The sequence below is a fragment of the Fringilla coelebs genome (assembly GCF_963513975.1).
Source record: "Fringilla coelebs genome assembly, chromosome: Z".
In the NCBI taxonomy this organism is placed as follows: Eukaryota; Metazoa; Chordata; class Aves; order Passeriformes; family Fringillidae; genus Fringilla; species Fringilla coelebs.
The window spans coordinates 69,647,746-69,791,924 of NC_140031.1; the positions used below are offsets into that span (position 1 = coordinate 69,647,746).

The 144,179-nt window shown below is 36.7% G+C and overlaps 1 protein-coding gene across 1 annotated transcript; it reads left to right on the forward strand.

The window, feature by feature from the left end:
- The first annotated feature begins 8,015 nt into the window (after positions 1 to 8,015).
- Positions 8,016 to 116,316, forward strand: MAN2A1 (mannosidase alpha class 2A member 1). Its single transcript, XM_084225816.1, has 22 exons — positions 8,016 to 8,519; positions 20,490 to 20,750; positions 31,377 to 31,521; positions 38,011 to 38,182; positions 39,928 to 40,055; positions 41,493 to 41,666; positions 42,588 to 42,774; positions 48,391 to 48,568; positions 52,455 to 52,657; positions 56,762 to 56,947; positions 58,282 to 58,396; positions 61,214 to 61,281; positions 78,161 to 78,326; positions 80,180 to 80,410; positions 80,495 to 80,617; positions 87,271 to 87,385; positions 90,744 to 90,877; positions 91,953 to 92,094; positions 94,972 to 95,105; positions 108,241 to 108,435; positions 112,922 to 113,032; positions 113,369 to 116,316. Exons 1-22 carry the CDS (start codon positions 8,385 to 8,387, stop codon positions 113,519 to 113,521), a joined length of 3,456 nt encoding a protein of 1,151 aa, XP_084081942.1. The 5' UTR covers positions 8,016 to 8,384; the 3' UTR covers positions 113,522 to 116,316.
- The last annotated feature ends 27,863 nt before the right edge of the window (positions 116,317 to 144,179 follow it).

A 144,179-nucleotide genomic window follows, 5' to 3' on the forward strand; every position in this document is an offset into this window, starting at 1 on the left:
CCATGTGACAAAATTCCTCCTTCATGCAACTCCCACAGGAATTGTGGGGCCATCTTCGGCAGAACTCCATAAATAATGCTGGAATATTTTTGTTTCTCTTTCTAAATTGTAACATGAAATAGTGGTGTAATGCAACCAAGTGCTGTGCCTCCCTAAAATGTAGATCATGTACTGCGCGGGTCATATGAGCTTGTTGCAACATGTTCCAGATTGTAAAGTTGTTGGTTTGGTGGTTTTGTTCCTTTGCAAGGTAACACATCAGCATCCTTCAGAGACCTTGCACAGGGGCACTGCTGCCCAGTAGCCTTTAGCAGGCCATCTATCTCCCTGCTGCCAGAGTTGGATATATGACAAGTCAGGTTAAACTCAAAAAAAGGCTGGTGGGAAGAAGTTGCAAGGCACTTGACACAGTAATGGGCGTTCTTTCTGTTTTATACTTTATTACACTATCCTCATCTTGAGAAGGTTTATTATTTTTCTGTATTACTGTTCAAGTGCTCACTACTTTATAGTGCTCACACAAATGAACACATTTACTCAAAAGTTTCCATTGGAATCTGAGCCAGCTAAGCAGCATTAAGGCTGCCAATGCCTCCCTTCAACCCCAAACAGCCCAGAGCAGCAGCACAGGGTGTGAAAGCACTTCCCTTCTATAGGGGGGCTTGGGGAAGGTGGGGATATGCTGTTTATCACTTTGCTTAGTGTAATATTGTTAGTTGTTTAGTCAGAATTAATCTTTATCATGTTTGTGACATACATGTCATCATAAAAGCTAGACATTTTAAGATTTACTAGCTGACTTAGGAAGACAAGAAGGATTAGATTGGTCAGAAGAAATACAGCCAGTGGAATATGCCATTTTTGTTTGTCTTTTCCTTCTAATAATTTCATTTCTTTAAAGTTGGGCTGCCTACAGAAATTTTTTGGTTGGACCTCAAACACTAATGACAATTTTTCATAAGCTTTTTTCCTATAGTCAACTCTATTGAAAAAGAGAAAAAAGTATTTTTCAAAAGGTAAAGTTGATTTGCAATATTCTTTTCACAATATAACTTTCAGTTGATTTGAAAAGAGATAAAGGAAAAAACAAGAACCAGAATATCATCTGGAAATACACCATACTTTTTTTTCTGCAATTTGAAGCTTTGTTTTCAATAGGTAGGAAGCAACAATAAGCATATGCAAATTTTGTTCTTTATTGTCAACATTATTCCGGGAAAAGCATATTTGTATATATGTTGTGATTCAATGAGTTTCTATCCTAAATGTTTGAAATATCTACCATATTCTTAGGGTTGTTTGCATTTGAAGTTACAGTGAATTATCTCTTCCAATAAAGATCTAAGACTACTGTAGAAATGAACAGGTATTTTCTATTAAGGTGGGCCATGAAATTGCACATTCCCATATACTCTACAGCATCACTTCCAAACATGGTAAAATATTCACTGTCAAATGTAGTTCTGGACATCCTGGCTGCTTTGGCCATTGCTGCATAATGTGAGAGAGAGTTGTGGATATGTCTGGCTTCTTCCTTCGAGCACACGGTTTCAAACTTGAGGATTGAAAGCATGCATAAGAGCAGTAATGACGTTCCATAATAATTAGATTTTTTTACTCCCAAGGTAAATCCTGAAAAAGAACAAAACATGTCTCCAATATATTTAATCTTTGCATTAATATAGGTGAGTGATATTTGGTAAATTTTTTATGCTTTAGAGGCTAAGACAGATGTTCAAGCCTGTATTTTAAACAAATATGTCACAATGAAACATAAGCTAAGTTTGGTTGACACTTATTTCTCTTACTAGGCTTACAAAGACAAAATAGATTTTCTGAAGTAGATACTACTAATTTTATACTTGCAACTGGATTTTTTTAAAAGTATAATGCTTGCTGCTATGATGAGGATTTTTGTTACTTTTTTCTTTTTAATATTCATTAATATTAGTTAATTAGAAAACTAAACTGATATGTCTATCTAACTTTATATGACATATCTGAGACAATTCTCTTTGCTTTGATGTTGTTAAACAGAGCTCTACGCCCACCCATTTGTTGTTGCTTTATTCTCCCTAGACTATATCTGCATTTAAATATTTGCAGTTCCCAGAATGGTTTCCCAGTTGTGGATAATTTGGAGAATAATCAGGATACTGCTATATTATCTATCTTTAATTAAATACTTCCCTTCTGCTATGCTTTCTAGAAGTGGAATTTAATACTTTTGGGATACTTAGAGGTGCACAAAACTGTTTGGGGGGGTGCAGATCTAGTATTACATAACAGCAGTGATGACTGTATTTCTTAAGAACTGGATGACTCTGAAAGAACCCCCACCCCAAAATATTCGGAATTTTTTCCTTGGTTCAGCCTATGCTTTACTCTTAGAGCCAGTGCTGCACTGTTTACAGGAGCTTCTCTTCTTCATCTCTGCTTTGTGCTGAACCAACTTTCATTTTGAGAAAAAAATACATGTATAGCAGATACATTGTTCATTTTTTTTCTTGTGTATTTATTCTCATTTTCTTAGGGAATGACCAAATAGTTAAAGACATGACTGAATGTACAAATAGAAACCACACATCCAGTAGTATTCAGCAAAGAAAAAAAGCATTCTTTCACTTTGTAAAAATACATTGATAGAATAGCATAATGATGAGATTCATCATGAATGAACAGGCTTGTCCAATATTTTTTTTTTGCTGTTTGGTATTTAACATTTTGATTTAAGCATTCCTTGTTATAGAATGGCATATATTTAGTCTGTAATAACTTCAGGAAGCTTTCATAACACACATTTATTCATAACAACATGTGGCTCGTCACATCTTACTTCTAAGAACTTTTAAGGTAGCTTTTTGATTTTTGTCAAGCCACACTCAGTAAATTAACACACTTTTGGAGCTCTCTGCCCCTTGGAATCCAGGTGTTTCAACCCACCCAAGACTGAGGCAGGACTGCTCAATTCAAAGTTCTCCAACAGCAAAGGGCTTTTCTACAGTTGGTGGGAAAGAGGGCCATCCATTAGGAAAAATTAATTCAGCACTCAAGGAAAACATCCTTTACACAGGTTACGGCATATGGTTCATGAAAAAACCTGAAAAAGGTGTCATCCCTTGGTGAGGGGGACCATACAGTTCTGAATGGACTGGTATGTATGGCTAGCACTGTTTATAGAAAAACAAAAGGTCTTCCATAGCTTTGAAAGAGAGATTTGTGAATCTTCACAGACATGAATTCTGCACTGTTTTATTCTATGTTTTTGCAGTTTAGTGTGACCTAAAATAGATTAATATAATGATTGAGTTACTTAGACTATCAGGATAACAGAAGTAATTTATTGTCAGCTTCTGTGTTAACTTTCTGCAGACATATAATTTCAGCATTCTGATTTTAAAAGAGAAGCACCACACCGCTTTTCCCTTTCTAAATGATGTATTGTTAAACAAAGACATAAACTAAACACATATTTAAAACAATGTGCTCTAAATGCACCTGAAGGCAAGTTCTGTATGCAAAAGAATATACATATGTATGTATGTGTGTATGTATGTATGTATGTATGTATGTATGTATGTATGTATGTATGTAGGTACCAAGCACCTTCTAGAAATCAAATTTTGCAGCACTTCTGTTCTGAAAATGCAAGAGGCTTTGCTAATTGCCTGATACTCCACTCTGTTATATAGTGTTTCAAGATCAATATACATCAGAATGTTTCAAAATCTACACTAGGTCAATGCAGTTTAATTCTTAAGCCATAAGCATTTAACATTAAGTTATATACAAAAAACAAGCAAACAAATTCAATGTAGGTGAAAGCAATGTCTTATTTCCTTCACTAGTTCCTAATACTTTAGAGAAGAATGACCTGACTGCTTGGAAAGTGGATTGATTTTTGAAGTCTGGAGCCTTACACCTTCAATAAGTGCAAAGGCTGGCAAGTATTGCAGCATGATACTAATAGTAGGCAATGAGGCACTGCTAAACCATTTCCTGGTTGATTTTTCATTTGTATTTAAATAAAAATGATTGATCTGACATTGAGGAAGCATCAAAATTAAGTGCTTTTAATATTACATCTTTGTCAAATGTAGGTTATTGAATCCAGAGCTTGAAAAGCTACTGAAGCAGAAAGCAAAAAAGGCGTGTATGCTCAGACAAGCTAAATTCCTTAAGAAAATGAAACCAAGAATTTTTTCTACCTACGTCCATTTGGATCAAATCAGATTCCTAAGAATACATATACTTAGCTTTGGTGAAAAAAGCAAACTAGGGCAGGAAGGATCCAGCACAAGGGCAATGGAACTGATGAAGGGTTTGGAGCACAAGTCTGATAAGGAGCAGCTGAGGCATCTGGGGCTGTTCAGCCTGGAGAAAAGGAGGCTCAGGGGGACCTTGTCACCCTTTCCAACCCCCTGTAAGGAGGCTGTGGCCAGATGGTGGTCAGTGTCTTCTGCCTGGCAAGTGACAGGACAACAAAAAGCAGCCTCAATTGTGCCAGAGTGTTTAGATTGTATATAAAGGTTAATTTCTTCCCTGAAAGGGCATTGTAACAGGCTGCCCAGGGAAGAGGTGGAATTGCCTCTCTGGCAGTGTTCAAAATGCCTGTGGATATGACATTTGTGCTCTTAGCCACCTGACAACTATGTGGTACACTCTGTCAGCCTAAAGATATGCCCCCTTGTCCTATCTTTACATGACCTTGTGAAAAGTCCCTCTCTAGCTCTCTTGTAGCCCCACTGTGGAAGATGCTATAAGGTCTCCCTGAAGCCTTCTGCTCTCCAGGCAAAATAGCCCCAGCTGTCTCAGAGGAGAGGTGCTCCAGCCCCCTGACCACCTTGGTGGCTGTCCCTTGGCAGCTGCAGAGGGTCCATGCCCTTATGCTGAATGCTGAATGGGTCCCAGCACTGAATGCTCCAGGTGAGGTCTCATGATAGCTGAGCACAGGGGAAGAATCACCTCCCTAGACCTGCTGGCTACTCTTTCAATGTAGCCCAGGACATGTTTGGCTTTCTGGGCAGCAAGCTCACCTTGCTGGGTTACGACAAGCTTCTCATCCACCAACACCCCAAGTCCTTCTTCCCAGAGCTGCTCCAAGTGAAGATATGTTGGCTGTACCTACGTGCCTTACCACAGTTTTGAGAAGGGTCTGCTCTGTGATGTTCCTGGGTGCTGAGGTGGCTCACTGGCCAGTAGTTCCCTGAGTCTTCCTTATTTCTGCTTTTAAAAATGAGAGTGATATTTGCCCTTTTCCAGTCATGGGAAGTCCTCCTGACCATCACGACTTCTCAAATACAGTGGCTTAGCCTCTTTCTCCACCAACTCCCTAGCTCCCTCAGGACGTGTGGATGCAATTCATCAGAACCCATGGAATTGTGCACCTTCAGTTTCTTTATGTGTTCTTGAATCTCATCTTCTACAGTGTGTGGTTCTTCATTTTACATATCCCTGCCTTTGCCTTCTCTGACTTGGGCGGGGAGGTTGGAGTCACTTGCCAATAAAGACTGAGACAAAAAAGTCATGAAGTACTTCAGCTTTCTCCACGTCCCAGGTAATCTCCTATATTCTTCTGGAGAGGCCTCCACATTTTTCCTATTCTTTCTTTCACCACTGACGTACATATAGAAGCTTATATTTTTGCCCTTTTGTCCCTGGCTAAATTTAATACTACCAGTGCTTTATCTTCCCTAGCTGACCTCTGGGTGCTCAGACTAGTTCTCCTTATTTCTCCCAGAATACCTGTCTTTACTTCTACATTCTATAGGCTTCCTTTTAGTATTTGAGTTTCCAGAAACCCCTTGTTCATCCATGCAGGTCTCCGGTGGGTTTGCCTGATTTCCTTTTTGTTGGGATGCATTGCTTGGAAGAGGTAGTCCCTGACTATTAATCAGCTTCCCTGTGCCCCTCTCCAGGGCTTTGTCCCATGATAAAGCAGACCCCTGAACAGAACAAGTCAGCTATTCTGAAGTCCATGGTGGTGAACTTGCTGTGCTCCCTCCTCATTGCCCAAAGCATCTTGGACTCCACCATTTCATGGTCACTGCAGCCCTTGAGCTTCACATTTCCCACCAGCCCTCTCCTTGTTGGTGAGAATAAGGTCCACCACAGCACCTCTCCTCGCTGGCTGCTCTATGACTTGGAGAAGGAAGTATTCACCAAGGCATTCCAGGAACCTCCTGGATTGCCTGTGCTCTGCTGTGTTGCTCCTCCAACAGATGTTGGGCTGGTTGAAGTCCCCTGTGAGGACTAGGGCTTGTGAACATGAGGAGCACCTCCTCTCTGTCTGTGGAGGGACTCATCTCCTTGATCCTCCTGGTCAGGCAGCCTGTTGCAGAACCCTTTTGTAATGTCACCTGCCCCTGCCCTCCCTTTAATCCTGACCTGTAAGCCTTTGGTTGGCTCCTCATCTATCCCCAGCATGCATTCCAATTGCACAAGACACTTGTGTGCATTTCAGTTGCAAGCTGACTGACAGGGCAGAGTGGCTGGAATTCCTTTGTGCTGCCCTTCAGGAGCTTTCTTACTGACCTGCCATCCCTCTCTAGGGATGAAAATCTCTTGTTGGCCCTGGCATCAAAATAGTAAAAGATGGATACACTGAGGTTCCCAGGTCCTCAGCAACTACAGTAGCACTTAACCCAGTGACTGCAGCAGTGCTTAATGCTCTTCAAAGATGGAATCCAACACTTTGATTTTTTGTCTAGTGGGAGAAATCAAACATCATGAATAATCAAACTTTGAAGTATGTTCTCTAGGACATTAGAAAAAGCTCCAAACATGGGGAAACTTACAAGCAATGGTACAAAGCTTCTTGACTCCAGCAAAGATCCACAATTTATTGGCCAAATTTTTGTGTGCTATTACAGTTTTAACTATTGGGAACGGGCAGAGTAGGAAAGGGGATGATATTCTTGGCTAAAGAAAATAGTGGTGCTAACATATACATCCTGACTTTAAGGTATAGGTGTATGTCTCAATGAGAGTCATTTATAAAGATGCACACTCAATGGTAGAACACGTTCCTAGGATGTGGCTTATTCTCAATGCCAGCCAATGCATCTTAAGTAGTTCCTTGAAATATTGGGTAGAAGCAGATACCAGGAATGCATGTTTTTAGATCGAGCAGAATATATCTATCAAAATTAGGAGCAAGAAGCTACCAAACAGAGGGCACAACCTGAATGGCCTTCCATGAACCGGCCATTTCAGCTGCGACCCATTCCTGTAGGAACAGGCGCTACTTTGCATGAAAGTAACGCGGAATATTCTACTTCTTCATACCTAGAAAAGCTTGACCCAAGCTGGAGCTTGGCAGCCGCTCACAAACGTGCCTGATTGTGCTAGCTGGCATCAGGGATCCCACAGAAGAGCGGACGAGGCTCTGCCGAACAAAGCTGATGCCGGAGTCGTTCGGAACCGGAGGTCTCCCCACGCCCCACACTCCCTCTCCTCTAGTCCCCTGCCGCCGCGAGGCGCGGGCAGAACGGCGGAGTCCCCAGGCTGCCCTCCCTCCTTTCCTCTCGCTTCCTCTTCCACCCTGCTCACTTCCACGGCGGAGGCTGCCACACACCGACCGCCGACGGGGCGGCGGCGGCAGCAGCGGGGACGTCGGTGCGCGGCGCCTCCGAGCGGCCACGGGGCAACTCCCGCCGCGCCGAGCCGAGCCGAGCCGGGGGCGGGCAGCAGGGCTGCCCCTGCTCGAGCAGAGCGGAGGGGCGGAGGGGCGGCGGCCGCGCTCGCCCCGGGTCTCGAGCGCCGGGGCGGTGCGGCCGGCGGGGGCGGAGCCGCGCCCGTGACGCGGCGCTCCGGCGGCGGCGGCGGGGCTGGCGGCGGCGGACGGGCGGGGGCTCTCTCGGCGCGGAGCTTGTGCGCTGCGGCCCCAGGAGCTCCGGCGGCGGCGGCAGCAGCGCTCCGGCCGCGGAAGGAGGTGCCAGAGTCCGGCGTCGCGTGCGGGCAACGAGGGGGAGCGGAGCGGCTGCTGAGGCGGCCGGAGGAGGAGGAGAAGGGGAAGGAGAAGGAGGAGGAAGGGAGCGGGGAGCAGCGCCGCTTGGCTGGCTCGGCGGTGCTGCTGCCGCCACTTCCCCGCTGGGCGCTCTCTTGCCCGCGAACTCGATCCGCTCCCGGAAACTCTCGGCTCTCCTCTCAGTCGCTCCGGCGGGGTCTCGACACGGCTCTCGGTCCCGGCGAGGCGGGCGGGGGGCAACTTCTCGCACTTCTCCGGAGAAGGATTTGGGCCGCCCCGCTCCGGGGGAGGCAGCGCCTGCGGTCCCCGCCGCGGCGGGAGAACTTTCGCCTCCGATCGCGGGGCGGCGAGAGGGGCCCGCGTACGCCGGCCGCGGCGGGAGCAGCGCGGCGGCGCCGGCCCGGCAGCCGCGGAGATGAAGCTGAGCCGGCAGTTCACGGTGTTCGGTAGCGCGGTCTTCTGCGTGGTGATCTTCTCCCTGTACCTGATGCTGGACCGCGGCCACTTCGACCACCCCAAGAGTCCCCGGAGGGAGGGCACCTTCCCCAAGGTGAGCGGGGCGGCGGCCGGGGCGCGGCGGGCGGAGGTGGAGGGGAGGGCGGCCGTGCCGCCACCACCGTCCCTTGGACGTGCCGCTGCCGGAGCGCCGAGGCGCGGCGGCTGCGGGGCCGGGGCCGAGCGGAGACGAGCGGGGCCGGGGCCGAGCGGGGCCGCCTGCGGGCGGCGCTGGTGCCGGCGCGGGGCTGCGGCGGGAGCGGGCGCGGGTCTGGCGGGGCTCGCCCGGCGGGACGGGACGGGGCCGCGCCGCTGCTGCGGCGGCTCCGCGGGTGGCGGGCAGGACGGGGAGAGCTGACAACTCTGGACCTCAGCCCCGAGTGTCAACAACAGGTAGATTTAGGGAAATGCTGACTTGGCGGCTGGTTTCCTTTTCGCTGAGCCGTGCTTTGGAGCTGTAGCTGGCTGACCCGACTGCTCCTCATGGTTAAGCGACGCAGTACTTCAGTTCTTCACTTCTCTGTATTCGCTGCCTGGCAGAGAAGTTTAAAAGCTGTGTGTCGTGACTGTGTTCTAATAAGGAATGTCTGCCCGTGAGAAGAAACATGAATTTCAGAGAGGACGTGGTTTGCCGTGCTGAACGGCACAATACTGCTGGCTATACACAGCTGTGTGTTCTTACAGACAAAAAACTCAGCAAAACCCTACAACATAGAATACAAAGTTATAACCATCTATGCTTGCACGGTACTTATTTTCATTTTTATTGGAAACAAAGCGAAGGAAAGTATATTTTAATACTGGAGCTAGACTTCATGTGAATAAAAGAACTCTAAAAACTTTGTTAAAAAGTAACAATTATCTCTCTGTTAGAACCACTCTTGTTTCATTCAATACAAAAATAATAATTTATACATTTTTTTAATAGTAAAGACAAAAACCTCAACGTAAATGTAAAGAAAGTGAGCAGATTTGTTCTGTCTTTATTCCTTCAAGTTACAGTTCAGGGATCAGCCTTCAGTTTTTGCAGGAAGGAAGAGAACAAGAGGAAGAGAAGAGGAGAAAGACAAGGCTGGCTACAGCAGCTGTGTCTGTTCAATGTGTAACTCCAGCAGGAGGGTAGTGCCACATGCCACTCTTGTAACAGCTAAGTACAAATGCTGCTTTGGGGATATGGGCAGTATGTTATGTGAGGAAATCACCTAATGTATCATTATGCAGCCAGCCATAATACAGGTGTGCATTAAAATTTAAAATAGGAAAGCTCATCCATGCATGTTGCTTTTTATTTTTAGTGTTAGATTTTGGGTTGAAATACTTGAGTGAACAAGAAAGATTTATTAGATGTGTTTTGTCTTCTGTTGTCAGTGTCTTGCACTTGTCTGTTCCTGTCCTACAGTGTAATCCTGATCAGAGGTCTTACCTCTTGCGACCATGGGCTTGGTACCTTGATATCTTTTCAGGCCTATTCCTTCTAGGTGGTGTAGTCAGCTAGAGACCAGTGTTTCTCCTTTCGTTCTCCTCCCTCCCCTTGGCTTTCTAGAACAGTCTGTCAGTGTTTACTCTTTTTGTGTTTTCCATGCCTAGATTTCTTTGAAGCTTCTGATTCTCACTGGAAAAACTTCTGCCTTTCACTGGTCCTTCCTTTGGATAAAGCAGTTACCTTTTCCTTTCTTACTGCTTTGTCTTTTGAGGAAGTTACGATGAAGTTCAAATGTTTCACTTTGTTACAACTGTGAAACCCCTGACACCTAGCAAATGCTTTCAGAGTTTTGTAATATCAGTTTGAAATAAATGCAAAAGGTAAAGAGTGGAATAGAAGCCTCTAGAAATATATGAAAGAAACACTTTACTACCTCAGCTGACAAAAAGTTGTTTGTGTCAGTGAAGTGTTGCCAGAGCTCAAAGTACTCTAAGTGAAACCAGTCACAGATGTGAAACCTTCAGGCTGTTTTTGGTTGAAAAAACCATGGCAGCAGACTGTCGATTTAAGAATGCGTTTTCTTTTTCAATTACAAAGATCAGAATTTTTTAGCTTGGAAAAAGGAATTAAGATTTTTTTTTTTTTCCTTTCAGATGTTATTGGTTTGTTTCACTTCATACCGCTCTGATTTGGCAATGTTTTCTGTTTCTGTGCAGCTTTGGTAACAGCACACGTCACCTTTCAAGTCCCGGAAGTTGCACATTGATTAGTTTGTTCTTTCTGACCTACGTGGCTTACAATTAGCTCAGAGAAGTGGGTACTTCTGGAAGCAGTCCCTTGTTTAGCTTATAAGCATTTGGTATCCAGGTATTCTCTTTGAATTCTACCAGAACAAGAGATGGGATTTTTCAGCTGGTAGTGTCTGTTGAGCTGTAGTCACATAAGTCATGGTAACTAGTGCCAGTATTAAAATAAGTTATTAGAAGTGCTGCTCCATTTTCATTACCACGTTTTTTTCCAAAGCAAGGTGCCTTCTCTTTGTGTGGTCTCAAGGTAGCTTGCATCAGACTCAGTTCTCCTTTAGGCTTCTCAGTGCAGGCCAATGGGGTGAAGAAAGTGTCCTCACAGAACTTGCTTACTTCTTTGAGAGTTCAGGATGCAAACAAAAATGTCTTGCAGAAATAGTTTGTGGCCAAGAGCTTCCAAGATGGAGAAATATCCATAGACAGATGGCTGTATGTTCTCTTTGACCAAGTATTTAAATGTTTTTCCCTGTGATACAAAACAGAACCCATGGTCAGGCTTGTGACACAGCAGTAACTTTGTGTCTTTTTTGGTGTTTGTGTTGCAAAAGCTGGCATCGGTAGTCAGTTTCGCTGCGGGTTTTTGTCACGCCTATCCATGCTAGGGTGGTATCAAGGCAACTGTAAGAGAACTTTAGCTAAAGTGATTTATATCCTTGTCATCATTGGTGATGCATTTCAATTATAATAGCAGAAGATCTCTGTGTTGCCATAGAATGGGAGCTACTGTCAATTTGGGGAAAAACAAGTACCTGTAACAAATGTAGGTCAAGGCTTACTGACCTCCCCTCTGTGATTCCTGCAGGGATCTTTGTGGATTCTGCCTGTTTGTCAGGTGTATATTATTCTGGTGATGACCGGATCACAATCTTTATCTGAGCCTGTTCGTAGCCATGGGATGCTCCTGTCTCAGGACACATATCAGAATATGATGAGCCCTAGTGTCCTGTCTCAAGGCTAGGAACCATCTTACAACGTTGTGCAGAGACTAGCTCAAGGTGCAGGGAGGGCCTTAGGTGCATTTTTAGGTTTTTATTGTGCCAGTTGTCTGTACAGATTGTGTAAAATTCTTCTAATTTGATATAGTGGAAAAAGAGCTGAGCGTGTTGTTTTTGTGAGCAATAATACAATATTCTCAGAAGTCTTGTGTGACTGCAGAGTTGAGGATGTCTCAAAGTGGTGTTTAGTCCCATGACATTGCCTGTGCAGCAAGTGTCATGTATGAGTGACATGAGGGCTAAATTGATAATTGCTAAGTGAAAGCTACATTCAAATCAAATCTGAGAAGACATCCATAAGCAGCTTCCCTCATAGAACTTGTGTTATTGTACAGAGATGAACAACAAATACTGATAAAACCATATTATTCTATTCTGGATTTTGGACTCATATAGAAGAATAAAAATAGTGTAATGGCTTGTGGACTGTTTATTTTGATTCTAGATCAAAATAAGGGTCTCACCTATGCATGCAGTTTTGTTTGTAATCATGTCTTACATCAGAAATATATGCTCTTTATGTAGTCTTATGATGAAAGTTAATTTTTAGTGAATTTTATGGCTAAGCAAGGGGAAAACAGCATCACATTGAATCATCCTCTGTCACTACCTGACAGGCAATGCTTTGAAATTGAGCTTTCTCCTCTAACCACTTTTTCACATGGCTTGGTTTAGCTTTTATGGGACAATATCTCTGCACTGTGTTAAATGTTGTTTCTGGAAATACATTTTTGAAAGTCAAGACTGCAATGATTCGGGAAGGTAAATGGACCAGCACCAAGGAATGCTTCATTTTGTCTTTATTATTTTCTTTGAACTTTGTTTCTGCTTTGCCTTTTAATATACAGCAACTACCATGCTTACCATTTTCTTTTTCCTAAACAACTGTTATTTGAATAAGATCTCCTTTCCGCCTCTGTGTGTTTTCCCTGACTCTCTCTTTGACCACCATTATTTGAAGCATACTCTTATCTTGTGTGTTAACTGCTTTTATGAGCTCACCAATTGTGTTGCATCAAAGAGCAGTGATCAAGTACAGTTCCTCTATAAGTAGTTGGCTTGGTTTTTTAGGTTTTTTTTGGTTGTTTGTTTGGTTTGGTTTTTTGTTTTGTGGTTTTTTTGGTTCCTGTACTGCTAAAGGTTCTTGTTGGATTCATGCTTTCAAGGCATCTGCACAATGCATCAGATACTCCAGCCTCCAGCATAAATATCACAAGTGGTGGTTGTTCCTTTGGGGGGTGTTATTTCATCTGAGTTAGCCAATAATTTGACAGTAGTACCACTTGGCCAAAATAGGAATCACAATAGAATGGAGCAGTAGTGGCAGGAAATTAGGACCAAATACCTGGCAGAGACACCAGAGTTCTCTGACCTGTGTGGTGAGGTTTACTCCAGGGTTCTGCTGAAGCAGCCCTTCCTCTGCCTTCAGCCAGCCCTGAGTCCCCACTGGGCTGTGGGCTTGGTAGGTGCCATGCCCCACGGATACTCTGCACACCTTCTCCAGCAACAGCTCTGCTGCATACCTTGCCATAGTGCAGTAGCTGGAGTCAGTCACACGCAGTATGAGTACACATGTTTTGAGGCTGCATGTTCTTAGTAGCTGGTGTGTTTTCATGAGCTCATTTGGGAGCTTTCTGACCCATGTTATACAACAAGGAACAGGACTTGTGTTTTCAGAAGTGTTGGGAGCAGCCTAGTCAGGTTTTTTTTTCCTAGACAAACATTTTAGGAAATGTTTGTCTGTCTAAAATGTGAATAGTGGTAATTAAGGTTGCTCATCATTTTGAAGTACTCATTTTTTGTCCTCTGAGCACTGAAAAACTGTGGGCACAGTGACTTTTACTAGCATTCGTGTGAGTTTTACATCAGAGGAGACTGAGAGCTGAGTGAAGAAATCTGCAGAAGGAATCAATTTTTATGGTTTTGAAACATGTTGACTTATTTAAAAGCAAACAAATTCCTATTAACAACACTTAGTAACTTCACAATCCAAAAGCCTTTGAATGTCATGGAAATGATCTTGAGTGCAAATAATGAAAATCTAGGATTACTTCTGCTGAGTTTCTAGTACTTTGCAAAGGAGGAGCAGCCACCTTTGTGAACATAATTACGGGTCAGTAACAGTTCTTTGTTTTCCTAGTGTTCACAGAGTGTATTTGTTGTTTTGTTGTGGGGTTGTTTTGGATTTTTTTTTGCTTGCACATTTTGAGTAAAGTTGTGGCTAAGCAGCAGTCAAGCAGAAGCTATTAGCTTCTTTCAATTACAGTCTTTAAATCTGGTGCGAAATGTTGAGCAAAATGTATTTTACAGAATACTTAGTCTACAAAACGGTGACTCTTAACTATAATTGAGTGCATTCTTCCACTACCTAGTCATTGCCTAGCTTAATGATATAAACTAAACAGAGAGAGGTTTTCTAGTTTGTTTTTACTTAAGCTTTTCTTTTTCTAACACAGTAAGTTTTGACTCTTTTGAGTGAAAAATAACCATTATTAAATTTCCTACTCTAAATGGCAGATAAGTTGTGCTTCACTTTTGTACTGCTAGACATTCAAATTAAGACTCAGCATAGTAGGGAGGAGAATCAACAGATTCTCATCAACAAATGGACACAAAATATATCAGTAACAGTAGTAGTGAATATTTTTTGGTTTAATTGACTTTAACTGAAAATGTCTGGATTTCTTTTTCCTTGCCTTCAGGTCTCTGATAATGGTGTCAAAACTAGTGCCTAACAGCATGCCTTGTATTTGTCTCTGTAAATGCCATGAAACATAAGTCTAGTGTAATAGTACAGTAACCATTCTTGTTTTTGCTGCCTCTGGTGATAAAGAAAAATGTGAATGTCTATCAGCTTCTCAAAATGTATTTGTCAGGCTGTTGCATCTTTGGATCAGAAGAACAGACTTTTGTAGTTATCTAATTCAGATTTCCAGTGCCTCTGTAAAGTGAGCTTACTTAGGATAGTACTTTAAGGGTAGGAAATTACTAACAAGGTTTCTTATGTTCTTTTCATTGTCACAAATGCACATAAGCTCTCTGCACGGATCAGCAAAGCCTTCAAACCTTGATTTGTCCTTTAACCGATACATTGAATGCTTGTTTTTTGTTCTGTATCCTGCTTTGCAAAGAGAATACATGCAGAAACAGTGTACTCAAATATTAAGCTGTGATGGTACATTGGGTTACATTTTTAACTTTTACCTGCTTGTTTTTTCTGCGCAGGAGGTGAATATTTAATTTCATATTTAGTATGTTCTGTTCACTGTACAGTGCTCTGATAGTGAACAAAGAATGCCTCCTGGTGTTACCATCTTGATAAGCTGGCATCTCATCAGAGTTTATATCAAGATTTTGGCAAAGATAGCTCATGATTTCTAGAGGTGTACCTGGCTATAGTCACTGGTGAGACTGGTGCTGAAAACTGTTATGATGACTGCCATGCAGTGCAGCCAGAAAATGAGGCTTTGCTTCCTCACTGCTTACTGTAGTGAATGTGAATAGGCAATGACCTCAAATTACACATCCTTTGGAGAGCTCTGTCCACTGTGGTGCTCCACTTTCTTCACCACAGTTCTTTGGTACACCAGAGCCTCTAATGCAGGACACTGCCATCTCCTTTGTGGTCTCCTTGTTCTTCATGTGGGTGACAATGGGAATGGGTTCTGGCTTGTTTTGAACCCAGCACTCAGTGGTTGCTGGCTGAGTCTGGATGCAAAGAACAAAATTCCAGCTGACATAACAGCAGAAGTCTCTAATCTGGATTTCTCTTCTGCCTTCCTGTTTCTATGAGATCTCATCTGTGGCCCTGCCATACTCCCTCTTCAATTATTTGAGCTAGATGTCTTTTTCCTGATGAAGTGATCACTGGTGGTGATCTGTTGGTCTGCATTTAGAGAAGCAGTGTGCATTCACTCAGGAAATGAAAATTCCATCTACCGTCTTTTCTGCAATGTACAATGTTTAGATAGGAGAAACTGAACAGTCTCTGCTTCCTCAGAATGAAACATGTTGGACTCTCATTGTGTTACTGGGCTTCCCTCCATGTGCTGGGTGTCACTGTGCTCCTTTCTGCAGAGTCCTTGCTGCAAATCAGACTGGTGTCAGGACCAAACAGAGAAGGACAAGCAGAGGGCAGTGGGAAAGCAGGCTGCTCCGGAGTATTTGGGGCATGAAAACTGCTGAAGGGTTCAGGGTGACTGAAGCATAAGGAGCTGTTCATGTAGCTGATTCACGTGGTGATAGTGGCAGGTTTCTCAGGGCAGCTAACAGGTGTGGACACTTCTTGTTCCAAATGGGAGGAAGTTGTCTGGATCTGTGTTGCCTTCACATGAGAAAATTTTGTTGGTTAAGTCCAACCCTGTGTAATCACAGGGCTGGAGAACAGGTGTGCTGCTCATGTGATGCCATTCTCCTGCCAAAGCAGCTGTAGCTACTTTTGGTAGATTTATTGGCACTTTGCACTTCTCGTAGAAGGGCTTCCTATGCTGTGAAGTAACAGAAGGATTGGCTTTATTGCTTTTTAAAACAAATCTTTATTTACTCATTCATCAATATATAAAGACAGAGAGAAGTGAAAGAAAGAAACTTACACCAAAGTTATTACAAACTTTTTAACTGGTTGTGTAGGCCAAGTGATCCACATTACTTTTAGGATCCTTATGTTAAAACAATGTAAGTTAACAGAGCATCCTTTAGTGTTGTTCATTCGTACTAGGATATAGTTCTTATATCTCCAATTTTTGGTGCAGTTAGGCATTTCTCAGAGTCTTGGACCAAGGTTCCTTCTTTTTTGAGAAGACTTGATGCTGTGAAGTTCTGCTAGCATTTATGACTTGTGTAACTACTAAAGTTTTGCTATTCACTATCTACAAAGCCATGCAGAACCCAACATTTCAGACAGAATTGGTTAATGCAAAATTGGTGCATCTCTGCTCAGATTAAAAAAAGTTTAAAAAATCTCCCTGCTAACCCTCTAATGTGTGGAAAAATTAAAATTTTAATTTAAAAGAATACTGTTGGTTTTAGTAAGAGGGGGATCTCTGTGTTTTGTCTTTTAATTAGACCTGTTTAGTGTCCCCTGTAGCATGCTCCTAATCTGTTTTTCTGGTAAGACAAGGTCTGTTACTAGCAATTAATAAGATAAAACAGATTTAGAGTAACTTCAGTTTGGTGCTGTTTGGCCTTGATATTTGAAGTCAGCTGCCTTCCTTTAAAAATATTGAAACTGAATTTATTTTCGTCTCTAAATTCATTGTTTTGAAGCGTTTGCAGTGTTTTTTACATTCAGCTCATATTTTAAGATTATTTTACTATTGAACAGGCACTATAAAATTAATAAGAAGAAAAAGTGAATGTGCAAAGAAAATAGACATAGCTTTTGCATAATGGGGATCCATGTGAAATTTTCACCTTGAGAATGGATTCCTGACATGAATTATTTTCATACTGAATGAAGGCTAGGCTCCATTTCTAATCTGAGACTCTATTGTTTCTTAAAGTTAATTCTCATGGATCTGGCATTTCACAACAAAAAGCAAAACCATTTTGATGATCTCAAAAATTTAATTTCCTGCAATTTTAACTTGAGTATTGCATGAGGTCTTGGTTACATGTTCTTAACTGTAGCTTTTTACTTCATGTTTGCATTGCAGCTGAGTTGGCACATGGCAAATTTAAAAGCTTTAGAAGAGAGGCATGATGTATCTCACAGTCTCCAGAAAAGAAGGCAGGCTTTTCTGTTTTAATGTTCTCTGTTAGGTTGCTCAATGGGAGGTCTTTGTAAGGATTTCTCCAAATAACAAAAGATCTACCTCCAAAGTTAAAGTAACATGCTTTAACAGACTTCTGAAAATAAGTGTCCTAGGTGGGCTGAAACCTTGCAGCTTACCTTGCAGCTGGGTGTGTGTAGCAACATATGGAGCTGTTGATGTTTGAAGGTCACCTGGTAACAAATTGCTATTTGTAGACAGAGAGCTTGGTTTACAAAGAAAAATATTTTGTCATATAATAAACAGTAAACTGGTAGAATTGTTATAGATTTTTCAAGGTTTAACATACAATAAGTGAAATGAAAACTATGTCTTAAAGATATGAAATATGACATGACCTCCAAATTTGGAGGAAGTTTATATCTGTCTTCTAGAGACTGGCAGTATATGCTGGTGGAAGGATCGATCAAGCACTTATTTAATGACTTTTTATGTATTTTTTTTTTTGTTTGTTTGTTTTCCACTGTTTCTGTTGAATTCCTAGAGAGCATATAGTTGGCTAGATGATATGAACCAGATTGGTGGTGTATTATCTGATCAGGTAGTTCACAGGCTATTGCTAAGCTATGTGAAACTCTTTTTGTGGAAGAAGGTGTAAAATACTTCCACAGCATACATGAATGAGAATAAAAATGTTAAACAGTTGTCTGATTTTACAGTTGTAGAGACAGTGTTGGTAGTGGTGGGATAGGTGTGAGCAGTACTTTAGCTGCTTGCACACTTGGTAACTCTGAACTGTAGTCATATGCAGTGAAGGTGGGAATTATTTGTAGGGATGGCAGCTGTGCTGTAACTTCCTAGGAATCTGAAGATCAGAGCCTCTGTTGGGCAGCCTGTAAAGCCCCTATCAAGTATTGTTTTATACACATTATTTTTAGATTGAGTGGCATAATAAGCGATTAGGTTTCATGGAGAGTAGCCCTTCTTACTTTCAAAATATTACAGATATTTCAAGGGAAAACCTCCAATTTTACATAGAAATGTGTAGACAGAATCTTTAACATAGCATTTGAAAGATTTTAGTCTGGTTGTTTCTTTTGTGCCACCAGGTGGCATGGGACTACAGTCTGTTTATTTTATTTTATTTTTTCTTTCCAGTATTCCATCATCTGCATATTGATTTCTTTTTGTTTTCCATTCATCAGTTCTAAAAGTTTCTAGAATTTATCTTTAAACTGCTTGGTTTCTAGGATGTTGCTCCTACACCTCATTTAGCTTAATCTGGTTTCGTTGTCAAAATATATTTTTATCATTTTTGGAAACAGTAGCTGTCTGCCTGTGTTGCATTTTAAATCCTGTTACTGTTTTCAGGATGTATCAATCTGAGAAACTGAAATAACAAGCAGTGGATCAGCACTTTACACAGCCCATAAAACGCAGAGACAAACCAATAGTGTTAAAGAAATAAATAGTAAAACATATTGTGTGAAAATTATTAAGGACTTCCATAATGGTAGAATCATAGTAATGACAATTTAGAATCCAAAAACATGGTTGGTAACTCTTGGTGAGGCTTTGGTTTTCTTTTTTTATTTTTTTCATTCCTGAGGACTTTGCAAAGCCAAGAGAATTTGAAAGAATGTACACATCAATTTAGAAAGGAGACCTAATCCTTCACAAGCTACAGTTGCTGAAAAGAAAAAGGCAAATATTTCAGGTATATTACTATTGAAAGGGAAAAAAGTGTCATGTAAGGATGTTGTTTCTAATATTATACTACAGTCCTAAGAAAATAAGGCAGTGGTGCTGGGAAAAAGTCATTAAAACCATAAGTCATAGAGTAGCTGTCTACTGAGTCAATGGTATTTGTGTTGAATGTAATGGTAAAATGTAGATGCCTGAAGCTGAAGCAGGTTTTGCTGTTATGACAGCTGCTTGCAAAAATGTCTAATCATGTGTTGTATATTTTCAGATCTGAATTCAACTTTAATAATAGAAAGTGACTGGGTTTTTTTTGTTCTCTTGTCACTTCTTATTACATTAATGTCATTCTGAGGAAATAAAGAAATTGCTGTTAACAATGATAGATATCCCTGAGGTCATATTAAATAATCTGGGCTTTTTGATTCTGTAAAAGCTAGCACATTCATGCCTGATAAAAAGCATCCCTCAAATAATTTGGAAGGAGTGGCTGGTACGTGAGAGAGGGCAGTTTTGGGGTCTCTTGATCAGCTGTGCTCCCTCCTGCATCCCAGCAATACAGTGATTGGATACCATTAAATTGCTCTGTGGGATCTGTCTCTTCCTTCCAAGTTGCCCTGGAAGATGTGTTGACTTCTTTCAATTCACTCTGGGGTTGTTTTGCAGCCTTCCTCTTGTGGAGCTGTCTAGAATATCTACAAAATCCTATTGTTTGGCAATTGGAGATGATCTTCTGACTGAAAATGCCATTAGATTGATCTCTCTTTTACAGGATTTTCTTGAGGATTGTAATGGTCCAATTATATGGGTTATTCCTGTGATCAGGCTGTTAAGGGATTTCTTATGCCCATGAAGTTCTGTTGTTAATTTTTCTCCAACTTTTGCTGAAAACCAGAAAAGTGGTATTTATATTTTACACGTATGGGAAAAAACCTGAAATGTTTACAATATCCTCTTAATCCCATCACAATGTGGTTGACTTGTAAAAAATCGCTTTCTGTTTGATGTTCTGGTAAATGAAAAGATCAGATTTTTGGAAATGAAAGATGTGAAAGAAGTTGAATTAGATATAATTGCTACTTGACACTGTGAGACTTTAAAGAGTATCTTTGTATCTCTGATTAAATCTTGTGCAGTGAATTCAAGTTCACAGGGGAAAAATGTATCTTTTGCTATTTTCTCTTGGGCTGAAAAGAGAAAGTTCTGTGTGTTGCATCAATTCCCTATTAGTTTGCCTTTATGTAAAATATAAAATAAAGATATATTCGAATTTTCTGTGTGATCACACACTATTGTGATTTTTTTCTTCTTTTGTTGGGTTTTTTTTTTGGTCTGTCAAGAATTTTTCTGAGAAATAATTAGACTTTACTTTTTGTTTCTCTCCCCCAGGGCCAGCTTTCAATATTGCAAGAAAAAATAGATCATTTAGAACGCCTGTTGGCAGAAAATAATGAGATTATTTCAAACATACGCGATTCTGTGATCAATCTGAGTGAATCAGTAAAGGATGGACAAAAAAATCCAGAGGCTGTAAACTTCGGTCAAGCATCTGTTTCTGAGCTCTTCCCTTCTGCTTCAGTTTTGCTTCCAGTTGATTCTGAGGATTGTTTGTTTGCTGCAAAAAGTGGAAGTCGCAGTTCAGGTGTACAGGTAAGCAGTATGCCTTTCTGATTCTGCTGGAGTTTTAGTTGTCACTATATGTTTAAATCTTAAAATGTCAAGTTGCTGCTAAAATCTTGGTACTTAGACATAATAGAATTGTTGAAGTGACTGCTGTGTTTAACAGATGTTATGAAACTGTTCCTTTATATAATTTTTTAAAGTTCTTTGGAAATTGAGTAATGGTTTTGAGGAGCCAACATTTGAGAAAGCTTAAAAGTTTTTTGTAAAAAATAAAAAAACCCCACGGTGATTATTGCCCCACCAGTTCTTTGGAAGCAATTTATTTGAGAGTTTCTTTGAGTTTCCCCAAACTCTTCTAAAACTGATGGAAAATAAACTGGAAAGTGGATAGGCATGGTTTAAATTTTGCTTTTAGGGACGTATGTGTAGATGAAACTTGATGGATAGGTAAAGAATGTTCAAGAATTAGTAATTTCAAAAAATCCTGGGTTCCCTTTTGAATGTCATTTCTGTATTTCAGCATTCCTGTGTGTCTTCAGTTTGTGTAGGCACTTTGATCAGAAAGGAGGAACATATACCATGTTGATTGCTTGGCATAAACTGTGGAGGTTGAAGTTTTTAAAGTCAAACACTTCAAGTTGAATTTATTTTGCTTTCTGGTGATGCTTTTGAGTTCATGGACTCTTATATATTCAGTTTTAATGGAGTGATTCAGGAGCACTGAGAATACTCTGTGAAGTTTGTGATCTGTACTGTTTTTGTGAGTCTTGTGGGAGTACTATAAATATTCATAGTACTCTAAAGCAAAGATTAAATTTTGAAGTCCAGCTTTCTCATTTTAGAATTTGAAGTATTTCTATTGCAGGAGAAACAGTGGACTTCAGACAAATAAATGCATATATTAGAACAATTGTAACTTCTGATGTATCATGCTTAATACTTTAAACCTCTTCAGGGATAGGCACTACCCTAATGTCTTTTATGGAGAAAATAGACTTTTTAAAGGCAATATCTGAACACCTCTTTTTGTGTCTGATATGCATTGAGACTTCTGTGCAGGGAAGTGAAACATCTGGAGCTGTGGTTACAGGCTTTCAAGTTAGTGGATTATTGACAGGTTATTCCTTGTACAATCTGTTAATATGTGAGGTGATGTACTTTGTTATGTGCATTAAAAATAAGTTCTAGTAAATGAATTTTGAGATAGAATAAGTTATCTTAAATTCTTGAGCATGTTAACCTGTTACAAATGGAAGGTAAAACATGTTTTCTAAAACTGCTCTTCGTTTTTTTGCTCCGCACATGAAGAGTACAAGAATATATACCTGCTACGACCCAACTACCTACTATCTACCTAATGGGGGTCTGTTGTAGCTGTACTGCTTTTGGATAATTTTCTTTACTTTTATGTATATTCACATGTACATAAGGAGCAAGCATACTGTTCCCCTACTCATCCTTTCCTTTCTTCCTTGTGCAGGGAGAGGAGGGCTTTAATGTTCTCTGTGTCATTGCATTGCACCCTCTGCTCAGCAGGTTATTCACTGGCATCATTAAGTCACTTTAATGGTGCTTCTGTACACAGTTAGTTTTTCATCCTGTGAGTCTGAACTGCAGTTCAGTTATGGAATCTAAGACCTTGACTTTAGCAGAGTTCCACTAGCACCATGTTAACAAACTGATCTAAATCACTGATCTAGACAGTAAAACTGAAAACAGTTTTATTATTTAATACTTTACCAACCCTGATGTATTCTGCATGCTCATTCAATTTATTTGAGACATTTTCAATAATTATTTTGACCACTTTTTGAAAGAAATGTGTGTTAATTGCTGCTGTTTGTAAACATTAACTTAAACCCAGAGATTTTTACATTACTTCTCCCATGTTTGTCTCTCAGGTGGGTGTATGAGAGACTAGAAAGTAGTAAGAGCTAATATAGGTGAGATTAGGTGTTTGGATAAAAAAATAACTTTACAGAATGAAGGCAAAAGAGTTTTCACTGAATAAATCATGGAAGTTGATTATAGTCTCCCAAAATGGAGAAACCATTGTAAGAAGATATTCAAATATGGATGAAAAGACCTTGTGATGATACAGCAAGAAATATTGCTAGATTTGTTACTCAAAGACATATGATTTCATAAAACAGAAAAACCAAGTTGCTAACAACGTGAGACCAAAGGATTCTCATATGGGACACCTGAAGGATGTTTTTTTCATGGAGGAATTATAAATCAAGAAATTGTTTACTTCTACTTGTGCTGTTTGTAAGTTGATAAAAAACTGTAACAGAACTGGAAACTGAAAATAAACGTGACTTGAGAATGCTATAATTTAAGTCAGGTAAAAGACTAATGTGTACTTTTTACCCCAAAAGATAAATAATAGAGACAGGTAATAAACCCACAAAAATGAAGATCACTGGATTAAATATGGATATGACCTGATGCTTTTTCAGTTTAGTAGCTCGAGAAGTATCTGGCATTTGTGCTCAGAGAAGATGGAATTCTCAATAGCCATCATGCTGAGTTGGAAGGTCTTTTAAATAATACAGTGAGGTGTCTCCTCCTCTTGACCATTTCAACTACTGAAGCATCTAACATCAGGCTTAGGAATGTTACTCTTTTTGAAAATGAGGCATGAATCACTCTTTGAAAAGGTGGTTTGAAGAGGCACAATATATGCTTTTATTTCTTCTGAGCAGTAGTTTAGTATTCACTGTTAAGATGTTATGATGTTTTCATGAGATTTATATAATTTCAGCAGTTTGAGCCCTTCAGAGAAAGAATGAGCCCATATAGAAAAAAGACAACTAATGGCCTTCCTTCCCAATTTTTTAATAAAAAGCTTGTAGCAACATGGCTGTCTTCTGAAGCAGCCACAATGAAGACAGGCAGCATCCTTTTTGAATTTCTATCTGTCTACTGTTTATAAAAAGTCCATTATTTCTATATCAGTATTTTATACTTCGATATGAATCTAAAATATCTCCATGAAATACTTTCTTTAACCTCTTTTGCCTTTTGCTGACTGGCTTGGAATTTATTCTTCCCTTGCAACCATGTAACTTGTTTGTGTGATGCTGCAATTTGTAATTAATCCTTTGCACAATTCCAACTGAGGATGGTGTTGTATGAAAGAGAAAAAAGATTTAACTTCTGTCTGTTAGATTTCTTTTCCTAAGTGTAGGGATTTCAGCCTGTTCTGGCTTTTGTTGATTTCAGTGGAAGTTTTTGATTTTTTTTTCTTGTCCTTTTTTAAAACTGCTTTTCATTAACCTCTGAATCTGAATGGTTGAGGTTGCCAGGGGACTCTGGGTGTCATCTGCTCAAGCAGGGCTACCAAAAGTCAGGCGTCCAGGCGACTTTTCCAGGTGACATGTCCAGGCATCTCCAAGGACGGTGATTGCGCAGACTGGGCAACCTGTGCCAGTGCTTGATCACCCTCACAGGGAAAAAGCTTTTCCTGATATTCAGAAGGAACCTTCAGTGTGTGCCCATCACCTCTGATCCCGTCTCGGCACCCCTGGAAAGGGACTGGCTCCACCTTCTCTGTACTCTGCCTTTGGTTTTCTGGGTGCTCCTTCTTGCCATTCCTGAAGACAGGAGTGTCGTTGCTTTCCTCCAGTCTTTGGGCACTTCTCCTAATCACCATGATCCTTCAAAGCCTTTTAAGTGTGTCCTTGCAGCAACAGAAGCCAGCACTCATGGGTGCATCCCACCAGGGCCCATGGACTCAGATCTGTCTCATTGGTTTAGGTGTTCCCTGAGCTGGCCCCGTTTCAAGAAGAGGCAATCACTTCCCTGATTGTGCTGGCCACGTTGTCTCTGATGCAGGCCAGGATGCCTTCAGGGAGGCACTCAAGCATGCTGATTTCCCAGGAAGGATTTTGGGCATTTCTGTGTGATTGTGCCTTGTAGGTATTTCCTTGCTTGTCTACAAATGTTGGAGGGGATCCAGGTTTATTGATTTAATATATTATACTTCCTTGAAAATCCTTCCATGTAACATCATTCCTGACAACTACTCCCTCTCAGGGCTGCAGTTGATTCTCTCAGTCCCCTTTTATTCTTAGGCAGAAGCTCCTTAATGGTTCAGCTGTCTTCCTGGCAAAGGTGCCTCTGCTGCCCTTAGCTGGATCTCATCTCTCCCAAGCAGACACCGATCTGAAAACAGGGTCAGAGAACCCTGGACACCAACTCTGGGGCCAATTATTTATCTATCCTAGCAGCGTCCTCCTCTCACAGTCTTATCTCCCTCACTGGTAGATGGAAGAGGACACCACCTGTGACCCTGATTACCTACAGAATTCTGCAGTCAGTTTTTATGCAGCCTGTGTTGCCCCTGGCAGCATCACTGATACTCACATGGAAGTACAACAAGGGATAGTAGCCATTGAGTTGGACAAGCTTCAGCAGTTCCTCTACAATACCCAGGATTTAGGGCTTTGCAAGGCAGCAAACATCTCCAGATGATGGGTCAGGGATGCCAAGACTTATTTCCTGAATTGCAGTTTCTGTCTCTTGAGCTCATAGTCGCATCAGCTTGGTTTGAAATAGCTGTAAAGTTGCATATGTCAGAGAAAAAAACCTATGAATGTTATGACTGTAAAAATTAGTATCTTGAAGAGTGCAGAAAGCTCATTGTTAAATTCAGACTACATCTCTAAGAAAAACTCATAGGAATGTGTGGAATTCAATAAATTACTACTTTTTAATCAAATCCTATTTTCATGGTTGGAGTGTCCAAAAAGTTTATCAGTATTAAGGCCGTTCATTGTTAACTGGCAAATTTACAAAGTATGCACTTTCATTTTCTTCAGAACATTGTATTGCAGAGAAAAAATGCAGTTCTTCAAATTCAGGTTTTAGAAAATGCGAAGTAATAAAATATTATCTATATTATATATGATATCAAATATTTATTATTTATTTAGCTAATATATAAATTAGCCTAATAGGTATTTAGAATATATGCTATTAGGCTAGCCAACTTCAGCATAAACCTTATTTGGGCCCTTCAAGCTGACAGTACGGAATGAACATATCTTGCACCTGTGTTTTCCACTAATTAATATTGTCTGAAGATTGAATGCTGGGGGACCAGTGATGTGACAAGATCATCTCACACAGGCCATGCCTGCCTGGTGTCCATGGAGTCCCTGACTGGTTTTAGGTACCTAGTGCACATTGCAGGCCCAGCTGAGGCTCTGCTGGATGTAGGATTACTGAGTTGTGTTCCCTTCTTCCATTACTTGGTTTCCTTTATACCTTAAGCTAAAGGCCTCTGGGGGATTGACCTTCTCTGGCTGTCAGATTTCAACCCGTCCAAGGTCAACTCACTGCTCTTCCTTTAAGCACCAGAATCTGTGTCTTGAGGATTAAGAGATAGGGAATGGTATGGCCAAAACTTGGACTGAACATGGCCAGAGTGACATTACTGTGGGGATTCTTTTGTTGTTCTTATGAGGAGAAAGGGCAAGGCGTAGAGATTTACCTTGTGTGTGGGTGTGTGTAAAAAATTCCCTTTCTCAGGATTTTTATGTCACTTTGATTTTAGTATGGGAAATGTTGGGGATGTTTTGTTGATGTATATGAAGTTTGTGAATATATATTTTATTGGCTGTTCTTAAGTGTTTCACAGAGGTGAGGGTGGAATGCTTTGGGTGCAGATGACCAGGTGTTGGCAGTGAGGATCTCCAGTGTCCGTGAGGAGAGGCCAGTCCTGCCCTGTGCCAGACACAGCTCCAGACCCACCACAGGGTACAGCCTCCATCAGCAAAGCATGTCAGCACCTCTGGCAGAATGGGTTTTATGAAAGGTAAAATGCTGCCTGACAGTCTAAAGGCTAAAAACAGGGGAGAAACCATCCTGTGAACACCATGGTCCTTGGTGAAGGAAGCAGAGAAGGCATTCTAGTCACTGGAGCAGGTTGGGAAGACCACAGTGGAGAAAGAATTTTCCTGAAACCTGTGCAGGACCTCTTGCCAGGGTAGGTGGATATTTTCAGGAGGAGTTGGAGCCTGTGGGGGATCCACACTGGAGGAGTTCCTGACGTGCCATGGCTTGTAGCTCTCATGCTGCAGCAGGCAAAACGTGTGAGAAAGAGAGAACGACAGAGAGAAAGCATTATGGGCTTATCTCTCACTATCCAACTCTATTTTAATTGGCAACAGATTAATTTAATGTTCCCAAAGTCAGGTCTGTTTTTCCTGTAATGAAAATTGGTAAGTGACCTCCCTGTTTTTATCTTCACCCATAATATTTTATATTTCTCCTCCTGTTCTGTTGATGAGGAAAAATGAGAGATCAGCTGGGTAGAGGCCAAAGTCAACTATTGCAAGGCCTTAATTTCTTTAGTCAGATATTTGTTTCAGATGTCTGTAGTTTTTTTAAGTTTTCCTAGCAGGAGAGAAAGCACCTTGACCACTGGGAAGGTTTATATCAGTGGTGTTGAAGTAGCAAATGACTGCTATAGAGTCCTTTTTTTGTGTAGATGAATTGGTTTTTATAGAAAGTTTGTCAGGTGTACAGTTGTATTCTAACATGGGTTTGGAACTGATTAAAAGTTTAGTTATTAAACTAGAATGTCAGGAATTGATTGTCTGATGTCAATTAATGTTTGCGTGTTGTTTTCTTTCTCAAAAGTAAACCAGAGCCTTACAAAAAAAATTTCTTGAATCTCATATTAGTGGACTCTCTTTGAAGCTATATGGTGTTCCCTAAGTTTTGTAGGAACTTAGTTACAGTGTCACTGTTAGGGCAGATGTGACATACACACGTGACCAGGGTCCGAGAAGAAAAAAAGGTTTTATTCTGCGTGTTCTCCAGTTTATATACCCTTAACAAAGCATGATCTTAAGTCATTAACTACATCACAATAGCTGATTATATTCATTGGTTCAAAGCAGTTAGCATCATATAACTGGCAAAAGTTTTACAGAAATTTAATAAGTCACATGTACACATCTACTTAGGCACGTAGTCTAGCTTGCAAAAATTCTCATGTATCTTTTCTAATTGGTTTCCATGCTGATGGCCTTGTCTTCTTCCTTGCTATGGATACACTCAAAAATCATCAATTGTTATTTCTACTATTAACTCAGCTTTGCTTGCAGGCCAGCTGTCAAGCCCCTCCATACTTCCCCCTTTTTGTTTTTGAAGCTGACGCTTCAATGTGCTATGAGCACATTCAACAATATCTTGTCCACTGGAAGAATGAGGAATACCTGTACTATGTAAAACACCCCAATCAGCAAAAAAATGCTTGGTTTTCTGAGAAACATAATCAGACCCATTTTCAGTCTTAATTTGTTGAGGCACCCCTAAAACAGCAAAAGCCTTTTGAAAGTGACAAATAACATCCACAGCCCTGTCACCTGCATGTGCAATTGCTTCAATAGCATGAGAAGAGGTATCAATTGACACCTGTACATATTTCAGTCTCCCAAAATCAGCAATTTGAGTAATGTCTGTCTGTGGTGGGTATATCAATCTCTGCTGAGCCAATTGCTGCCCTTGAGTATTGTTCACAAATGGATAACTTTGCAGTATCGGGAGGGCTTGTGGGTGCTGGGGTATTTGTGTCTACACGTGCCCCCACGCGTTGATTTTGTGGTTTCTCGGCAACAATTGTCCATTTGCATGATATTTTGATTTACATTGTTTGGCAAAGTGACCATTTTTACCACATCTATTACAAGTAAAATTCATTTTAGACTTCACTTTCTGTTTAACATTTTTTGGACACTGTGATCATACATGACCTTGTTCCTCACAAGAATGGCATTTTGGTGGAGGCCTTAGAGCTGCTGCTAATGCAGTAATTTTATGTTGAACTGTGCCAACTTTTGAACATGCTGTAACCATCTCAGGGACAGAGGGATCTCCTGGCAGTGCGCCAATAATTTTCTTGCAATTTTCATTCGAGGTTTCTATTGCCAATTGCTTACATAGAATCTCTCTTAATTTTTCATCCTCTACCCGTTTTTCAATTGCTGCAGCAATCTTTTCTACAAATTGCAAAAAAGGTTCTTTAAGACCTTGTTTTATAGTGACATATTTTTGTTTTGGAGCTGCCATTTCTATTCTTTTTAGTTATAGCATTCATACCTAGTTGTTGAGCCTGTGTTAAAACCAGGGGATCTCACCGTGCCTGTAAACCTGGATTAGAACAAGGCTCTTGACCGAGCAAAACATGAGCTCCTACAGCATGACGAGGGTCTTGCTGAGGTAGTTTCATATTATCTAAAGCTCTTTGCTTGGCTAATTGCTTCCAATTTTCTTGAAATACTTTATACTGCACTGGTTGAAACAAAACTGTAGCTAAATGCACGATCTCATGAGGAGACAGCAAATCTGTATTAACAATACGAATTAATTGCATTACTTCAGCAGAATTAATACCAAATTTAGCTACTTTAGACTGAAGATCTTGTACAACCTTCCATGCAAAAAACTTCATGACTGTCATTTCATCCTGAATTAGGAACTGCTTTAAACACAGGAAAAGCCATTTTACCATTAGCAGCATCCATATCAACAACATCTGAGCCCTTTGGTGGGCAAATTCTCTCCACTAAATCCCAGTCTCCTATCTCAACTGCTTTCCTTTTAACATATTCCTAACACCAAAAAGAATCACGAACAGTTACAGAAACATCAGAAGGCCGAGCTTTTGAAACAACAGGCTTATTTCTATTACCAGTTTTACTAAGCTTATTTCTACTACCAGTTCTACTAAACTTATTTCTATTACCAGTTTTACAGCAAACAGAAGTATGCATTAATTCAGACCTTTTAACCCCTGTAATTTCCTCATTGTCACTATCAGAATCAGAAGACAAAGGAGGAGAAAGAGTTAATATTTCCAAGTGTTCGTGCAGTTCAGAGTCAGAGTCAAGCAAAGGAGCGGATGGCTCAATTTGTTTCTTTTCTAAGGTCATCTTAGCTGGCCGCTAAGGACTCAGAGTTAGAGTCAACATTAAGTTCAGCTAGTCGCTCTCCAGGGAGGGGTCCATGGATTTGAAGCCTTTTGCAGACAAACACGAAGAAGCCTTATCAACTTTTCCCATAGTAACAGACTCAGCAACAGTCTCTGCAGAAAAAATCCCAGCAGAACTCTCAGGCTGAACTTTTCCCCTTTGCTGCTCCTCAGCAGCTTTGAGTTCCTCCTCGGAATCCCTTTCTACCTCCTTCAAGTCTTTCTCCTGTTCCACTTTCCACTCCTTAAAGGTGTTAAAAAGCAACCTCCAGGTAGAAGATAAATCTGCAGCTGCTTTATCCCCATCTTGAATTACTTCCCAGAGTTTTTCTCCAGCTTCTTTCCAAGCTCTAACACTAAAAGCAGTAGTTACATCGGTCTTTAAATTTTGAGACTTTGCCCATATTAAAATACTACATAGAGCATAGTCCATTGTTCCAACTCCTTTTCTTTTTAAGAAAGTTTTCCAGGTAGATAAAACAATCTGTTCTTCGCTTTTTAAATGATTTCCCATTTTTCCCAGTGGCTCACCTTTTCTCCAGGTGTCAGAATCAGGTCTGGACTGGCAGCTGCACCCTGCTGCTCTCAGCTTCGCTGGGCTCCAACCTCACTGCCCCTGGCCCGGCAGTTCCATCACGTCAGGGTAGCACCGAATGTCACAGTTTGGGCAGTTGTGATATACCCATGTGACCAGGGTCTAAGAAGATAAAAAGTTTTTATTCTGCATGTTCTCCAGTTTATATACCCTTAACAAAGCGTGATCTTAAGTCATTAACTACATCACAATAATTTATTACATTCATTGGTTCAAAGCAATTAGCGTCAATATAATTGGCAAAAGTTTTACAGAAATTTAATAAGTCACATGTACACATCTACTTGGGCACGTAGTCTAGCTTGCAAAAATTCTCATGTATCTTTTCTAATCGGTTTCCATGCTGATGGCCTTGTCTTCTTCCTTGCTATGGATACACTCAAAAATCATCAATTGTTATTTCTACTATTGACTCAGCTTTGCTTGCAGGCCAGCTGCCAAGCCCCTCCATATTACAGTAGTTCTAGACTTGCTTTATTTATCTGTAACCTTTTTATTTGCATTGACAAGTAAAATATGTCCTTCCTTGTACAATTAGTGCAGTGGGGAACAGGAAATGCATAAGAAGCTTTGTTATAGCAACTGGCTATAGTTATCAACAGTTTTGTTGATAGCTTCTTTCAGTTCCTTTTTGTGATTTTGATGTTTACCTCTGTCTTTCTCATGCTGTCATTACTTCTTGCTCAGTTTATTTCCTTCATTTCCTGCATTCCCCTGTCTAGTGTACTGTGTTATTTTGTATAATCCTCTTCGTACCCTCCTGCCCAATGCCATTGTAAGCTGCCATAATTTTTGTGATTTAAGGCTCTTAATCCTACTGTTTATCTAATCAATGTCAGTTTTCTCAGAACAGAGCCTGGCAAGTGCTCCTCTTCCTGGCAGCTGTGTCTTGGGTGTCCTAGTGTGATTTGAAACTTGCTCTCATTTGTCAGTTTTCTATTCATTTGGCACATCATCCCTCCCTCAGTAATGAACAAGCTGATCCATTTTAGGTGAAAACAGCTTTGTTTTTTAATAGCAGAACTGTTTCTGTGAATTTGTGTTTCATATTCCTTTAATTTTTCTTTTTTAGATGCTGGATGTCTATGATATTCTTCCTTTTGATAATCCAGATGGTGGCGTTTGGAAACAAGGATTTGATATCACATACAATGAAAATGAATGGGACAGTGAACCACTTCAAGTTTTTGTTGTCCCTCACTCACATAATGATCCAGGTAATATGTTAACTGAATTGATTTGAGGATCTAGAGACTTTTGAATTAGAAAATGCATTGCCATTTCTGTTAAGATTTGGGTTTTTTTGAAGCATACCAGTAAATATGTTAGATTTAAATCTAGCAAGGCAGTGAAACAGATGTTTGATTTATTGACTTCCATTGACTTCCAATGACAACTGTTATGATACAAGTTGTATGTCTACTGAATTTATTAACTGGAGCAGAACTTCAGTGTTGGAATTGAAAAGTGATGAATTTCTGGTAACACATTCAGTTTATACATTGCTGCATTAAATACCATCAGTTCTTATTTTGATTTTTTGAACTGTCATAGACATTTAATCCTCAGCCTGTGCTTAAGAAATGTGCTTTTAGAAGATGTGACAATGGCAAATCTGAAGGTTTTGACACTTTCTTCGCTTCATTTTTTTGTGCACACCCCCAACCTATAGTGGGATAATGAAAAGTCAAGATTTAGACAGAAATCTATGTATACCTACATAATTTCATTTCCACCCAAGGGAGTGTAATAAACAAAATGGAGAAGTGTTCCTTTATTTTGGAATGACCAAATTTACCATGAAGTGAATTATATTGCTACCCTGTGATCCTGGTACATGTGCACTGACCATGAGAGGCTGGTAGCACTGGTTGTTGTCATAGAAAGCCACAATTTAAGTGATATTAAATTTTGATACTGTATATCTCTCTAAAATTTAATTTGTTGTATGAAGTACTGTGGATCTGAGTGAAGGTATAAATATAAATGGCTTTTATTTGCACGTATGTCGCATTTTCAAAAAAAAAAAAAGAATGCTGGAATGTGGAATTACTATAATACTGTCAGTTTTGACAGGTAAATTAATGCAGTATGGATATGGTAAAAATATTTGGAGCAAATAATCACAGTACAGACCTAGATCTGCCTATTTAGTGAACTGTCTTTGAACCTGTGTCTGTTTATTTCCTCTCTGGGTGTAGTTCTCCTAAAGACTTCCCTCGAAAGAAGCAGCTCTGGCAGATAATGAATGAAAGCAATCCCAAAATAGCGTACAGAACTTCTCATTCTCTTGGGTCCACTAGAATGCGGTGTGGAGTTTATCTGTCTCCCTTTTTCCTGCTGAAGCTGTTGGGATCTCATCCTGACTGGTACAGGACTGTTGGCACTCCACTGGAGGCCAGTGGCCTGGGGTCACATCTGCCCTCCTGGAATGTCTTTAGCAGAATTGAACCAACACCCTGTGAGCAGTGTAGGCTGAGGTGACTTCTCAGGCAGGTGAGGTTTAGGAGCTGCAGGGAAATGTCCTGGGGCAAGCTGTGGAGAGATTTGCTGATAACTTCACCAGTGTCCATTCAAGTCATGAGGTACTTTTTCTGCAGGTTCTAGTGATTTCATGTACGTGAAAGATATTTACCAAGAAATGGGGTCAGTGAAGGTATATTAGCTGCAGCAGCTTCAAATTCTCATCAGATTTTGTGTTTTCTCATCTGAACCTACTTCCACTTTGACTTTTCACATAACCAGTTATGCTAGTGAGAATGTGTAGCTGGCTCAAAGGCAAAGAAAAGGCCTGGAAACAACTTTGTCTAGGGGGTGGCATCCCTGCCCATGGTGTGGGGCTAGAAACTGCATGGTCCTTTCCAATCCAAGTCACTCTGTGAATCTATGAAACACAGTAGGGAAGGTGCTGGGTTTAGGTTCCACCTTCTTTTTTGGAGGATGAGCGAATGTGCCAGTGCTCCGAAACACTTTGTGATGCTAAATCTGGGTTAACTGCTTCTGTGTGAATTTAACCCTGACCTGCAAACTTGGGATCTTTGCGCTTCTCTCTGCAGTAGCTAAAGTGTTTCCCTTTTGGGAAATGGGATGAGAGTGAGTCTCCTTTGGATGTTTGATCAGTAGTGGCACAATTGCTTTATTTGCTGGCAGTTGATAAAGATTTGAGCACCTCAGTAGCATGTCTTAGACCATGGAGAGAGGTTTGGTTGTCGTGTGAGGTTGTAGCCGTCACAGATAGGTGCCAGTTCTGCCAGGAGCAGATTAAGGAGCGAGCACGTAACCTACTGTGCTGTCAGAGCCCTTATGTTGGCTCTCACCTGCTTCAGCTGCGGTGTTTAGTGGCTGCCTGACGGGGAGGAGGCAGCTGAAATGCCAAGGGGAGAGCTCAGATCAGGGCTGGCAAGATTGTCAGCCAGCACAGATGGACTTGCAAGATGAGTTTTGGATATGACTGGAGGGAGGGAAAGACACCTCTAGCATCTATTGATCTGTAATGATTTTGGTAATGGCTACTCATTGAATTATTTGAAAATTGAGATTTGTGAGCTTTCTAAAGTATGTGAATGTGGTGGTTACAGACCTAGTATAAGCAGCACTTAAGTGGAATTGAAAGTGACTGAAGTAGATTTTTCTCTCGCTTCCTAACCCACAAGCAAGTGTATAGGCACACAGGTCAGAACTAAACACTGCTTTTTAACACTTCATCAATTATCTATGACACTGGTAATTTTGCCTTGCTACCACTCACATTAATCACCTTTTATTATTTAAGACAGTCTCCATTTCTCAGGAGGAAATCTATATAGACCTAAGTCAGAGTTAAGATGTAAGAAAACTTAACCAAACATAACTTAAATTTGATGCTGTTAATACACCATGGAGTTCCATCTGCGTTTTCTGTTGACTGGGTCTGGATATGTTTTTCTGGTGACTTCTTTACCAGAACAGAGATTGCTTAAGCTGTTGTCTGACCCACCAAAATACAAGAAATGTGCAGCTCACAAGTTTTTCTTGACATGCTGAATGAGGGAAATTAGAGCTTTATTCCTGGCTTATTTTTTAGTAGTTCTGTGTTTGCAGAAGAGGTGCAGTTCCTTTGGAAATCAACAGGAATGTTACAGAAAAGACACATTTGACTGCTCATCAGTAGAAATTTCCTTTCCATCTTAGCTACGATGGCAGCGGATTTGATATGTACAAAAACAAAAATAGATCTTGCATAGGACTTAAAATGTAAGAATTGTAATCATAATTTTAGTAGTACCTTGCAGATCATGGCAGATTTTACTTTTTTTGAAATGTGCAATCATTTGAGTTTTTATGATTATGCTTATGAAATTAAGCCTGATAATCAAATAATTTTGCTAGAAATGGATTTGTGATCCTTGCCATGATCAAATTATTAAGTGCTTTTGCTTAATAAAGTTACTTTTTGAATAATGCTTATTTGTCAGCTTCAGTTTTGATTTTGTCCTGAATGTTTCCCTTTTTCTCTACTTCTGTGTCAACTGTGCTAAGACACAAGACTGCCTTTCTCTAGGGCAGGGAGCTGATAGAGCTTCAAGAAGAAATTTGAACTTGGAAATGTAGGCAGGAATAGTGGCAAATCAGTTAATAAAATGTTTCAGGATTTTTTGCAGAGCAATGAGTTTTGTTGATATTCAGACATGATTCTTAGAGTCTGCTGTCAAGCCAAGTAATTTACATTACAGTGAGGGGAAAAAAATCGATTAAACAAACAGCTGCATAATGATGATAAATCTCATGGAGGTGGGGGGAGACAACAAGTTTCCACACTTTCGAGGACAAGCATGAGAGAGAGAATCAAAAGGCAAGCAGCTCAGCAGTGTGTACCCTCTGTTATCACATAGGCTTGCAGAAAATGAAAGTATCTGGCAAAGTCCTCAGTATGCATTAAGTCAAGCCTAGCATAATAATATGAAAGAGAGTACTATTTTTTCTCTTGTTTACAGGGTTGTTAAAAATTGGAATAGTGAAGTCACCATCCCTGGAGGTTTTAAAGGACAAACTGCCTGTGGCACTCAGTGTCATGGTATGATTTATAAGGTGGTGGTTAGTCAGAGGTTGGACTTGATAATTTCAGATGTCTTTTACAACCTCAGTGATTCTGTGATTTTGTGATTTTTATGTTGACAAAGGGCTTTATGTTCATTTAAACCACCAAGCATTATTTTGCTGTTAATAGCATATTTAGTCTTGGTAATTGCAGCTTTAAACTATTGCAATTTTTCCATGTGTATACTATCTTTGTATTGAAAGATTCCTGTTCTAAATGCAGGGGTAAACCTTTTCTTTCAGCTTAGGAACAAATTCTTCATTTCTGGATAAGCACAAAATGATCTTGAGTTGAATATTCTTATGTTGTATTAAGGACTGAGGTGGGAAGTAATGCTCTAGCTGGCAACTGTACATTGATTTATCCATTATTTTGTTAAGCTTTTTCTTTTGAAATATATTTTAATTTTTTTTTTTTTGTACGTCTCCATGGCAAAATTGAAGAGTCTCTGTAAGTCATGTGGTTTAGAGCAGCACACTTCAGGAAGGATGTGAAGGCACTGGGATGCACCCAGAGGAGCCAGTGGAGCTGGTGGAAGGGCTGGAAGGGCTGTGCAGTGAGAGGCAGCTGGGAGGTCTGGGTTTGACCATTTTGGAGAAAAGGAGGCTGAGGAGTGACCTCCCTGCTCTCTGCAGCTTCCTGGGGATGTTGTTTCAGAGGCAGTTGGATAATGCTCTTAACATTTATTTTTTTGTCCACCCAGAAGTGGTCAGGCTGTTGGAATAGATGATTGTTATAGGCCTTTTTGGATGCAGAATGTTCTGTTCAGTTCATAAATAGCGAGATGTATGGTACTTAGGTTTCAGAGGGCTTTCTGTTGGCTTTCAACTATATCTGTGAATGCCTGGAAAAATTTCCTAGGATTCTCCAGAGTGTATTCAGTTCAGTGTGCTAACCATGTTACAATCTTCCTTAGCTTAAACTGAGTCTGTTAAAACAAAACAGTCATTTCATTATAACACTGTTCTTCCTACATCATACTGTATTTTGTCAGCTGCTTTGACACTTAAATCAGTGTTTCAGTTATGCTGGTGTATTAATGTTTTTAAGAATGTTTCAGAAGAGTAATGTAATGTAAATTTGTTTTTATTGGTGCAATATAAAAATATTTTTAAATAGTCTATTATGATGATATTTTTCTGTGCAGGAAAATCATAGGATGGTTTTAATTTATCCTCCTATAGTTGTGTACTAGGATGATACTGTCTCTTGCAGAAGATATTTCTAGTATAAAACTATAAGCGGGTAGTCTAATACATGTGGATATTTTTAATGTAATTATCAGTAAAATATTCCCTCCATTTGGTGAAAAGTAAATGAGAATTGAGAGAGAATAATTTGCTAATTGATCTCAATTCTTTGAGTGGAATCATCTACTGAAAAAAACCAACACAGACCGAAGTGGAAGAGGCCAGAAAGAAATCTGATTACAAATTCAGATTATTCATCACATTTTTTTTTAGTCTTTAAACTATTGCATAGCAGTAATTTACTGTCAACTGTTTGGGTTTTTTTTTGTATTAAGCTATTTCCATTCCTCTCAAGAAAGTATGTTTTAATTTTATGCTTTAAGCCCTCATTAACTACCTTGACAAAATGCATTTTCCCCCTTTAAGACAGATTAGAGCCCACTTGTCTATCTGTACAGAAACTTCTAGTAAATGTGATGAGTCCTCTAAATGCTAAACATCTGTAAAATAAAAAAAGAATTACATAGAACTTTTCCTCTGGAGTGTTACAGTTTTATTTCTTCTGTTGCAAATTAAAAGCAATATTTTTGCATCTACCTAAGAAGAATGTTTGGGTTTTTGTATTCCTAAATGAAGGTGTAATATATCCTTTCAGAGTCAATAGTCAGACTTTATTTCGTTATAAAGTTTTTTTTCAAACTAAATTTGAGAATTAAGTTTTTAGTAGTAAAAGTTTCTGCCCTTATGTAACTTCCTTGAAACAATATAATGTCATTGCATAACAGCCTAATCCTGTATCCTATAAGCTGACTGGCACTATTAGAAAGGCAGTGGCTCTGCAGAACTGAATTGGTTAATCAGAATGGAATCACTGCTGTAATATTTGTCTGGAGTGCTGTCTTCACACACTGTGGAAGCTTTCACAAAATCTTAAAGTGGACATACGTTACAAAAGCTGGTAGGAGTAGGAATGTGACACTTCAGAGTAACTAGTTACAGACTTAATTTTTTCAGCCATAGTTACAGAAGAAAGATGCATACACTCTAATGCAGGGTATTATGAAGAGGTAAAAAAATTTAATGTAAGACTGTAAAGTCTGAAAATGTGATTAAAATTTCTTTTTCCTTTGCATCTCATTGAAGCACAGTTATTTGAGTCCATGTATTCTGTTGATGAAATTTTCTACTATGCAAAGCATAGAAAAATGAGAAAGTGAAAAGTCTAATATTTCCATATGTTTATACATTTAGAAGATAAACATGTAATATTTTTTTAAAATAAACTCCCTTGAAATTTGCCACTTCAAGCTGTAAAGCTTTTTAAGAACAGTCTTTACTTAGCTTTTTCTGGGGAGTGAGAAGGAGCCAGTTGTTTCAGGGACTGCTCTCTAAAGAGACTGAGAAGCCAGTTCTCTTAACAGAATTTTTCTTTTTCCTAGGTTGGCTGAAGACTTTTGATGATTACTTCAGAGATCAGACACAGCATATTTTAAATAACATGGTTATAAAACTGCAAGAAGACAACCGAAGGAAATTTATATGGTCTGAGATTTCCTACTTTTCAAAATGGTGGGACGGAATAGATAGCCAAAAAAGAGATGCTGTTAAAAGGTTTGAGTACTGAACTTTTCTTCTGTGCATCTTGGTTTGAGATTATGTGTGTTTGACTACACTGTAAACTTGAGATTTCATTTGTGATGTGCAATCACCAGAAAAATCAACTAACTGCTTCAGTTCTTACTTTTTGGGCTTGGTTTGGTTTTCTCCCATTTGCAAAATAGGAATCTGCTCAGGGAAGTGGAGACAAATTACTGAGTTGCCTAAAAATTTCACTGAAAGGTCCCAAGTACAACCATGAACATGTCATTCAAATTGTAAAGGAGTAGCAAATATGATCTTTATTTGAAATCACACTAAGGAATTTGGAATAAATTAAAAACATCTTTCATACTAGCTATTTATATATGGTATTTTTTTTCCTTGTTGTGACACGCATGAAGATTTTATGTGATTTTTATTTGAGTAAAAATTTGTGAGTTTCTTTTTTGTTTAAGTACAAAGGGTTTTTATAAACATGCATCTGCTTTAGTGGTAAAGTAATGTGCACTCTACACCCTTGCTCTTCTTAGTGATTTTTGAAATCACAAGTCAAAATGGAATATAAAAGTAAAAGGTTTGCCTAGGCATTGAGACAAGGAAGCAGGCTGCTTGGGTAAACTTGCAGTGTGGATCTAGTTTGGAGTTTTCAAAAATTGGGGATTTTTTTCCTTTTTTTTGCTTGGCTTTTTTTCTTCTTTTTGCTTGACAGTTCTCAGCTCATCCTTGTGATAGCCTCCTTCTCGTGCCCCTCTTTGAGATGCATGTGTTGCAGTATGCATTAGGTCTGTGAGACCTGCACAGACTCAAAGGTTAGGTAAAGGTGGAAATTTTTGGATCTAGGCAAAAAAGCTACTTGTTAAAAAAATTATGCGCAGTGGGTGAGTATTATAGCATAGCTGTGTGGTTTTTGCACAAAAAAAAATCTCTTGGAACACAGTAAACAGTAAGTGACAGTCACTAGGGAACTATGTCCTCTCTTCAGATGAGTCAGGTATTGGTTAAGCTGCACTTGAGACTGGAGAAGACTTGGAGAAGGTGCACTTGAGATTATTTGTTGCATGATTTTCATCACTCTGATGGGTACCATGTGTGATGGGACTAAGTTTTGATGAGTTCACTGTGGTTTTTTCTGGAATTCATTAAACACTTCCACGCTGGTGAACAGTGTAAGTGCTGAAACTGTAGGGACAGCCTGGTGCTGGGAGTGTGATCTCTGTGTTCACTGACAATGGAGAGACTGGGTCTTCTTGTGGCCTGTTTCAAGGAGGCATTTTGATGAGTGAGATGTTCTGAAGAGTCTGTAAATACAATAAACTTCCAAGGTCTATCAGCTCTCTAAAACTCTAAAAAGAATATTAGATCAAAGGTGGGGAGACACTAAGGGAGATATTTCAAGCAGTGCTTGAAATGTGCAGTGCCTAAGTATCTTGCTCAGTTGGCCTTCAGTGCTGTGGTACATTTGTTTTATTTTTGCAGTCTGTGCAGGGAACAGCTTTCTTCCTGATTTTTAAAAAAATCTAATATAGCACATGCAGTAGAACTGGTTTTCTTTGCAGAAGGACATGAAATGCTTCACTGTTCAGCAGTTCATTTTTTCCCTGTTTGATTAAAGAAATATAGCCCAGTGACAGAAGTAGCAAAAACAATTTAGATTTTGGAATCACGTTGCTGGTGATTGCCTGTTGAGTGTAAAGAAATTGATATTAAGAGTGTGTTTTCATATAGAAGATTCTGAATAGGATTTATGTATTTTTCAGGTTAATTAAAGATGGACAATTTGAAATAGTAACAGGAGGATGGGTCATGCCTGATGAAGCTTCTTCTCATTATTTTGCTTTAATTGACCAGCTGATAGAAGGACACCAGTGGCTAGAAAAGAACCTTGGTATGTACATTAATCTAAAATTTAACTATATTAATACAAGAAGTCAGTAAGAAAATACTTTTTTGTTCAATTTCTGAGGTACTTAGAAGGCTCTTTTTGCTCAGCTTTCCTGAGACATTAAATCAGAGCACTTACAGGAAGCTGTTGGATTAAAGTCTGGTATTTGTTATTCATGTTTGCAGATAAAAGTTTCTGGACAAAATGTATTTGAACAATTTAATGCCACAGCATTTTGTCTTGATCAATGTAAGACATGCATATAATATTGTCATAACCAAATACTAACACTAAATTATGCTGAATTTTAGATCCCATGTCTGGTCTAAACAGCCTTTAATTGCCTTTTCTGTGTTTTGAATATCATGCCAAAATTCTTAAAATGACTTAAAAATTGATTCTGCTTTCATGTGTTTGGATCTGTTCTGCTTGCTCTGTATTCATTATGTGTTTATGTGTTCCTTAGATTCTCTTCTGTAAGGCTTAAAAAAAAAATAAAAATATATATATATATCAGCAGGAGTAGTTGTAGTTATAAAGCCTAAACCCATAGTAATGTTAGAATGGAGGAATTACTGACTGCAGTTACATCAGCTGAACTGTTTTGATGCCTTTGGGATGTTCTTTTGTTTAGTTCCATAAGAGGAGAGAAACATTTTTATGTAGAAAATATTTGTACAGTGATTTTAATAATTGACATTATTTCACCCAATTAGCTGAAATTATTTTGGAACACTGTTTCACTGTTCTTAGATTGCAATATCCATAAACACAGCTTGACATAATTGGAGGGGGAAGGGAAGACCTAATAAAAGGGTAATGCATTCCTTACTGTGGTTTTTTTGGAAAGACAGTAAAAAGTGCCAAAGGAATCATGTTGATGAATTAATAAGAGTTAGATTTGGCTTCTTTATTTACTAGCATGAAGTTCAGTGAAAAGAGGGTATTAATAAACAGGATTCTATTGATCAACAAAGTAATAAATTAAAAAAAAGTAGTTCTGAAGCCAAAAAAAGGTTAACATTATTTAAATAACAGAGAAATTTCAACAAGCTATTGCATTTATCTAGCCACATCGACATCCATTCAGTTGCTTTCAACTTTCTTTTTTAATTGTAGCATCTGTAAACTACTTTAAGTAAAAGAGGATGTGTAGCAATTAATGATTCCAAATAAAGATGTTTGCTGCAAATTTGAAACAGTATAGCATCAAATACTATTTTAAAGTTTTTAATTTTTTTAGAATTACTTACTTAAAAGATATTTTGCTTGTTTGTTTGTTTAACTGTTTAATTCTAGTTTTTAATTCCAGGGTTCTGCAGGATGTTTAACACTTAACTGGGTATATAATCTTGGAAATGTTATCTTTAGTACTCTCATTTGAATTATTGGAGTAATTTTCTTTGAGTGAAAATTAAAGCTTTTTACTTTTGTCAACAGGAGTAAAACCAAAGTCTGGATGGGCAATTGATCCATTTGGGCATTCACCAACAATGGCCTACCTTCTGAAACGTGCAGGATTTTCCAAAATGCTTATACAGAGAGTTCATTATTCAGTTAAAAAACATTTTGCAACACAAAAGACACTAGAATTTTTTTGGAGACAGAACTGGGGTATGTGTTCTTCCTTTATGTCAATTTATTTTGTTGATTTACTCAGGTAAAATATGAAGAGAACTTGTTTAAGTACTGTGGACATATTTACAGACAAGATTTAGCAGAGTTTGTGTAGACCTGACAATTTTAAACTTGCAATTCTGTTTTAAAAAAAGCCTGTCTTCTAGCTTAAATTTATGAGATTTTTTTTCTTTTTTCCCCCTCTTTGAATAACAGAAGGGGAATTGAGAATATTTGTGAGTTAGGAAAGGCACTAAATGTAAAACTGATATAATTGCCATTGTTCCTCTGATCTTCCTTTCTTTTCACTCTTATTTTTGCTTTTACCTTCTCTTGTTTTTTCCATTCTCTCATACTCCTTGCAAAAGTAAAAGGGGTGAAAAATTCTTTTACTTGTTTTTACTTTTCTTCTCCCTCCTACTCTTTTATTTCCTACTATGTGGAAATAAAGTGGAGGAGGAGGAACATTTCAACTAATTCAAATATTGTGATAATGAGGCAATGACAGGAGAGTGATTGACTATTGGTTTGGTTTTTTCTTTGTTTTGTTTTGATGTTTGGTTTTTTTTAAGTTGTAGTTTTAATCCACTCAAATTTTAAAAGATGTTTATTATTACTGTGTTTTACTACATCTAAAATTCTGAAAATCACAAGTTTTATCTGGGTAAAACGCACCTAACATTTGTTCCTGTCCTTTCCAATCAACTGTGCTTCACTAGAACATTCCAATCTTGGCTGTATGTCTTTATACTTATGAGGTACACACAAAAATAGACTCAAGCTATGGCTATTCAAAATAAGAAATTGTCTTGGAGTGGTGGCTTTCCAGTACCATCCTTGGACTGAGAACATGGGAGTGATTTACTTTTGGCAAATCTGAAAGGGTTTATTTTAAAGTTTTACTCTATTTAATTCCAGATTTGGGATCCAGTACAGATATTCTTTGTCATATGATGCCTTTCTATAGCTATGATGTTCCTCATACTTGTGGTCCGGATCCAAAAATCTGCTGCCAGTTTGATTTCAAACGACTTCCTGGGGGAAGAATAAGTTGCCCTTGGAGAGTCCCTCCAGAAGCCATTCATGCTGGAAATGTTCAACACAGGTACAGTTTTTACATACTCCTCAAGGGAATAACCTTAAAAAAATGTAATTATGCTGGTCAAAGATGGGATCTGGCATAGCCTGGTGAATTTAGTTCTGCTGTGGCTCAACCCCAGTTAGCAGCTCAGCTCCACTAAAAGCTCACTGCAGCTCTGGTGGGGCAGGGAAGAGAATCAGAAGAGTAAAATGAGAAAACTCATGGCTTGAGATGAAAAAAACCAAGCCAAGCACAAAAGGCTCTTACTCCTAGTAAAATACCTCACAAAGGCAATTTGTTCCTGTGTTGTCTTCTTTTTCTAGTAAATTGCTTAAGTGAAACTTTTTAGCTTCTGTCCAATTAGCTATCCCTAAGTTTGAGGTGAAGTCCCTAAGGGTCTATAAGGTGTCTTTTTGTCTCTCCTAATTGATGAGAGAAATTCTAAGCTTTTTTCCTTTTTAAGGAGACAAAAGATAATTTTGTCACTCTGTCAACAGGAGACACATTCCTACAGTTGACATGCAGGAGAGGCCTTGGTGGTGTGCAAGCCCTGCTCAGAAATAACAAAATCATCTCTCTGTTGCCGACCCTGTCATCAGAGCAAACCCAGATCACAGCACCATACTGGCCACTGTGACTCTACCCCAGCCAAAACCAGTACAGGCTTTTAAAATAAGCTTGTCATGGGTAAACAATACCTTCTACATAACCTAGTGTTTGCTTCTTAGTTGGGAACATAGCTGTCAATGAAATTAGAGGAAAAGTTATACTTAAGGAAGGAGCATTTTAAAAAAATTTCTGTTCATGATAGATGTGTCCATCTCTAAATGGCAGTCAGAACACAGCCATCTGTTTGGACTCGTGTTACTGATTTATGTATTTTTTGTGAATTTTATGAACAGAGATCTGTCCCCTGCAAGTGAAACACTTCAGGGGCAGCACGATGTAGTGTGCTGTAACTTGCTGTAACTACAAACAGTGGGATATTTCCTGTGTTATATCCTTGAAAAACTTGGCATCTGTGGCCTAAGTTTCCTGAAGTATAAACCTTAAGTTAATCTGATTCCTGGTTTTTTGTACCCAGGGTAAAAATTCCTGTTTCTTCGTGTCCAGGGTGGAAATCCCTATTAACCTCAGTTTTACTTTTCAAACAGAAACACTGAGTTGTTTTGCCACAGTTAAGAATCAAATTTACACTTCTACAAAACTGCTTCTCAGTTTTGGGGTGCGGGGTGCAGGTAGGGAGCTGGGGAGGGAGAGTAAAGGAAGAAAAAAAATAAAAAAAGAAAAGAAAGGGAAGTGAGTTAAACTGCCAAAGGTGTTTCCATAAAATAGTTGTATTCTATGGTCCTATTGCTAGCTTCAGGCTTCACACTACATCAGGTTTCCAGAGGTAAAAGTTGAGGCAGCTGTTTATAATTAGTGCAAATTGCTGAGTGTAACAAAGGCATTAAGGAGAGCAGGGTGACTTTTTGGTCCTTGGTGCTGAAGTTTTAAAGTGATGATGTGATTATGTTGCACTGCTTGTCTACATGTCAAGTATGAATCACTTTTTTTCCTGCATATAAATCCTGACAAGCATCATGAAAACTTCACTTAAACAAAATTGAGTTACAAAATATTACTTAAACAAAATTGAGTTACAAAATATTATTGAAGATAAAAACAAAATTAAACAGAATACCTTACAGCTGCTGTATTTAAAGGTAGAAATTGGAATGATGACAGGAAAAAGGAAATTTTAATAGAGAAAAGAAAGATGATGGTGATGGGAGAAAAGTAGAAAAATTAAGACACACCCAGTGCCTATTGCAAGAATTCATATGTCATTACATCAAAGTTTTAAAAAATAAAAATCTTCACTATATATCTCAATTAGCTGAGACAAATATTTCCAGAAGAGCAACAGCTTGTATAACAAATACCTGAAACATAGAAGCTATAAATATAATTTAGAGTGTCTGCTTGAAATAGTCTTTTTAAGGATCTCGGTTTGTAATTATTCTTAATCCCTGCATTTCCTAGATGCAACCTTTGCATAACAATCTAAATTAGATCTTGTAAAAGAAATGAGTTTTCACATGTCAAATGATATTTAAGAATAAGATAAATGGGGTACGGATGTAGTGAACATATGATCAAGTTGAAGTGATTATCATCTCAATGCGGCTCTGAAACTTAATATTTTCCATCAGCTTTTTTTAGATAAAAGCAGTTTTGGTGTCTAACAGGGAGTTGAAACATCAGTATGCTGTATGATACCTGTGGGAAGAGTAAAACTAACACATGGCTTTGAGTTGGAAGCCTGGATTATTGACATTTGAAACACTCAAACCACACTTTTAGTGTCCAGTTTCAAATAAACCAAATAAAGCACAGGAAGTAATGTTTTGATGGAGAATGCTAAAACATGCTATGTGTGTTTTTTGAAAAAGCTGGAATGCTGTAGACAACCAAAAATATTAATGATCTGACCCATGTAGTAACATGTTTCACAGTTGTTATGATGAGGAGATGTATGAGTTACAGAACTGAAAAGTCTGTCTTTACATCATAAGTTTTCCAAGGTTATAGGTTTGCAGCATTCTAATTAATCTGCCTCTTATCTCTGATTGCTTTAAGACTAGAAAAATACAGGACATTCATGGGTTGGAAAAAAGTTGATTAATTTAGAGACCAGGTTGCGATCACTGACCTTCCTTCATGCCAAAACAAAAGTAATAAAACCCACATCTTGAATACTCAGCTGGGACTGTTGCTTTTGATTTCAATACTATTTTGGCCTTACATATATATTAAAGAGATGCTGGGTTGAAAATTCAGGCTAGTAGTTGGATTTTTCATTGCCTTGCCGCTTAAGTTGTGACCTGGTAAGAAGGAATGAAGCAGCAACCTAATTGAAAACCTGTACTTGTTTAATTACAGTTCATAACAGCTTAAGTTATAAAGACTACTACAGCGCTTTGCACTTGCCCTGATTTGCAGCTGCATCCTTATCCAGATGTTTTAACGCTGAAGTGTGAAGTTTTTCACACTAGGAAGAAAAAACAGCTGTTAGTTGTTGTTGCTGTTGTTTTTGTTTGCTTGTCTGGGTTTTTTTTGTTTTGTTTTGGTTTTTTTTTTTTGGGCTATTTGCCTTTTTTTCCCTTGAATGGAAATAAGTTGTTAGCAGAAGCACAGTTTGTTTCAGTGCGTCTCTCTCTCTCCCAATAATGAAATAGAATAATTTATATTCTATTATTATATATGTTATATGAAATGGAATAAAATAATGAAATAGAATCTTTGCACAAATTATGTGCTTCAGAGAAGTAGAGAATGGACTTTCCTCTTCACCAGCTACTGTTCAAAAGCCCAGTTTTGCCCTTCAGCTTTTTTATCTTTATGGTTGCATTGTATGGTCACGTGGTGGTTAATGTTTGTGATTGCCTACCTCAGGTGGCTATTGCTCCTCTTTCTTTGGCATAGGAAAGGTGAAAACCAGCCATGTTTATTGTTTTGGTACTTATTTACTCAAATACTTGGTTTTTTTGCATTAAAAGAAGTTGTGGTACAAAAAGGTGTTCTTTATTTGTGAAAGGTCTCAAGCATTCTGTGATATTCTGAAAGCTTGAAAACAAAGAGTTTATCATGGCTGGTCTCCTGTGTGGTTTTCAGATTTTCATTCAGGAAGGCAGGATAAACACATCAAAATGTACCTAATTCTGTGTAATGGGGGAACAATAAAGGGAAAAAATTTATGAGACTCAGTGGAATCTTTTTTTTTTCTCCAGAGGTATTTTTTGTCTTCGCTATGTTCTGTCTGGACCTTTCTGCAGGCATCTTCACATTCCTGTATGAATTAATGATTTAGGAAGTTTGAGAGAAACGTAGAACGATATACCTAAACTGATGTTCTTTGATGTTTTTGCAATTAAAAGTGGTTTGCAATGGAGGAAAATCTTTCTGTTCCCTTAAAAACACATAATAATCCCACAGTTATCAGTACTTTAAGAAAGGGAGGGCAGCAATACTGATGAATTTTGCTGGATATTTGGAAGGAAACCCGAGGAGGGCTTTGAAGAGAGATGTCGAAGTCAAATATCCTGTTACCTGTAACCTGTATTTTTCAAGAGATTCAACACTAAAGTATGTTTTCAACCATAGCCTATATGTGGAAAATTTGAGTTAGACTGGCTCCTTAGAAGGAAGCATTGCCAAGTCTTGTGTTGTGCCGGTTGTTCTGGTATCTGTGTGGTGAGGAAATTTCCGTGTTTAAATCTTACAACCTTTGATAGCCATGGAAACTATTGATTGGCAATCTGAACTATAACTCCACTAGTAAGGGACAAAGGGAAGCCACTAGGTGGGTAAATTCTAGTCTCGTTAGAACTCTGTAGATCCTTAATTAAAGTTAATATTGTGGTGCCTTTCTCCCTCCACAACACAGTCAGACCTTGTGTTTATGCAGTACTTCTGCAATCAGATAAATAAGTAAGCTCTGACATGCTTCTCAAAGAAAGGGCTTTCACCTATATTGGGCTAGAAATTCTGCATAAATGTTTAAATAGCAATTCTTCAAGAGTGTCAGTTGAAAGGTGATTTTACTAGATCATCTATTAAAAAGACATGAAGAAACAAAAGAACCTCATTAGAATCTGAATTTTCTGGTATTTTGTCATTAAATCCTTGGAATTTGTATTTCTGTTTTCTTAAATAGGTTACTAAGGTTTTTATTTCCTATGAGAATTATTTAAAAAATTTTAATTACAGTGTATCAGCATCTGAAGATGCTGATAATAATTGTGACTTGGAAGGGGAGGGTTGAAAATGGACTTTTTCAGTAACCTAAATACCAGGGTTGTGATTCTTAATATATTGTTGCTGTGGAACTGATAGTTTACCCGAACTAGAATTAGTAGGTGCAAAAGTATAATTTTGCAGTTTTTTCTGTGTGTGCATGTATTTTGTTTCTGGGTTTGGAAGTTAGGGTTTGTTTTTGTTTCTTTTTTTTTTTTTTTTTTTAAGGCCAAATGCATAAAAGCAGTGGGTTTAATTTTTCAGGACTCAAAGATTCAAGAAGGATGTCTCTAAGACATGTAAAAACCTGGCTGAAGGGAGAACAGTGATTTTTAGCAGCAAACTTCCTCCTGCATTGGCTTTTTTTTTTTATTTGCAAGGCTGGAGTTCCTCAGAGATTAATCTATGGGCAGTTTTTCTGCCAAGGACATGAAGATAGAAGCAAAGTATCAAAGGAAGGTGTCAGAGGGGCTGGAAAGAGCTTGCTTATTGTTGTAAATAGGGGCTGGAGAGGATTAGGATTGTTATCTAAATATAAAGCAGGTGAACATAATTTGAACTGGAGGTTAGTTTTGGCACAGGCACAAATTGATCCAGACTGCCCTACTGCTTGAGATGAAGCTTGATAAGCTTATTGAAGGATTTAATTAGCATGGTGTTTGCAACAATAGTAGGTTGAATATGGTGTCCCAGTGGGGGGAATTGCATCCAGCTTTTTGTTACGAAGTGAGATAACAGAGTTTTGTATGTCTTGTTTGGGGTCATCCTAATGCACAACTTGGTATCTAAGAATTGTCTTGCCAAATGCTGGCTCTTTTCCCCATGTCTTCTGAATTACTCTTCTTTTTTCCTCTCCTCAAGGGCTTGGATTATATTAGATCAATACAGGAAGAAGTCAAAGCTTTTCCGTACAAAAGTTCTGTTAGCTCCACTTGGGGATGATTTCCGCTACACCGAGAGCTCTGAATGGGATCAGCAGTACCAGAATTACCAGAAGCTGTTTGATTATATGAATTCTCGTCCTGAGTGGCATGTTAAGGTAACTACAACATTTTCTGCCTTGTTGAGAAAACCGTATTTCCTAATGTTCTGTGATTCCTCATGGAAAAAGTAATAGTGGTTAGGTTTGGATTTTTTCTCAAATGTGAATCTTTATATATTATTTAACAGCAGATTGATGTGTCTTGGTAGCTTACATTTTTTTTTTTTTTTACCTTTACTACCTTCTCTCCCCCCAAAACAAAAATGTTGCTATTAATAATAGTGGCTTGAAAACTATAGATAGTTTCCAAACTAGATTAATTTGAATAGCTGGTAGGTTTAATTGTTTTCTTAGACTGTTTTCACAGGCTTCAGGCATTGTTACTTAAGACTCACAGACTTTGTTAATTCAAATGATTGTATTTTCTTATTAGAAGTTCAAGAAGATTTTGCTGCTTTATTTGTGTCCTCTTGGTTTTACATCCCAAAAAACCCCAAAAAGTCTAAAAAGATGCCATTGCTGACACGTGTAAGAGTTAAAACACACATTCATATACTCTAATGTGTACTTCTTGAAGTATGAGAAGGCCCTAGGGACATCAGGTACTATAAGTGTTCTCTGTATTCCGACAGCTTCTCATCATCTTTCAGCATGACATTAACAAATGGGGGCCACAGCCTTTTTGAGTGCCACCTGAGAGTGCACTTTTGCTTGCTTTCTCATTTAGGCTTTTGTTTAAACCTGGTCTGGTATCTTTCCTATGGTTTTTGTGTGCATCTGTTTTTCATAATATTTTTCTGAGACCTGCCCTGATTCTTCCAACTGTGCATTTGAGTAGTATCTGTAGTATGTTATTACTTTCTGCTGACTTCTGGACTTGTATTCTGTATAAGAAAGATGATTTTTTGGGATTATATTTTATCTGAAAACTCAATTTTATGTGTTTCCTATGGGATGTGGGTGACATGATGTATGGTGAAGGACTACTATGTCTTAGTGGAGGGAGACAGACCTGAAGAGTACACTTCAATTTTCTTAAATCTAAAGCCCATCTTTTAAGACTTAAGCTTGCTGCCATCACTAGCTTAACTTCTGTCAAAAATGTGTGTACTGTACAGGTAATTACTCTTTGGATACTAACAGCAACATATTTTCTGTAGTTCTTACTAACCTGGGCTGGATGATTTTGTCTCTGGGGCAAGAACTGAAGGCTCTGGTTCTGGTTCTTCAAGAGCCAGTGCTGTCCCGAGACATCTGAAAGTTCCTCTTCTGAAAGGTTCTGCTCAGCCCATTGTCAAGGATTCTAGCAGTCTACTTCATTAGGCTGGTCACATTAACCCTTGGTTCCCTCATGGAAGTATCTGACCCTTTTTCTGGTTTTTAATACCCAGACAAAAAGATACAAAATCCTCTGGGTCTGCTGCTTCATATCTAAGGTATTTTGAACAGCTGGAACACTGTTGGCATCAGAGCATTTCTCCTTTCCATTTTGTTCAGATACTTACATTTTCTTCTCTCTGTTTTTATTCTTTTTTTTCCTTTGTTAATTGTTTGTTGCCTATCTGTTGGGTTTTTTTTTTTTGTGTGTGTGTGCGTGTTTTTCTATTTTAGTTTGATTTTTTTGTTTTGTTTGAAACTGACGTCATTTAGTCTTGAAAATATGAGCTTAAATGGAGACATATTTTCTTTCTTTCGCACTCTTCTTCACTTTCCCTAGTGGAACGTAACTCCACAGGCAAGTAACAGGACATGCTCAACTATGTAAGAATCTGGATTATATGAAGGAAGAGTTCACATTTCTTCCTGAAGTGCTGAGATGCCTGGGATATTGCTGCTTACACAGGGGAGTGCCCACTCTGCCTTTCTGATCTGAAGGGAGATTTACACTTTCAGACAGCTCTTTGTGATGTTTATCTAGCGGATATGTCTGTTAGCACTGAGATTCTCCTGCCAGCCACTATTCTGTTCTAAAAGTGTGTGGTACCTCACTCTAAAACATACCTATTTTACTCTTGAGGAATTCAATCTCCCATTCAGAGATTTCCTTTGCATCTATTATACATAAATTAAGCTGAGTCTTTTACTATGCCAGTAGAAGACTCCACCAGGTTATCCCACTGTTTCCATTCACCTGGCTTTGATGCTTTGTCTGGTGAGGTTTTACTCCTCTGATTCAATGCAGAAGTAAGATCATCTATGTGTCCTCTTTTGGTGCATTGGTTTTGTTTTTTGTTTTCTACTTCTAGGTGCCTATGATAGTGAGGGAAAAGAGCAAGTATCCTAGAAGTGCCTGATAAGACAATGTTCACTAATAATGGGATTTCAGGGGCAATATTTGTCTTTCTCTGCTTTACTGCCACTTAAAGTGGCAAGTTATTAAATTGTCTCCACCTAACAAATACTTGGATGATCTGAACAACTTTGAAGTGAAAATGTTTGGGGTTTTTAAATTATTTAAAAGTATGATTTTGTTGTTACAGTGATAGTCTGATACTCCTTATATTCCAAGTCACTTTTAAAAAGATTTTTGCTAAAACTTGGTTTTGGTGTTGTAAATTGCAGCATGCTGCATTGTATACTTGTTGTTAAACATAATAATAGTAATAGAAAATAAAGTTCCTTGATATTATCATTATATCTTATGGTGATGATATTTCTGGTATCATAATGTGGTCTTCTCTCCTGTTCCAGATTCCATTAATTTTTTTATACTTCCATTCGAAATCCATTTTGCCATCTATGCTTCTTTACCAACATTTCTTAATACTAACAACATTGATGCCAATCATTTGTTTACTCTTTTTTTGATCTACCCTGTAAAGGTTCTGCTATTACCATGCCTGAGCATTTTAAAAAATGACCAGAAGATAATTAGTTTTTTTGCTCCCACATGTTACATCTCTTTATGCATTTTCTTTGTACAGAGTTTAAGGAAACAGCTTCTGAAAGTAAATGCTGATTTCTTTTTTTTTTTTTGATCAACAGTCATCTTTTGGGTTAAGCAAGATCTGGAGCACAAGAGAGCTAATTTTGAAAACACAGGATTAGGAGAACTATGATTTTGTTGCATTACAAAAATTTCTTCATTAGCCCAGACAGCTACTTGGGTAATATTGAGATGTTACTTAGCTTATGTATTGCTGACTTACTTGTAAGATATGCAGCAGTGCTTCACTTTTTGTTGACATTTAGATATTATTTTATATATATGTTTAAATGATAATAAGAAGAATTAAAAAAACCCCATATTACTTGAGTTGTAGAATGGTTTTGGTTGGAGGAGACCTTTAAAACTGCTTGTCCAACTGCCCCATAATGAGCAGAGTCATTTTCAAAGATTGCCCCAGAGTCCCATCCAATCCAGCCTTGACTGCTCCCAGAGATGGGGCATCCACAACCTCTGTGGGCACCTTGGGTGTATGGCCTCCCTTGTATTAAAAGTTGTCTTGATATCTAGTCTGAATCTATCCTCTTTTAGTTTAAAACCATTACCTCTTGTTTTAGCACAAGAGGTCCTGTCCCCATCTTTGTTGCAAGGCCCCTTTCCATACTGAAAAGCTGCAGCAAGGTGTCCCCAGAGCCTTCTCCTCTCCAGGCTGAACAGCCACACCTCTCTCAGCCTTTCCTCATAGGGAAGGTGTTTCTTTGACCACTTTTGTGACTCTTCTCTGGACATGCTCCAAAAGATCCATCTCTTTCTTGTCCTGAATTGATATACCTTTTTCGAAAATACTTCTTGTATTGAGTTTTGAAATGCTATCCAGCTTGTCTGAAAAGTGTGCAGGGGAACTTTAAAAATTTTTAGGGTAGGTTTTCTGCTATGAATCTGCTGGAAGTGTTGTGTGTTTCTGAAATGTATATGGAACCAAGCATATTCATTGTCTCTGTATTTTTTGCATAATGAAAATGGAGCTTTGTCACAGTAATTTTAATTTTCATCCAGGCCCAGTTTGGAACTTTATCTGATTACTTTGAAGCTCTGCTCAAAGAAAGCAATTTGGGTGAAAAGAGCAGCAATTCACTGTTTCCTGTTTTAAGTGGAGACTTCTTCACCTATGCAGACAGAGATCATCATTACTGGAGTGGGTACTTTACCTCACGACCCTTTTATAAACGCCTGGACAGAGTCTCGGAATCCTACATAAGGTAAATCCTGCCACCCAGTACACAAATCCATTCATGATGTGCTTCTTGGCACACAGGAGAAATTAATGTGTAAGTATTTGTCATGGTTTAACCTCGGGTGACCCCTTGCTCACTTCCCCAGTAGCAGGATGTTGAGGAGAATTGGAAGGGTGAAGGCTACAAAACTCATTAATTGGGACAAAGGCAGTTTAATAGGGAAAGCAAAAGCCACACGTGTGAAAAAACAAAGAAAGGAATTATGGCCATGGTGTGAACTTTTTTAGAGAGAAGTGAAAAGGTTCTCAGTGGAAGCTGAGAAATAGCCAGGAATATTGAGTACCAAGTGATCTAAGACAATTCTTCTTCTGAAAACTGTCTACATCTTCTTTAAAGAAAAAAATGGTTGCTGAATGTTGGTAATGGAGTACTTAAATGGTTCTCCCTTGTAGCAGACATAAGACGATTTAACTGTGTTATAGAGCTCCAGGAGGAAATCTAGGGCAGATGGATATGATGTGAGTCCTGAACGTTTCATGTACAGCCTTCCTGAAGGATTACAATTTTTTTTGCTGTAATGGATGCTGCAGTAGTGGAATGGGAAAGAGAGGCGTGGAAAGTCGCATTTCCAAGCAAGCTTGGAAACTGGTGTTTTGGAGGCAGATACAAGTACCTTTCAGGAGAGGAACTGTATCTAGCAGAACTTGTGTTATTTCTTCCAAGGAATCCAGTTTTTACTGTGGTAAGGTGGATGATTCATCTCAGGAGTCTTTAATTTTCAGTGAGAATAAGGTTGTTTAATACTGCTGTTGGAGAAGATGGGATGTACAAGAGAACAGGAAAAGAAAGACAGATAATATTTTTTAAATTGAATTATCTAGCTAATTGTTTTTTCAGTTTTGATTAATTTCCTTTCTGTTTCTTAGAATGCAACAAGGATTTAATTTAATTCCACTTCATCATAGTCTATTTTTACAAGATTTTTAGGTGCAGTTACTTAATTGTCATTTTTCTGTTTTTTATTACATAGATTACAATAAATTTCATATGAGTTTATTTGTAGTATTTAAAACCTTGCATTATTAAAGAATTCCTTAATTTAAATGTTTCAATTGCCTTCAACTTCTGGAAAAGGTATAGGTAGAGAATCTCTGGAGAAGCACTAATCTGTCAATTTTCTTATGCATTAAAGTATAGTTTTAAAAAGTACCTGGGAAGTTTTTAGTTTTGCATTATCCTTTGTAAATAACACGTAAGAAAAAAATTTACAGATGTGTTCTCATTCTTTTAATATCAGTTTTTTTGTTAGTGTTGTTCTCAGAAACCATGAGAATCTTCATGAAGGTCGCATTAGCTACGAGAACAGCAGGAGTAGGATTTTTATGTTTTATTTTCTGTTTCTTAAAAGTCAAAGGAAATACAGTGGGATCATATTTAATCCTCAAACTCATGATAATTATTTCCATAGTATGTTTGAGCTAACATCCATCTACCTGTCTGTCTCGTGTATGTCCATATTGGTAAGAGAAGGAGCCATGAACAGAAGGTAAATATGTGTGTGTGCTCTTTACCAAGGATGAAGGTTTTTAACTTCCACCAGTACCAGAATCAGGCAGCACTTCCCTGTTAGCCAGGAGTGGTCAGCCCCAGGATCCAATATGAAAACTAGCCATTTAAGGAAGAGAAGAGTTGGTTGTTTAAGGTTTTTACTGTTTGAAAAGAGTTTTTTTGGGGGTTGTGTTGAGAAGAAATGTAAGAAAACTTAAGGATTTTATAATGGAGATTGACAGTGATTTGAGCCATTATTGACTTTTTAATCTTAAGTGAGAGATGGATGGATGGATGGATGGATGGATGGATGGATGGATGGATGGATGGATGGATGGATGGATTGAAGGAGTTTAAAGGGTGATAAAATATGTGGCCAGAAGTTTATTAAATGTAATGAAAAGACTTAAAGAACAGCAGCATAGTTTGAGACAAGTTAGGGACACAATTTTTGGTTTTATTAATTACTGATGTAAACAGGGAAAAATTGCAGTAAATTTGCAAAAAGAAAATTGAAGCAATTTAGAAGGTGAATACTACATTGATACTTCTAACTATGCAGATGGATGGAAAATACTATATCTTGAGAGTTCAAAATCTCTTGGAAATATTATTTATGTTAAATATAATTTATGTTAAATATATGGACCTAGATAAGGTAAATTAGGGTAGGCCTTGACAAATAAGTGAAGCAAATTTTGGTCTATTTGCAGTGTCCAATCATGGACAGATACAATAAATTAAAATGAAGTGGAAAACTTCTGAAAAGTGCCATCTGCAGTAGTTTGAAACAGATGTGAGAAAACCAAGGTTTTATACAGCTTTTATGGAAAGGTTACCTATGAGCTGAAGTGTTCTCTAATGCAGTGTTGTATTTCTGAGTGTCTTTCATCATTGACCATTGAACCTTTTTAGTGTTTAGAAAAATATTGAGATATGAAAGGAAAATTCTGCATCTGAGAGATGTCCCTATTAATAAAAAAGAAAATTAAATTAAAATTAGTCGTGGGGAAGAAAATTCACCTTATTTTAAGGACTAAATTTTGTGGTGCTCTCTTCTTTATAGCAAAGTGCGGTCAGTGTTTAGTGGCTAACTTGATTTTTTTAAAAAAGGTAAAATGCTTTAGGACAGGGTTTATTCACTAGATGAATGAGCATCTGATGACTTTTTTTCAACTAAAATATTTTCATTTTTCTTTCAAATTAAGCTGCAATAGGACAAAGTAGGAGGGATTCATAGAATTAGGAGTTTAGGCAACTTTTAGATTACAGTGATTAAGGTTAATCTAGCACTGGTAATTAAATATAGGACTTAGAACTTTTTAAGACCTTGATTTTGTATGTAGTTTCTGAGCAATTACCTAACTGGTAAGAGCAGAACCTCCACCTGTTCATGAAATTTTGACGATATGAGAATAGTTAATGCTGTTATATGTCTAGTGCACCTTTCAGTTTACTTGGGAACATGGTAGTTGCAGTTTTTATATAGCTGTTACCTATGTGTTGTATAAAGATGAAGAGAAAATTGAATCTAAAGGAATTTTTCATGTTCACAATTAATACCATGCATAGTCTGAAAAATGAGGGTTTTTTGTTAACTTTTTTGTTTTAAATAGTTTAAAGTTGAACACGTGCCCTCGTTGACTACTTCAGTAAATAACTTATTTTCCTTTTCTTTTTAATTTATTACTTGTAGGCCTAGAAGTTAACATTACAAGAAAAATATGTTGTTGTGATTTCTTTGCTTTTTATGTAATTAACCTGTATCATCTTTGTTGCTTCAAGTACTCAAGAAAGGTTAATTAACCTCTAATAAATTTTGAAAAATAAGCTGACAGATTTCAGACTTGCGAAAAGAGGACTATAACATTTTAGGAGAAGATAGGAAAAAAGTTAACAGATGTTTTCCCAGAATTTATGCAGGCATTTTTGTCAGTTAAACATCCATATTAACTGGCAATTATGGGGATATTTTTTGAAAAATAAATTTAGATTCTCATAAAGCAAGTGAGAATCTAGTGGTAATATTTTAGTGCTAGGCTTTTGCAGCAGATATAGAAGAGAAAGGCTCTGCATTCTGTTCAGTGTAAGGGTTTTGGAATCCAGTGTTCTCTCCATTCAGGTGACTACTATGCAGTGAGCAGATGCGTGATATTGTTAATCCTTTAGAAGAATTTAATTTGCTTTAAGTGCAGATGGCAGAATAGATATTCAATAGTATACAGATTAGTATATTTATTTAAAACAAATTTATTTGATTAATAAGTTGTTTTTTGGAATTGGAATTATATGCTTCTTGTAAGGCACTCTATCCATGCTGTGAGGTTTTAGGACCAATTCCATAAACCTCTCACACATTTATGACTGTGTATTTTAGTTTGCACTGTCATATTTTTATTTTAAAGGTCCATTTTCCATCACTGAAGTCTCACAGGAAGCTACAGTGTGAGGATAGGCTAAAATGTGCAAGAACAAGGTTTATAGAGCTTATGGAATGATTTACCATTTATTCTTCAGATCATGCATTGCTTTTTAAATTTTAACCCTGTATAAATACTTGATTATTCTCTGCAATTCCAGGGCAGCTGAAATTCTCTACTCCTTGGCTTTAGTACAGTCCAGTAAATCTGAGAAGATGAGTGTATTTCCGTCTGTGGATAACTATAAATTGCTGACAGAGGCTAGGAGGAACCTTGGACTCTTCCAGCATCATGATGCTATTACAGGAACAGCCAAAGATTGGGTAGTTGTGGATTATGGCACCAGGTAATTTATTATAAATACATAAACCTAAATCCTTATCTCCTTTTGCATTTTTAAAACTGAAGTATTTATTTCAGACATTCAAATTTGATACAGCAACATATTCCACTGAAAGTGCAGAGGTGCTCTACATGAGGAGTAGGTTTGATTGCCCATGCTTTTCATTTATGCAATATTTTTGAACCCTCTGAGTAAGAATTTGGTGTCCAAACACAATTTTGATATTTCAAAAGGTACACACATTACTGAGATTTCCTTAATAACAGAATTTTTCTGCAGTAAGAAGGAGAAGTTTTTGAATTTCTCTGTCGTAAGCAATAACCGAAGAGGTACTAATTTAAGCATATATTCTTTGGAAAATCCCACACCTTCTCTAGCCTACCTATCTTAAAAGTGGGAAATCTTTTTTGTGTTGAAAATCTTCTACCTAACTTGTCTGTCATTGTTCATTTTTTCATCTGGGGGGTATTTTTCAGTATTGAAAAATTTTTCTGCTATTGTCTTCATAGAATTGTTTGAAGAACATTGCATGATATATGTATGTGTGTGTATACACATGCTTTAATTATGAGTTTGTTAAGAAAATTGCTTCATATTGGGATCTTAAGAACTAGTAAATTTGATTAATTGAGGTGATGATGGTAGACTGATGATATAGCATCTTCATTAAATAAGTAATTGTTTTAAATGTATCTAAAAACCTCTTGTTTAAAACTATTTCATTACAAGTATTTTTAAATTCCATATTTTTAATCTACTGCATCATAAGTATTCACAATATACTTAGTTCTGAGAGAGTGAAATATAGGCTTTTTTTCACTTTACAAATAAAATTTTCTGGCTCTCTGTCTTCAGAAATTTGTGGACATCCTCGTAGTTTATATAGTTTATATAGTTTATATTTTTTGTGTTTCTGATTGTTCTCTTAATCCTGTGTAAACAGAATCTCGACTTTCTGACCAGTGTTTCAGACTTGTCTCCACTATAGAGACTGAAAATCCAATATACAAACTGCAAACTTTCCTAAGATTAGCATTTTGAAAAAGTACTTGTTATTCTGAGGATACATCTTTGGTAGCACAGCATACAGGAGGAGTATGCAAAACAAGAATTTTCAGTATGTGAGACAAGAATATAATTCAGAATATTTCTGCATTTTTCAGACTGGTCAGCCATTGCAACTAACTGTTCTTGATTTCATGCTATATTGATGCTAAAATTTTTATTTCTTTTTCTGCAACTCATATTTTTGAGTTCCTTATTGTTTTTAAATTTTGGTGTCACGACATTGAATAAAACCAATGGAAAACTAACTAAGATTTTAAATGTTTTAACAGGCTTTTCCATTCAATAATGAATTTGAAGAAAGTAATAATTGACTCTGTTCATATTCTTATCCTAAAAGACAAAAGTGCTTATAACTATGACACAGCAACTCCACTCCTGAAGATGGTGAGCTCTCTTCCTTGATTTTTTCCAAAAAGGCAATGTGAGCTATGTCTGTTGAATTCAGTTTGAGTAGCCCTTCAAAATGTCAGAACTAAATTTGCACCTAATGCCTTCTCAGAAATGTGCTACTTATCACTCTTCACATTAACTGAAGATATTAGAAATTAAAAAGTGAGCAGTTGATGCTGAAAAAACACCCACACGGCTGAAGGAAAGGGACTTATTTTGTTCCCTTTTGTGAGTTAGATAGTAAAAGCAGGTGTTCTAATTTTCTTGTGGATATAAATGTGTTGGTGACCTAAGTGGCATGCATAAGTGAATATATGGCAGTATGCAGTCCTGTAATTTGACTTCGCTTCACAGGGGAACCTAAAAAATGTGGGAAGAAGAAAATTCCCATCTCTAACAGGAGTCTAACCTTAGTATGCAAGATTAGGTCAAGACAATACCTTGTGCTCTTTTTACTTTGCTGAAATTATTTGAAACAGGAATGTTCAATGAAATGGACAATAAAGTCAGCAATGGATCCTCATGTATCATTTTGAGAACTATTTTACAGTAAAGAACACCTTGAAGAAAAACACTTGCTAATATTGCTTCCTTTCAGAATGCTTAGTTTCTTCCCTTTCTGAACAAAAGTGCTCTTCTGTGACAGCTGTGAATTTTTAGGAAGTCTACTTAGTGCATTTACCCTGAAGATAGACAAAATGAGATGCCTTAAGTTCTTTGTGCATAAACACAGCAGGATTAAAACAGTCTTTAAGATATGATTATCTCACACTTCTGACATTACAAACATGACATACATTCTACTGGTTTAGTTGTGCCAGTTGTGTCATATCTTGAACTACTCTTCCAGTGACATAAAAAATTTTTTTTCAAATAGTTCTTCATACTTTCAATTAATTTTATACAAATATATATGTATAAATATATGCTGCATGTGTGTGCTACACATATATATCACATTGCCACAAATATATTTCTCCTCTTTGGAAAATGAATGTGCACTTTCATAAAGTAGGAATATTTCGAAGGCATTCATGGGATGAAGGTTTTTCTCCTTCTGTGAATTATATTGGAAAATATTGTGATGTTACATTTTACTTAACTTTTGTTGTTCCTGTTCTTCATCAGTCTGGATTAATACCACTGCATTGTAGAAGTACTAATTGCTGTTTAAACTGTGTGTTGCCTGGGAGCATACTAATTCAATAAGCTATTATTACCACTGTGAAAGCAGAAATTAAAAAGGAAGAGTTGTTATTGCAATGAATTTATGGTGTCTATATAAAACAAAAAAATAAGGTGATTACAAAAGCAGATTAAGATTTATCTGTTTGCCGCACAATATCCGCAGCATATCATTAATCTAGTATCTCTGCTATGCATTGGATGTAGCAACAAAAGCTTTATAATGTGGGATTTGTGGACTGCTAACAGAACTTCAGGATACTTGCAGAGCACCTCTGCAAACCTTGAGTAAGTTGGAAGTTCAAAGGCATTCATTTTGCAGTGGTATTTTGGTGGCTGATGGAAGCTGACATCAGGAATTGCTCAGAGATGGGCGTTCAGAATGAATGTCAAGAGAGTTGAGAAAGACAAATGATGAAGACTGTAAGACCGAAAGTGGCTGCTGTTTTTGAGGGGTGAAGAAGTCAAAAACACTTAGAGGAAGAGAGCACAAGACCCTGGCAGCAGCATTCCAGCAGGAAGCAGGGACAACCAGGGAAAAGTTCCCTTTCCTGGAGGCAGAAAAAAGGAAGGTGGGAGTAAGACACTATTGAAGAACTCTGGAATGACACCACTTGCACTTTTTCTACTCATCGTAATTATTAGTTGCACACAAAAGCATCATGGTTTTCTCATGAATAATTTGTACTTCTTGTGTTAAGTTGTACAAACTCTACACTAGTAAACAAACAAAAAATCACTCGGAAGGCAATACACTGATAAAGACAAGATCCTTAAAGATCCCAGAATGACCCAGCTTTGGTTGGATCATGGATGAGATTCAAAATGTAAAAATAAACTGCAACTATTACACAATTTTTGTACATTAATCTTAGTTCTTTCAGTGCAGAAAGAAAATTTAAACGCAAGTGACAATTGCTGGATTTGAAAAATAAGATTTTAAGGCTGTTTTGAGGAACTGAGAACTCTGCACTTCAATTTCAAAGTCCGTAGTGGTTGCCATTGTAAGAACTGACTGGAAGGCACTGTCAATTAAGAGTTTGGCTGTTCTCTTAGGCTATGCAACAGTGACAGCAATGTCTTGTCTCTACCTTTCCTCGGTGGAAGTGAGTCCTGTCCCACACCACACCCCAAATTATGTTTTTTGAAACTTCTTTTTGTACAATATAAGGTAACAATGAGAGCTTGCTGGAGACTATACGGTGAATGCTTGTGATTAGTGCACAGGAGCATATTGTTTCAGAGTAAATTTATAGTAGGAGAAATTTAATAAAATTATGTGATAAGTATTTGCAAAATTTGAAGGAAGTTGGTGATTAGGAAGGCTTGTATGCAAAAACTAAAATACAGGTGTAATAACTTGATAGTGGAATCTACTGAGATCTTTAATGAAAACAAATGTCTTCCAGTGAATTGGTCAAAGTAAACATCTTTCTTTTTTCAGTGTGAACTACTTAGTTTATTAAATTTTGTGGATTGTCATCCTCAGTAATGGGCTAAAATAAGATTTGGTTTCTGGTGTTGTTAACATGGTTTTGTACTCCACAAAATGCATATAATAGGCAAAGCTCATATATTACTCACTGAAGTGTATTCAAAAGCAAATTCAAAGATGTTCTCTTGTAGGATGATGTTCAGGCTTCTCAGGATTCTTTGCCACGCAAGACAGTTATAAAGCTGACATTGCAACCAAGGTAAATAATTTATATTTTACTCAGTGTCTGAGATTCTTTTAGCAATATATGTGTTTTCACCACCTAGTGAAAGTAAGTTTTTTACCACAATTTTTTTTGTAAGTAAGTAGTTTTTTATGCCATTTCCTTTTTTTCCTTTTTTTTTCAATTTTTTTGCTCAAAATAGAGCTAAAAGTTTAAAAAAAATAAAGAAAATCTTAAAAAGTTATTCTGGGAGATTATGCTAATATTATTATGACTCATTGAAAGAGCATGTTAAAACTACAGGCATTTCTGACATACCACAGCTGAAGGAACCGTTCTGTTTCTGTGTGCTTTTACAGCATTGTAATACTAAACACATTGTGCTTGAGAGAAGCAAATAGAATATCTAAACATGCAGAATTACAGGTGCCTCAGTTAACCCTGTGAGCAAAATGTCAAGTTTTTATAAGGTCTGAAAATCACAGTTTATAAATACTGAATTGTCTTTAAAAATCAAGTAGAGGATAAACTAGGATATTGTTCTCTCTTAACTCCAACTTTCCATTCTATTAAGAGGAGATACCTTTTATTTATATGTAGCTGTAGGGTGTTCAGCTGAAATTGGCATCCTGCTATGTCCATGAACAGTCAGTATCCCACTTGAAATAATGTACACATTCATTTAAAGTGACTGATCCAATAACGTGAATAAGATGTCTGGGTATGAGAACTGCTGTCTGTGTAAATCAAATAATGCAAGGTTTTTGCTTACAGAACAGAAGATATAAGATTAATTTAAAAAGCAGTGAATACTGGTTTTGCTGATGTTAGTATCTGATTTCTCTTGTTCTAATGGCAAGATAATAAGACTTACTTGCTTAATTGATGAAGATGTCCAATGATTCAGCTGACTAACTGCTACTGTTAAAAAAATATGGTTAAAGTCTTTGAAAAAAGTGAGTAAAATTTAGTTCTTGTGACCTTTTGGGGGAAGCTGTCTTCAGTCTTCCAGCACTAAATATACATAATGTGTCTAGTGTACACTTTTCTCTAGAGAATGCTTTAATAAAATAGGACTTCTCTTATTGGAATGCTATAGAGATGCTAATAGATTATCTTAAACTTGTCCAAAATGACCAAGAACTCAGATGCCTATTTATTTTACAAAAATGTTTTAGCTTTTCAAAATTATCTCCTCAGGTTTCTTCACTGGAAGAGGATTGTATATGTAGTATATAAGCACTTGGTTGGAGGCAAGTTATGATGTAGATTTTCTTTGCCATTTGAGGATAGCTTTATTGCCTTTGCTTTACTTACCTAGGTTAGCTGTTGAAATTTTCCCTGTGCCCTTTTCATCCCCTAATATACCTTTTGTTTGCATACAGTGTTCCACTTTTGTCTCTGCATAAAATGCTAAGTAAGTTTTTCCCTTTTTGTTCTTAATTATTTTCAGATATTTGCCTTTTTTTTTCCCCTCTTACTTGTAAATTGAATAGATATACATGACATTACCAATAACATTATTCTGGCACACTACTGCTGCTATTCTCTAAACTGGTCTTAACTTACTAAGAAAATAGTAATAGTGGAAAATTGCTGACTTTATGTTGTCTGGTATTGTGAAGATACCATACAGTCATATAAGGCATGATATATGTTCCAAAGACTGCAGTCAGAAATATAGGAAAAAGAATGAAGAGGGGAAAAATGAGACAGAAAGGGCAAAGAAAGATTATAAGAGAATATTGATATTACTGACTAAATCCTGGGGGTTTTACATCCTTTTCTGAAAACACTTTGAGAGTGTTTCACATAAGTGTTTTACATAAATGTACAGTACTTCATGTTTTATTTGTTGTTAAAATTTTCATTTGAATATCTCTTTGTTAAACTGTTTTTGCTTATAAAAATTAGCTTAGTCTCTTTAGGCTTCTAACTTTATCTCTGGTTGTAGTCTGAGTCTCCACTAACTTAATTACCATTGGGAAAAGTGGTATGTAAGCTGACACTGTAACTGCTGGTAAAATTTAATTTGTGATTATTATGATTGTGTCTGAATTTTTTTGTAGCATTTAATGAGAAATGTTATTTTTGGTAGAAGCTTAAACCCAACTCAATAAATCTATTATTAAGAAATTCTGTGCTTAAACTTCAAACATTAAAGCTTTTAAGAAGCAAACTGGTTTTTTTCCATTTAAAATTTTGGGGCATCCGCAGATTTTAAAAGTTGATTTTCACCAAAACTTTGTAATTTGCTCATCTTCTGTTCAGAATATTCTTTATTATTCATCCATCTGTGTAATTGAATCTCTGGATTTCTTTCTGCTAGTGTGTGCTAATATGTCATTATATGGCATAGAAATTAAATCAGTGTAACTGGCAAGGTGTTTGATTTTGATTAGCTATTTAGGTTTTTTTTATTGGCTATTTAGCTTTTTATATTTTTGCATTTATTTGTCAGAATTTAAAAAAAAATCTGTATTCTATCTTGGTAATTCTTACATAAGTGTGGTTCATATCACCTGTGCTTTTAGAGGGACACTGCTGATGGGAAACTCATCATGGCTTTTCAAATTTCAATAGTTTTTTTTTTCCCTTATTTTACTGATTGCAAATATAACCAGCTTTCTACAGGACCATAGTTGGTAGTGTGCTTTTTGCCTGTTTCATCCATCCTTCCTTTAGGGTATTTTTTAATTAAGTGTTAAGTGTTTTCTTCATTGCTCATGAAAGTTGTAGTCAGTACTGAAAACTGATTGGACAAGAGAGCTAGGACAACTTGTTTACAGGGAAGAAAAAGAAAGCAGGAAGAGATCTATCTTTCAGTTGTTAATGTTCTAGTGTGAAGTATCTCCATATTGTTGTGTAATTGAGAATTATATTTCAAACTGCTTCTAAGCGGGTGCCACCTGTAATGTATTTGGTATTGTTTCTGCCCCCACCTGAGCATCTTTTCTCTGTAGTGCTGTTGTGATATCTTTATGAATCCATAAATGTATTTTTTAAGTAATGTGTTAATTTTGATGAAAGAGGTGTGCAGGATACTTTAGATCTTTGACCTCCATGACCTCAGGATGACTAAGTGGTCTTGTGATCAGGCTTTTGAGTACTGAAATTATGGAGTCTTTAATGACACTATATCCCTTTTAACTGATAAATGAAGTTGCATGCTTTTTTAAAAAATATTTCTTTCAGCTGAAAAGGGGAGCTTTCACAGGATAATATCCAACTAGATATGGAACTACTTCAGTCTTGTTCTGAAGTTTAAAATTACTGCATGTCTTGGGAGACAAACCCATTGAGTGTGCTGATAAATTGGATGCTGACTCCTACTCTCTGGCTGCCCAGCTATTTAGTGTAATAATAGGTTTTCAGGAACAGTCTACCAGAGGTCATACTTTCTGAATGGCAAAAGACTTGCCCTCACTGGACTTGGTGGGTGGGGGATGTGTTTGAACCCCCCGTGCTCCATTTGGGCTGTCAGCAGCAGATGAAGGGCACGCTGTCCGTGATGGGAAGGGTTTTCCAGCTGCTTCTATCTGTGCTGTTTTCTGGAGGCAGTGTTGCAGGGGAGCATGCTGCACGACCAAATGACTGGATTTGACTGGATTGACTGTCTGCACCAGCTTGGATCTTGTAGTGGTCTTGTTTGGCACAATATGGTGAATCATAGTGGAAAGGCCTAACAATGGCAATTAGGTTTTATATCTTCTTCCCCCTTCTTGTTTTAACTCTTCAACCTTCATGTGCCTACTTGGGTAGTTTAAATACTGAGTTCCACTGCACTCTATCCTATCTGAACTGAAGATACTATGGTACTGAAAAATTTTAAAAAGTCATCAATTTAAGATTTTTTTTTGTACTAAACCAGCTATTCTTATAATTCAACCACAAATAACTTTTGTCACCTGATCTTAGTGGAACAAAATGATATGATAACCTTCTTATCAGGCCAGTTTTATAGCTTGGCAGACTATAAAATAGCCTAGCTAGCTATTTCCACTCGCTGAAATATTTAGGTTGCCTAGGGGATTAATTATGGGTGGATATCAATAATTTCTTCAAAGGTCTGTCAAAGCAGTTTAGTGATACTCACCTTATAAAAGAATGTTTCCTTTTTTCAAATAGAGGCTACAAAATAATCTTGGCTATTATCCTGACTTTGTTATCCATGAGCAGGTTTTGGCATAAAGTTTTATTTAATAAAGTTTTGGCATAAGTTGTGTTTATACTATTAGGTCCAAAATGCGTGGTATTTTTGAGAAAGAAAATCCCAATTTACCTCTATAATTTTTCAACTTGATAATCTTTTCAAAAATTCACTTGGCAGGGTATTCACTGCTTTCTCAACATGGCACTTAAATGCAGAAATTAAAACTATACTGCTAACTTTAATGTGTGATAGAGAATAATGTACCTAGGTCAAAAATTCTTGATGGAGCAGTGTGTATGGTACTGTATTTGGTTGGATGACTACAGCAAGAATAATTTGAGAAGGAAATTTTGTTAGTCACATGCCTTAACTGTGTCTTTGTGATTAGAATGTGATTAGAATGTGACTGGATCAGGCTAATACTCTTTTATTTGGCAACTTTTGCTTGGTTGGTGATTTTTTTGTTTCCTTTTTTTCCCCCCTTTAGACCTGGGTTGCCAATTTTGGTACAATCTATCTAAACTTTATTCCAATGTATTTACAAGGAGAGGACCCCCCCCAACAGCACTTGACATTTTAATAATAAACCTCTTAAATGCCTTTTATGCTTGCATTATTTCAGAGGCATATTCCTAGTAATACTCCAAAACTGCTGGGAAAGGAAAGGACAGTGGAAGAAAAAGTATTTGCAAACTTCAGTGAAGGAAAAAAAAACAAGTTTAAAGAAAACAGAAAAGAATACCATAACATTTAAGATGTGTTCATAAATATTTGTGGCAACTCATGCATTGTTAATATGCACACCTGTTCCCCAGAGAAGAAAACAGATCTTGAAAAAACAAACAAACAAAGAAATGTTGACCAAACCAATACTTTCAAGTTTTAATTGGATGAAATAGTGATTCCAAAATGCTCAGCCTTGTGTGCTTGTTTAAGTGAAACCTCTGTATTAGTTTCTTTCAGGGAGGTGGGCAGGATGAATACTCATTCAGTTAAGCCTTAATACTCACTGCTTCTATTAGGAAACAATGATTAATTAAGCCCATCTATTAAGCACACAGTAGTTCAAATAGGTGAAAAATTAGGAAACACTTTAGAGGTGATATATGAAGAGCCTGAACTTTAGTTTCCAATACCCTGGCTGCTTAGGTTGGATACAGCCTAATGGTTTTTTGAAAATTAATTTAAAGCGTTAATCTCAGTGTTCAGCTGCCTGATTCATTTACTAGATTTCAGGTGACCTGTAACCACCAGGAGCATGTCCTGTTTGTAGTAAACTCAAGGTCATTTTTACTAACTTGATTGGACATTTAAAAAGCATTCTCCTTGGTTTTCATGATGGAAGAGCTGTTGCAGAGGCAATGAAATGCTTGGCTGACTCTGGATAACTCAGGCATCTGAATCTTGAAATGTTACTAAATGTGAACTTGAAATAACTGTTTCAGTAAAAATCATTCTGTTAAAAGTGGTGTTCATTCAAATTGAACAAAAAAGCATGATACGTTCATTCTGTTTTTTAGGTGGAACTTAGCTGAGCAAATATCTTTCTGACCAAACCAGCAAACTCTCCATTGACAATGTCTAATGGGACAGGAAGTGAGGGGTATGGAGGAGTTTCACAGCACCTTGATCTCTTTATTCTCACTCTTTTTGTAAGGTCATAATAGTTTTTCAGAGGTTTCTGTATTTTCTGTGCGAGTTTTCTACTTTTTGTGTTAAAAAAACATTAAAAAGTATAATTCATACAGGCTTTTCTCAGAAGTGACACCAGGCACTGGTAATTGACATCTCTTAAAAAGTTTATCTATGAAGTCTAAAAGCAAAACAACAAATAAGCTGAGAGATGAATGCCTGGTTTTGTTTAAGAGCTTTAAAATTGAACAGTGGTACATTTTTTGAGGTACAATAAGTTTTCATTATGAAGAATAAAAAAAGCAACTTTGATTTGCAATTAATTGTAATTCAAAGCTTTTTGTGAAATTAATTTTTATTTTTTAAAACTCAGTTTTTGAATGCTATGCTTCTGAATTCAAGTTATTCTAAAAGTTGTTACGTTTCAAACTTTTAAAGATTAATTTTTAGCATATAAAAATTCTTATACATCCAACTTTTTTTTCAGTTTTTGGTCTGTCTTACTGTGCATGAACCAATGACAGTCTGTTCTAAATGTTTTTGTCTACTGACTGTCTTTGAAATGGCCACTGCAAAATTAAACCAGTAAATAAGTTCATGGTTTCTAGCATTCATAGGATCTTTGCTGTTTTTCTAAATTGCACAAATTTAGTCCTTTCATTTCAATGCATGGCATATCTGCATCTTTTGTTGGGGTTTGCAGTGCCAGTACAATCAGACAGTGAAGGTGTTTGATGCTTCGGTAGCTATAAAAAAATTACAAGATTTAAATAAAATATGACAATCAGGTCTTACAATAAATTTCTGGTTTCCTCTGAGAACACTGCAGCGGAAATGTAGTGAAATGCAGAAGGAACAGGTGAACTAAACATACTCTAGGGGAAGGAAAAGCCTGAGCTTGTTTTCAAAGCACAGAAAGTGACCATTATGGAGGAGCATGGTAGTGAATGGTTGAATACAGCTGAAAGATCTGCATCATATGCATGTACTTGTTGAACAAGTTTTGGAAGTAGGTTATACATATTTTCAGTATATTAGTACATTTGTGTATTATTTCTTTTTTTTCCAGGCACTGGCCCCTTCAGCCTTTTTACAGGAGTTACTTTGAGGCAATATTGTAGTTAGTCCAAGGCTCTCAAGGCACAGACTGAAGTGATATGGAATACTTAAAAGTCTTTCTGCTCTTCTGAACCAGATTTTTTTTCCCTTCTAAATGCAGATTTATAAAGCCTGCACTACAAGAGGAACAAGGAAAGGATTTTAGTGAAGGTACTTCCTGATCCTGAAAAAGTCAGGGGGCTTCAAGCCCATCTTGGACCTCAGAACATCTCACAACTTTGTGGTAAAAGAAAAATTTAAAATAGTGCCTTTGGACTTAATCCTTTTATCCTTAATTGGAGAGTAGTTATGTGCTCCAGATTAGGATATATGTGCCACTACAATCCATTAAATCATAGGAACTATGTGTATCTGGCATATGTAGTAGGTACATAACATTTAAAAGTCTTGTCTTAGGTTGATGTTGATTTTTTTCGTGTTCTCAAAATATATAGTTCTTGCTGTGCTGTTGTCTGTGTTTTTTGTGAATGCTGTTTTCTTGAGGTTGTTCCATGGTTTGTTCTTGAGAAAGCCACACAAAGGTCTTGTTTCCTGCGGGAGTGGAGGGATGAATTATGTGCCCATTGTCTGCCTAATTCTGCGCCTTTTACATGAGCAATGGATATTATAAAGATTTCTCTGCAGAGTTATAAAGGAGAGAATTCATAGGAACGCATGTTGTCTCAGCTTTATTAATGAGTCTGAAGTTCAGATGTGGGGTTGTCACTAGGAAGGGTACTCCGACAGTGATTCTGAAATGTCAAGCTAAGATTATTTTTTTTTAAGCACAGAATCACTGGTTTTATTCATTTGTATGTTAACCAGAACTGTCAGACATTACTACCTTTAGAAATAACATGTAATTTTAGCGTAGCTCTATTTCTAAACGACATGTTTCTTTTCAAATTCTGTTATAATTATGGCATTATATTGTGTTAGTTGCAACTCTACTGAAGTAGATTCTTGTGAATTTACTTATTTATTGATAGTATCTCTTTATTTCTTGATGTCACCAGTTTAATAGTATAATGAAAAGCTGATCCCTGGATAATAGGTTCTGTTTCCACCTTTTTACATCTTATGAAAGTAACACAAATTTGTGATGTTTGCTAGTAATTTGAGGTTAAGATTACTATCCTACTAATTCATATGAAGGTTATTATTCATAAACTGCAAAAGATGTCTTATTTAAGAACAGGGAAAAATCACACTATTTCTTCATATATGATAACATTTTATTATATATATTCAAGATTAATATTCTACTCTAGAATAAACAGTTTAAATGGATTATAATTTGCTACTTTGATGTAAGATGATTTTCTTTTCTTGTTACATCTGTGGTAGTATTGATGAATTTATGAGATGCTTATCTGGATGTGATGTAGAGGAACGTATTAGCATTATTTATTTTATATTGTTAGGTAAACTGATAAATCTCTTTTGACTTTATCCAGTTAATTAAAAGACTTGGGGGAAGGTATTGGAATCTTCTTTTGGGGAAAAACCTGCTTTTCTCTGACTTAATAGAAAGCTGTTTGTTTAACTTGATTTTTAATAAACCACTCATATTCTTACTGCCCCAGATTTTGTGTTTACATCTAACACTATATCTGAGAGCATAGGTCCTAATCATAAACAAAAGACTTTTCAGTTTAATTAAATGTCTAGGACTGTATAGTTATGGATGCAAATGGTTTCAGTATCTACTGTATCTCAGGGGCGGTATGTTTAATCTCTAGAAACTATTGAAAATATTTCAATATAATTAGGTGTGTTGATGCGGTTTAAGCGCAATTCACTGTAGTTTCATATGTTACTTGGACCTTAACTTTGTGCTACCTTCGCTCAATTAATAGACAGACTTGCTGGTTGCCTAACTGTTTTCTAAATTTTTACTGATAAATGTTCGTTGGTAAATGTTGGATATCACATATTATTCAAATTAAATCCTTTGGTGTCGATCTGAGTAGGGTGGAATTTTTTTGTGCAAAGTAAGGCCAGAAAAAAAGTAAGGATTTCTTTAGGCAAGATATTAAAGTCACAAGTTATTTTCTTTTCTATCTGTCATGCTAACAGAGTAGAATGTAAATAGATTACAAAAGTTGATGTCATACTGGCAACAACCACTCTATATAGGATTAGTATTTAAAACTGTCTTGGTAAACTGGAGACATTATTTCATAATCAAAGAAGCAGGCAAGTGGAAGTATTGCACATCACATGGACAAATAAGGTGTGGACTGACCAAATGGACATTAGTGAAGCAGAAGAAGACTAGGTATGACAAAGATGGAATTGAGAGAGTTACTTGTATGGTATCAAAAGCAATTTTGCTCTTGGATGATCTAAGTGGAAATGTTCTTTGTAAAGTGCAGCTGAAATAGTGTGTTATACTCAAGAGTGATGAAGGCTTCATCAAAAATATGGGGTGAGAAGTTGGAAAGAATTAATAGGAAAACAGGAGCACTAAGTCAAAGAAAACACCCAAGGAGATGTTGAAAGAGCATCATCTGTTTAGTTTGGAAACACTGATAATAAGGAAGATAAGTCTATAAATGCATGCAGGTTTGTTACAAATAGTCATTGTACAAACAGTGGAAAATAGGAAGATGTAACTGGAGAAAATGTTTTTTAAAATAATTAAAAATTTAATATTATATTAGAAAAACTGGTGCATGAGCTGCAAAACAATATAATCAAATTTGGACTTTTTCAAGAATAGCAATTGCAACGTTTTTCAAAGTTTGCCTTCTGATTTCTCATTTTGTCTAAGAGGTCAAGCTACAGCAACCTCCTAGTCCACAGGGGGTTTTGTTAATATCTAGATTTTCCTCTGTCTCCTCAGTTTACTCTTGGGAGTCACAGTGGAAAAGGGGTATTTTGTAGTACCTAGCATGTCCTAAGGTTATAGAACAGCCTGTTCTGTGCATAGGTCTCTGTTTGACCAGGTGGAGTAAAAGAGAAAAAGGGACTGGTTCAACACATGTAAGACTTTCCAGTGATCTTAAAGGCTGCGTGATGTTTGTATAAAAGCTGGTAGCTGCAATGACAGAACCTTTCTGCTTAGGGATGATGTGCACAAGCACAGCAATTTATTGTTTGTTGTCCAGAAAAACTGAATTTTCTGTTCAGGACAAAAAGGTTTTTTCCACTTACAAAAGTTATTTTGTCACCTGGCAAATCTGTTGTAAAAGCTGGAGTGCTTTTGTATCACTTTTGATGAAAGACTGTCTGAGTGCTGGTATTTTTACTGTTTTATGCATTAAATGTTTGCAGAGTATATCTGGGGGCGTTGTGGAGGTCATCTTTTTGGTGATTTTTTTAAAATTACCATTACTGTAGATAGGTGGGTTTCACATGTGGTGAGGAGTATTGAGCAGTGCAGTAACTTCTAGTACTAACTGTGTAGATTGGTAGCAACAGATCATTTCTCTGTAGGAATGCAAAGGGTCAAGGAATTTCCTCATACTGGAAAATCCTGCATTTTACCTTTGTCTCTCTACACCCCTTCCTCTCCTCATCCCCCAGAAATTCTGTTTCTAAAAGAAATGCCCTAAATCCCTAACATCAGATTTCTGTAAGTTAGTTGGCATGATTTAACACTGGAAGTGTTCTTCCCCTTCTGGAAAAAAACCCAGAAAAACCTCTGATGTATCTAATGGGTATTGCTGATTTTGTTCCCTTTTGAAATATGAACTAGGAAGAAAATTATTTTTGTATTATTGGACAAGTATCATTGCATATTTGTTCCCAAATACATTAAGTAATTCCTTAGGGGCTTATGTGGTTTTATGTAAAAATTAATTGACAAATTGATTTTGATACTTTTTGTTTCTTTTTTTTTTTTTTGTTTCCCTCTGTTGAAAGAAGGTCATGGATCAAATGTCACTGATAATAGTTCGAGGTACACAGAGACATAAAGTTCAGCATTTGCAATAGCATGGAGTAGAAGTATAATTTGGGTGAAATCATGAGAATATTTTACATTTGAGAAATAAATATTCATTTCATAGAGGAGGAAATAAGGATAGTTTAAAATACCTGCAGAGTCAAATTTTCTTTGGAATTAGCATGAGTCAGACTCAAATACTTTCAGAAAGTGGAGGACATTGGTCAGAAGATTTTCATGCATGAGGGTTTGAGTAACTTTGTCCAAAACTTTCTCTGTTGCCTAAATTTCTTACAAAATGAATTTTGAATAGAACTGAAAAGTGTCTTAAAACGCTGTGAAACACACAGTTTCTGAAGTCCAATTTAGTAACTGATAGAAGAGCTGTAGGAAAAAAAGCATTAATCTGCTGCCAAGGAGAGTGTCACAATCATGTGCCTGCACAGTTGGCTTTTGATGAGTTTTGTTCCTAAAGGAATATTAAGAACAGAACATGGATTGAGATATTGGAAAATGTCTAATTTTTGTATAACCAGAGGAGCACTATGAACAGGTAATATCCTGAAAATTGTATATATGGAATTTATTTCCAGAACAATTATTTTATAGGCTCTATAATTATATTTTATAGGTTATCTTTAGTAATTCCTAGCAGAAAAGCATACAAAATGGATGAGGAGACCTGTACTTAAAATGTCATGTTATTAATGCTCTTGACTGAGGAGGCCTTGACCCTTGCATGAGGGACCATTAGAGTTTTGAAAAGAGCTAAGTAACTTGACTTAACTTTTTTTTTACTGATCAGTTTGAGTAAATATTCAGTAGAATTTCTCTTCTTAAGAAAAGGGAATGGTTAATATTCGGTTTTATTCTATGTTTTCCCCAGGGCCCCCTACAGAAAGGAGAGAGCTTTATAAGTAACAGGGGAGTAATTTTTGTGCTCAACTTACTTATGGTTTTATTCTGTATTTTTAAAAAAAGAGGGGATTAAGAACCTTGATGTTTTCTTGGGCTTCAATGCAAGAATCACAGTAGTCTTTTCTTCAGGGGAGGTTGTACATATTTGCACAATGGACAGATAAATGCCTGGTTCAAATAGATGGTCTTGATTATATTTCTTCCTCCATCCCCAAATACGTGCATCTGTGTAATGGCAATTCATGACAGCTTCTTAGGATTCTCAATTTCTTGGAATTTTGAGGGTTTTTTTTGTTGAAATTCTGCCATACATCAGAAGTTTTGAATTTTTAATGGTATTTTTGGAAGTTACCATGGCAAGCAGTGCTTTATGCACTTTAAATATTAAACCCTAGTTTCTACCTCATATTCATCAGTGTTCAGTAATTAGATCTACTGACTCTTCTCCCATCTTTCACAGTAATTTTTTCTTGCAATCTTAAGATGTGAGACAGTTTTCATTCTATTACACAGTGAGATGATTTTTTTTTTTTAAGAGAATTTCACTTTTGTTTATAATTTTAAAGTTCTAGTCTATCAGAGTCCATCAGAGTCAAGAACTCAGGATACGTTTCTAGCTGAATTGGGATTTCTAACCCACCAGCCTCTCTGGAGACTATTAAAATATGTAGTTACTTAAATTCCTTTTTTCTATAGCGTAAATCATTTAAATCTGTTTTCATTACTCCTGTCTTGTTCCTTTCAGAACTCACATGGGTCTGTTTGTTCTTTTTTGTTCTTCACTGGAAGACCACTGATAATAGTACATAATTTAGCTTCATGGCTTGTGTCTTTTCTCAGTTTTGGGTGTACTTGTTGCATTTTTTTTTTCACCACTTTGGTGGTTTTTACCTTGGCCTTTATAGGGGAAGAGTGAAAGAAACAAATTAGCTTTGAAGGTGTTGTTCATGTAACATTGCATTAAAGTTGTTCTTATGGGTCCAAAGAACTGACTCTGGTGAAACCATTTATAATGGGAAATGCTTAAATCCATCTCAGAAGTTTTGCTGTGGAAATTTTAGTAAAATTGGTCAGTCTGAGCTAGAGGTCCTCAAGGAATTGGTTCTCCAGATGTATTTGAATAAAGTTACTCTGCTGAACAGTAGACACTGTTGTCTTGAACTGTAAATCCCAAGTGCCTTGAAAGGTGGCATAAGCCCTTTTGGATAAGCCCTTGTCACTTACAATGCTCTGACATTTAACATTTTACATTTACAAGTAGTGAGTTGTGGTTTCTCACCTTAGTTGAATGCATCCCTTGTGAAGGAAGGATGAACAAACTTCAAAAGGAAGTGGTGATTATGGTAATTGTTTTGCAGGTGTTACCAATAAATGTGTGTATCAACATAGATGTCTCTATGTTTATGCACATTGGAGGAACAGAAGACAATGATCTTTTGAAATACTGAAGCTTTTCTGTTTAAGAAAAAATATTATTTTAGGAGGCAGAGGTGAGAGTTGTTAGAGATCTAAATAAATCATCTTTATTCATATTTTTGTCTGTAAGTATAGCTACAGCAGATTACATATTTTCTTAATTTAAATATGAAAGTATTTGAAATAAGAAACTGTGGGGTTGGAGGGGAGAGGTGCATTCCAGCTCTTGCTGAAAATGTTCAACAACTAGTTAAATCTTGTCCTACAGGAAAGACTGGTCAAAATATTCTTGTATGCATACATTTAATAGAGTTTATTAATGTTATTAATAGTAGGTTATCTAGTGAAGGTGGTCATGCTTGTATGACTAAAAGATTCCTGTTTTGAATTTCAGAGACCCAAAAAAGTATGAGGTAAAAGAATTCATGGTATATCTTTCCAGAAGTGTCTGAAAAGGTGTTAGGATTTGCTTTTCTTAAATTTCAAATATTTGTGATGCATCTAATTTAGGATTGAGAGCTCAAATCTACAATCACTTCTCTTTTTTGAATAGGCTGGGAACAGTTAATTCCTGCTCCCTGTGCAGAGGTGAAATACGGGGTCTCCGTGTGAGTGGTTTAGTCATAGTTTTTGTACCAATGCAGTTTATTTTAACATAGTTTTAGCATTTTAGATTTCCTGAATAAACAAAATAAATTATGGCTGACTCTTGGCCATAATGGTGCCTCTAAAGTAAAATATTTCAGAGAAAATTTTTCATATTAATTTTACCAATAACCATTAAAACCCTTCAGTCTTTAACTGAATGAAAGACGTAAACTTAAATAGTTTTATTGGTGTGGTTGCCAAAGACCAGTGACCTGAATAATGAAAATAAAATATTTGCTTTCTTTTTTGAAAGACAGTAATATTCATGTTTTTGCCTTAAGGGATAGAAAACTTTAAATATTATCAGGTTGCTTTTCTCTGTAATGCAACCACAGTGCATTAAGCAATTGTACACAGCTTTTTGTGTGATAGTCTTTGCAAAAGTACAGCTTAAGGGAGGTGTAGCTCTTTTTTTTTCAAATAAAATCTACAATTTTTATAGTGGGATATTATTTAAGGGTGGGAGCTGAATGGTACTTCAGAAGTAATGTGATTTAATTGTATTAGTCAGTGCTTTTGTATATGCACAAGAATTATGTCTTGCTTTGTATAACTACTATACAAAAGTCCTCCTGAAATAGTGTGTCAAAACAAAATATGAGTATCTAGTCCAAACTCCTGCATTTTAAATGCTGAAAATTTGCCCTGCAATTGTTAGCCTCCTCTTATTACTCTACACATACATAATGAACTTTAAATACATTGATTTAAGAAGTTAAAAAATATATATATTTTGATACAACAATAGATTTGTTAAATCCAAATACAATTTAAAAAAAAATAGCCTGATGAAATATAATAATGATATGACAGTTCACAAGACTGAGGGTTATGTTTACCTTTACCTTTTGTTGTAGGTAAATTTGTCATGCACCTAATTAAAGTTGTGAAATATGTTTGTAGCTATGGGAAGGTGAACAAAGTTTCTGGAAATATTTTTTGCCCTAATACATTCTTTGCTTGGCAGATAATTTAAATTTAATGAGGATGTGTAGCATTACTGAAAAATTATTATAGGCATAAGGTCTCCTTTTACTTGGAGGCATAAGAATTCAGGAATTCAATTGTACAAGAAGAATAAAGAAAAAAAGTATGTGGTGTTCTGTTCATGGATGAGAATGAGGATTTATTTTGAGCTTTGGTGTTCAATCATTTCTCAATCTGTGTTGCTTCTGATAAAGTTCTTAACACTCTTTTTTTCACAGTACATGAGGAGTTCTTAAAAAAGTTGATATAATCTCTATTCCTAATTTATAATGGGCTGAGACTGAGAGCAGAGTTGATTTAGCTAGGTTTTTTAATTCCACGAATGTCATTTAAAAAAAAACCAAAACAAATGAACAGAACCACCTATTGAGGTTGACCAAAACATTTAAATTACAATCTTTCTCTGGAAGAAGACAGCTCCACATAAGCAGAAGTGTAAATTGCCCTACCCAAGTCTAAGGGAGATTGTCAGAAAGTCTTGCACAAGTTCTTAAAGACTCTGAAAGCTAACCCAGAATATAGTTAACTATTATGTTGTCTGGTAATCTAGGAGTCTTCAGCATGAAACAGGACAAAAGACAGCATCCAAAAGCATTTTTGGTTGTGAACACAAATGCACGTTGAAAATCATTGGTATACTTAGAAGTCATGATTAAACAATACTTCAGTACAGGAATTTAAGGAGTTAAAAGGAAAATATTTTCATTATGGGAAGCTGATTTGATGTATAGCAAGTAATCCAAAAGTTCTTGATATAAAAAGCTAATAAACCCTCTGATTTTGTTTATTCAACTAATGGGAAGTTGGAGTTGACCTTTCATTTCCTACTGAGTGTGAGGCAATAGGGTAGCAGTGAAGTGCTGGGAAATTTAGTAGCCAAGTTTGATGCAGGCAAACAAAGGATGCAGTAAGAAGACAAGGGGGAAATGGTGGCCTGGTCAGGATTCTGAATGAGATTTGTAGGTTGGATGGATGGAGGCATTTCTAGGTGAAGCGGTTTGGTCTGTGAAGGGGGTAATTGAATTTGTGGTTTAAGATGTGAAAGCAAAAGAAATAAAACCATGGACAAAACCCTGCACAGAAGAATCTGCACAGAAAACAAAGAGCAGAGAAGAAGGAGAGTCTACTTCGAAGAAATGCAGGAGGAGTGATTTGATAAGTAAGAAATGGATCTCATGGGAACTGATGTAAAAATCAGATCCTGTGAAGAGACTGTAAACTGCTTTACAGTGGGGAGTGTTAAGGAGGTTGAAGATAGAGTATTGGTTCTGCTGTATATAGTTAAGAAGACACCAGAAGTTTTGGCAAGAGCAGTTTTTATTGTAAAAGACTTCTTCTAAAGGATGACATGAACAGAGGGAAACTTAAGGGAACAGCTGAAAATACTGGATTCTTTGAGTTTCTCAGTGAAAAGACAAGAAGTACAATGATAGTCCTACAGATGCATGAATCAAAAATGTTCTAGTATAGTTCTGTTTTTCTATACCTTACAATACATGAACCTGTAATAATAATAAAAAAATATTTAGGCTAATGAAGTCAGTCTTCAGCTCAGGCCTGATTCTTTTGGTTAATAGCATAATCTGTGTTCAAATGGTAGACTATGGAAAAAAAAAAATTATTCCATATGTACCTATTAAGAAGATATGCAAACAGTTGCCATAGTGAATGATGCTAAATTAGAATTTAAATAATTTTGTACTTTCCCTTATAGGAGAGAGAAACTAGTTCCTTTAACGAATATATATAGAGAGAGCCAGTTTTCTTCCCTCATTTTTTCTAAGTTGTGTTAAAAAGAGGCAATTGTGGATGAGAATTTGATAGTTCAGCCTGAAAAATGCATTAAAATGCCCTTAAGTATCTTGGTTGTGCTTGCACCTGTTAATAGCAATTCTTTAGCAATTACAATAGGAAATAGGTATATTTTTTGTCAGGAATTTCCAATATTTCTTGGACAAATAATAGCATTAAGAAAAGAAGACCTGCACATAATTGATGTTAAATATCCATTGTTTCTTGGTTATGTTTTGTATATTTATTTGTTGTGGTATGTACCTGTTGTTCTAACATTGTTTTAATCCTCTGTATGTAAAATTTATGTGCAGTAACATTAAACCTGAAGGAGGAAGCTTGCTTGCCAAAAGATAATTTAGTAAATATGTTTTTTTCAGATACCTTTTGATACATAATCCTTTGGAACAAGAGCGATTTTCGGTGGTTTCCATCAATGTGAATTCACCCAGAGTGAAATTATTGTCTCCTTTGGGAAAACCTGTTGCTGTCCAGATTAGTGCTGTTTGGGATGGAGCAACTACAGTATCACATGAAGCTTATCAGGTACCCTATTTTAAGTAAAAAGCATTAAAATATGGTTTTTGATATGTACTGTAGCTTCCTAGTTGAAGAAAACGGAAAGTGTTCTTCATATATGAGCAATTCTAGTCTCTGTAGACAATACTATTAATTCAGTAATTTTAAGTAAAAAAAAACCCAACCAAATAGAATCCAAAACAACAACAAAAAACCCCCTAAAACTCAACATACATGTGCTTAGCATTAATGTTTCTTAAACTGATAAGCTGTTAAACTTTTGTGATATAATTTACTATGTTTAAAGGATCAGTTTCAACTGCATGACTGGAAAATACTGGATGTGTCTTTTCCCCTCACTTTCTCTGTTGAGCTGCTTCTTCCTTCAAGTGCCAATCTGTACACACAGTCACACACATTTGTATGTTCTCAAGCCCTCCAGCTGGAAGGTCTTGTACATGAAATGGCTTAAGCATTTACATTTAGATGTCCTCTTCCCTTCCAAATACTTAAGCTGGACAGATATCTTCAAGCCCACCTCCTGAAGAAAAACTTCTAAGATTTTTTGAGTTGTACATCATTATAGAAGATTGTCCTCCATGATCACATCACACATCAGAAATTTATTTCATTAAGTTTTTAATGAAACTGTAATGGTGTATGACTGCAATAGTAACACTGTATTGCTTTCAGGCTTATGTTTTGATTCCTGTTGACGTAGGAACTTGGTTCAGGATAATATTTCTGTGGAGCTAATTCAATAGCTGTGTCTCAGTTGTGTTCCAAAGGGATAATTATTGTGGGTAAAACTTGCTAAGCAGCTCAACCCCACACACTTGCTCGCTCACTGACCCCATGGGGCAGAGGAAAAAATTGGGTGATGAGAAAGCTTGTGGGTAAAGCTGAAGCTGTGCACACAAGCAAAGTAGAACAAGGAATTCATTCACTGTGTCCCAAGGCTGGGGAGGTGGTCAGCCATCCTCAGCAGAGCAGGGCTCCATCATATGGAACAGTGACTTGGGAAGACAAGCACCATCACTCCAAACATCCCCCCTTCCTTTTTCTTCTCACAGGTTTTTTTTTTTTGGTCAGCATCATGTCACCTGGTCTGGAATATCCCTCTGGTCAGTTGGGGTCAGCTGTGCTGGCTGTGTCCCCTCCCAGCTCCGTGTGCACCCCCAGCCTCCCCCCTGGGGGAGCAGCAGAAAGGGCCCTGATGCTGCATGAGCCCTGCTCAGCTGTAGCTGAGATGTTTATCTCTGTGTTATCAAAGTGGTTAGCACTGAAACCAAGCACCAAAAGTGCTGTTGTGAAGAAATTTAGGTTTATCCTAGCCAAAACCAGCACAATAATTAGTACTTTTATTGCTTGAAGAACAGGAAGTGAAATTACTTGTCTGGACTTCAAATTCTAGAAAAATTGCTTGGGAAAAGTACCTTGTATACTACTCTTCTATGCAGATTATAGCTCCTAAAAAAAGACTGAAAATCAGACACTTCCTTTATACTTAGTAATTTAAATTCATGCATTTTTAAATTTAAATTTCAAAATCAAGTGATAAGTAGAGTCTGTGTGCACTTGATCCAGTACACATGCATCTTCAATGAAAAGCAAATATACTCAGTACTGCATATCACAGCTAACATTCTTAAGAAGATTCAAAATTGTTACTGCATTAATATAATGGTAATCTTGATGCTAAGCAAATTAGTCATGCAGATATTTCTGTTTGTTAATTCTTGTTATTTATTTATGGACTGTGGGAAAACTCATCCATCCTAAAATTATTCAAGCAAAAGTAGTTGCTCTGAACATGAATTCAGTATAGAAAGTTGATATTCTGCTATTTTTAGTAATGGCTACTTATTTGCTCCCAACAGATGTCTTTTGTGGCACATTTGCCTCCTCTTGGAATTGGAGTTTACCAGCTTCTGGAGGATGAGAGTTCAGAAGCAGTTTTAGCTGACTATAACATATATGTAAGGAATAGCAGACAGGAGAAGCTGGATAGAGTTTTCAAGATAAAAGAGATGGAGCATTCTGTGGATAATATAATCTTGGAAAATGCATACATGAAACTGTGGCTTTCTGGAATGTCTGGATTACTGGAGGTAAGTTATATTTTATTTCAAAACACTATATTTTGTTTTTTGTGCTGCTTTATGGAAACCTAATATAAATCTCTGTCCTTTTAGAAAATAAACACCAAGGAAGATGGTAAAAATCATCAAATGAAGGTGGAGTTTGCTTGGTACGGAACTACCAGTAACCGAGATAAAAGTGGAGCTTATCTCTTCTTACCAGATGGAGATGCCAAGGTAAACTTTCTGTTTGCAAAGAAATTCTAATCTTGAAGTACCTTAAAGTGTTTGGCAAATGCAGATTGGAAGAGCAGTTTTGGTTGTCCCCAAAACTGAAATAAAAGCTGTGTGGCTAGGCATAATGACATGGGCTATTGAAATAATTGACTGAAGCTCATACTTCCTAACTCTACATAAGAGTAAAAACGCAATTGAAATTTGGAAATGTGAAAATCTAGAGAATATTTATGATTCCCCCCCCAAAAAAATTCAGATGCAATCCTTGCCAGAAATCCAGTGAGATATGACTGTTCATTATTGATGAAATAAGTTAATTTTTACTCTCTATGATGAAAATGTGTTCTGATTCATTTAAACATCTTCACTTTTCTGATTTTTTTTTTTTTTAAATTCTGAATGAGTTGCTTCTGGTTCAGAGGTACTTTTTAAGCAGATATTGGCATACTTAATTAAGATACTGGCTCCCAATTCGTGACTATAAAGGCAGAGCAGTAAGGAACTGTTCTGATTTATTTCTCTAGGGTTATCTGTATTTTTAGCTGTGTAATTATTGGAGAGCAACAGCATACTCCTATTAGTTTCCAAACTGGAAATTGGGAAATGGCAGTGTTCTTACAGTGACTTCATTACCATATGGAGTCTACTACTTCCCTTTTGGAACTGGAAGGGCGATATTTCAAAAAGCAAAAGATAAAATAATGAACATTTATGAAGCTAGCTAGTTGGCAGCATATTTCTTCTGAGTTTCTCTTGTGTAAACTCAAGTTGCATACATAAGGCCAACGATGAGCTCTATGCTTACCATTTCAGGAAATACAGGAGTAATCATTCTACTTTTTGGCAGGAGGGAAAGGTGTCTGGCTTTCTTTCTGTCTTCTTTTTTTTCTTTTCCTTTTCCCTTTTATCTGTGTAAATCAATCTGAAAGGAAACAGAACGGTTTCCTTTTCTTTTAGCAGTCTATCCTGATTTTACAGGTTTGAACTATTTAGTATATTTAGTCCCGTAATAATTTACTTCAGATATGTTCATCGGGGTTTCTTTATCCTTCATTATATATGCCATTTCATATTTCTTCATTTTATTGTGTTTTTATCTGTGAATACTTGAACAACATCACTTTGGATTTTTACCTTTCACTGGCTATATGTTCATGCTTTAACTAATTTCATTTTATATTCTGGTTCATCTTTTGCTTTTAAAAATAGTCACTAAATCTAGCAGTTATGTAATTTTAACTATACATTTAAGTAATTTGCTTTAAGAAAATAATCTGAACAAATTGAGGTAGTAAAATGGTACGGTTTAAACAAAAAAGTGTCACATGCTTGCAAGCACAATTAGAAAAGAAAAATGAAATTAAACTGCATTTTAAGTTAACATTAAAAGAGTGGTCAACTTTTGTAACATTTTATACAATAAAAATGAAATTGTTATACTTCTGAAAATTCTGCTTCATTAATATTTTGCTTCACCATAAGGCTCATTTGGCTTGCATTTTAATAACATTAATTAAATTGTCCCACTGGGAATAGTAGAGTAATTCTATAGTAGTTTCTAAACCAGTTTGAGCTAATGCTTTCTGTCTTAAAAGAAATGCCATCTGTTCAGGGTTCTTAGTATAATGTGGATTGACTAACTTTCTAAGTCCATGTGTGAAATGGCAATAGGATAAATGGCAGGCAGTTTTCTTGATTTTTGGCGAGGTGTTTTATTGTTTTGATTTTTTCCTTACCTCCTTTACCCTATGTTTTACAGCAAAATTTGCAAAGAATAATTGCTTTTTATGTTGGACTATTTTCCTTTGGTATGAGTAGAGTTATATGCTTTCTTTGCCTTTGTTAACTGATTGATTTTGCATCTAATAAGTCTTTTGGTTACTTTTTTTTCAGTTCTACATTACTCAGAAATTGTTTGGCTTTGTCTGTTTTAATAATTTGCCTGGCCATAGTGCTGAACTACAACAGTGCAAAGTCCAGAACAGGGGCACAGAGAGGGGGCTCCATGTGCAGGTCTAGAGAGACAGGACAGTCACCTACCAGGCCTTTGTTTTTCCTTCCAAATCAAAACAGAAAGCAAGGCACCAGGGAAAAAGACAGCATCTTAATTTTTTTAAATGTCATTGAAGTGTTTGACTGATTGATGGTGTTAATGAAGTTTGGAAGGAGGGGATTTCCTTGGGCCTCACAATAAATATAAATAAAATGTCCTGTTCATGAAGACAAACCATGTTTTTTAACTCCTGTGACTTTGTGAAGAATATCCAAGTTGGTTTTTTGTACATCAGTGCGAAAAAAATCTCACAGTATTCAATAAACTTTGAAACAGCTAAATATCTGTATTTTCTTCTGTATATTCAAGACAAGTCAATATGTGATGACTTCTTACTAGCCCTGCTTGGTATCAATAGGGAATAGAGCAAAGTACTTTTTTCCAAAGCATCAGATGCTAAATGTTTGTGGGATCAATGTGAGTAGTTGATTTTTTTGTTTTACAAATAGTTTTTTTCAGTATCAAAGTGATGGTTTTTGGTATACCCAGACTAGGAAATTTTGATTCTCCCTCAGGCAGCTGGTTCTGTGATTCTGTGTATGTACTTGTTCCCATAGGTACTTATGTACTAACAGAATATATAAGAAAACAGATTTTTTTTTTTCCCCTTGCAGGATCTCTAGTGCTAGAGCTGAAATACATGATATTATCTCAGTCTAACCTCAAACCCTGCCAGATGAGGGCCAGTCTGCTATTGAGAAACAATAGCAGATTGCCCCTGCCATCTTTTCCTGCGGGCTTTTTCTTTTTTTAAATTTTAGACCAATCCAGAACATTTCACGTGTGGGCATAGTTTTTTTGGCACCCAGACCAACAGTGTGCTGCACTACCAGAAGTTTCCTGGCCACTAAAATGGTTAGGAGTGCTTTACCTGTCTACAAGGGGAGAAGTTAATTGCCCATGCTTTGTGCCTCCAGGCTGCAATATACCATGCCATTTTCTATGCAGGCCAGTAAATATTCTTGTGAAGGTGTATCTCCAGTTATTTCCACCCTTTGGCACCTGTTTTGATGTTAAGTATTTTAATATACCATAGGGATCAAGGAGGTATTATTTTGTTCCAGTTTCTCCCTTAAAATTCCTAGCTAGCTTCTCCCCAGGCCTCCTGCCCCACTATCATTCCAAAAAAAAAGATTGTCTTATTTCTCTTGAATAGGAGTACAGAAAGATGATTTCTGAACCCTTTGACCCATAGTTCTCTTGTCCTGTTTCTGAAAAATGCTGATTTCCAGGCTCAGCAGAACCTACCTCACAAGGCTGCTGGATCTTGTACAATGGAATTCATTCCACTGGAGCTGAGGGGAACAGATATTACAGCAGCAATTTATTTTAACTCTTTAGAAAGTGGAGTCTTCAGACTAGCCATTGGATATGAAAGCAACATATTTTTATTCCAATTCAAGGCTTAATCACAGGTTACTTTATGCTGGAAGGTCCTTTAGTCCATGCTTATTTACAAAGCAGACTTAACACTGAATTGAGACAGGGACTTGGTCAAATCAGTTATATCTATATCATTGTTTGTTCTTTCCATGTTGCCTGAGATTTCCACATCAAAAGAACCTTTGTATTTCAGATCCAAGACCAGGATCCTTTCACAGACCTGTGCATCTCACAAAGGATCTTCACAATGATACTAGAATAATTTCCTATTCAATGCATAAAGATGTTTTCCTGTTTAAAAGCAAAAGCCTGGTTGATTGAAATGTTGTTGGTGAGGCAAACCTGGGCAATTATCTCTTTATATGTTCTGAACTCCTGATATTTCTCCTGGTAACCATCAACAAACCAAGTTTTAGGATTTTCTAAGCACTAAATATGAATTTGAAGGCTCCCCTGTTCTATCACTGCCATATTTTTCCTTCATTTTCCCTGCTTGCCCAATAATCAGGGAACATCAGTCATTCTTGAGAACTTGAGTATACATCATCTAGCCACTCTATCAGAAAGAACTTTGATCCCCAAAACTATGTGATAGCATCTGCCTTTGTAATCTACCTTCCTCTTTTTTGCCTTTTCTAGCATTATGACTGAATTGGAGGCTTGCAAACTCAATGCACGTCCTAGCAAAATTAAGAACTATTATTTTTTAAAAATTGCTTAATTTCAGGCAATTTCTGCAAAATAACTGCTCCTTTTCCATCAGCCATCTTTCTGTTTAGTTCAGAATAAGTCACATTTATCTTCAGAAGAGGAGCTAATTTGGCTACATGTGCAGCCTGGAGCCTCAGGTCTGTGAACTTAAATTTGTGGCAATATCCCAGAATCTGAGAGCTGATATATCCATCTCATTTCAGTCTTCTGTGTATTTTGATAGCTGTTGACATGTTGACAATATCACACTCATATTTTGTACTAAAAAACTCAATGGAAAAGAGTTCCTCCAAATGTTTGGGTTTAGTTTTTTTTTAACTTTTGATTCAGGTATTTTTTTTTTAGTGAGTGCACAGCCTTTTATATTCCTGTCACTCACCCAGCATCTCTCTAGTTTGCTGGCTAGCTCCAGTGAGAACAGAGCAAGAAATACTCTTTCAAACTACACAAGACCATAGGATCTGTGTTATTTGATAACAGACTATATCTGGCAGTCTGCTGTCTGTGTAAGTGACATTCTCCTAGGTCACAGGTCATTGGCTTGTCCTGATGACCTCTGGTTTCTCAGTTCCTTTTCTGAGGGTTCCTTTCGGTGCTGTTTCAGTCTGTCTTTGCTAGCTTGAGTGTCTTCTTGTTGCACTGCGCTGCAGGGAGGATTTTGAAGGGTTTGATTGCTCCACCGTTTGTTTGGTCATCCAGTTTCTCCTCTCTGGGATTTTTAACTTCTAGAAGCCAGGTAGTCACCAATTAAATGAGTTTGTCTTCTCTGCCTATATGTGATAGAAAAGCAAATATCAGTCTCTTCTGCCAGAAGGGGAGAATTCAGTCTACAGTTATGGATATTGTCAGCTTTTCATGGAAATAGGTGGTTCTAACCTAAGATCTGGTCTTCAAATTTCTTTTATCTCAGTGTATTAGCTCATCTGTCTAATATGCCCCCTGAATGCCATAGTCCTCCTGTATTTCTCACCTAGCAAATGGATTTTGCATAACAGATAACATTTGCCTGTCTTATTGACAAGATGAGATCCTATTGGACGCATTCCATAATTTTTTCATGTAGATTATCAAGAAGTCTAGAACACTATTTTGAGGTTTTTTATTGATTAACTGGATAAGATTTTCAGTAGGAAAAAGCCTTTTCTCCCTAAACCAAGCAATCTTATCAAAGCATACGTAACTGTGATTTCTCTTCCAAACTCCTGTACAAAATATTCCTGTAGCTGATAACTGCAGAATTGCCTCTTGTGGCTCTGGCAAAGCTTTTATTAAAGAGTATTCTGAGGCCCTAAGAATAAGTACATGATTACAAAAGGCGGGCTTTTTGCCCCTAAAAGTCCCTTTCAGTTTTTTCTTTTATAAAATACTTCTTGAAATCTTCCCTGTTATACATACAGTCATATACTCAAAGAATGTTGGATGTTTACCTGTACTTGCTCTTCTCTAGTATGCTTTGTCTGTATGTATGTGAGCTTGATCTCTGCTCTTCCTCAAGCTGCGTCTGTTCTTTGGTGTCATTGCTGAAAGAAAGACCAGGCTCTGTCCTTATGGCCTTGCTATATACAGAAATAAGACAGCCACCCTCTGAGGGCTTTCTGCCTAGATCCCTCTGAATAATGTGCTTTTCAAGCATTTGGGATGCCTTTTTTGTGAGTGAAGTCTTTATTTACAGATGTTTCCCTGTTGAAGTAGTTGCATTTTTGGCTTGTACACTCTCAATATTTAATTCATTTTTATCTTTGCAGCCATCCATTTATTTCCATCTGGTACACACAGTTTAGTGTAGGATCAGTGTTGTTTTTTTTTTTAAATGTCACTGTTTGCCTAGCCAAGACTCTAAATACTGTGACCACATGAAAAAATAATTTTCTTCATTTCTTTGGTTTGTTGTGACTATGCAAAATTTGTCCTAGTCTGTGGGAGCCATGAGTAGTAAGCCACTATCCTTATTGACATTTCATAATGATTCTCAGCCCTACCCTGCATTCCAGAGAGCTCCACTGGCAACTTTGTCTGCTTCTGATGAAGAAGAAGCTTTCTCTTCTATTTTCAAAGGATATGCAAACTGATCTACAGCAGAGTAGGGGAGGCTTTCCTTGTGCAGTGTGTGCCACTGATGGAGGTAGTCAAACCACCTGCCCCACATTTTGAAAGTACAGTATTTAATCACTGGTCAGCAGTTATATTTTTTCTAGCAAAAGAGCTCAATCCAGATGCAGTATCAATACATTCATGTGCTTGTCTGTAGACCTTGTATCGCTTAATCCTCATAAAATATTTGTGACATGTGTGATGAGACTTTACCTAATTTTAGCTGAAGAGACTCTAGGACTCTGAATAAAAGTTGCTCAATTTCAGATTAGGAGTAAATTTTAATCTCCAGGTTCTTAGATCTCGAATGGTCTAGAAACCCACTAGTTAAATATTTATTAAATACTTTAATTTATTGACACTACGTTTATGAAAAACTTCCAAAATACTCACTCTTTCTGTATTCTTTTTGTAGCCTTATATTTTTACAGACCCACCAACCATAAGAGTTGCTCGTGGAACGATTTTCTCAGAAGTTGTTTGTTTTTTTCACCACGTGACACACACCATGCGCCTGTATAAAGTCCAGGGTAAGAGCTGTGAAATTCTGTCTCCCTTGGCAGTTATTTTACATCACAATGATCTGGGATCCTAGCTGCCTTTTTAATGTTTAAATACACCTCTGCACCAGTGCAGGGTCCATGAGGCTGAGGTTGTATTGACTCCAATACACTTTGCACTGTGATTTCTCTCTGAGTATCATGCTAGACATTAACCTGGTATACTTAAACTCAACAGATTTGTTGGAAATACCTCTCCAGACTTTATTGACTCATCTGAATGCTGTAACTAGCTACACATTTTGAAAATCAGAAAAAAAAACCCTGAAATATCTTTGAGAGAATGTAAGAACATGGTTTCTTTCATAGTATCACATTTCCTGATGAAGTAAAACATATATCAGTGACCTTAATAGAGAAGTCTGGCTTACTTCACAACTTTAGGCTTTAGTTATCTATTGCCTCCCTTTGTGTGTCCTTTTTCTGCTTGGGAGAGCTCATGACATAATTTTCTGTGCCCGTTGAGAGGCACCAGCACCAAACATCCCCTTTTTGCCTTTTAGTATGTAACATGGTACCAGCTTTCCTTTGTTTCCTTCAGTTTTCTTTTTAAGTTGCTTGTTTCTCTACTGTTCAGCTACTGATTTCCAAAGAAATTCTAAGTAAACAGTAATTTTGGAAACTCTCTACCCTTCCAAACTTGATGAAATTGGCCACTGAAAAATGTAAAAGAGGGAGGAAATCATGGTGCAATTGTCTACAATTATTTTCATATGGAAACTCGAGTAAACATGTTTAAATGTATCTTTCTGTAAGTAAGAAGCATTCATTCATTATTTATATTTACTGGAATGATTCTGAAATAAAGAGGCACTGATTAACGTTTTCAGTTGAAGGAACTTACATGTTTTGTATTACCAACTTTACTAGGAGTCAAAATTGTCTTTGTGGTTTTTAAAATCTGATTGATCATATTTAATTATTTTTCCTAAACAACTTTTAAAAAAAAAAGTACTTTGAAAGTCTTGCTTGCTCTCCTCCTTCTTTCCTTTAGGTTTCAAAAATACTAATAATATCATCTGTTTGATTTTTTTTGTTGTTGTTTTTTGTTTTGTTTTAGTTCTAGTGCATTTCAATCTAGAACTAAAATTGATTCTGATGCTTTATTTTTGTGACGTGTGTGTATATTGAAGTGTGAAGTTGCTGGAATTTATACATATGCCAAAGGCTCATCAGAATTCAGTTCCCAACTGATCCAGTAATTCTGGATCAAACATTTACTCACACTCCTTAGGAAGAGTGAGACAAGAGTGTACATTCATTGTTAAATATCCTAAGGAAAAACAACATATATTCAAGACTCTCTCTCTCTATATATATACACACACACACACATATATATATGTGTGTATCTATACATTTGTCTTATGTGACAGATAGTTAAAATCATCTTAAAGTGGATTATTCTGTAGTACTCCTTTTTCTCTAATTTGCTACTAAATACCTGCTAGAAGTATTTCAGTTCACAGAAAATGAGTTGTCACTGAAAATCACTTGTTTGCCAATTCCCAACACTTAAATTTATCTTTCCTTGTGAGTGTACTCTCTATTTTTTCCCTTTGGTTTTTCTGATGATTTTTAATTCATCACAATATTTCAACACTTACGCCATTACAAATGTAATGTGTACATGGGTAAGTCCTGTACCATACTTCTACTTTAACAAGGAAAAATGATGCAAAATATATTTTATATATTGTCTGTTTGGTCTTTGGTGTGTTTTTATCTAGATTTCTTTAGGTTTTCTTTGTCAATGTTTAAAGTTTGGTAGCTTTGCATCATTGTTTTGCTGAGGTCTATTTCCTTGGCTTTGTAAGGGGAGTTATTTATATAACATTACTTCAATTAAGATATTTTGAAGTCTTATTAGATATATAGGAAAAAAATCACCCTGTGTATAAATGCATTTTGATTTCAAATCAGGATCTCATCTCCTGTTGTAACCTACCTCCTTGCCAAGGGGTAGCAAGGCTGATTGTGTGGCTAATCCAGTGGTTGAATAGTACTCACAACTCTTACAACTTCAGCAATTTTGGGGAAAATAGCTTTTACCACTTTTGGCTTTAAAATTCTGTTGATTTGGGGCAGAAAATACTCTGGGTTGACAAGTCTGTTCAGTAATTGACTACTGAGTGATTTTTAACTTCTGCTGCCATTGGCATCTGTTTTGATATTATCATGATTTTGTTAATCTTTTTATCAGAAGCTTGTAATACTTTATTTTCTTTGTAGTTGTATTTTTGTATACTTTCAAATTATGCAATACAAAATGATGACAGTCTAAATTACTGTATTCTTCTTCAATGTACTCATGCTTTTAAATATTTGGAAAAAATACATGAAATATTTGGAAAATCTATTACTGGGAGCATCAAAAGTGGAGCATAAAAATCCACATTTTCCAGACTAGGTTTGGGAAAATAAAAGTAATTAGCTGAACCAAGTGCTTTTCATTTAGCACTGAAGTTTAATAGCCATTGGTAAATGTTAACATTTAAACAGTTGCTGTACTTCTGCAGGTGGCATTTAGATTTTAAAATAGATGTGGAAACAAATACATATCTGTGTTCTGCTTGGTGCAATTCTTTTTGCAATCATTAGTCCCATTAGACTACAGAAAGGGTAGAAGTGGTGATGCTGAATGATGGTATGATTCCACTCCAGACTGTGACTTGAACTGTTTGAAAAGGTCAGGTTATTATTAAAGGTATTTAATTTTCAGGTCAAGGCACTGTAGGAAAAAAAAAAATCACTGAAAAACTTGCCTGAATTTTCAGAGTCCTAATCCGTATTTAATAAATATGAGCCTTTTCCCTGTCAACAAAGTTTTGTGTTCTGCTTGTGGCTGTATCAGTTCAAATTTCTTAGTAAGTAAGATTCTAATTTGAGTAAAGGAACTGCTCAAAGTTTCCTGCTCAGTTGAACAGCTCTATCAAGAATCTAGTTAACTTCATTCTTGTTTGTGAATGGGGACGGCTGCTCAAGAGTGAAGGGGAGAAGTGACTGACCAGGTCTTGCTCTAGCATATTTATTTAAAGACAGCACTTAACAGTTGTGTGCTGTTCCCTACTGGCTTCCTGGAACCCACAGTGGTTCTTACATTGTGTTGCTCCTATTCCCCTTCAGTGCTCTCTTTCAGACTATCTGTTTAATTTGTACCAAATTAGAAATATTGCTCTATCATCTGTTGCATAACTGAACTGTTTTCTGATATATGGTTAGGTATAAGAGAAAACAAAATCTAGATTGCTGTGTCCTGGGAGCACAGTCATTCTTATGCATGTGGCAGTCACTTTTAAAGATTTTAAATGCTTTTTTTTTCATGTAGGTTTGGAAGGTCAGTCTCTTGAAATTTCCAATATTGTGGACATAAGAGGAGAATATAATCGTGAACTTGCCATGAGAATTTCATCCGATATAAACAGTCAAAATAGATTCTATTCTGATCTTAATGGTTATCAGGTAATTACCATCTTTTAATTGTAAAAGCTTAGCGCATCAGGTTTTGAATGTCTAAACATAAAGAGCTTCTATTAAACAAACTCTCATGTTGAACTGCACTAATCATTTAAAAAGAGAAATGCTTTTTAAAAATGTACCTGTTATAAAATTTGATGCAGACCAGACTAAGAAGTAACTGTGTTCTTTAAAGTGTTTGTTGACTATTGCTTTAAATTCTTTTTTAAGAGAAGAATTATAATACAAGAAGTTATGACAAGTCACCATGTAGTTAGTTGCTTGTATATATGCATGACTTCTTTTCCTCTGCTTTGTTTGTTTAGTTAAACCCATTGGATAACACAGTGTATAAGGACCACACCTAGTGAACAGCTGCTCACTGCTGTGTTGGAATTAACTGATGTATTTTTTGATGTATAATGCTTTTTCTATAGGTATACATCTGAGGAAAGGGCTATTGTCTTAACTTGAACTGTGCAGCACACACAAAAGAGAGAAAAATTGTTTTTCCTTACCTTCCTTTCTTGCTAAAAATAGTTTTACAAATACAGGGAGACCATGACCCCTGAATAAAAGACTACTGGTTTTCCAGCTACTGTACTACTGTGTTTTGCTGGAGATTGTGAATATTTAGACATGAAAATAATTTTAATACTACTACTCATTTGTCATGTACCATTCAAGAATTGCAACAGCGCTTCAATAAGTGCCCATTATGAATCAACAATTCTTTTTCTGCTACCTTAAATCTATTCACTGCTTGCTCTCTGGAGGAGAAAACTTTTTCTCTCATTTCATAACTGTGATTATTCCTTTTTATAGATTCCCTTTTTGTAGGTTCCCTTGATGAATCTTTCATATTTTTTCTTAATATTGTTTGATCTAAAATTACACTGAAGCTACCATTTCCAAAGTGGTAATTTTAGCCACAAATCTCAAAAAAGCTAAATAATACAGTTGAGCGAATACTTTTGTGACGGTTGCTCTTCCGAAGCACATGGGATAAATGTCTGAAAATGTCTTTGAAATTTAATTGCATAAAAAGAATGTATGTTTTTGAAGTTTGTTCATATTGCAGATCCAGCCTAGACTGACGATGAGCAAGTTGCCTCTTCAAGCAAATATCTATCCTATGACTACCATGGCTTATATCCAAGATGTTGGTGTTCGTTTGACACTTCATTCAGCTCAGTCTCTAGGTGTTGCAAGCTTGAAAAATGGTAAGTATAAGATGAAAGATATGGCAAAGATCTCTTCTTCATGATATTCTAAAATAGTTCATTCAGAGATTACTACACTTACCTACAAGCATTTGAAGAGAGGGAATAAGTTTCTCCAACTCTGACAAGTTTTAGAGTGTGTCCGTAACAGAGGAGGAAGAGGTTGGTCCCACATGAGATCCTGTCATCTTCAATGAAAGATCTCTCTCAAACTAGAGGCAGAGGAAAAAGATTGCAAAAAAGACAGATGGAGCAATAAATTGTCAGAACCAGCTATTTTTCACCCAAGAACTCTGGTGGAATGAAATAAGAGAACTAAAGAGCTTATTCTTTTTCATACTGCCCTGGTAGGAGAGGACTTGAGAAGGATGCTGATCATGTTTTTTGTTCTGTTTGTTTGCTTTAGTGTAGACAGCACTAGTCTTAAGGTATATACAGCACAGCCTAACTTCCCTGTCAAAGAAAAACAACAGCAGCTTTTTTGAAGAGTAGTGTTAGTGAAATAAAGGATAAATATGACCCTGGGTAAGAGTGAGCATACTTCTGAAGCAAAATGATACCTCACAAATTTAATGGAGTACTTTGACAGAGGTGATGAATATGTTGACAAGAAAAATCAATTCATATTAAGAATTCCAAAAGAGACACAGTCTTGCTCCTTGGAGCAGAAAAGGGTATGATGAATGGCCTGGAGGACTGGAAACAGAGGACAGTTATTCATTCTATCAGAATGGGGGAGGTATTAAAATAAAGCTAGAGGTAGTGGGCAAAATAAGGTATGTAATTTATAACTTAATATGTATAATTTCTTGCTGTAATATATGTTGTCAGTTTAAAGTTAAATGGTTTTGGGCAATAATGGAATTAATTCTCAGAAGAGTCCATAAGAAACTGCACCAAAACCTACTTCACAATTTCTTTTAAGAAAAATGTCATAGATGCTCTGTTCTTACAAAAGCTGAATACCATGCTGGATTGATGGCAGCATTAGCAAACCTAATTCCCTTTAGGGTTAGGAATTAACACTGACCCATGCAGTGATGCTGTAATAAAACCACGGTGGAAAATACCAGACTTTTGTTCCAAGTCTACCAGGTACAAGACCCAAACCACATTTTTTCATGCCTCCCCTTGCTGGAAACCCAGCTCCTATTGGCCTGATGCTGTGAACGACCCTGACACCACCCATGTTGTTAAGCACTCATTAAATGGGTATTGGAGTCTAAATTAGTCTGCAGAGGCTCTGTTACCTGATAATAGTATCTGTGTTTGTTCTTTAACAATCTTAGTCTCTGCATCACAAGATTATGCACCATCTAAATCCACAGGCACTCCCACTGTCTCCTATTAAATTGGGGAAGTTAAGGCTAGCACTGTTCGACATTTTGCAGTTAAGTATCAGGGAGAAACTGACCTTCTGTGAGCAGTTGTTTCAAATCTGTCAGAGGACATTATAGGCTTTTCACCTACTCCAGTTAAATAAAAGAGCAACAGACGTATCCCATACCTGACATGGCATTGATTTCTTGACTGTTTCACTCTTTGACAAATTGTATTATATAATTTAAGAGACACCAACATGAAATATTTACTCTGTGCCCACTAAGAAAAAAAGGAGAATTAATTAATCTGATTTGTTATCATTAAGTAATATTTCATTAAATTACTAAATTGGCTACCTTGTCCTGAAGGCATGTTGGATTCCTCAAAAAAGAACAGAAATGAAGCTGAAGTTTCAGAGGTTGCAGAGTATCATATGCTTCATGACATTTTTTCTGAAGGTCTTTCAGGAGCTCAGAGGGATCATGGAAGAAAATTCAAAAATCTCACAATTTAGGCAAGCAAACTTCAGTAGCTGTGTGCCTGTGTGTGAGACACAGGTGTGTCTCAATGCATAACCCACCATCTGACATGCACAGTACCTTAGTTCAAAATAACAGGTTTTTTCTTACTCATTGTCAGCTGATTTCTGTCCTGGATAAACAAAATCTGTTTGTACTAGAGAGAAGGGAGGAACAAGCATTTGAGAAAATCAGGTAAAGTATAAAAAAGACTCCCTTAGTAAGTCACCTCTTCTAAAAGCTTAAATTGTGAATTTATTCAGGATACAAGCACTTCAGTCTTCCAGTTTTATTTTGGAAATATTGTACACTTGTTTGAAGATTCAGTGTACAAAAAACATAACAGCCCTAATTACGTGCCCCAGTCTGGTTTCATTCTGGAGATAGACACTTGAAAAAGAGTGAACTTCCTTGTCCAGGTTATATATAATTTAACATCATGCTTAAAGAGCTATTTTGGGTGGCCGTGCTGCAGTTCAGTATAAACACAGAATTTCATGCTCAGTGATTATCCAGTGCAAAGTTCTTTCCTATTCCCACAAGTGGAGTTTTCCATACAAGAAGTGATTGTGAGTATTTATATACTCCTGTTGATACCGTTTTTCCTTCTGGCTTCAAATGTGGAAGAAAAGAATGGAGTACAAGGTGAAGATAGTTCCTCTACAGAAGGTCTCTCCTGTTTGGGAGTAATTCTTATCTTGGGTGTTTGATTGCCAAGTATCCTTGTTGCAAATAGTAGTTAATAGTAATAATTTTTCATATTAAACGTTTATATAAACGCTGAAAATAAAAACTGCTGGACATTCTGCAGAAAAGCTTGTGACAATTTTTTGGAAGGTTATAAACAGCCACAGTCCAGTGGTATTAACTTTTTTTATAATCAGCCATAACAATATTGATCAACCCTAGCTCTTCCAAACTCAAGAGAAATATTATGATTTTTTAAAATAAGTTAAATTTTAGGGCAGGTTATTTATGTTCAATAGAACCCTTACCTATTCTTGATACTGGTATAATCCTCATGTTGCTCTTTCAGGTCAGCTGGAAGTGATCATGGATCGTCGGCTTATGCAGGATGACAACCGTGGTCTTGGACAAGGTGTTCAAGATAACAAGATTACAGCTAACGTCTTCCGACTGCTCTTGGAAAGAAGACATGGAACAGATGTGGTAGGATTCACTGTCTGGAATTTTTATGCCAAATAAGATGTAAAAAATAATTTCTGTTGCAGCAGCAAAGAACTCAGTAAAGAAATTATTCCATGAGCTGTAGAACTAAGGAAATGTAGTTTCCAACGGAGTTTTGCAGTTAAGCCAGATCTTGCAGCAAGAATTAACCCTTCCTAGAAGTGGTGATACAGAAATGTTAAGATTTGTCATCTTGCTTTCATATTCTGATTGTAAAAGCTTCATCTCTCACTATTCCTGCAGTACTTATTTCCTCACTCATGCTTCAACATATGAGCGGGGTACCATTTTGGAAGTCTCTTTTTTCTTTTTTAATTACTTTTTTACTGAACAACCTTTAAAAACCTGCTAATTAGTGTGAGTTCTGCTTCTTAGCAATTTTAACTGAGCCTAAACAGAGGTTGACAAATAATTTCAGTTGAATGGGTAGAAAGAGAAAACCTCTTATAGATAAAAATTTCTTAGAGAATAAGATTCAAGTGGAAATATTAAGATGCCAGACATAAAAACCTTTTGATTTCATTATGATTCTTGGGAAGTTGAGACCATTTTGTTGTAAGTTGATTTTTTTTTTATTTGCACACATCTTACTTTGCCTTTTTGTATCCTAGTCTTTTGAATAATTTTCTTTCCACTCTGTATTTTCTCTCCCTTTTCTTTTTTTCTATCAATTTTGAGAAGGACAAAATCACAAGTACATCTTCGTACTGAGACAGTAGAATCATGATGACAGCACTGAATATATTTTAAAACCATTGCATAGCTAAAGATGAGAGGTTGTATACCAAGCTCCTAATGAATATGCAGATAAATTGGAATTAATTCTGGTTTATAATGGCTATCATTAACCACTGTGAGAGGATGATAATATCAAGCTTAAAGCTAATTTTCACCATTTAATGATTGACAGTGGGGTTTTTTTTCAGGTTGTACATGTCATTATGATTTTCTAGCTCCTCATCATGTATCATGCAGGCTGCATATTAACTGCATTTATCAGTGTGATGTGCAGCTACCCAAGCTAACCTGAGGTCAGCAGCAGTCTGACTGTGACAGCAAGAAGCATTGCACAGGTTACTCCATCCTTGCAAGAGGAAACCTGCAGAGGGATCTAGACTGCCACACAAAAATTCCATAGTACCCAGAGTAATTTGTGTTGTGTTAAATTAGAATGTGGACCTAGTGACTAAGAATTAATGGACATGGAAATCTATGCTTACATTTGAAAATAATTTGAAACAACAGAAGCAGATCAAATCAGTTAGTGCCATAGTGCTTGTAGTGACATTGTGTGCAATCTTGGTGCTTTCTGTAGAACCATAAAACAACTTGCTAAAAGGCACCTCTGGAACACTTCCAGTCCAGTCCCTGCTCAGTGCAGTCTATTTTTTGTGTCAGAACAGACATAAAAGGTTAGTCATCCATTCTGATCATAATCAAGATGTGATGGGCTAGGGCATGTTTGGTGCCATACTTCCAGGGGAGCTCCTTGCTTACTTCCTTCTAAAAGGAAACTGGTCCACGCACACTTTGCAGAGATTGCTCTGCCAAGTAACACAGTTCCCCCTTGAGTGGGGCTGGCCACAAGTTCAATTTCAGAGCAGCTGCTTCTGCAGACCAAACCAAGCCATTGGAAAACATTTTGAAGTTACCTCAGATGGAGTAAAGGCAGCCTAAACAGCACTGGAATTTTCCAGTTAGTTCAGTATTTACGTGTGTCTTTGCATATGTTTGCCAACATGTTTGTGATACAAGTCATGTATCATCTCAGCAGAATAACAGTGTAATTCCCTTTCTTTGTTAAAATCATGTGTCTTTGCATATGTTTGCCAACATGTTTGTGATACAAGTCAGGTATCATCTCAGCAGAATAACAGTGTAATTCCCTTTCTTTGTTAAAATCATCCGTCCTACTGATTTAAAAGTTTCTGTACAAGTTGCTGAGAATCTTTCAAAGGAGAAGGCGCAGTTGCCTACTACAATCAAAAATTTCTGAGGTGTTTTGGAAACCTGTGTTCCAGGATCTTTCTTTCCCTATAACTCTTTATGCTGAGCTTATAATGGTTTTAAATGGCTGCAGAGGACTTTAAGGGCATTTCATTCTTATACACTCTTGAAGGGACTGCACAGAAAGGGGAATCAGAACTGTGGGGGAGTAGGTACAGTCCAAGAGGCGCTGATCCAATGTAAACAAGCCCCAGGAGCCAAGCAAGATGCTTTAAGGAAACATTTTCTTTCTGTTGTTGTATCTGGAATTCCCCTTTCATATATTTAGAATGTTCTAGAATTTTGTTTTTCAAAATGTATCTGAACATTCGTAAATTTTTCTGATTCATGTTACTATTTAAGTGTTAAAGTAAGGATAATTCTCTTCCAGTTTCTTAGATGTGCAATCATGCTTTTTTTTAGCCCAGTTACTCAGAAGGTAGTTGTCATAATAGCTTAAAAATAACCATGTCAGAAAAAATGCTGGTGAAATTATATGCAGTTTATATATGTAATCAGTGTGACTCATACACTGGCCCTGATTTTGTTGTCAAGCCCAATTTTATTATTTACTTCAGGAGGCACTGGAGGAGAAAGTTTTGACCATTTGACATCTTTGGCATTACAAGCTTTTCCTAATATATGTTCCAAAACATTTCATTCTCTTTTCTCAAAAACAGTTCTGAAGAATGGGATGCTTGCTGCTCTTTGTGAAACTTACCCATAAAAGGAGAGTATGTGAAGTGCCACATGTGCAACTTAAAAATAATTAAAATAATTGTGCATCACTGGTGAAATTACTGTGGAGAGTTTTTGTTATCACAGTATCTACCAAAAATTTCTTTTTATTTATATCTCTTAAATACTTCTTTCCTTCCCCAACCCCACCCTGAACAGCAAATTTTAATGGCAGGGTCAAACCACATTAATGTCCTGATGTAGGACTCATATGTGTAGGGGGTGGATAGAGTGAAATTCTTACTGAAGGTGGGTATACTCAGTCTGTATTGTAATAGGTTCTTAATCCTAACACCTGGGTTTTGGCTCTTGAATTCTAGCTCATCTAATCAGTCATAAACAATCATTTAGATATTGTCTCTGAAAAAGACTTCAGGTTGATGTATTTTGCAGAAGCTTTTTGGTATCTGTGGGGAAGGAAGAGACTTGGGGGGGAGGTTTGTGTTAATATTTTCTGTTTGGTTGTTGTTGGGTTTTTTTTTCCCTAAGATGGATACTAAAGGTTTACTCACAATGACAGTATTGTTTGTTAAGTGAGCTGTGTTTGCAGTAAGAGCTGGGCAAATCTCATTTCACTTTATGTTATACTCATCTCATTTGTTGATAGCTATATTCCTCAGGCTTCAGATTTTTTTTTTACTGTATTTTTGATATAATTTCTACGTACATCTTTTTTATTCTACTAGATGTAACTAATCCTTCTTATGTGTTCATTTTCTCCTTGCAAGCATTTTTCAGCTTGAATAACTCTTTGAATTGTCTTCTAAGACTGTCTCCTTTTTTTTCAGATTTTCAACCAAGAACTGAATTCATGTCATTTTTAAATTAAAGGGATTAATATTTAGCTGAGAATGAAACTGAATACAGTTTATTAATACTTGTCAAAACAGTAAATGTTTCTGTCTTTTTGAAAATACCTACTACTTTATATTTTTTGTAAGTTTTGGAAAAATAATCATTAATACCCCTTTATTTTCTGAATCCCAGCATGTTATCAGTACAGAAGTGAATGAAATAGGATTGATAGGAAGTAGTTATATATTCTTTCATCAAAGACATAGCTGGAGAAAAGATGCCATGCCAGTGCAAACACTTCCTTCTTCAGACTCGTATTTGATACCTTGTCTTGACTTAGTTAATTTGTATAACTGGATTTATGGACTAGGCTTGAGCAGAGAGCAGAGGATTCAGTGGCTCAAATGGCTCTTACTTTTGGGTGAGGTTGTTTAGAGGAACAATAATGCAGTTAATAAAATCACAAATGTATTGGAGATAATCAAACTGCCTTTCTTCCACCACATACAACTACTCTTTTTTTCTTACTAAATCTCTATAAGTACCCACTTTCTCTGAAAATTTATGGTTGGTGACAGAGCCCTTTTTGTCTGATTATTGTGTTGATTTTGGTCCATGTGCATGTTTCTCACTGAAGCTATATATTATACTGTGCATTGCTATGCTACATGTATCCATACCTTAGACACTTATAATTAACTCATAATTAACTTGATGTTTTAAAAAAGCAGAAGTTTGACATTGGCTTAATTATTACAATTTAGATGCTTTTTCAAGTCCACGTGTGACAAATTCAGATACTCTAATATAATTTTTAATTGCAAGTGCCACAATGATCTCATCAAATATGTATAAAATTGTTGGGGTTTTAGGGGTTTATGGTGGCCACAGAAGGAAAAAAAAAGACATTTTCCTCTTGTTTTCACACAAAATACTATGCATCTTCTTTAGAGCCTTACCACATATATTTACAAGGGGTGAACACTAATTTTGTATTTCATTTGAAGAGATATTCAGGTACATGTTACTTTCCAATTTTGCTTAAAACACTACTTTTAATTCATTATTTCTCCTTACACTGTATAGTTCATACTGTATTTCTTATGGAGGAACTTTGTGTTTGCAAATCAAGAATAATGTTTCCATCTCTTATTTATCTACAAATACCATCTGTTTTCAGGCAAGCACTGTCATTGTTTTTATGTCAGGGCACCTTACAGCTTAATTTCCTTCAATTTTTTTTTTTTTTTCATGATACAGTGACAAAGATGTGTTGCAGAAAGCTATTAAATAAAGACTGCTTTGTCTGCAAGTTCCATCCCTATGTTCCTGCTATGAAACACTCTCATCCTGTAACAGGGCAGCAGCCACTTGACTCTTGAGTTGAGCAAGTGGTACAGAGGACTGCCTTCCTCTGGGTTCTGGACATACAGCTGTGTCTCTTTGGTGTTCTTTTTCATGTAATTATGTACATCTCAACAGGGAATTACTCTCCTTGGTTCGGCTTTATATGTCTTCATTTGTGTGTACCTGTCTGCTGGCGCTGGTTAAAAAGAATTTTACCTCAGTATTATGCATAGTATAAAACCTTGGTCTCTCCACTTGCAGCTCGTACAATTCATGAAAGGATGAGGGTAGGACTCTTTATTGTCTTTTGTGAGCTTACCTGGGCTAGTGCTGTTTGAGGTCTGAAATTTAAACCTTTCTGTATCACCACTTCTAGGAAGGGCTAATTCCTCCTGCAAGACCTGACTGCAGGGCAGAATCCTTCCTAAAGTAGGGAGAAAGTGTACAGGTCCAGCCTCTTCTTCTTGTATTCTCAAATGAAATGACTCTCTGGGAATAACCTCCTTGCACATGCAAGTTTCCTCCAGTAGTGAGAACTTTGCATGAGGAGCAGAGTTACAGTGCCTGCAAGTTAGCAGGTATCACTGTGGACTTTCTGCCCTTACCATTAGTTTTGTACCTACTTCCTCAATCAAAACTGAACTCCAGAAAATTTCTGATTGCTATTTTCTGCCATCATTGGGAATGGGATAAGATCTTGCCAATCTTCTGGGAAAATCTAGCCTCAGGTCCCTTCCTCAAGCCTAGCATGGGATATTTATTTAGGCATTAAGATGCTCCTCCTTTGTCATCATTAAACAATAAACTCTAAGAAGAATTAGAATAGAAGAAATAAAACTGGCAGGAAAGGCTATAACTGAAGTATAAAATACTTTTATTGCTAAGGAAACATCTCATGCTGTCTATCTGCTTTTCAGATCACTTTCATCCAGCTATATTGATGGCTGTGTATTTATCAGCCTTAGTAATTGGTGATGTGCTGGTGATCATGGTGGCTAGATAATTTCTTTACCATCTTCACTCTTCCATAGACCAGCAAGCTGATATTCTCCAAATGACATCTTTATAGAACATGGTTTCTCTTATGGCACCTGATTGAACATTAACTAAATGCAGTCACCTAAGAACAGTGATAGGCGGAAGAGTGGAGCACTAGCTGCTCCTGATTCCATGAAAGGGAGAAAACTAGATTGTTCCTGGTGTGAAACCCAACAAGATAGATCAACAGAAATTGCCTTAGACTAAGAAAATTCTGGATTTTTTTTTTTTTTTTAATTTTTGGGGTTTTTTTGTTAAACAAGAGGCTAGTTATGGGATGTTCAATAGAACTGACACAGGAGGAGAAGGAGAAGGAATGAGGAGTAGCAGCTGGGAAAAGTAGGGGTAAAAGGGGCATAAAAGGCTCTGATGGAGTCCAGTGCTTGACCACCATTCTAGATTATTACATCTGATTTCTGTACAGCCCAACCTTTTCTGAATCTGTGTGAGCCATTAGCCGTCCTCAGGTAAGACTAGGAAACAAACAGAGTAAGTGGTGTGTGTGACAGCTATTGGAGAGAGACACACTACTGGGCTGAGGGACCAGTACAACTGGCTTCCAGTTGCTGCCAAGACCTGCATTTTCTGTGTGTGCAAACTGCAAGCTAACAGGTCACAGGCCAGCTCCTGGAAGGAGATGAAGTCTGACCTGGTGAATCATTAGGAAGCCTAAGGTTCAGACCTGGATATCAGAAGGGCTTGAAGTCCACACTGAGGTACCAGTGGTTGTTGAGTGTTCTTGTGGATCAAGAATATCAATGTCTTGAGCTCCAGACCTGGTCAGCTGGAGAGCACAGTCAGGTTTGCATTGTATGTTCTACTTCTGTTACCCACGTGTTACCCAAGCTCATGTGGGTTCTGGCAAAAGTGCTGTCTCTGCTCACATGTGGGGATGGCCATGTGTTTCCATGTATGCCTAACAGGAATAATGCTCTTCCTTACTCCTGCATGGTCTTCGAGGAGCAGAACCATGGCAGGCTTCTATCTATCAGCCTGGAATGAGAGGAGTCACCTCTTGTTGGAGATGATCAAATCTGGCTCTAGCAGACTGGGAAAAATTCCTCCTGTGGATGCAAATTTCCCTGGATTTCGTTACTTGCAACAATCCCAGGTTTCTCATCTGCAGTTTTAGTGTCAACTAAGGATTGGTAGAGAAAATATGTGGTGATTTTAGAGTCACTGAGCCAACACCAAGTCTTGTGGATATTTTATGGTGCCTCAGAATTTTCATTTCTTCTATAATCAGCCTCCAGGAGCCCCTTTCAGCTAGTGCAGCAGACATGCATTTCCAATGTATTTTCATTAGCAATGACCAGGTGAATTGATAGAAAATTTTCCATTTTCTCTGAGGCAAAGAGATTAAGTCAGATTCACTCTGCTCTCATGAGTCGTCTTTTGCTGATCACTTTAATAGCTATCAAAAGACCCTCAGCATTCCAGATTGTAGTTCTCAATTAAAGGACTTGAAGTCTATTGCAAAAAGAAAAATATGCTTTGATGTACAAAATGTAACATAATTGATGGATTTTTAAATGTAGACAAAAATGTATATGCAAACAATTCTAATCCTTATATTTATCTGGTTTTTTGCCCCCCAGCATTTCAGGAAAGCCAAATACTCTGGTATAGCAGAAAATAATCTGGAATCAGAATCCTTATTTGTAGACTTTTTAAGATTCCCAGAATCTGCCTGTTCAGTACTCACATTTGTGACTGTTATTTCTGGTTGCAACTTACCCATGCTTTCCTAAAAGTCTAGCAGGTCTAAGCCTGGATTTCTAGCTTCAGAGATTACATGAAGATTGTTCTGCTGAAGATTTTTGCACAGCTTTGAGGTCTTAAATGCTCTGAATCCCACAGCACAGAGAAGATCTTCCTATCACCTTGTTTAATTCCCATACTAAATTTCCTCTGCAATCACCAGCCATTTTCAAAGCTGCTTGAAGTCTTGGTCGCTGTTTTCTTTGACAGATGCTTACATTAACCTTGCACTCTTGGACACTGAAAAGGAATTATTCAGCTCAGAAGAATTAATATCGGTCCAATTTATATCGGTCATTAATTGCTGTTTGTTGTATTAGAGGTGTAAGACCCATTATCTTTCTTCTTTCCTCCTGAAAATCACTAGGAGGAGTTGTTACAGGCATGCAAAAATCTAGCTCCAGGTATCAGCCTCAGAGGAAAGGGAATGAATCATCCATATCTGGAAGACTTTCAGGACTTGTCAGACTTTGATTATTCTTTTTGTAATACAGTGTGCAACTTTGAATGAATTTAAAGCAAGGAGCATTGGTGAGATAGATTTAAAGCAAGATTATTTATGAGATAACAGCCAGACAGTCTTGCATGCAAAGCCTGTAACTTAAGCAGAAGCTATTTACTATTTGATGTCCATTTAATGAACTAGATTACTGTCTGTCTGAAACAAAACCTGAATTTCTCTTCTAAGTTGTGAGCCTTAGGGCAATGTGTGCATAGAGCACTGTGCGTATTTCTCACTCCTTCCTGCTTAGAGACTCCACCTTCCACAAATGGGGAGCCACTGTAGTAAGGATTCAAGCTGTTTGCATTTGGTGAAAAATGTAAATAATTTTAAAGCTTAGGCATCTGCCCTTACCTGTTATTTATTTTTGTTGCGTGTTGTAAGCCGGTTATTCACACCGTCAGTGGTGTTGTCTGCTGTTTGTTTCTCACCTGTGAGCAGCCTAGCACCATATTACAGAACCAATTTCTCATATGAAAGCAGCATCACATCAAACATACTGACGGATTGTCAGTCTTTGAATTGTACAGAAACAAGCAATTGTTTTTCCCCGTATTTGTCTTTGGAATACTTTGACTCATCTTCTTGATTGCTGTAATTTGCCGGTTTATGATTAAGATATTTTAAAATATTTTCTCCATATGCTTTGGTAATAAAGATGCTGCGAAAAGTGTTTTTGCTCCACAGATTAGATTTTTCTGTCAAGAAACATTGTCCTTTGAAGAGTGCTGCCCGTTGGTTTTCTGAACCTGTCAGAGAGAAAGTTGATAAAAATTGTTTCCTGACACAACATGAAAGAGAATGAGAAACTTTTTATTTCCAGCAATAATCCAAGTGGTTTGGTATCAGACTATTTTAGTCTCTATCCCTTGATTTAGCTGGCCCAGTATTATACCTGTTTCCAGATTGTATTTGATTGTTCTTACACACCGAGTCAGCATCCACATTTCAGCATATTTGATTAAGTAGTGTGTATGCCAGTGGGCATTTACTGTCATGATTAAGGTTTTTTTGGTGATGTTGTCACTGCAGAGAAGACTCTGGAGGAGGAGAAAACAGTCAAGATAATGTGATTTGATAAACTGCCTTCCTCAGTTTCCTTTTCTTAGTTTTATATAGGAAATTTTAGATTACTTTTCTGTGTTGAAAAGTTCATTTGCTCTCCATTAGCTAAATTGGTGTCCAATTATCAACTCCTTCAGCTTTACTTTCTTCTCTATAGAATTTTCCATTGATTTCTTCTGTTCAATTACAAAACTATTTCTGAAGAGCCTAATTAGCATTTTCCCGCTCTAATGGAGGACCTTAGTTAGGGAATTTAAACTCTTGGCAGAAAACCCTCTGAGTCTCGGAGGCAGAGTGACTTTTCCCAGAGGCAGGACGTGGAGCGGCGGTGTCAGGGAGCGGCGGGCACCCAGCGGCTGCAGCACTGAGCTGGTTTGGTTTGGGGGAATGGTGGGGCAGGGCAGAGCTGGTTTGGTTTGTGGGAATGGTGGGGCAGGACAGAGCTGGTTTGTGGGAATGGTGGGGCAGGGCAGAGCAGGAGCGGGCAGGGAAGCCATTGACAGGGAGAAAAAGGCAGAGGAGGGGAGGTGATCAAGCTGACCCTCTGAGTGAAGCCCTGATCCCTCCAAGAAGTCCAGTGTCCCCTTATGTCACATTACCTGCTTGTATGTGCTGAAGTCCCTCCCACAGCCTGATTTCCCTGGCATTTTTTCCCAGGCTTATGGGCATCTGCCCCACTAGCAAATGGTGGGGGGGATTTCACTTACAGCCCAGTTGTGGAAGCTTCTCTCCCCTGACCAGCTGCCAGGCAAAGCTTCCCCAGGGACAGGGCTGCCAGCAAGTGTACAGCCCTGATAGGAATTCTTCCCCTCATGTATAACACATAAATAAAAATCAGATTCGTCCCCATCACCCATCCCTGGAAGTGTTCAAGGCCATGTTGGATGGGACCTTGAGTAATCTGATGTGGTAGGTGGCAACCCTGCCTGTGGCAGAGGGGTTGGAACAAGTTGACCTTTAAGTTCCTTTCCAGCCCAAGCCTTTAAATTATTTCTGCGAGTATCAATAAAATAGCTAGTTTCTGAAATAAAGGCACTTTTTATAGATAGGTATTCTTGAAACTTGTTGCAAATTGTGATCTAATGTTATATTTGATTATGGTTTGTGTCTTCTCAAAACTGAAAATTTAGAATTATTGACCTTACTTTTGATGACAAGGGAAGATCCTATATGAGGCTCCGTTTATGTTTGCTGCACAATCATTCAAGGGGTTGTGTCTCAACACAGTTTCCAACTGGATAACTGTATGTGGATGTACTGGAAGATACTTAAAAAGGCAGTATATGCTTTGATTTGAGCTCATTAAGCCAGCACATCATCATCTGGCATTCATCAGGATCTTGCCAGTACTTAATGTTTGTAAGGCAGCCAGAGGAGCTCCACTCACACTTTGAGTGATAAATGCTGCCATGGAAATTGAGGAAATGATGTCACTTTTGAGAGAGCTATACTTTAATTATATTGAGATTGTGGGACTACATCTTCTGATGTGCATCAGCAGGGCACTGCTGAAAGCCATCCACATGGTGAAGTTGTGCATAGAGTAAATATTCCTCCCATTGCACTGTTCATGTGCAAACCCTTCTCATCTCTCTTTCCAGACAGTCCTGTTTAAATTCTGGATCACAGACTTGAGGGAAAAGCCATACTCCAGCCCTTGAATGATTGTGATGTACCTAGGGGAGAGTGTGATTTGAAGAGTCCCTTCTCTGTCTTCTGTGAAAGCATTGTCTTCACCATGCTTGCAAAACACTTTTTCCTTGGTCTCCTGGCAGCTTTTGACACCTTTTCTATGCTCCATTCCCATTGCTGTTACACAGATTGAGGGAATGACTGCACTTTTTCTGCTGGTGCAACCATCCAGAACTGACTGTCGTTCCAGATTTGGAATACAAGATTCAATATTAAATATTCACCTAAATCTTAGTTCCAAAGTGGATAATGCATAAAGACAGTGTTCCTGCGGGTGATATCACATTTAGACACAGCTGAATCAGGTCAGGATATAGTATTTGCCAGTCCTTCAAGGCTGTGCTTATCTGCAATATTTTGTTTTAAATAGTATAAAAGGATTAATAGATTATTTTATGATTCATGTGTGGTTTGTGAGATGTTTTAGAAGACCTCATTTTAAGTTCTCAGATGCAAGCAATCAACTTACTCTACATGGGAAAAAAAAAGGTGAAAGCTGAGAAAATAAATGGCAATTAAATGTTTTGACTGACTTTAGCACTTCTATGGCAACAGAGTGAACAGTGTTCCTTTAGGGGTGAAAAAATGAACTCTTCTTTGAAAGAACATGGATCTGCTCATTTTCCCTGTGTATAGAGCATGTATTCAGGCACTTGAATGGAAGACTTTTCTATTAAGCTGTGCTTAGAGCAAGCTTGCTCATACTGCAATTAGAATAGAAGAAAATCATGGCAATGAAGTCTGCCAATGATACAGAATTTTTCAAGGTAGTGAAAAAAAAAAATCAAGGCTAAATTGTGGAATTAGAAGACTCAATACTGATTAAAGATGCCATGAGATGACAGATGGAATTCAATAGAAATAAATGCAATGAGACACATGGAGGAGCAATCCTTTACAACAATCCACTTTTATCATTTGGGGGTCATAATGGATTCTTAAAAATACTAACCCTCAATGCTTAGTAGATACCAAAGAGCCAGAGTATTATTTATTACTAAGAAAAGCACCAAGAATAACACAGAAATTACCATCTTTCATTGAGTCAGGCCTGGAATGTTTTCAGTGTCTTCACTGTCAGCTGTATTTCGTGCTTCTGCAGAAATATAAATAAATATGCATACATGCAAACGCACCCCAAGACAGAAATTACTGTTATGGTTTTCTGTTGTAATCTGGAAAATAATCTTCCCCTTTGCTTTAAGTGTCTCCCATTTGTTTTTTATTTCTGTGTTGACAGGCTATCATAAAATGCAAATGTAATGTATCAGTGCTTAAGACACTATATTTTCAATAAACTTTCTGCAAAGTTTTCGGTAAATATGAACAACAAGCAGGGATATATCTGATTAAGCATGCAAGGGAAAAATAAGAGCAAAAGAAGTTTTCACTTCCATTTCTACTGTTATCTTCACTGACATTCTAAAATAGAAATTACTTGTTTAAAGTCCTTTTGTTTTCTTTTCTTCGCTTCTCTGGAGCTTTAACTGGTTATTGTGAATATGTAAGATTTGGTCATCTCAGGTTTGTAAGGCAGCCTCTGCAGCCAAGTAAAAACAGTGCAAATATAAAACTTTGGAAAGTGCAAAAATTGTAAAATATTGGGATAAAATACCTTTGGTTCCTGCTGGCGTGACATTGAAATAAAATTTTTGGAAGAAATCTTTTGCAATGCAGACCAAGACAAAGATGCTAGCTGCTATTTCTTCCAGCAACAGTTTGTGAGACATAGATTTAAAATAGAAAGAGGGATTTGGGATAAAAGTTGGAGAAAGCAAGAAATGCAGGTTATAAAATAATGTGGAAAAGGAGGCCCGCAAAAGGCATCTGCCCCTCTCCATATACAAAGAGATACTGAATAAATAGGAGCAACTTGCTAAAGTAGTAACTAATTTATTTTTTCCAAACTGTATTGTTCAAATATCAAGGGCTAACACAGAAGCAAAGGAATTTTGTAAAATTAGGTATCATCATAATTTTGAAAGATTATTGTTGATAAAACCAGCAAGTATATCTATCAATGAAAGAAAATTGACCAAAATTGGATGATCAAAATTTTCCAAAAGTAATTGGATGGGCAATCTGGAAATTAAAATTTTCTATGTAATTATTGGAATCATGTATAAATTAAGTGGGTTTCAAAATTTAGATGTGATAGCATGTTAACTTGAATCATTCTTTTGTATTTTGCAGAATGAAGAGAAGGCACCAGTCAGTTTTCCATCACTTCTTAGCCATATGACTTCTCTCTTCTTAAATCATCCTGTAATTCCAATGACAACAAATGCAGATTCAGGTGTCCCAGAGTTGATAAGTACTTTTTCTCCACTGATGTCGTCCATGCCTTGTGACATGCATCTAGTCAATCTGAGGACAATCCAAGCAAAGGTAAGGTCAAACCACTGGTTTTTGCAAACATAAGATGTAGCTTATTGATACAGTAAAAGGATCTGTTCTTGTGAAGTACTTTGTGATGAGAGGGTTTATATGATATGATAAGCTGCAGCGCGATTATCAGCTTTTCTTAATTCTGCAAGAACTGGAGACTTGTGTCATTTTGAGTAACAAGAAATGAAGGGATTGTGTTTTTTCACAACATATTAGCATGCATAATGCAAGATTCTGTCTCTGGAGGGGGTACCTTTCAATAAGTTCCCAAAGTTTAAGAGAGAACCATTCATATACCTCAACCTTTTTTATACTAGAAGAATTAAATTTAAGGTCATTAGAGTTTGTTCTGAGTTTGTTTTAAATAAAGAAATAGTTAAATCCAAATTTTATTGTTAAAATATTTTTAAGCTTAATTACAAGATCTAATTTAGTTATTCTAACAGCATCTCATGATTGGTTCCTGTGAAAACATTCTCTGGTAAGGAACCAAAACCAAACCAAACAAACAAAACCCAAACATCTAGCCAACACAAAAAAACCAAACCAACAAACAAAATACTAACAAAAAATTCAAGCAAAAAAAGGCTCTTCTGTGCTCAGTGTTTTTCTCCTGAAGAGAAGAAAGGTATGTAACCACCAGAATTTAATTTTCCCTTTCATTAACTGAAGGACTGGAACTCATTTTGCATTCTTTTCCTGCCAACTGTTCTATAAATTCTTTTCAGTTTTTCAGCTCCTTTAAAAATGTGATTATGTTAACTTTATGTTGTGTTGCAGTGCTATTCACCAGTGCTGCTAGCATAGTGTGATCCCTTTTTAATTCTGGCATACTTAGATACAAACTATTTATCCCTTTTTCTCCAGTCTCCATGATGGCTGGGCTTGTCTGTATTAACATGAGATTGTATTCTGTTTAATCTGATCTTTGTTTTGTTTTAATCTGTGTTTTAAAACTCAAACAATGTTTGCTTTCTCATGCTTTCTGTGTAAGTAGTTCAATCTTGTCTAAGCCCCTTCAGCTGTGACTGATTCTTATTCTGAATTTCAAAGTGGAAGATTTCTTGATTTTATGGGTCTTGTGCCTTTGAAAAGTTAGGAAGACCCTGATACTAAATCAAATCTTCATGTGAAGTGAGTATTTCATACTTCGCTGTGTATATTTTCATTTACTTCAACCAGCTCAGCATCACAGGTTTACTTCAGCATACCCACTTCAGGGACAGACCTTCATGAACATCTTCCCTCTCTTTTTGAGGTGTAAATCCATCCTCTTGTTTGTATGATCTGTGTATGAAAGCTGTGAAAAGACAGGCTTGCTCAGTGTCTGCTCTACAATTCAGTGTTACTACTTCTAAGCGAATTCTCTGGTTTTATCTGGGCTGCTCAGGCCCCACTGTCCCAGCTGAAACAGGACTGTTGGGGCTGTGATCTCTTCTCTGTTCACAGCTGTATGTTTCATTGATTGCTGATCGATGGCTCTTGAGCTTGCAGCATTAATGTGTCCACTTCAAAGTGAGAGCTTGCAGCAGTCACAGGATAGGAGCACTGTCATGAGAGATACAGAATGTTCTTCCCCACAGCAAAAATGGTACTATGCCTTGCAAATAACTCTGCAAATCTCTCCTCATTTTCTGCTTCCTTTCTCTTGCTTCCAAGAATTTGAATGACAAGTGACATAATTCTTTGACACAATGAATTTTTTTTTCCAGAAATTTATGCCTCTCCGCTGCTTAAACTGTTGAAGTTTATTTTTCATAATCCATTACAATTACAGAGAAGAGGGTACCAAATTAAAATAGTTGTTAAGATTTAAGGTAGAAATCAGAAAAAATATTGTTCTTCTTGTAAGATATCTCATCTTGTCGTGCAAGAGTCCAATCCATTAGGAATAAAACATTTAAAGATTTTTTTTTCTTAACACAACTCCAGCTTTTCAGAATACAGATATTTTACCTTATGTAAATAAACTGGGATTAAAGGTCTAGAACACAGTAGATCTGTCCCTTTATACTAAGCATAAATACATAAATGTTCCATGTTGCCTAAACTTTTCAGTGTGTGTCTATTAGCTTACAGTAATTGAATTTTAAAAGAGTTTAAATGTTTTTTCTTTCTCATCAAAATTTTAGAAGCATTGCCCTGGGATACTGGTTATGAGAAAGCCTAACAATTTTTTTTTTTTAAATTTTCTTACAAGGTTGCATTTTAATTCACAGAGAGCAAAATCAAATCAAACTTTGACAGCTCTTCTAAGAAAGCTTGTTAGAGATTTATTAGCACACTCTTCAGGGCTTTTTTGTTGAATAACAGTACTATGAAGTTTTGCAAGGTTAAGCATGTTGTAACTTGTTGAAAATTGAGATTGTTGCAGGTTTTCATGCAGTTAGCATGGTCATGTTTAGAAGAGTATTTGGTATAAATTAAGTTTATCCTTGCTCAGACTTTCATAAACCTTAAATGTATTTAATCTCATTTACTTAGAGATGATAGAAGAACAGGTAAGTTGAAGTAGATGTGGAGGCTGTGACAACTTAATCTTTCAGCTGCTTTGATAATGGGTTAGAACAGCTTTATTTTTATACACAGGTAAAAAAATATGTGCATGGTAGAAGGTGGAGTACTAAATCATAGATATTTACACTGACCAAAACACTTTTACTCAGGGTATCACTAATTGTGTGTTATCTTTTTGTTTTAAATCTTTTGAGTCTTAATAAGGATAATATTTAATTCTAAAAAATTGGGACATGAAATATTCATGTCATCATTTGAAATGCATGCATGCATTTTTTATGCAGATTACTAGAAGATAATTTAAGTGAATTAGAGGAAGTGTTGATACCCATTACTGTCTTGTCATTTCTAACATTAATTTACCCCATAGGAAGTCGAGCTTTTTCAGTATGAATTTTAATGTTTCCCTAATCTGATGTTTAAGCAGACAGTTTTATTTTGTGTGCATAAAAATATCTACTTTAAAGTGCAACACTGTCACAACGGTGACAATGAAAAATCAAGTCAGGTGTTACATAGTAGGAGGGGGAAAATATCACAGCTATTACCTCACTTCATGTAGAAAGTGGTACTGGTTTTTCAATAAACAGGATAAGAACTTTTTTTGCCATCAATGTTAATAAATACTAGAAACTTTTTTATCATATGCTGAATGTAGGCACTATTCATAAATTAAAAAGTTGGTTTTAGGTGGTTATAAGCTATTGTTCACAAAATCTTTTCAAGCAGAGTATTATTTGTGATTTGTAAACTATGCAAAGTTTCTAACTGTAAATGTTTTACTAAAAAATATCTAATTTCAACTCCAAATACTATTGAATAAATTTTTACTATTTTAAATGATGAACCTAAACCCACAAAGTTTATAATTTTTTTTATGATATGGAGTACTTTATACTGTGAATTTATTGTACTTTGATTCTTTGTCATGGTGTCTTTCAAAGAAGCTGGTACAAACTGATCCATGATCACTTTTATGAAATGAAATTTGTCTCTCTTAGATTAAGACCTCTTGTTTGGTGCCCCTTCAGGAGCTAATGCATCACAGAGGGTCTAATGCTTGTTGGCATTGCTTTCTTCAAGCAATAGATACATTCTGAAGTACCAAAATGAACTTTACTCATGGCAAATGCTTTTGTGAAAGTTGTGAAAAAAAGAAAACCAGAAATAAATATGAAAAAAATAGCCTAAAGAACTGGCATGGCTTTGGATAGAACCATCTTTTTTATACTCTTATTATATATATGATAAGATTAAGTGGAAGAATGTAAAACAGCAATAATTAAAGAAATAAAGTAATGTATCCTATTAAATAAGTGACTACAGTGAGTGTAGGGGTGCAGCCACAAGAAAGATACTGAGGGGCTGGAACATGTCCAGGGGAGGGTAATGAAGCTAGAGAAGGGTGCAGAGCAACTTACTCTTTAATGTGTCTTGAGGCTCAAAAGCACTGAATATCTCAGAGATAAACATAACATTTATTTCATATGTGTATCTCAGTGTACATTTTTCTATACACCTTAAGCTGAGTTAGAGAGCATTTTTTCTATATGAAAGTTTGTTCAACATAATGCCATTGAATATGTGAAACTGAGTATTGCTGTTAACATAAGATTTCTAGTGTGTTTCTGTTTTGCCATGTAATTTTTGTGGGAAACCATTTAATATAGGTAGCATGATACCTACACTTCAGTCCTGAGTCATGAGTACATGTGCATCTGATGACCTTGAAATTCAATTACTTATATTTATATTCTGTAGTACGTTATATATTTCAACTCTGCCATTTACTTCTTTCTATGTTTAGCTTTATAAAATTTTTTAAAAAGACATGACAGTTCAATCTAGGCTGATCATGTTTTAAGGTGTAAATGTCTCTATCTGCTGTATGATAAGGATAATTTTTTTTTGTGTCCTAAGATGTCTTCCTGATACGTTGTGAGTAATCTTCTATAGTGTTTCTTTGTAGGTAGATACCAAACCATCTGATGAAGCTGCTCTGATTCTTCACAGAAAGGGATTTGATTGTAAATTTTCAAACAGAGACACAGGTCTGCTCTGTTCTACCACTCAGGGAAAGGTATGGTTATTAATCTGTAGGATTTTTAAAATAGGTTTGGGATTTTCTTTTGGCTGGAAGCGTAAATATCATTTTATTTGGAAACAAGAAGAGTACAAATCCAAATATTTCTAGTAATTTTGAATATACTAATAAAATTATATTGAAACGTAGTGACTGCTGTCTAAAAAGATCTAAATTATTTAATCTGTGTATTTAATTGTTGACATTTAAAAACATTAAAAATTCTTGCCCTGAGAATTTCTGGTTCCTGCAAGGAGCTGTACAATTTTAAGGTATTTACTGCTTTTTCTAAATGTAGTTTTTTTGTTTGTTTTGATTTTTTTTTCCCTCTAGATAAAGGTGCATAAACTCTTTAGCAAATTCAGAGTGGAAAGTCTTACGCCCACATCTTTATCTTTGATGCATTCACCTCCAGATGCCAGAAATATAAGTGAAATAAATATGAGTTCTATGGAGATAAATACGTTCCGGATTCGGCTGAGATGAAATCCTGCTTTAATACTCAGATAAAGAAGAATCTGCAATTGTATCTCCTCTGAGTTTTGTGTGCAATAAGAGGCACATAAATGTTATTCCAGCTTCTGGATACTGTGAGAAAAAGATGCATTCAATAATTTTTTTTTTTGACCAACACAATGAAAAGCCATGTTGCAAGCAACTTTTTTTTTTTGTTCTGATTTTTTCCCCCATAAAATAACAACATCATTTTCAGTTAATACAGCAAGTGAAGAAATTTCTATGGATGTTAACCTCTCAACAGATTAAATCTCAGGTTAAATGCTAATTAATGATGTTTCTGGTGTTTTAATTTTCATAAACAGGGGATTAGATTTTAAACAGCCTTCTTTTCCTGATTCTTGATGAATTTATGTGTGAATAACTCAGTGTAAAAAGTCCTGATGCAGCTTGGAAATAAAATGGAATAAAATGTTCCTGTGTAGTAGCTAATGTCCAAATATTTGCAATCATTTATATAAATGACAATAATCTCAATTTATTCTGCAATTAATTTCAGTTTATTCAAAACAAAGGGGATTATTAATTGTGGTAAAATGAAAGCCTGCAGTACTTGTGATAAGTGATGGTAGATTTTAATACTTCTACCATTCACCTGAGTTATGTAAATAGAAAAAACTGAACCTACAAAGTAATTTTGCAATGGAATTGTTTAATAAAACTCCCATTTTGTTACTTGACACACTGGGATATGTGCAATTATTCCATTACCATGATGAGAAATGTCCATAATTATCATGAATACAAGATTTTTTATAAAACTCATTTAGATACCAGTGTTCTCTGAAATGAGTTTTCTATTTCAAGATTACCATATCAAAATAAATGTGCCTTATTTTTGATATGTCTTGTTACAATTTTGGTGTCTATGTTAATGTTTCCGGGGAAAAAGTAGTTTATATAATACTTAAGCTGTGTAACTCCTATCTGACAATGCTGGCCACACTGATCTATGTACTCCTGCACCAAGTTTGTGCTACCTTATTCTGAACATTTTGACTATTTGAATGTATTAATATGATGTTATGACATGAAACACCAACAAAAACAGAATTACTATAGAGGCTAAATTCAGCTGCTTTCAAGAAAATTGCAACTTGATGCAAAGAGTTGGTAGTAAGCAAGATATAGTTTGCAAACCCATGTGCTTGCATGTCACAGACTGTGGTGCCCTGTTAATTCCAAATCATGTGCCTATATTTTAAACATTTTACAAACTTACAACCTCACTTACATTGCCAGTGTTCATGTTACTGAAGAATGGAGACTTTGCTTTTTCCCATATTAATTCATATTTAGTACTTAAGCCATCCAAGTGTGGAAAGCATTTCCCTAAGTAGAGCTGCTGTTTACAGTTAATAGATATAAACATTCACTGGAGTATGATCCCATTTTATAGTTGTCATTTATTTTCATAGCTTCTTCTTCTGTCACTCGCTTGTGCTCTACTTTTCCATACCCTGTTGCTTATCCTCAATATTAATGCATGAAATGTCATCATAACTGGTAAAAAGATGTGCTAGCTCTAATATTGCCTCCTGTATTTAATTTCATCATTGTTGTTCAACAATTATATCAAATATCAAAGTCTATCAAATTATTTCATGTAGCTAAAGGCTATCTAAAAATAAAATGAAAGTCATACTTAGATTTTATGCATTGTCACAGGTTGGATCTCTGTTGAGATTGTGTAGGTTTTCTTAATTCAATCTACTGTGTGTTTTGTAATAATGGGAATACTTTAGTAGGATCTGGCGCAAGTTACATCAAGAATATAGGAATCACTAACCACAAATGGAAGAATCCGATAAATCCAATAAATGGATGTTTTCATGCAATAAACATGTACTGTAACTTCTTAGAAAAAGTATTTGAAAATGCTGGTTTTTGTTGGAACTTAAAGCTCAGTAGACTTACCAGCAGAAATTTCTCGTAACACTTATTTTGTTGCTTCTTCAGAATTAAAAAGCTTAAGATGCTTTTATGTGTTCTGTGCAGGAAAACATTCAAAACACTGTTTCAGTTTTGCTGGGCAGAAAAGGAAAATTTTGATGCAATAAAATTGTAAAGTATTTTGCCTCTTGAAATTGCTTTGAAAGATTCTTCATATTGCGTTGGCTCATTATTTTATCATCAATCATGGTGCCTGAATCTTCCTTAACCAGCAGATGTAATCCTCGTTCCTTTGCGCTTTTTTTTGTGTGTAATGACAGCTTTCAATTCAAGATAATTTCCTGAAATCCCTTACTAAATCAAAACTCCAGTCAAAGTCTCAAAAAAATTTTTGCTCGAATTGGTTCAGAATGTTGCTGTCAATGAGGTTGTCTTTTCCTTGGTTTGGCCTTTTGTTGGATTTTTGTTTTGCAAAACTCTTAATGAATTCTTATGCTGTTTCTTTGTGAATTGGCCATGTAATTCAATTTTATTATTTTGAGGGGTTTTTTTTCTGTTTTTATAGCTGCTGGGTTTGTAACTATTGGTTAAGAGAAGCAAGCATCTTTACCTTACCAGTATGATTATAAATACAATTCTGTGTAAGAAATGGTTTAAAACCTTGTAATTATTTTCCATACAAGAGTTGTACCTGTTCTGATTTTATGGTTTGGGGTTTTTTTACATTCCTTTATCTTAATTTTCTTTGGTTTACTTGCTCATATTGTCCGAAACAAACTGATTTCAGCTGAAGGTTTTTGATATTTTCTCTTGGAAGGTTTTATATCTTATGGGGATATGTAAAATAAGATCTCTAATAAAAGATAATGTTATTGTGAGATGTGATCAGTGTCATTAATGCCTTAGCTTTAACAATTTTTTTTTTTTTTTAATGAGAGAAACAACAAACAAAACTTCTTTGAAAAGGTTCATATGTGAGTATCTGTTGGGAATGACAATCATCTGCAGTGAGATCAAAGGTGCAATCTATTTCACAGCTGCCAAAAAAAAGAGGATAGATGCTAGCTTCAGAGTTGTAAACATGTGAGATTGCACAGCGTGGGAAGGAAATGGGCAGCTCTTTTGCAAAGGATGTCATGTACTGACTTAATAGAAAATATTAGAAGGTTTAAAATTCTACAATTTTTTTTACTTGAAATAATGTTTTATCTTTGAAGCATTGGGGAGCAATGAAACAGAAGCTGCTCTTGTAAATTAACAGACACACCATTAGAACATAGCAAGTGAAAATAACAGGTCAACTGTAATTTGACTGAACACTTTTTTAAAAAATTATATAATGCTAATATAATATTCTGTAATTGCACAGGGCAAGTTGAACAGGCATAGATGATTTACGGTTTGCTTCCCAAAGTGGTGGTGGAGCTTGAACATAATGACTTGCAAAGACAATAAAGTATGAATTTCAGTCAATGCCTGAGGCTATTTGATGTCTGGATTAACTATAAATATAAAACCATATACATGCACAAACTAAATCCCCATAATTTTAAAGCTGATGTTTCAAGATAAAACCTGAAAGGCAACTATGGGTATGAGTCTAATATAAAGAAGACCTTCACAATTTTAAAGTAATCTTATTTTGGAATCAATTAATATCAGGATGTCCATGTGGATAGAACATATTCCAGTAATAAATAATGCATTCTTTTACTATATGAAATTATGCAAACTATATTTGATGTATGCCTGCGCATTGTGCTTTAAAAAACACACAGGATCTCTCTATACATCTTTACCAATAGAGACAGTATTGCTCAGATTAAGTGGGTTATTTGTCTTGTGATGGGTTATAAAAATATGTGGTAAAATATAAAACAGAGATTCAGTTGTTTACTGTTGTTATTTTAGGCTAACTATTCTGTCATAATATAACAAATTTCAAAAATCAGCCAAAGGCATTAATTTTGTCTTCTAAAAAGGGAACTTATAAAAATTTCTCTGTAAATTAAAATATTAAGTTTTGGACCTGTCAGTCTTTCAATACACATATTTTAGGAATTAATAGATATTTAAAGTCTATATTGCATCACCTAGTCTTTGTACACCAAAGCATCGGTAGTGCATGAATTCCATTACTCCCCTTCCTTTAGGTAAATCATTTAATAGCACTAAGAGTAGTAAGAAAATAATTAAATTTTTTTAAATATCCATAATTTATATAAAATTGGGCTATTTGGACTGAAAGGCAATGACATTTTTAATTACGCATTTCAGAGCTTCAGGTTTTCAATATAGCACATTCTTCCTCATAAGCAGTGCTTGTTAATATGATGACCAGTCTACAAAAATAATTCATATTATGGGTATCAGTAGACTGGAGACTTCAGTCACAGTTTTACCTCTACTATTGCCACTCCTCTTGCATCAGAGACACCATCATAAAGGAAAGCAAAGGAACAATGGCTTTTCAAATAATGACCTGCAAAGTCTTGTGGCCTCCCCAGACAGCTGGTCTATTTTTATTTCTATTTTAACTTACTCCTTTTGTCTTTTCTACATTCTTGGCATGCCAGCTAAAGGTGTGGGCATTTGTGGGCTCTGGCATCCACACAGCCTTCCAGCTCTGCCCACAGCACATGATGGAACTTTCTGGAGCTGGGCTATCTGCAGTGTCAGCCAGAGCAGGGGGTGTGATAGATTCTTCAAGAATTACATGTTTTAACTCTACATCAATGATCATGCAAATGCTGTGCATTGCCAGAACTGCCTTGCATCACTGGCCTGCTCCTCAGGAATACACATCTTTGTTTCTCAAGTCCACTTAAACAAGCTTCAGTGCCATTCTCCCTTTTTCTCTCCCTCAATTCATGATATAAACCACTTCATTTCAGGACCTTTTGGTCATCCTGTAACCTACCTTCCAGAAGTTCTGCATATGTTCAGAATGAATAATTACGTGTCTTGCAGTAAAAAATGTCTGATGAAGATAAAACAGATCCTAAGTAAGCTGTGCTGTCTGAATCACTTGCAGTAGTATAGAGACACAGCTTTGCTAACACAAGACAACCTTTTTCCACAAAACACTTTAATGCTTGTGACAGTAAAAAGATGTATTAACTGTGTTCTCTTTTGTTTTGAATGATTTAAAATGATTTCTTTTGCAAGCTAAAACAAACAGTAAAAGTTTAATGGAAGCAATTCAGATTGATGGTGATGGTGTCAAAAAATTGTATACAGCTGTTACAAACTTTCTTAATGGAGGATGTTAGTGAAAGTCCTTCAACCAGATAAAGAATTAAGGTTTGCATGGCAAAAGGAATTTGTTCGTTTTGACAAGCAAATCAGTCAATTTGACTGACCAAATCAGTCTCATTGCTTTTTCTTGTGTATTAGTAAGTGGAATCAACTGACTCGGTTAGTAGACATGGGAAAGGATCCATGGAAGCTCAAATGCAACTGTAAGGCAAGCTTACTCAAATGGGTTACAGAAGGAATCACAGACTATTAGCCTAATTGGTATTCAAATACGCAAAATGAGTAGGGAATTTTCATTCATCAAATATTGGGCCTTTGAAAGATAAGTCAAGTGATAATAATTACATTGCATTGGGTTTTAAAGTAGGTAATCAATATGTAATTGCTGATAGGAAAGATACCTTACAATTTGAATTTGTGAACGTTCATTTTTAAAGATACACTCTATGCAAAACTCATGATTTGCAGCTCTTGGTATCTTTCCAGAGAGAACACGTAAGATGTAGTTGAAATGGGAAACCTGTAGTTCAGAAAGTTTTAGTTGTTAAAGCTCCTGCAGACGCAGATGAGAAATGGATCTCTGTTCATTTTCTGAATATTTTTGATAACTCTTACCCAGATGGTAGGATATTTTAGTTTTAATCTATAGTATATGAAACAGTGAGAATCAAATATGTGCTAGGCAAGATGGAAAAGTGTTCTGTCCTTGATGCTGAAGAGCATTCCTTGATGATGATATACATTTAACAGGGGAGGAAAAACCAGTTCTTCCAAGATGGGATTCAAGAGCATTCTTCTAAATCCCAGAAGAAAAGTCTGTGTTTGACTGACATAGCAAGAGTTTGGTAGAGGTGGAAGTGTGACACAAGCACCATCTAAATAGGCATCAATAGCTAAAGAAAAGAAGAGATCTCATTCCACAGGGAATGTCAAAATCTATGTGGAATCTTATAGCAGCCCTTGTCATTTTCCCATGTTTCAATTAAAAAATTAAAAACACCAAACAAGCCCCCATCTCACCACCCCCAACACACATCCAGACTCTGAGAATGCCATGTCACCTCGGTCAAGACTTTTAAAATTTGGCAACATAATTTTCTATAGAATTCCAGTTCAATTTTCTGTTGCAAACTGTGATCAAATTACAAGTTTTATTGGACTTTCTAGTCACAGTGTTTTCACAGTGGCACTGCCTAAAGCATTATGTGCCCAAAGCCTGGTGACTGTGGTGACAGGCTGTATTCTGGATAAGCAGGTCACCAGAGAACAGGGTTGAAAAGATGCTGGCTGTGTTGTTATGGGAGGTGTGGAACTGTGGGTGGTCAGGGTGTGAGTTTACAGTTCCTCTAAAAGTGAGAGCAATCAGTAATTTAATGCTGCCTTGCATATGGATCAAGTTGAAAACTGAGATTAAAAGAATTTTTAACTATTGGCATTGATGCGTAGTAACTTGGCACCAACATTTTGTTTAATTTTGTGTTCTACACTTGGCTTTAAAAGTAGGTACTGGTAAATCAAAATTAATCCAAAGGGCAAAGGGAAAACAATTTTGTGATAATGACAGAGCTTTCATAGAACAAAAGGGATTTGTCTGAAATTATGCTTCAAAGCATGTTTGAAGGCTCTTGCTTGTTTGCTGAAGGGTGTTGTCTGGTACATGCTGCAGCCTGAATAGGAATCAATAAAGTTTTATTGTTCTGTGAAAACACAAAGTTGTCAGTATCATCAAATGGGAGGAAATGTGAATAATATTTTAAAAATTAAAATCCACAAAGAGAAATTTACAGGGACAGAATCGGAAGTGAGAAAGCAGACAGCCCTAGAACAAACTTTCCCAGGCAGACATAAATAAAAAGAGTTTTGTTGGACTTTGCTTCACACATCACCTGCTTATGGTTTTGCCAGTTTTCCAGAAGAAACACCAGTGAAACAAAAATTACAGTGGCTGTTCATATACTTATCTACCCACTTTTTCTTTCACATCAGACATAGGTTTAGGGACACAGAGCTTATTTTAAGAATTTATTGACAGAATCAAGTATATAGTAATTTTCCCTACTGTGTGTACTGCTGTTACTGGGGGAGAAAGTCTGCAGTTACTACAGACTTTTTTTGTTTAATCTAATGAACAAGTAAACACTTGCTAATCAGCAAATCTGAAATTCTGCTGTATTCATTTTGAATTCAGTCTTTATTGAATTACTTTGGAAAACAGCAACACATTTCCTGTGAAAAAGAATTGCTTTGCTCTGGGAGATCTATGTCTACGGTCCAATGATTAAAAGAAATATAAATATTTAAGTTTCTACTGATGGTAAAAGTCATTAAGATGCCTTGCACTCAAAAATAGCTGTTATTTTTAAAGAAAAGAGACAACTAAGTTGATTTATGGAATTGGAAAATCAACAGGAAAGTATGTATTCTAGAAATAATGTTCACTTTCAAATTCTTGATAAATTGTTCCTGATCACACAGAGAATGATTGAATGTCAAAAATAAAGTGTTTGACAGGGGAAAGAAAAAATGGATGATGATCAGAGCATGGCTTCACTGCTCATCACAGGCAGAGGGATCTTTTAAGATTATTTCATTATTTTACATTGTTGGATATTCTACAGTTCTAGAAACTTCAGTCAAGGTAACACAGAATGAAACTGGGGAAAAGGGAAATTTGGCAGTGGGAAATGTACAAATAATGGGACTGTGAGAGCATCTAGCCAAGATGAGGTCACTGGGAGAACAGCAAAGTACATTGGTGTTCACATATCTGTGACTTGGAATTGTATGAGGACTGGAACTTAACGAGAATAAAGAAAAGTTCATAGTGAATACACATTTTCACATCTATTGGAGACCAAGAGAGAAATGTGAACCTACAGTTCCTTGGTAAGGTGAAACATTCAGAATCTAAAAATTCAGACTATTTTAAGAAAGGTTCAGTCTTCTACCAATATGGAGGGGACAGACGGGATTGTCATGGTGGCTTTTGAGAGAAATTTGTATAAAGATGAGATCAACTTACAGCGTCTGCTTGCCTAAAACCAGCCAGTATTGCCCTGGTTGACAAACAGGAACATTTCTTATAGCCAGGCGGCAGCAGATAACCTTACAAAACTCTTGTTTGGAGATCTTGGAAAGCACAGGTGGATTTCTGTCATTGGAACAGTGTGCAGGGCTGCCAAAGCAAGCTGATAATGGTTCCAGTATGAGAAGATAAATATGACTCTGACTTCTGGCGAGCCAAATGGAGAAGTCCTTGACAAAAAAAAGGTTATTTGACTCGCTTCACTCTGAGAATAGCAACTGATGCAAGCTCCTGTCTGAAAATGGGAAATAAAAAATCTTAATGTTCTCACCCAGGTAACAAAACAGTGTCTAAACTAAATGTACATCTCATTCATTTAAATGCTTTCAATTTAAGTCTGATTAAAGATTTTTTAACATAAGGGCCATGCTACTGAAAGCCAAAAATTTGTCACTGAGAAATCAAATAGAAAAGATGGGGAAAAAGAGATTAAAAAACCCCCAACAAAACAATCTTCCTCAATTTTACTTTTAGGGGGGGCTTACATTGCTAGCTAAAACCAGAAGGTACTTTGTTCAGTCTCCATCAGTTGTTTGAATGTTTCATCTTGATTGAAATTCTAAGTTTCCTAATACCATCATATTCCCATGTAGCAATTTATTTAGATATATATTTTGAAGTCATTGGATTTTGAAAATTAGAACTGAGACTTTGATCATGTCTCTCTGAGATATAAGGGACCAGTGCATAAAACAGAAGTTGTTTGGATGCGTTTGTAGCAGATTTTGTCAAAAAAGCAGAAATATTAAAAGTATTCAGTAATCTCATGTAGGAGGATAGTCAATGGAAGCAACCATGCAGACCAGTGTGGAAAGGCAAACACTAGCCGCAGGAGGCTTTTTCTTTTGTTTTTCTGTGGTCAAGGATAGCAAATAAGTCTTCAGAGTGACTCAAAGAATTGTGTTCTTAGGTGCACTGAAACACTCCTTACACAGCCCTTTCCAAGGTGTCAATATGGAGATTAATCGTTTGGGGCTGAGTTTTATCATTGGAATATGATCTCACATCAAGAGATCAAAAAGATTTTACACAGCAGTCCTGGAGCCAAAAGGTGTCTAAAAAAACAATATAAATTAAAAGAAATGTAAGAGAATATAAAGACAAATTCAAAAATATATATTTTGGGAAGTTGTGATCTAACAATTTAGTGTCAATAACAGCTGTAAGATCAATGCTAGAAGATAGTCTGTGTGCAAGGGTTCCAATTAATTTGCTTACACATGATGCTTCCCCAGCTGATGCACAGGTGTACAAGTAAGGACGACATTCATGTGCTCTGCAGATATTGATTATAGTACAAGACCACTGGATCTGCACTCTTCTCAAAGCCTGTTCAAATTTATGTTATCCTCCTCTAAAACAACAAAGGGAGAAAACACAGTTACAAATCATGTACCTTTTCGATTTAGTGAATGCAGTGATCTTATTTCAATTTATGGGCTTGCACACTATAGGGTGCAAGGGGAGATATTTTTGGTTTATATTTTGAATTTCAGAAAATAGTTTAATTTAGGACAAACTCTCTGGAAAATAGAATATTTTATCAACATAAAATATTGTGAAACAGCTGTTCATAAATTTAAAATATTGATTTTTATATAATACCTCTGCACTGCTTCACATTCTTGGAAATTAGATCTTTAGATTAATTAGTGCACAAATCTGTTTAAATGTTTTTTCCTTGAAATTTATATGATTTAATCTATAATTTAAAAGTGGAATATTGCACTTTCAGGCTAAACTTATACTGTCTTTACCTATGTACTAGAATATAGGCAACCAGAGCATTCACATCTGATTCCTGTTGCCATGACAATGGCTTTAGTCCCTCTTTTGTGCATGGAAGGGCTTGCTTTCTTTCTCCAAGCCTGATGCTCAGCTGCTCCAAATTCCTTACATGAAGAAAGATAGATAAGGCTAATAGAAGACTAACGACAAACAAGATAAGGAAACACGTGTGATTGTAAGTATGCCTCCAAATACAATTGAGGGAAAGTTATGAATGCAAAATTTGTTTAAGCAAACGCCTACACATGGCTAAGCTTGTCTGACTATACATCTCTGCTTTTGTAAGAAAACTAATACAGTTGAGAAGAGGATGTGTGAATTTTGATACAGTTTTCACCATAATTTTGGACGCAATGGGTTTTGTGTCTGAAGCCAGCAGGTCAAAATAAAATGTCATTTACATTCCTGAAGCTATAAATTCAGTGTCTTGTCACTTCAGACAAGAGAGATTTACTATTGCAGATAATTTCTCCATTGCTCACTATTTAAATACTTCTGTTCATCTGCACAATCAGTCTTCTGGCGCATCATCACTTCATCAGAAAAAAACATGTCCAAAATTATTTCCATGCTGTAAACTCCAAGGCTGTAAATACAATTGTGAGTTTAGGAGAGAAAGTGTCACCATTTCTTCTTCATCCTCTTAAGAGTTTTTTATTTCAGTGTCCTCCTCCTTTTAGCAAATGGTGTAACATTTCACTGGCAGAATCTCTGAGTAGTCCCAGTAGCAGCATTCAGTACATGTAACACCATTACTGACCTTTCAGCAGCAAATAATGGGAATTCTTGAGGTTCTGGGGCACATCCACATCTTGTCTGTTACCAGTTATTCTACTAGGAAGCAAAGACTGCTATCCAATTTTTTATTATCAGTTGCCAAAGCTTTCATAAGAAAGTTTACGAGTTAAATCATCTATGTAAAAAATTTTCACCTACTTTATGTATAAATCATCCTGGAAATTGTTTGAGAATTTAATAATCTTGCAGCTATCACCATGAGACAGTGGACTCACAGAGAGGATATGTAGTGTAAAAACAATGCCATTAACCTTCTGTTCACTTCCAACAGAAACAGAAGAATCTGGCTTCCAAATCATTTTTATATTGCTTTATCTGATTGCCTAGAAGGGAAATATAACTGAAACCTATAGCTTGCCATAATAAAGCCAGAAAGGCCCTGTGCATTATGATCATATCTACTTGCATTACTTGCATTATAATGAGTCAGTTCTGGTTCAAAGAGAGTTGGGAGCATTCATTGCACATTCATGCAGCGTCCTGCAAACTGTTCTGTCATTTCCTGTGTTGGAAAAATGTTATGCTGGGACAGCTAGTTATATTTTTCTTTCCAAAATTAAGTCTGATGTAATCCATTACAAACTGTGGAATGGAAAATGCTGCCCCTCAAAGAAATGAGACACCATTCTCTTTTAGCATTAAGGTTCTCTTGTCTTCCCCTCATTTTAGATTTGTTGTCTCTTACAGATCCCAATCTTTCATGATGGTGCAGCCTCAATTGCTGTCTTTTTCAGCTGTGTAAAGTTCATGTGCTGACACTGACTGCTCTGCTGGAGGTTGCACTGTGGGTTGTGTCATTAGGGAGAATATGTCTGCTTTTCCTTATCCCCAAGAGTGTACACCATGTGTTCTAGGGATTTTTGTGAGAAGCTTCAGGTCACTTTCCAGAGTGCTCCTTCTGTTTGATATTCATGTCAGTCAGTAGTGAGCATAAATTGTGAGTGTTCACCTCTTTCAACCAATCCTTTGTGATTTTAGGATTCTCTAGCTGCAGACTGACAAGACTGTCTGAATTGTTCTTGAAACAGAAATTTGGTATTTAATTTCCTCTCAAGATACCTGATGGAATTTCTAGGGATTTACAAGTGGACACTCTTAACCTTAAGGGCTCTAGTGGCAAGTAAGCTGTACAACCCTACAATTCAGTTTAGGTGTCTCACAAACTTAATTCTCACTATTCATTCTTCTTTTCTGTGTGCTCTACAGTAAGCCTAATTCTGCTGATATCCTTTATGAATACCAAAGGAAATCACATTATAAAACTGCTTTAGTGTTTTCCAAAGGAGTATTTTTAGCAAGAAACAATATCTTTATGTTATACATTAGATGCAGAATATATTTTTAGATTTTATGAAGAACTCATTGTTGATAAAAGTAATAATAATTATCTAATAAGCATTCTTTTACCGTTATTAACTTACATTAAGATAAGGAAGATAACAGAAATGCCACACTAAGAAGAAATCAGTTTCCAGTGAGCCACTGGTGTTACGAGAAAAGCTGTTTGACTCTGAATTTTAAGGTCCCTCCTCTACACATCAATCAAATTCCACCCCCATTCCAGCATACAAAGTTCTAACACCTCTGTTGGTCTTCTGGTACCTGAAAAGAACTGCACAGAAATTAGAAAGTACTGATGATTTTGGAGATTCAATTGACTCCTCGCTTTCTTGGAGTATCCTACTTTCCAAAACAGAGTAGCTTTTGGCTTTGTAGAGCCAGATGTATATTGAAATCCATTGCAAACCTTGGGTTTGTTTTTTTTTTATTTACTGCCTTTTAAAATAATATCTTTTAATATTAAGCTTTTAGACAGTGGAGCTTTAATTTTTTGTCAGTTTGAGTTAGAATATTGCCTGTTGTAGATGATAAACAACGTCTGTTCCTTATCTGGGAATGCACAGGATTATTTTAGGACTGGAGGGAAAAAGTGATAATATAACAAACAAATGTGCACATGTAGCACAACTGTGGGAGGCATTCTGGCTCAAATGGCTGGGTCAGAGATCCATATTTGCAAATTTTCTTACATCTTGATAAGTATGCAAAAGAGATACTTTTTTCATGAATATTTTCCAGGGATTGAATTTCAAACGATATAAATTTCAAAAATGTTAATAAAGTCTGGATGTCCCCACTTCATTGTGTCTTGTAGCTGTTGAAAACAATGATATACGAAAAATGACATGAGCAGGACTCAAAATAACAGCCAATTTGATGTCTCTCAGGAAGGCTTTTTTATTCACAATGGATATATTATTGAAAATTGTGTTCTATGGCAATTTGTGCTGGCCAGCATGATGGTGATGGTGGACTAGAACAAGTAGGATATATATTAGAAAATTAATGTAATTAAAAATAAATTTATAAATTTACAAGAAGGCTCTCCTTTTCAGCAGCCCCAAGTATCCCTTGGCTATCATCTATATTTACTATGAATTTAGCTGATGTGACGTGGATTTGCACCTGTTTACCAACTATCCAATTTAGCTGGGGTGTTTATGCTGCAGGTTCTTGAATGTTTGAGTCTGAGACAGTGACAGAATCTGGTGATGGCATATTAAGATATATCTAATGAATAATTCTCATTCATCTTCCACTAGACTGGTGAGTAGGGTTTTTCTATGGGTAAAAGTGACAAAATATGGCTAAAATATGGCTAATCTCTGGTGTCAAATGGGTTCCACCAGAAGGACCCAGTGGCCAACACTTACCTTTGTTGCTAGATCTGAGAGTCTGCCTGAGTTGTGGTGAAAAATTGTTCTCTAATACACTCAAACATGGATGATTTCTTCAGGTGGCTTTCTCTGAGCTGCTACTGAGCACCTCCTCATTTGCTGGGAGCATGATTAACACCCAAAAGTTAGCTGCTGCATGTCAGCCTGGGATCAGCCAGAGAATGCATAATTAAAAATTGTGACCTTGCACTGTGACATCCTTTAGTTCTCCTTAGATATTTGTTTGAAACTCACTCTATCATCAGTACTGCAATAGATGCTATATTTTTTTGCTTTATTCAGCTTTTCCTAATTTTTAAATTTCTTAGTAGTTCTTTTTTTTCCTCCACAATTTTATACTAGCCAACAGCTGGTTGTAATAAATCAGATCAACAATGTGATCGAACTGTTGAAAATATGCTAGATAGCATCAACAAGTGCCCGTCTTTTTCCACAAATAATCCCCCAATATCAATTTCTTAGAGCTCTACCTAGGAGTTTTTGGGATCTTCCCTGATGTGAATACCTCCAGAGATGATCACTCAGAGCAAGAAAAGCAAAAGAATGGCTGCTCCCTCTTTAGAGATATTTACATTATGTACATTCATGACTTACCTTTCTGTCTTTCTTCCCCAGAGTCCCAACTCTAGATTCTTGGGCTGAAGGGAAGTATACTCACTTATAGTTCTATACACATTGGAAATAAGAGCACGAGGCTTGGATTGCTTCAGGATGGGAGTGTAAAACTCTCTGCTCAAAAGTATGTACCCACAGCACAAATGTCTATAAATGGATAGAAATACAAGGTTTGGCAGTAAGGACAAAGCACAGAAACTGCTGTATATACATTTATACTCCTATTCCCTGGTAGTCTTCCCATCTTTAGATCCTCCAGGAGGTGTCTGTTCATTTGTCCAGCCTGGTATCAAAGTTATCAACAGCAGTTAACTTCTCCTTTAGAAAACTAAAAGAATTACAATAGTCTTTCTTTTCTGTTTTGTCACCACCCCTCCCTCCCTTGTCTTTCATATCATTTTCTCTGAACTGCTTATTTCTAATGAGATGGGAAGGAGTTATTTTGAATTTTTTTTTCCTTTTCTTTTTCTCTTGTTTCTTTCAACGTCTGTGTCTATTTATCATTAGACAAGACCTGTATATTCAGAAAGAAAAGACCCTAGTACCAAATTAATCATATTCAGAAATTATTACAGAGCAGTTCTATTTCTGTTAGATTCATGACTGGTTATATCTGCATTCATCATTTTAGAGTCATAAATAAGCAAAAGCACTTGTCTATGATTGATCTATAACCTAGCAAAACATATCTGCTAATGTTTTTTTAGGCATCTAGCTAGCAATTAGTCCCAAGAAAAAATCTGAAAGAAGAGAAAGGGTAATACCTTATTTATCATATGAAACATTCATTAGTTTTCCTGAGGGCTTCCTGCATAATTCATATCAATATTTGAATCACCTGACCAACAGAGACACCGCAAAGCTAATGGTTTTTGTGATGGTGCACTTACTTCCTTGTATGCAGATTAAAGTTTGATGGAATTGATCTCTTCTGATTGCAATTTGTTTGAAAGATTTTCTTTTCAACTAGCTGTTCTGCTACAAGAAATTCTCTGGATTGTCTTGGAAAGGAAAATACCTCTCCCTCATCTTTCTGATTTTGTGTTATTCCTCTGATATTGAATCCTTCTTATTTAAATGTTCTTTCAGTAGCTTCAGGCCTGCACGAAGATTAAAATCCTATTGGTATTTCCATAGTTTTTGGATATCTTTGAAACTAGAGTCTCTTCTCTGAAATAATTCTGGCATTTGCTGTAACACTTTGTCCAGACTTTAAATGATGTTTCAACAATTTTAGTAGACTTGATGCTCCAGTATCTTCCCTCAAACATATCTTCTGTATTGCCGTGGAAATGCCTTTATTCAGAAGCACGTCTTTAATTCTGGGCATGTATATCTACTGAAGTTTTTTCTTTAATTTTTTATGGTTTATAATCTTTTGGCACCAATCACACTTTTCAAGCTTAGGCAATGCAATACACACACAAGAGACAAGACAAATGGACTGGGAAATTAATTTCAGAATATGGAAACTTATATATGCATATAAAATTATGGGCTATAAAGTAGCTATTACTGAAAAAAAAAAATTGTGCATGTCTCTGAAAGTGTCAGATTCAGTGCTCAGTAGCAGTTAAGAAGAAGATCACAGCACTGGACCATATTCTTAGAAGGAGAGATAAAGAAAAAAAAAACAAACCACACCAAACATACCAGAAAATATTAATGAGAATTTGCACATATCAACATTATGTCCCTGCATTTAATATTGTCAATAGTTCTAATTATTTCATTTTCAAATATTATAGTAGAACTAGAAAAAATAATGGCTACAGAACAGAGAAAATTAGCATGGCTTCAATATGAGGAAAGATTGAAAAGCTGAGACCCAGAAAAAAAACCAAACCAAACCAAAACAAAAAAACCCTAAACCAATCCATACAAACTAAAAAAAACCCAAAAACCCCCAAAAAACCCAAAAAACCAAACTAAACAAAGAAGGAAAAGATGACATAGCTTCACAAAGATGTCAGACAAATTCAGAAAGGAATCTGATGGTTGTTAAAAACAAGAGCCTGAGCAAACCCACAGTTCTGGGAATCCCTGAGCCTTAGGTTTTTGGAAGACAGGAGAATAAATTTGGGTAAGGATTACCTAATAGTGGTCCTGTAGTAGTATTTTTGTTAAAAATTATGTATTTGTCACTGTTTGCTATACCTCATACAGTCCAAATCTGACCAATCTGATCAATTGTTGTGCAAAGTCATTTACACAAGATGTAAATAATTTATTTCTTTCCCCAGCCCACTGTATGGCTAGTCTTATCAATAGCATCCATTTATCCAGAATTATGCAGAATAATTCTCAGGCAAGAATCTACTGAAATGGTGGTTGTAAGAAAATAGATGCAGTTCAGATACCTGGACAAAAATTTATAAGCAAGCAGAAGAGAAGTTGTGTAGTATAACCACATTGTGCTGCCCACTAAAGTTTGGGATAAGTAAAAACAATAGTTTGCAAATGGAGATACTCCTCCAGATACTTCTGAATCTTTGGTGTAAAGAAAATGATTTCATGCATGCCTAAACATGCAGGGAAAAAAAAAAGGTTATTTTTAATGCCTGAAAGAAGGAATGGCTGTTTTCTTCCCCCTTCCTGTTTCTGACTATTAATAATTTTAAACTTGGAGACTTGAAAACTATCATCTCAAAAAATAGCAATAGGTTTTTCTTGTGTCCTCAAATATCCCCTTAAGTCTTACTAGGTAACTTAACTTATTTAACTCTTGGGAACAGAGTAGTTTAGAATAACGCAGGATTTCTTCCTTTGCCTTTGCCTTGATATGAACATCTTTCCCTGGCCCGTCTCTAGGTCATAAATTAGGAATCCTATGCTCTTTAAACCTACATGTCTGTCCTGAATCTGTGCATGCTCCCACTCCTTGACTGGTGTGTCTGCTATGTAAAAAGTAATAATTAAGCAACTGAACTTATTCACATGATACAGACACCTTGTCATGTCAACATGAGGACAGCAAGGGCCCCTTGGAAAAGCTAATAACAGGGAAGACTTCAGCTCTTCCAGGATATACACACAGCCTTCCCAAAACAGTCATCATGTTTGTGTCCTGCTCTCTTTCTGCATGCTTGGGAAGAACAGTGGTGTAGAGTGGGCCAAAAGCCAAGCTGTTTTGGCAGTAGCAGATTATCATGCAATGAAAAGACATCCATATGGCCTTTTATATATTTTAGCTGGAATGTAGCCATGACCTGATAAAACATGGAATACATGGCACTGGCACATTGCAGCAGCATACTCCTTCTCAGTTCGCCAAGGTCATGGATGAAAATATTTAAATGCCGTCAGTTCTAAAACTTGAAAAATTTCCTAATTGCCTTTCTCCAGAATGCTAGCTCTTCTTTCATCAGAGCTCCTTGCAATCTCCCTTTCAGGCAGTTCCTCAAAGATTTTTTTTAAGTTCACATATTAATTCCCCGTGCTCACTAACATTGTGTACTTTCAGGCTGTTTAATTTCATCTATTATAGATGCTTATACACCGATATTTATTTTTCTATCCCCAAATGATGAGAAAAGCTTCTTTGTGGTGTGTTAAGCCACAAGACTGCTATGCTGCTTGAGCAGCATGTCAAGGGATTTAACTAAACTGAATATAACCCGTTAGTAATTGCTAAAAATCTTCACTAGTAAAGCAAAAGAAGGAAGAGAAAAAAAGCCACTCCTCTATTTGTCAAATGAGAGGAAATTCACTATAGTTCATTATAGTTAAAGAAATTGCCTACTTGCCACAAAGTAGTCAAGATTAAGGATTGGGACATCAAAAGCTCAGTGCTCAGACTATTTGAATGAATTTTGTGGGTAAATTTGAGTGAACAGATTTTATCTCTGCCATCCTCCTGCTGATACATGAACTCTGCAATGCCTTGGGGCCCAAAACAAAGTTGGCACAGGAGACAGAAGCAGATTCCCTCTCCACCTCATCCAGTGGATCAGACCCATGGCACTGGTGCATGAAAAAAAATGCTATGAGTGGCTGAAGTCATCCTGGTAGGCTTGGAGAGATTTGGATAGGGCAAATCTGGGGGGAAAGAATTCTTTCAAAACTGGTGCAATAGTCTGAATTTATGGTATTTCTTAGTCACTCTCTTAGCAGATACGTTATAACTCTACAGAGGGTCAGCAATCTGTATTTGTCTGTACATGAGAATCTGCAGCGCCTGTGTAGTTGATTTTGTAATAAGGAATTGATACTGTTTATATGAGTACTTTCACATTTATCCCTTCATTTTGCTTTACAGCTCCAGCATACAAAATATGACTTTTGTGTTTGGTAAATCTTTTACTAAAGATTTGTTGAAAGTTATTGAAAAGTTAAATACATAAGCTGCAACTATATTTTGAATGACTCTATCCTTCTCACCTGTGCTTTACAGAGCAAAATTCCCTTGGAAAAATGTAGATCTTGAACTTGGGCACTAACAAAGGGCGATTTCATCACGTATTCCCAAAAGACCTCAAGGTGAAGTTCAGACAGATTTCAAGTAAATGAATGGCACAGATATTGTGCTACCTGCTTACTCCTGTAGCAAATAAACAGATCACAGACCTTTACATCAGTTCTTTCTGTGTGCCTTCTACAGGAAAATAATCCTTTGTTGATGGTTTTCTATTCCTTTTTGCCAGAAGCTTAGACCTTCCAACCTAAGTGATATGTTTTAACCTACTTTAATGCAGCACATGGGAACATTATTCCTACAGCTAGGAGGGAAAAATCTTGTATTGATCCAGATGTTTGGGGTTTTTCTACTCACAGGAAACAGGGTAGAAGTCTGCATGCTTATAAATAAAACTGACTTCTCTGTACTTCTGAGGAGAAGGCGCTGTACAGGTTTTGAAAGTATCATCATCTGATAAATGTGCAATATAAGTACAAAAATTAGGAAGAGAAGAACAAGTTCAAGACTGGTTGTAGGTTAAACAATGAACTCTTGGAGACTATTTGAAGAAGGGAAGACCTTGTAAATGGATGTTGTATGGGAAAGGGAAAAGATTAGTCTTTATATTAATCTTTCTGTTTGATATAATTTAATTATTTGTCAATCATTTAATAGAGGACTGTGAGCCCCAGTCTGAAATATATAGAATAATGAATGGCTTTATGTAAAGCACTAAACACAAAAAAGTATCATTTTCTCTGCACATATGTATAAGCACATAAAGATGCACTAATAAGCAAAACCATACCAGAAACTTCTCAGCTTTGACTGGTAGTTGTGCAGTTTGTGGTGAAAATAGTGCTTTGAAAACTGGGGGATTCTTCTGTGCATAGATGGAATTCTTCAAATTAGAATGCAAGTAATTGGCAAAATCTAAACTGAACATTTTGTAGGAGGAATGTGGAGGAGGCTGGTTGCATCTTGACTTACATAAAGAGTGATCATTTTTTGTTAAGAGCTATTTCTTCTAAGGTTTGAACAGAAAATCAGTTTATGTTCTGCTCCAATTTGTAGAAACTGATTTTAAAATCAGAATCCTAACTTTTTCATATATCTTGCACCTAAACATTGTGTAAGAAGGTAAAAAATTTATTTTTAAAGCAGACATATTTTATATTAAATAATATGCTCAAACAAAAAAAATAGATTTTTACAGAGAAATTTGCTGAAACAAAAATGTAGGTACTTCTCATGGACATTTTATAAGATTAATTCTATGGCCTGATAAGGACAGGTGAATCTAATTCTTCTATCTTGTGTAAAGAATTTGCTCTAGCAGAGTGAGTCAGTGGCTCTCTATGCCGCAAAATAAGTGTGATTAAAAAAGATATTGTGGTATACTCAATCAAATTTTACTTGTTTCAACTTGACATTTAAGTTACAATTTGCAATTTACAGATAAACTTGTCTCATAGCTTATAAATGAGATAATATTCCCTGGATCTATGTTAATGGAATGACTCACTTCAGGGAAGAAAAATATCTTTCTTATTTCCACAAGTATTTGAAATACAGAAAGAGTCAAAAAGAGTTCCTGAGGAAGAATATATCTTTATGCTGATTCAGAAATCTAGGTAACATGTAATTGTTTTCCTACCTACCAGCTTCCAGTCCGTAAAGAAGCAGGCAATTTGTATTTATTTTGATTTAATAATGGTTGTTTAAAGTGGTTGTTTTTTGAAAGCTGTTAATTTTTATTTTGTATCCAAAATAAATGCACAAGGGACCAGGCTGCGGAGAATGACGTTGGACACATTTTCTCCTTATGAATGAGCTGATGTGGGTTGCTGATGTCCCAGGTGAGATCCTTCTATGCTGCACACAGCAGGGAAGAATCCTGGGAAATTTCTGAACCTTTTGGTGCCCAGCCCTGAGAGAGGTGTGGCACCAGGTGTGGTATTCCTGCCTGAAGAGGGGAGCCTGCTCTTCAATACCACTTCAAAGGTAAAGAGTTTATACAGCAGCAATGGGACTGGCTGCATCCACAACTGGGTTTGAGTGCAGAAATTGACATCCTGGTTTCAGACACAAAGATTAGCACACAGAGGATTTAAGTGCTAGAAACGCTGGGCAGCTGCTGAATCCCAGAGGGCCATGAAATGGAGCCAGAACAAAAGGCTGAAGAGCTCAATAGCCATAAAATGCACGGAGGTAGGGAGGATGGAAATACTGGGATCTGCAGTATTTCCTTTTGTGTCTGCAAAAATCAAGAGATATTTTGATTATTAATCACGTGACTACCGAATGGCTGTGATACACAACACTTAAATCCAGCAGGAAGCTAGCTGAAGCCACAGAAAAACTTCAAGGAGTATTTTTTAATTTCATGTAATAGAAAAGATTTTGGGTGTGTTGTATTTAAAAATAAGAAAACTGCAAAAAGCCAGTGACTTAATTAAAGAATTAAGAGATGATAAATAAACTAGAAAGAAGACCTAGACTTGATTAGGTGAACAAAAAACCTGGGGGAAAGGAAAGGAAGTGAAAGAAAAACCCAAAAATCCTTGTCTGATTTTGACAAGGAAATTTGGCACTCATCAGAAATAGTCCAGACCAGAATGAAGTATATATAATTTGGGCATCACTCCAGACGAAAAATAATTATTTCAATAAAGAAATAAATAAATCTGAACTATCTCATATAAACGAACCTAATTTAGAAAGATAGAGCTCTAACAACTGCTCAGGAAGATACTGGAGCCAAGACAAAGCTCAGCATGTGTATAAATTCTGCAAGAAAGTTGATGACATCATTTTGCAAGTGTTTGCAAGGGCTTGTATAAAATGCACAAAATTGTGAATACCCAATAACACCACAGTCAAATTCTCCATTAAAAAAATGAAAGGAAATAGGTTATTAAATTATTCTAAGCTACACACTGATGTACCAAAGAGTGTGCTGCCAGGAGAGGTATTTATTGATAATAATGACCAAAACAGGCCTGGGTATCACACAGCTAATTCTGTAAAGCAAAGTGTACAAAGGACAAAGATCTCCCCAAGAGGAGAAAGCCTAGGAGTAACAGGTGGCACAGCTGCTGCCATTGGTAATACCTTTGCTTCAGCAAACATCCCTCAATGTAATATGTCTGGTAAGAAGTGTACCTATTCTATCTGCTCAGCACAGGGATCTGAGGATGCTTCTCTGGACTGTGAACACTAAATGGAAGCCTTGCCAAAAAATAGAGAAGCTGAAGTAGGTCCTTGAGGAAGCAGCAGTGGTCAGGAGCAACACTGGGAAGAACAATTTCAGTTGTCTACAGATGACTCCAAAGGGAGTACTAGCACAATCCTCTTTTCAGCAGCGTGAAAACCACTGCTTAGAACTGCAGACCATTTGTCTGTGTGTGAGGCAAGCTGCAGAAATGAGGCATATTCAGTGCAGAGGGGCTCTCTAATACATAAGGCTTTCAGTCTATATGGGAAGCAAGGATTACTCAAAATGGAACAAACATCTCAAACTACTATTGCTAGCAGGGGTCCTGGAGACTGGCACTCATACCCTTCTCTATTTAGTCCTCTAGAGAAAATGGAAAGGGCTTGTTGGTTTTTCCATCTTTACAGGCTCATAAGGATTCTTAAAATCAATGAGTACAAAAGCATTCAATTTGTAAGTGGTTCCCACCTACTTCATCAGAAAACTATTTCCATCTCTGAAAATTCTTCCTAGTCCATGGTATGTCATTTACTGTAAATATTATTTAAAATATCAGAAGGGATGTAAGATACTTGGGAGGACCTGGAGCCCCATGGAATATGAGTTATATAATGGAGAAAAGTCCAAATGCAATACAGCATAACTTGTTTAGTAGAAATTAAAAAAAAACCCCGTAATCTTAGTCTCACAGATTTCACTTTGCATTGGGAAATCAACATTTATAGTAAAAGAAATATAAATTTGTTTAGATTTATTGTTTCACATTTCTGTGTGAAAATACTCCCATGCTCTAGTTCCCATACCAATAACTGGGAGAAAGTGAAGCACAACTTGCTGTCTGCAGAACTCATCGCAGCAAAAACCAGGAGTGGTGGAGGGGTTAAGTTCACACCTATGTCTTCAGCTACCAAATGCTTTGAAACTCAGAAATGTGGGACATCAGTGAGCATGGGACATCAGATTTCATCTGAGAATAGAAACAAACCTTATTTTGTCAGCAAATGGCATAATGCACTTTCAGAAGTGTGTACAGGAAATGGAGGAAATCGTAGCCAAAGAAACCATAGTCTGGGAGAGCGTGGAAGCAGGACACAGAGAAATTATTTTCAGGATGAGGAACAGAGCCATTCCAGTGAAATAAGACACATATTGCTCTGGGTTTGGAATGCTCTATAAATGGATCTACGCTGCCAGAGTTGAGATGACTGGCACACTTTAGGATATATATCTGTGCTAGCACTAAACCAGGCAACTTTGGAGCAGTGTAGGGGAGAAGTAGGCTCAGATTTCAGGGTGAAGAGACTCACATCTTGAGCAAGTCACTCAAATTTCTGACAGGTTTGGAATGGAGGGAAATATAACAGAATCAGGTAGATTTTAAGGCTTGTAGGGGCATGCTTCCAGGTACATCAATTACATCTTCAAGTTCAGTGTAGGCATAGGATAAATGGATAAATGATATAAAGGCATTAAATGAAAGCACCCAGTTCTAGACAATGGAAATAGTAAAAAAAGCCTGAGCAAATAAAAGCAGTAGGGAGATGGAAGATGGGATTAGGGTCTCAATGTAGGCAGTATCACAAAATGTAGTGATTTAAAGAGAAGGGGAAGGCAGAACAAAATGTTTTGAAGGGAAAAAGCTGGTTCAAACTTCAAAAAGACATGGTCAAATCAGGTTTTTGCTGTACAAGAGGTTTTTTAGGGGGCTTTTAAAGAGTGGAATTGAAGGAAACAAATGTAGATAACCACATGAGCTCTTAGTAATGGAACTGTGACCAAGCTGCGTGGCGTGAAAAACTGGCTGTGAACTTTCTTTGGACACAATTTCTTCATTCAAAATCCATTGTCTAAAAGCCTGTGGGTTTCCACAAAAATGAGAAGATTTTTCGTATAAATATATTTGACTTTTTTCTTTACAAGAATTTCTTCCTTTATCCTAATCCAAAAGACAAGGTGGGTCCAGAACTTTATTCATGTGTAATAATGAGTAAAAAAAGAATAAAGTGCCCATCTCAGGCTTTTGCAATGCAGTAAGATGAAGAATTCATAGAGGAATACCATCAAACAGAGCAAGGTCAGAGGTATAAAGCTTTCAGTAATATCAAAAGAGTCCAAAATTTTTTCCACCCTTTCCCCTGGTTGCTTGACAGTTTAATGGTAAAAAAAATCTGTATCTAGTTTCCAGGTGCATATTCGAGGGGGAAAAAATGAACATGCTAGTTTGATCAGAGTAAAAGCTTATGAAGAGCACAGCCTCCTAGAGAATGTACACACTATTACACAGAAAAGCCCACAGAAATGAGAAGAAGCAATTGCATGAATCAAAAGCCAGTGAGCCAGTACATTGTGGTAATAACTGCAGTTATCAATACAGGACAGTTCAATTTGAAGTGAAACCTCATGAATGGATAAGAATTTTATCAGAACTTTGCTTTCAAATCTTATGTGAACACAAATAAAATGTGTTTCTTTCTCCATCTGAATGGATGTTAATCAGTAAAGTTTTCAAAAACAAAATTTCTGTGAGTTGCTTAAACTCATCCACACTCATTAGATGCTCAGTTAGGTGAAACAAGCTTTTCATCATATGCCAGAAGTTTAATTTAATTTGCCCAGGATAAGCACTTAACCATATCCATAAAGCTCTGATCTTTATTTTTTAAAAAATTACTTTAGGGTAGCAAAGCACAAACTATTAAATACTGGAAATCTATATGCAGACCAAAATTCAACATTATTTCTGCTGGATCTGAAGGTATTTAATTTAGTTATTTCTGTAAAAATAATAAAAAAATCATTAAATTTCATGCTATACAATTGCTCATTGAAGTAAACTGTCATCAATAATAAGGTAATTTAAACTTCCACTTGCTTTGTGGAACGTACTTCAGTTGTATCATGAAATTTCAGGAAGAATGATCTATTAAAGATGATGACTCAGAGGACTTTTTCCAGTAATTTAAAATCAAACAAAGAATTTCTTTACAAAGGGGCAGATACTCAGTTTTGCTCCCTGAAGGTAAGGGAAGAATTTTTTTTAAATTAAATATTTTAAACAACATCAATTATGTTTGTTTGCAGTTTTAAGACTGATGAATGAAAGGAAACTTTGATGAGAAGAAGCCTTGCTAAACTAAAACAGGCAGCTTGCCTGCTCTCAGGGTTTTTCAGCTTCATTTGAAAACTAAAATCAAGTTAGAAAATCAGAACCAAGCAGCTGCAAATACAGTCAGTATTCTGTTCTTACCTGAAAGATAACTTCAAAATTAAACAAATTCTCATGTGATTATAGAACAATCCTAACTGGACCCTATTTTTATAAATGCTTGTAAAATTTGGCTATTTGATTTTATTTCCTTCTACGAAGATATTGTATCAAAAGGAGTTATCATGAGTAAATGTATATCAGCTAGCTATTTTTAGAGAAGAGCCCTGCAGCTGATCAATATCCAGGGTTAGATAATTTAAAATAGTTTTGGCAAACTTTTTTTGACCAATAAGTGACCTCAGAAGCAGCACAGTATTTGCATGCCTGAAGTTACTGCTATTAAATGACTTACAGTTCCTCTAATAGGGATTTTATGAGCTGGTGTTTTTAAATTAAGCTCCACCTAAGTAATTATTATCATGGTATTAATTTTCTTGCCCCAGCTACCAAGGAACTGGATGTAACACAGATGACCAAGAAAAGTCTTGTCTCTTCTCACCTAATTTTCTTAATACAATTCACTGGGCTTGTTCTGAAGATGGAAAGGGTCATCAAGCAGTCAACCAGCCTGCCCAGAAAGAGATGGTGTCACCATTCCTTGAGCTGTTCAAAAGATTCATAGATGGCACATTGGGATGCAGTTTTGTGGTGGACTTAGCAGGTTAATGACTGGGACTTGACCTTAAAGGTCTTTTCCAACCTAAATGGTTGTTGTATCCTGGTTCTATGCTATGTACACTGTAATTAGCCTGAGGACATCACTGGTTTAAAATGTTGGTTGTTTTTTTTTTTTTCCAAAATACTGGAAAATATTCAGGTCATTAATTACATTTGTAGCCATAGTTAACTTAATTATGTAATGATAATCAAGCTTCTTGCTTCAGGGTACAAACTAATTACCCCAAGGGACGTCTGCATTTTATAGATGGCACTGCAAATCTGGAAAGTGCATATAAAGCTTCCTCTTCTTTTCAGATACACTATTAATCACAAGTTGGACCAGAAACAGACTTTTCTTGTGTGCAAAAGCTTTATTGCATGCAAATTACATGGAAGCATGGTCCTTTTTATTGCTAAATAAATGAAACAGTACCATCATCTGTAGAGTTTGGGTCATTTGTTCCAATTAATGAGGGAAGAAAAGCTGATAAAATGAACAAATATAATGGCCTAGTGCTGTATAAACCTGTTACTGAAACTTAAGGGATACCTTATCAGCCTTAAATCTCTTATGAATGTGGAAATTCATGTTCTCCATACTCAGCTGAGAGGAGAAGACACTCCTGCCAAACAGTCTGAATGTTTGCAGCCCTGACAGGACAGCACTGCAAAGTCAGGAGCCTTCACCAAGATCAGATGAGATGCACACAGTCTTCTCTGGTGTAATGCTTTATCCTGTTTTGGAGAACTTTTCAGAGTTAATGAAGAATTATGAGAAATAGAGCATTCTGTAAAAAGGTTATTTCTTGCAGAAGATTATGGGGAACCAAAAGAGTAGCTTATCTCTCCAAAATGATGATGATGATGATGATGATGATGATGATGATGATGATGATGATGATGACGATGACCTTTCAGTTGTCTCAGGAGGTTTTCTAAAATGTCTTTCTTCCTCTATGTTCTATTTTGTTCTTAAACATCAATTTTTAAGGGTTTGGCTTCCTAGGAACTGAGCAGTATTAAACAATGTGTTTACATATCTTCTTTTCTGCTAGTAATGCACTATTTCAGAAGGATGAAAATCAAAATATCATCAAAGAAGTGCATAGCCCGTGAAGTGACAGTGATCAGAACAGGGAAGAATGGCTAAAAAGTAAAAAATAGGACCAAGAATTGAATTTGGGATTTTTGTCAAATCACTAAACTTCTTTTTATATAACTGTCCCTTGCAAAAAAAAGTTCATATTTATTGTTTGTGAGTTTCAGTTCTGTAGAATTTATCAGTGTTTTGAGATGAATTGAAAATATTTTGCATGCAAAAACTATATATTTTTATGAAAGTTCTTCAGAAATAATTTTAAGATGCACATTGAATTTGTAATTAAATACAAAATTATGTGTTTCTCTGAGACGAGAGAGGAACTCAGCTTTTAGGAAAAGTAATGGAAATTAATAAACTTGATGGCTGCAAGTTACCCAGCAGGTGACACTGTTATAATTATCATTTTCAAAGAAGATACTCAATGAGATTCAGTATTCTTCCTGTTTGCAAAGTAATTGCAGAGATTCTGCCTGTCAAAAGACATTATATGCCAGAACCTTTAATGCACGTACAGCTTTTAATTGGGCTTTAACTCTGCTTTGCAAGCTCTAGGAAGCTTTAGCACAGGTTAAATAAGTTCAAAAGCCTTAGCTCCAGTCACAGAAGACTCAGGGAGCAACGGGACCCAAAGCAGACGCAGAGCTGCACACCAAGTGCTCCCTCTTGATTGGGAACCGTGAGTAATTTTGCCAGCAAAGCTGATCCCTGATTAGATCTCAGAAACACACCATGCTCATTTAAAACCACAAGGACAGATATCACAAGGCACACATGGAGAAGTTGAATGCCTCTGCTATCAGTGTCAGAACACGACACTTGAAGATAATCACCTGACTGGGTCTTGCAGCATCTGTTCCTGTGAGCAGGAATTACTCTGCTCCAGACAGTCACTGGAATCAATGAGTCCCTTATGTCTAAAAAAGACCTACTGCTTTAGGTGCATAGGAACATCTATCTCCTCTAAAAAATTGAGCTGATTCACAAAATGGTACTTAAGAAGAGGGCAGAACTAACATCCTTTATTCTTATCTTCAGCGGAAAGGGCTGTTTTTAATGCGGAACTTGGGGTTTTTCCTGGTCACAGACATTTTGCAGGCTTGTCAGACCATTCAGCATTTTCATGTTTTCCATCTGAATTACTTATTTTGCTTGTATTAGGAGAAAATTATGAAGTTCTCTCTCAAAAGTCATTGCCATGATCACTTTCTCACCATGCAAGCTGGACAGTGAATTCAGCCACTATTCCTACGTACCAGGAATTGGGAATAGAAGTAGGCAAAATGCCGTGCTTTTGTTTTCTTTGAGCTTTCATAGACAATTACAACCATGAGTCTTTTCTTGACCTATTGGTCATTCTAGAAAACCTTTTTGAAAGATTAAGAAGCCTATGACAACACAGAATTGAGAGGGCAGAGGTCCTCCTTTAACTAAGTTCCTTTAGATACTTTCCAATAAAAATATCAGGACAGTTTTCTGTTTGTAAAATCCTTAACCCATGATCAAGAGTTTTGAAAACATTTTAATTCCAGATATTGCAAAGCATAATCCAATCTTCCTTTGTTGTCTTACACTCTGTGGTTAAAACGAACTACGCAATTCATTCTATCTTACTTCTGGAAGTAAAGCTTTGTAAACATAAGCTTTGCAAACCTGTTTAGACTTTTAGGGTTTTTTTAATATGCACTGCACACACATGTTAAAAGGGTTGTTGTTGACCCATAATTCTTTCTTAATAAAAGACTGATCTGAATTTAATACTGGTGATTTTGAAGGGACAAGTTTTTTAGCCAAGAAGTATGTATATGAATAAAACCAGTGCTAAGTTAGCTCCATTTTTAATGTAAGAAAAATTACCCATTTTCTCTCTAGGGATACTTAAGTCTCACAATATATTTATTTCAAGATTTAAGTGCTACTGGAAATAATAAGAAGTCACCCAACAACTATTAGTAAGCCTTTATCCATATCCAACAAGCTTATTAATCTTTCGCAATCTTTGTTTTCCTATTCCACTCAGGAAACCAAAAGCCGGGTAATCAGATGTGTCCTGAAAAGATATACAACATTGCTGACAGATAGGTCAACATAAAAAAGAATTCTTACAATCACTATCTCCACTTCCTACGATAATTTTCAGAAATAATAATTTTTACTAATTATATGTATTACCACCTTGCTCAGGAAGCTTGCCCATCATCCAGAAAGAGAAGCGATAAGGAGAAACAGAGGAGAAAATGAAGCTGACATAGAGGAATCTACATTGGTTAAAGGATTTCCACAGCAAGGGCTAGAGCAGAGAACAAGATGTGAGTTAGTGGCTCTTCCTATGGGTCTTCCAATGGCTGAGATGGGCAGGAGCTGTGGACAGAGATACACGAAGCACTGTGGGATCCAGTGACCATCTTAAGAGGTAAAATAAGGAAGGATGGGCTGAGGTGTATAACAGGATGTCAAAAATCCTAAAGACTGAAGGATTATTAGAATGGAGAACTACAGAAAAAGACAGGTTAAAATAGCACATTTTGAAGACTACAATTCAATAATAGGGTTTTTTTGGGTGGATTTAGATTTAAGACTTGTCAGTATTTTAAAATAAGAAGTAATGTGCAGACCAGGGGATAGACTGAATATTGACTTGAAGGCCGGCATCATCATAGATGAATTCAACAGACTATCAGAAAAGACAAAAACCCAGGAAACTGAAGAGCTTACCTCCAGAGAACAGGTTAATGTTTGGATAAATTTGATATGAGAACAAATGGAGGAAAGCAGCTTTGAGGCTGCTGCTCTAAGAAGGGGGAAAGCTACTAATCCAGAGGTGACAAGGTAGGGAAAGAGATTGAGATGCACAGTGCCTAAATTATTCTCTGTATGGGAAAACTAAGGTCGCCTCAATGTCAGTGTATGTGACACAGTGACCCAGGAATGGCAACACAGAGGAAGAAGAAAGGTCATGAATATCTCAACTCTTCAGAAACAACATTTAGGAATCATGTTGGAGATGCAGTCCAAGAACTCAGAGAGAAGGGTACAGGCCAAGTGCAAAAGGGATGAAGAAAATAAAGAAGGCAACTGCATGGAAAAAGGATATGGTGGCAGCAAGTTCAGTTTTGGGACAGTGTCACCCAGGCCTTGAGCAAGAGCCACAGGAAAATGTGCAGGTGATGTCTGGAATCTGTTAGTGTTTGAAAAGGGAAAGTGGAATGCAGGGGAGAAAAGAAACTGTCAGCTTTGAAAGCAGCAAGGATCAAAAAGGAAAGAAAAAACTGAGGAAATCGTGAGAGACTGGTGAGAAGCATGGGTGAGCTGCAAAGAATATTTAAATAACCTTCTGAGTAGTAGTGGAAAAGTGCTATAAAGTCAGCATCTGCGGAAGCTTAGAACTCTTCTCCTGTCCTCATCCAGGCAACTTATGCCTTTTTCATGCTGATGAAATAATTTCTCTCTTTCCAGAATGACAGTATGTACTCTTGCAATTGCTTCTTAATTTTTCTCAGGTTTAGCTTCTAGCACAATGCAGGAAGGCATGCATTTATGCAATGAAAAATTTCTTTATCTGAATTTTAAGTCTGCAAATATCTGTAACAGACCATAAAAACCAAAAAAACATTAGGTTTCTCATTTTCTGCTTAATTGTTGTTTCCAGAAATCAGGTATTTTTAATATATATATCCTTGGGGATATGAAAAATAATAATTAAAGGAGGTTATCTGACACTAACTTGCACTTCAGCCAGCAAATTTATCTGAATCTTTTCATATGTTACCTTTTTTTATATAATACAACAGAAGGTTTGAAGCTTTTCTTTCAGGATATGGATTAAAATTAAGTTCTGTTTTTTTTTTCTTCTGAACTGTTTCCCCTTCATTC

Coding starts and splice junctions, on each gene's coding strand:
- MAN2A1 (XM_084225816.1), top strand. CDS start 8,385: ATGAAGCTGAGCCGGCAGTTCACGGTGTTCGGTAGCGCGGTCTTCTGC. Junction 40,056..41,492: donor GTGGCTAGAAAAGAACCTTG/GTATGTACATTA, acceptor TTTTGTCAACAG/GAGTAAAACCAAAGTCTGGA. Junction 113,033..113,368: donor GTTCTACCACTCAGGGAAAG/GTATGGTTATTA, acceptor TTTTCCCTCTAG/ATAAAGGTGCATAAACTCTT.